Source organism: Aegilops tauschii, chromosome 7, assembly GCF_002575655.3.
Source record: "Aegilops tauschii subsp. strangulata cultivar AL8/78 chromosome 7, Aet v6.0, whole genome shotgun sequence".
NCBI classification, from domain to species: Eukaryota; Viridiplantae; Streptophyta; class Magnoliopsida; order Poales; family Poaceae; genus Aegilops; species Aegilops tauschii.
Genome location: NC_053041.3, coordinates 44464593 through 44606815, shown reverse-complemented (window position 1 = coordinate 44606815; position 142223 = coordinate 44464593). Strand labels below are relative to the sequence as shown.

The following is a 142223-nucleotide window of genomic DNA, read 5'->3' as shown; positions in this document are numbered from 1 at the left end:
TGGATAAATTTCTCAAAGAATCAACCGTCTAGCACACTAGCCCTGGTAAACTACATGTAAAAGATAAAAAAATCGAGAAAACGCAAAAGACCTTTGTGTTTCATTGCATTGAAAGGATGGGGAAAAGTTACAGCCCTCCTAGGAGGTTAATTTTATAGTACATCATACAACTCAGTAGACATCCCAGGATTGGTGCAGAACAACCCACGGGCCTTGTGCCCCTGCCCTAGCCCTGCATCGGATCTCATCCTTGATCTTGTTGAGGAGCCTAGCAATGGAAGGCATCGCGTTGTAGAAGACACATTCACTGATTTGATAATTTAGCTGGACATAACGCCTATCATTGATTTGATGTCATTGGCGATATTCTTGGCATCTGCTGCAATACCAGCCAATCCTCTCCTTCCTAACCCAGCACAGTAGACCCCATTTTCACCTTTCCAATGATTCGGATATTCTTTGATGGGCAGTCCATTGCCATTTAACATGTTCTCACCATTCTGGGATAAAAAAACAACATGGAGCTTGTTAGCAGATTTAACAATTGTTGCACCAAGAAAACAAACTCAGACATATTCAAACATCGATGTTGTTACCTTGAGCCATATATTTGTTGTGCTTTTGTATCCAGTTGCAAACACAATCGCGTCAAATGATATTTTTTTACTGCACCAAAATTCAACTATATAGCTCATGATCTTACTAATGCTCCCTTGTATCTATAGGAGATGAATATAATATTGATAACTTGGCATATGAAGACAACATCTGTTATGAAACTTATGTCATGTCAAGGATATACTTACTTTGATGATACCTTTTTTGATTAACCCAACAGTGCCAACATCAATAACAGCGGATCGGCCGGTTTCTGACTTGAGGATCATTGGACCCATTTTTGGCCTTCTAATGTGATACCTTGATAGGTCTCCAAATATTAAATTCGCCGCCATCACAAGGAGGTTATCCACTAAATTCAATGGAAGACGGCGAGCAAGTGTCATCCCCAACCGGATTAATTCCTTTGTCATTACATGAATCTGCAACAACAAAACATGTCACATCTCTTTTGAAGTCCTGCATCATAAAGTAAAATTTCATTGAATCATATTCTTTCAAGAGTTATTTTTTCGGTGTTCGTCTAATTGTTTAGTTGTTTGTGCATGTTATAAAACAGTCTATCACTCTATACCATGAAATACTTTCTATTAATAACTCTGAATAATTGCATCCTTCTAGTGGAGACTATAATAAGAAATTGCTATGTACCCACTGAAAATATATACTGCCCATACGGTGGGGGTGGGGGGATCCCCTAGTGTTTCCAGGCCAAAAAATATATATAATGTGTGTACATACCGGGCTTCGTATAATGATTGAAGTATTGGCACCATGGGCCGCAAGGTCATAAGCAAATTCCATTCCAGAGTTGCCAGATCCAACGACCAATACATTCATGCCAGAGTAGCTCTTTTCTGACTTGTAGCTTGAGGAGTGGATGACATCACCCGGGAAACTTTGCAGTCCGGGGATCATTGGAATATTCTCTGCACTATTCTCACCACTTGCCACAACAAGAAACTTTTCTGTGAACCTGACTATTGTGCTCTTTGCCATGTCATGTGCCGCGATGGACCAACATTTTCGCCATTGTCAAATGTGGATGACTCCAAACTAGTGAGATACTTGGGTTGAATGTTGAAACGCTCAACACAATCATCCAAGTACTTCACAAATAAGGTTTTTGGTATGTATGTTGGCGCATTTAGTGGGTATGACATGTGTGGCAACTCACAGAACTCCTTTGCAAGATGCATGTTGAGGCGATCGTAGGCGCGGCTGCGCCAAAGCGACGCGCTGCAACTTTCACGCTCGACAATGAGATAGGGAATTGAGAATTGGCTAAGGCATGCTGCTGTTGCAAGGCCTGCTGGCCCAGCGCCAACAATCAACACAACAACATTCTCCATTTCAAAGAGAAGAGTTGACAGAGTTGTGGGATGGTTGCAATTGTAGGCTGGAGTGTTTGCTTGTTTTCTTGATGAATCTTTGATGCATATGTGGGCATATATATACTGGTATGCTTCATGTGTCAATCTATTTAGAACTAGGAATGAAAAAGGTAAAGATTTATTGACACCTTATCCTGGTGTGTACTAGTATTCCATCTAAATATTGAAACGTTTGTGTGAAAGCATGTCCTGATACATTATAGGGGATACAGAATAGGCAGGAAACGCACTCTTGATCGATTGGTTTTTTTGGAAACTTATCAACTGGCTTTGCACACTGATTAATTTGTAACCACATCAGTTTGACACATTCAGCTGGTACTGACGGCATTCCACATATTCAGTTTAAACTGATGTATTTCTCAAGACATAGCCATCCAGGCAGCAACAACTTAAAACAAAAATTGCAGTAGAGCACCCTTGTTTCTGTCATATCCTTACATGAACAAGAACAGTACGATCCAAGTAATAAGAAGGTCGTAAACCTGTACATGGGGAAATGTTAGGACATTGCAATTTCATCACGTAGATCTGGATCTGTCATGGGCAAGGCCATAACAATAGGTTCTGGTATTAGGATCAGTTGTGGAGCTAATATATTGTTGTGACATCAGCAATAGGTTGTTTACTACTTCCTCCAACCACGACAAGAATTATGGAACGGAGGGAGTAGTATATTAGGTACCTTGCATTCAAGCAACCATTTGAGTTGTCTCTTGCTCCTACCGTGGCTTTGGGGCATCCTGAAGCTTTTCTCGCCAAACAAGGAAAGAAAGCAGAGCCACCATCTGCTCTACAGTAGCATCTTTCAAAGTACCACTGAACATAAGTTCAGTCAATGTCAGTTCATCAGGAGCTGACCTCACATGGCACTTTGCCCTTCACTTCGAGAACATCACTGGTGACGTATCTGAAAGAAATAAGATACCCTGATAAGAATTTGTGAAACACAAAAGGTTGGGAACTGAAGCAACAGACAAATTCTTTAAATTCACACAGGAAACGGGCAACATTGGCTTTCATGTAATCACAATACAACAGCATTGCAATTTACAATGAGTATCTGTTAGATACATTTATAAGTTTCAAACGATAAAATAGTTGTGTCATCTGATTGTTTTCATTAGGTCCCCGCACAGAAAGATCATAAATTTGTTCTCCTGCAAATATCCCTGCAAGGAATACTTCCTAAGAATCCACGATGTGTAGTACAGAACAGCAAGGGCTTTGCTGTCAGAAACATCAGAATGTTATATTACCTACTTCACTCAATATTCCCTAACAAGAAAGTTCCCGTTGCAAGTTTCCAAGGAGCAAGCACTCCAAAGACTAACATAATTTTGGATGTGCTACCCCATCCTACGAAGAACTCATTCTTGAAAGCTAGAGCAGTTGAGACCCACTTTGTTTTCTCATGGACTTCATTTTGGCTGATATTTCTTGCTTGGCATGGTCAGCTTATATTGGATGCGAGAAGCATTACGATGTCATGCTTCTCAAATAAGCTCACATGCCCTTCGCCCTTCAGTTCGACAACACCCTCACTAGTGATGTATCGAAGATACAAGATACCCTGATAAACTATTTAAATCCAGGCAGACACATCTGACAACATCTTTCATATAGTCACCGTACAAACTAACTAGTGATGTGTATATATATATATATATATATATATATATATATATATATATATATATATATATATATATATATATATATATATATACATCACTACAGCCTACCAGTTAGTGATTATCCATTTCAGCAGAATAGGTGTGCTCTTCATTGTTCCTTTCCATTGGGTGCCCAAGAAGAACATAATTTGGCTCTCCTGCAAACATCTAGAGGGGATACTTCCTAAGAATTCAAGATTTCGATGTCAGAAACATGAGAATGCTGTGCTGCCTAATTAACTCAATATTCTGTAACAAGAAAGTTCACATGCCCTTCGCCCTTCAGTTCGACAACACCCTCACTAGTGATGTATCGAAGATACAAGATACCCTGATAAACTATTTAAATCCAGGCAGACACATCTGACAACATCTTTCATATAGTCACCGTACAAACTAACTAGTGATGTGTGTATATATATATATATATATATATATATATATATATATATATATATATATATATAGTGATTATCCATTTCAGCAGAATAGGTGTGCTCTTCATTGTTCCTTTCCATTGGGTGCCCAAGAAGAACATAATTTGGCTCTCCTGCAAACATCTAGAGGGGATACTTCCTAAGAATTCAAGATTTCGATGTCAGAAACATGAGAATGCTGTGCTGCCTAATTAACTCAATATTCTGTAACAAGAAAGTTCATTTTGCAACTTCCAAATTAGCAATCACTCCAAATACTAACATCATTAAAGATTCAACAGAAGTGTTACGTCATATAGGCATGTGCGAAGCAGACAGAAACAGAACAAACACCGTTTCAATAGCATTATGAAAACTTCCTGTTTTCAAGCATTGCAACCACATCGTGCACGGATAAAAGCAAGTGCCCTCCCATATTCTACAAATAACCAATTATATGGCTATTTAGTAAATGATCATGCTAGTTATAAGACGGAATTTCATTGCAAGCATAGATCGCTCACCATACCTGGAGCTGTATATCCAAAGCTACCAAATACAAACCCCGCGATAGGCAATGGTTGGTTGAGCCCGGCCATGTTCATCTGTGCAGCACCAAAACTGGCGATCTTGGCATTCAACTCCTGATCAAGCAAGATGTTATTAGAGGTGATGTTGTGGTGGACAATCGGTCTATTGCATCCATGGTGTAAGTGGCAGAGCCCTTGGGCCACGCCAATGGCGATGGCCTTCCTCTGCGGCCAGCTGAGCGGTGGTTCGCCCTCCTCCGCTAGTGCAGCCAGTGGTCAAGGCTGCCATTCACCTCGTACGTGTGAACGAGCATCATCGCGTCTTCTGGATGAAGTGTAGGCTGTTGACGATGTTGTCGTGACAGATGCTGGCTTATAGGATCATCTCTGACTTGCAGCGGTTCTCTAGATTACCGTCCACTATTCCATCCACACTCTGGAGCTTCTTGACGACCAGCGTAACTGGGAGACCGATGCCAGCATTGCCCTGAACATGGATTATGTACAGTTGTTCGTCCTCCACTATCCTTCTGCTAGCCCACATGCTTCTCTGATTAGTTTCAGTAAGGTGGTTCACTATGCTTTGCGCATTGAGCACAATAGGCAGCGTTGCAGCAAGACAGCTGCTGCGCCGGAGCCGGCGCGAAACGGCCATTTTCAGCGGCCGGGTAGCGCGTGAAGTGGTCTTGTGAAGGATGTATCAACCTGCAGAAGAATTATTTATTAACATTCAATAGTACTCCCTCTTTCTGCAAAGATATATATACATTAATAATTATTGAAAGATAAAGAGAGATGCCTGTTCATAATTAGTTTGAGACCAAAGACGTACAGTAACTAATTTGAAAGCAAAATGCTTTTTTTTGGGGGGTAAATTTGAAAGCCACAACAAAGATCGGTGAATCTGAAGAAGTTCTGTGCCTTCTCAAAGAGTTCAGGGTATTCCTTCAGTTAAGACGATCAGAAGTTGCTATTTTTGTTGGTGCGCAGTTCATTTTGCATGGTTTTCTGCGCGGATGTGAATTGGGTCGGCCGGTTGGGCGCACGGCTGTCCCAAACAAAAAGGGGGGCGGACGACCCGACCCAAACAGACAAAAAGCGGACAAAGCGCGTGTCCATTAGGGTCGGCGCGTTGAAGCTGCTCTGATGTCAGCTTGTGAGTACGAGGATGGAGATGGAGATGGCGCGCAGGCAGAGGCATTTCCTGAGGCCGGTGTCGCTTGCGTGGCGGAGGGGTGGGAGGCGTCTGTCAGTGACCACTCCGGTAAGTGCGCTATTACTATATAATCTGTACTGCTGCCGGACAGCCAGGCTACGAATATAGGCATAAACAGACTAGTGGGTAATAATAGAAATAAATAAATTTTCATACTTTTTTGTTGTTTGTGAGCCATTTAGGCTCCTCTTGCGGCGCTCATCGCCGACTATGTTTGAATAATCCGAACAATTATATGTGTGTGAGCTTTACTAGTTGAGTTTCGTAAGAATTAGTATAAGCGTAATCAAGGTAGCCGGTGATTAGGAGAGTCCGATTTGGTGTCTCGTTGGCTTGTATGCCAGGAGTTACTGAGAACACTGGTAGAAAAAAGCCCTTTAGTCCCGGTTCACAACAGCCTTTAGTCCCGGCTGTGCAACCGGGACTAAATATGCGCGACTAAAGACCCCCTTTAGTCGCGCCACTTACGAACCGCGACTAAAGGCTTTAGTCCCGGTTCTCGTGGCTGACCGGGACTAAAGGCCCGTCCACGTGGCCGCCAGGGGTCCGTCGGGGCGGAGGACCTTTAGTCCCGGTTCTCGTGGCTAACCGGGACTAAAGGCCTCGTCCGCAGGTTTAGGGTTTTAGCCCCCCTAAACCTGCTTTCTTTCTAATTTGTAGTATTTTATTTCTTTTATATTTTATTTTGTGTTTTGTTTTAATTTTGATGAAGTTTCAGTACACATATTCTACGATACTATATACATGCATATGAAATTTCAAACAAGAAGAATTCAAGAGGAATATATAATATATATTCAATCTCGGGTGACCATATACAACTTCGAACAAGTTTCCATACACAATTAGGATGGAGGACCATATACAACTTCGAACAAGTTTCAATCTCGGGTATGCATATAAATGTCTGCGTCCTCGGTATAGTGTTCTCCTTTAGGATTGATGACTTCCCTGAAGAAAAATCCTGCTAATTCATCTTGAATTGGTCGGAAGCGAGCTTCTGGATTAAGCCTCCTCCGCAAGTTATCCATCGCGTTCCGCACGCTATCCGATGCCTTCCGCTCAGAGGTTAGTCTCCGGATGTTCTCACAAACATAGTATCCACATAGATTGGTCCCCGGTGGCTGCTTATCCACATTAACTAACCTTCTGAAATCTAGCTCATGTTTGAATTCACCGACAATTTCTTCTGAGAACCATCTCCAAACCCTACAGGGCAAAGAAAATTAAATAAACAAGGGAGTTATTAGTTACTTGATATTAGGAAATGAACGAAAGAGACCGATCGATATAGAGCTCAAATGATTGAAAATAATTACTTTTGCAGCATTTTTCTCATGTCGGCCCAACGCTTTGGATCCGAATCCATAGAGTCCATGATTAGAACTCTGGAGGTGTGAAGTTCAATATTTAGCAGAATCCAGTGGAACCTGCGGACACGTTACATGCACAGTCATGCATAACTCATCGATTAGACATACCATGCATGGAGTAAACAAAAGAGAATGGGCACAAGAGAGAAACACTCACCCAAAATGGTAAGGAAATAGAATATGACTTTTGAGTTGATGCTTTCTAAGAAACTTGTACAAGTCTTTCTCCACGTCTTCGGGGTGATATTGTAACACATGTCCATTAACGATATGTGGGTCAATGAACCCAACATCATGAATATTTCTTATTTTGCATTCCCAAATCTTCAATCTGCATAATAGCGTACGCAACAATATAGTTAGGACAATATATATATATATATATATATATATATATATATATATATATATAGTGTAGGCAATGAAGAACGAGATGAGGTAGAAATAAATCACTTACAGAACGTAGCAACTCAGCATAGATTTGTCGAGGTCGCGCAGATTGAACAGCTGGAACAATTCACTCATATGAACTTGTACAGAGTACCGTTTGGTGTGATGCTCCTCTGTAACATCCGCATAAATATATTCTTTGTCGGCCCATGTTATGAATTGCTTGTACCAACGTAGCAGATTTCACATTTGTGGCGGTAGACTCTTCTCCCGCGCAGGCTCGACGAGAGGCCCATTCCGCACATATTGTAATGCTATCTCACATACTGGCGCATCCTCAAGGCCTAAGAAGGCACGAAGAGTCAAACCCATCTCGGACGCTTGTTTCATGGCACTCGCTACAGTCAATCCAAGTGCTGCCGCAGCTGCTATGATCTCGGGGTCCTCTTCCGGACCGGCTTTCACTATGAGCGGGGGGATCGATTGTTTCTTCTGCATCCCGAGCTGGTCAACTTGTTTCCCGCTTTTTTTACTTTCTTCTTTCTCCTCCTTCAATATTTTTGCTTGCCTACGAAGTTCATGTCCATAGTCGTCAGGCATATTCAGCTCGGCTTGGGATGGTGTCGTCAAAAAATCCTTAGCCCACTTCTTTTGCTTCTCAGTGAATACTTGCTTGGGCTCAGGCTCTTTTATCGCCTTCATATCTGCCTTCCATTTCTCATCATCAGCAGACGCGGCCAATTTGGTTTCAGCTTCACTAAGTTCCCCAGGCCTTGGGAGGAGAGGCTTCAGTGATGGCTCCGGTACCCTTGTGGTCTTAGGTACATAAGGGTCCGGGTTAATAGTCCAGGAGCGGGTTTCCTTGCTGTCCGCCTGCTTCTGCTTCTTCGCCGGAGGTGGATTGGGGGGCGTCGTACCCGCCGGAGGAGGATTGGGGGGCGTCGTACCCGCCGAAGGTTGTGGATCGGGGGACGGCGTCGAATGGCGTGAAGGAGGTGTAGGTGAACCACCACCACCGCCACCACCGCCACCACCACCACCACCATCGGAGGGGGGTGGACTTGCTAGCCTTGGCGCCTCGCCTGGAAACACTATGTACTTCTTTTTCCATAGAATGAACTGGCGCTTGACATATCCAAGTCTTCTCTCCCCTTCGGGTGTAGGTTTGTCAATCTCCAGGTCCTCAAACCCTTGGACTATGTCTTCCACCGTGACACGAGCATAGCCATATGCAATGGGGTTGTTGTGGTGGAGTGCTCCAGGTGTACAGGGTAAAGCACTGCCGCTAGCTACCTTCGTGGAAACGTTCCCCACGGGATAATGCAGATCACATTCTTTCATCTCCTTTACATCATCCACGGGGTAGTGAGGCTCCGGTGCACGAATCTCGATCATCGGTGCACTAGCACCAGGCGGGGCATCCGTGGAAGCCACGCTGCTTCTCCGCTGCTGGCTTCCGCGATCCGCTTCATGATCTTCATGCGGCCCTGCAGCCGATTTTTCTTTTACTAGTTCATGCACGGTCTGCTTCAACTCATGGAGTTCCGATGCAAACTTCGTCATAAGATCTGCATCCCGGTCCGTCTTTCTCTTACGGCTTCTGTAACAGTACGGGTCATTGTCCTGGGAAAACCCTACTTTCCACGGAACTTTGCCTTTGCCTCGTACACGTCCTCCGTGTTCATCATTCCCGAGGGCTGTTGTCAGTGCGTCTTTCTCTCTGTTGAACTTGATCAAGCCCACTTGAGCTTGGGTCATTGCGTCAATAAGGGCTTGGGTGGGAGCAAACTGTCTCTGCCGGTGAACACACACCCCGGTCTCCGGGTCTAGCGATCCCCCATGCCCGTACCACCAGCTTTTGGCCCTTGGGTCCCATCCCTCTGTACCTAGAGGGATTCCTCGCACCCTCAGGTCCTCCTCCATCTTCTGCCACCTAGGCTCCGAAAGGCGGTATCCTCCTGGCCCCATAATATGATGGAACTTTTTCTTACTCGCATTATCCTTATTTTTTTTCGATATTTCCTTGAAATGCTCCGATTGCTTTTGCCTCACAAATTCTGGCCAATCATCTTTCAGTTTCTCATGTTGTCCATTGAAATCCGGAGTCTTGCCCTTGTTGACATAGTCACGGGTTAAATTTTTCTTGAAGTTCCGGAATGCTTCGCCCATCTTCTGAAGAGCGAACTCTTTAACTAGCCTCCTCCTCTGACGTCCACCCGGAACCTCGTTACCGAATTCATCGACTTTGTTGTATTCCGGAGGTAGAATGAAATGTTCCATAAGCTTTCTCCAGCAATCCTTTTTCGTTCTCTTGTCGACAAAACTGAAACCAATACGTGCCTTCTTTGGCTCCTTCCATTACTGGACGGTGATCGGGACGTTGTCTCTAACAACGACTCCGCATTGGTTGATAAACTTTGAGGTGTGCTGTAGGGGCTTGCCAGTTTCACTGACAAACTCAATGGCATATGTTTCTCCTGTTTTCATCTCCTTGGATTTGCCATGCTTTGTCGTACTCGATCCGGAGGGCTAAAAAAAGAAAGAGAGTCGCGCGCGTTAATACATATGTATTCACATTTCAGTAAGTTTGTATCACGAGAGGCTCAATGTATATATATACCTCGCCGGAGGTGGTTGCTACTTGCAATTCGAGATCGTCGTTTGTTGACGGTTGACCTCCGTCGACAATGTCCGTTCCTTCACCTTCTTGATCATCGACAATCTCTGTTCCACCTTCAAGGTTCAGAAAAGAAGAGACTACATCCTCTTCTTGCTCATATTCTGAGCCTCGCACATAAGGAATCTCGTTGTTGATGATGCCCATTAGATAACGTTCAGCCTCCGGATCCCTAAGCGGCTCGGCTCTATCGTCCGCCATATGTCACTCCTGCATGTAGTAAAAATTCTTTAAGTATAAAGGAATTAAAAAATAAGATTAAGGGGACATACAGGAGGAGGAATTAAAAAATAAGATTATTGAGCACTGCCAAGTATTTTGTTTTGTTTTCTTTGTTTTTCTTTTTGGTTTTCATTTGGTTCTTTCTTCTTCCTTTTTTCTTCTTTTTTTCTTCTTCTTCCTTTCTTCTTCCTCTTTCTTCTTTCTTTCTTCTTCTTCCTTTTTCTTTCTTCTTTCTTTCTTTCTTCTTCCTTTCTTCTTCCTTTCTTCTTCTTTTTTTCTTCTTCCTTTTTCTTTCTTCTTTCTTTTGGTTTTCATTTGGTTTTCATTTTTTTCTTCTTCCTTTTTCTTTCTTCTTTTTTCTTCTTCCTTTTTCTTTCTTCTTTCTTTCTTCTTTCTTTTTTTCTTCTTCCTTTTTTTCTTCTTCCTTTTTCTTCTTTCTTCCTTCTTTCTTTTTTTCTTCTTCCTTTTTTTTTCTTCTTTCTTTTGGTTTTCATTTGGTTTTCTTTCTTCTTTCTTTTTGGTTTTCATTTGGTTTCTTTTGTTTTGTTTTCTTTTTTTTCTTCTTCCTTTTTCTTTCTTCTTCCTTTTTTCTTCTTCCTTTTTCTTTCTTCTTTTTTTCTTCTTCCTTTTTTCTTCTTCCTTTTTCTTTCTTCTTTCTTTCTTCTTCTTCCTTTCTTCTTCCTTTCTTCTTCTTTTTTTCTTCTTCCTTTTTCTTTCTTCTTTCATTGTGTTTTCATTTTTTTTCTTCTTCCTTTTTCTTTCTTCTTTCTTTTGGTTTTCATTTGGTTTTCATTTGGTTTTCATTTTTTTCTTCTTCCTTTTTCTTTCTTCTTTTTTTCTTCTGTTTTCTTTTGTTTTTCTTCTGTTTTTTCTTCCTTTTTCCTTTTTCCTTTTTTCTTCAGTTTTTTTCTTCTGTTTGTTTTTCTTGTGTTTTCTTTTGTTTCCTTTTTTCCTTTTTCCTTTTTTCTTCTGTTTTTTTTCTTCTGTTTGTTTTTCTTGTGTTTTCTTTTGTTTTCTTTTTTGCTTTCTTCTTCCTTTTTCTTTTGTTTTCTTTTGTTTTCTTCCTTTTTCCTTTTTTCTTCCTTTTTCTTGTTTTTCTTCTGTTTTTCTTCTGTTTTTCTTTTGTTTTCTTCTTCCTTCTTTCTTCTTCTTCCTTTTTCCTTTTTCTTTCTTCTTCTTCTTCCTTTTTCTTCTTCCTTCTTCTTCTTCTGCCGGCGCGCGGAGGATGGCAGGCAGGGGCAGCGGACGGCGGGCGGCGGGCGGCAGGGCGTCGGGCGGCGGGCGGCGGGCAAGGGCCACGGGCACGCTGCGGCGGCGGCGGAGCGCTAAGGGCAGGGCACGGGCGGCGGCGGCGCTCACTGGGGACGGGGGCGGCGGCGCGCAGGGCTTCGGCGTCGGCGTCGGCGTCGGGGCAGGGCTTCGGCGTCGGGGCAGGGCGTCGGGCGGCGATCGGCGTCGGGGCAGGCCTTCGGCGTCGAGAGAGGAGAATGGGAAGTGGCGGAAACTGCTAAGTGCAGTATATATAGACGTACCTTTAGTCCCGGTTGGGGAGGCGGACCGCGACTAAAGGTACCCTTTAGTCGCGGTTGGCCACACCAACCGCGACCTTTAGTCGCGGTCCTCCTCCCCAACCGGGACTAAAGGGTTTTGGCGCCGCTTTCGTTCCCGCGCACAAAGACCCTTTAGTCGCGGTTGGGGACAACAACCGCGACTAAAGGGTACCCTTTAGTCGCGGTCCGCCTCCCCAACCGCGACTAAAGGCATTGTGCTGCTACCACTGCCGCTCCCCTCGTTAGTTTAGTCCCACCTCGCTAGTTGAGAGGGGCGCGCAGTGGTTTATAAGCCCCACTGCCGCTCCCCTCTTGAGCTCCTCTCCATTGCAGGCTTACGGGCCTAATTGTGACTGCTATGCCTGATGAGCCTACTGGGCCTTCTGCGGGCCTGAATCCTGGCCCATCGATGGGTTACTAGTCGTATTCAGGCCGTGGTGGCCCAGTAGGTGGCATATTTTTTATTTTTTGCCTGTTTTTTGTTTTCTTTTTTGCTTTATTTATTTTGTTTTGTTTCTACTTACAACAAAAAACTTATTTATTTTATTTTATTTTGTTTCTAATTACTTATTTATTTTACTTTATGATAATTATTTTTGCTATTAAAGTTTCTAAGAAAAAAAGTTCTTTATGAAAATTCTTTTAGCTTTCAATGATTTTGAACAGAAAATACTTCGATATTTTTAGTTGAATCAATTTTATATAATTTTAGTTTCAAAAATACTAGAGGTTGCTTATAATGTTTTGAACAGAAAATACTTTGATAATTTTAGTGTCATAAATTTTATTTATGTTATTAAAATTTATTTTATTTTGTTTGTACTTATATATTTTATTAAAGTTTATATTATTTTGTTTCTAATTCATTTTAAAATCTTAAAAATACAATTATATATAAAAAAATCAGAAAAATAAAACTAATTCATTTTAAAATCTTAAAAATACAAATAATATATCAAAAAATTCAGTTCATCGATCCCTTGAAGGTTTGACAAAAGGTTTGATACATCATTCAGTTCATCGACCAAATACAAAGTTTGGTACAATAAATTATTACACATCAATTCTTCCCTTGTGTCCCTGCTTGCTTACGATTGTGCCGTATCCATGGAGCATCCTCATCATTTAACTTAATGCTTGGGTCAGTGTTCACTTTGAAGGGCGGAATTTCACCAAACATATTATAATCTTCTGACATGTCTGTCTTGTCCTCCACTCCCACGATGTTTCTTTTCCCTGAAAGAACAATGTGGCGCTTTGGATCATCGCATGATGTACTGTTCGTTTCTTATCTTTCCGTTTCCTCGGTTTGCTACTCATGTCCTTCAAATAAAAAACCTGAGCGACATCTTTGGCAAGGACGAATGGTTCGTCAAGGTAACCAAGATTGTTGAAATCCACCATTGTCATTCCGTATTGCTCGTCCACCTTTACCCCACCTCCTGTTAGCTTGAACCATTTGCACCGGAACAAAGGGACCTTAAAGGAGGGTCCATAGTCAAGTTCCCATATCTCCTCTATGTAACCATAATATGTGACCTTTCGCCCATTCTCAGTTGCTGCATCAAAGCGGACACCACTGTTTTGGTTGGTGCTCTTTTTATCTTGGGCGATGGTGTAAAATGTATTCCCATTTATCTCGTACCCTTGGAAAATCGTTATAGTCGAAGATGGTTTCTTGGCCAACATGTACAGCTGATCTCCAACATCATTGTCATTCATTAAATGTTTTCGCAACCAACTGCCGAAAGTTTCCATGTGGGCCTTTCTAATCCAGGATTCAGGCTTCCCCGGGTTGTCCGAGCGTAAAATATTCTTGTGTTGCTCGAAGTACGGAGCCACAAAGCTGGAATTTTGCAGAACTATGTGGTGTGCTTCAGTCATAGAATGACCGTCCATACATATCGTGGATTTCCTTCCGATCTTGCCTTTTCCACTTAGTCTCCCCTCGTGCCGTGATTGAGGAATACCAATCGGCTTAAGGTCAGGAACATAGTCAATACAGAACTCAATTACCTCCTCATTTCCATAGCCCTTGACGATGCTTCCTTCTGGCCTAGCACGGTTACGAACATATTTCTTTAATACTCCCATGAACCTCTCAAAGGGGAACATATTGTGTAGAAATACAGGACCGAGAATGGAAATCTCTTCGACTAGGTGGAGCAGGAGGTGCGTCATAATATCGAAGAAGGATGGTGGGAACACCAACTCGAAACTGACAAGGCATTGGACCACATCGTTCTGTAACCGTGGTAGATCTTCTGGATTGATTACCTTCTGAGAGATTGCATTGAGGAATGCACATAGCTTCACAATGGCTACTCGAACATTTTCCGGTAGGAGCCCCCTCAAAGCAATCGGAAGCAATTGCGTCATAATCACGTGGCAGTCGTGAGACTTCAGGTTTTGGAACTTTTTCTCCGCCATGTTTATTATTCCCTTTATATTCGACGAGAAGCCAGACGGGACCTTCATACTGCTCAGGCATTAAAAAAAAATGACCTTCTCTTCTTTGGTAAGAGCGTAGCTGGCACGACCTTGAAACCATTCCGGATGCCGGTCATCTGGGTCTTTCAAAAGTTGCTGGTCCTGCTGTGCTTCCTTTGTATCATTTGTCTTCCCATACACGCCCAAGAAGCTTAGCAGGTTCACGCAAATATTCTTCGTAACATGCATCACGTCGATTGCAGAGCGGACATCTAGGACTTTCCAATATTCTAGCTCCCAAAATATAGATTTCTTCTTCCACATGGGTGCGTGCCCGTCAACTCCCCGCGGAACTGATTGTCCGCCAGGACCCTTTCCAAAGATGACTTTCAAATCCTTGACCATATCAAATATCTCAGCACCAGTACGTTCCGCAGGCTTCGGCCGGTGATCTGCCTTGCCGTTGAAATGCTTGCCTTTCTTTCTTACGTTATGATTTCGGGGAAGAAATCGACGATGACCCAGGTACACGTTCTTCTTACAATTAACCAAACGTACACTTTCAGTCTCATGTAAGCAGTGCGTGCATGCATTGTATCCCTTATTTGTCTGTCCCGAAAGGTTACTAAGAGCAGGCCACTCGTTGATGGTTACAAAAAGCAACGCTCGTAGGTCAAATTCCTCTCCTTTGTGCTCATCCCAGACACGTACACCAGGTCTGGCCCACAACTGTAAAAGTTCATCAACTAATGGCCTTAGGTACACATCGATGTCGTTCCCGGGTTGCTTTGGACCTTGGATGAGCACTGGCATCATAATGAACTTCTGCTTCATGCACAACCAAGGAGGAAGGTTGTAGATGCATAGAGTCACGGGCCAGGTGCAATGGCTGGAGCTCTGCTCGCCAAAAGGATTCATGCCATCAGTACTTAGACCAAATCTTATGTTCCTTGCGTCAGCTGCAAAATCTTTGAACACTCTGTCGATCTTTCTCCATTGCGTTCCATCAGCGGGGTTTCTCAACTCCCCGTCGGACTTACGGTCCTCTTTGTGCCATCGCAACGACTTGGCATGCTTTTTGTTCATGAACAGACGTTTCAACCGTGGTATTATAGGAGCATACCACATCACCTTGGCGGGAACCCTCTTCCTGGGTTTCTCGCCCTCAACATCGTCACCAGGGTCATCGCCTCTGATCTTATAACGCAATGCAGTGCATACAGGGCATTCATTCAAATTCTCGTATTCACCGCGGTAGAGGATGCAGTCGTTAATGCATGCATGTATCTTCAGAGCCTCTAAACCTAGAGGGCAGACAACCTTCTTTGCTTCGTACGTACTGGCGGGCAACTCGTTATTCTTCGGAAACATATTCTTCAACATTTTCAGCAAATTTTCAAATGATGAGTCACCTACACCTTCCTGTGCCTTCCATTTTAGCAAATCCAGTGTGCAGCCCAGCTTTTTCAGACTATTATCGCATCCTGGATACAACGACTTTTTGTGATCCTCTAACATGCGATCCAAATTCTCCCTATCCTTGTCAGTTTCGCAGCGTCTCCGTGCATCAGCAATGGTCCGACCAAGATCATCAGCGGGCTCATCATGTGCCTCTTCTTCACCTTCACCTAACCCTTCCCCACCTTCAGCATCATCCTCCATGAAAGTATCACCGAAATGATCATGATAGTTGTCATCGATATCATCCCCTTCTTCATCTTCTTCCATTCTAACCCCTCTTTCTCCATGCTTGGTCCAACAATTATAGCTTCGCATGAAACCGCGCCGAAGCAGGTGCATGTGAACCTCTCTTGAGGAGGAGTAACCCTTCTGATTCTTACAGACAGCACATGGACAGATAATAAAACCTCGCTGCTTGTTCGCATTTGCCACTACGAGGAAATCTTTCAAACCCGTAGTGAACTCGCCGGAGAGTCGGGGACCGTACATCCATTGCCGATTCATCTGCATTATTATTATATAAAGTATATAATTAACCATCATGCATTTGTTAAACTAACTAGCTAGAAATAATACAAATTAAACAATGAACTACACACATGCATATTTTATCAATGACACATGAAAGGTTCAAGTTGCTAACCGCGATCGCGGAGGAAAAATAAATGAGAAAGCTCAAGTGTGGCTCGGACACTTCATATCATGTTTGTTTCAGGCTCTCGGGCATTTCATCGAACACCTTGTGTGCATAGGAGGAACCAAAAGCAAACCCACCACCCCCTTCTGAAAATTGTGAAGTGAGCTGAGTCCTATATATAGGGATGGGCCTTTAGTCCCGGTTGGCCTCGCCAACCGCGACTAAAGGCCTACGGGGACCTTTAGTCCCGGTTGGCCAGGCCAACCGGGACTAAAGCCCCTCCCGTCCGCCAGCTGGATGGGCCTTTAGTCCCGGTTGGCCTGGCCAACCGCGACTGAAGGCCTTCGGGGACCTTTAGTCCCGGTTGGCCAGGCCAACCGGGACTAAAGCCCCTCCCGTCCGCCAGCTGTCGACCGAGCGCGCTGGGCCCAGATAGTTGGTCGCGGGTCCCAGATAGTTGGTCGCGGGTCTCCTCCCGAACCGCGACTAAAGACCCCTTTTGTCGCGGTTCGATTATTTTGGGGACTAATGGGGGCGTATGGAAGCCTCTTTTTCTACTAGTGGAAGTAGTACGTATAGGAATTGGATTAGTTTCGGCTTTGGTACGTGTTGGCTTGGGTGAGTCAGCTTCGAGTAGGATAGTTGGTCCTGGCTATGTGTATATATACGCAGCGTTGGGTGAGTTTTGTAACCGTGGAGAGAAAACTAGAAAATAGAAATAAAGAGAAAAACAAAGGGCTCGATACGGGCCCTTGGCTATCAGTTTTGTGTGTGCGTGTTCATCGTGTGATTTGATGTGACCGATCCTAAGGGTGAATTTCCAACATTTGGTATCTAGAGCAAGGTCGCGGTGAAGCTGCACTTGCCACGGGGTGGTGACCCGACAAGCACCTCGGGGCGGGCGATATAGTTGCTGGGTGGTGCAGCGACGAGGAGCGGGTGATACAGTCATTGGTGTAGCGACGTGGAGGATAAGAGATAGTCGTTCGGCGGAGCGACGACGAAACGGCGGCGTGGACGCTGTCGCAAGCAAGGTGACGAGGTGATCGTCGTTCGACGAAACTACCTGGAGGAGGGCGACAGGGCTGTCGTCAGCAACGCGTTGGTGATCGTTGATGGTTATGGAGGTGCCAAAGTTGCGACATCGAGGAAATCATCGAGATCATTGTTGGAGGGTGCAAGATGGAGATGGCGAAGTTGCAAGCTGTCGTCTAGGTGTGCACATGAGTTCTTATAAGGTGCGTCCAAGAGTTCAGGTGTGTGAGTCTTCTGTTACAGTTGATATGCGTCACTGGCGAAGGAGAATTGCGAGCGAGAGCAGGCGGAAAAATGAATTTGTGCCTTGCATTTCCATTCGTGATCAAGGAGTAACGGCGAGTTCGTATACGGTGGAGATGAGTTGCACGCATATGGCGAGTTGTGTTGCCGCTGGATAGGAGATGTCGTTTGGTAAGTTGTGGCACCAACGACAAAGAAATAAGATGTGGCGGGTGAATAGATGTGTCTCCCCGTGTGCAAGTAGTCAACGAGAAGATGAAGACCAACGTGAAGAGGACGCGCATCAGTTAAGTTGAGTTCCTGCATGAGGCTATACGTTTAGTCTGCATGTAACACGCTAAGATGTGGCAGCGTGGCTGGAACTCCGGTTAATCGTTGGTAGTCCGGGTAATCGTTGATTTCAGTCTACAAGTCGGCATGAAAAAAGATGGTGAGGAAGTGGTGGCCATCGTTGCAAGAAGAGAGAAGTTACGATCCGATAAGTCGCGTCACCAGAGGCAGCCAACATGACAAGTTGAACAGGTGTCGTCTACGTGTCTCGTTTCTATAAAAATTCGGATGTTTGAATTAGGGGTGAATGTTGGAATAATCCAAACAATTCTATGTGTGTGAGCTTTACTAGTTGAGTTTTGTAAGAATTAGTATAAGCGTAATCAAGGTAGCCGGTGGTTAGGAGAGTCCGATTTTGTGTCTTCGTTGGCTTGTATGCCAGGAGTTGGCCGTGTCCTAGTACTGAGAAGTAGTACGTATAGGAATTGAATTAGTTTCGGTTGAGTCGGTTTCATGCGCTAGTTTTGGTACGTGTTGGCTTGGGTGAGTCGGCTTCGAGTAGGATAGTTAGTCCTGGCTATGTGTATATGTACGCAGCGTTGGGTGAGTTTTGTAGCCGTAGAGAGAAAACCAGAAAATTGAAATAAAGAGAAAAACAAAGGGCTCGATACGGGCCCTTGGCTATCAGTTTTATGTGCGCATGTTTATTGGGTGATTTGATGTGATCGATTCTGAGAATGAATTTCCAACATTGACTAGTTCTAGCAATTCCATTTGCACATTGATAAATGGTAGCTATAATCGACGAAATCTGGATGCCATGCCTATGGATGAAATCTGAATGCCATGCCTATAATATTAGTCTGACTAATAACAAAGCGCAAACAGAGGTACACTTCATTCTCCTTGCCTCTACAGAAAGGGAAGAACACCAGAGGATGTCTAAACTCTGACGGAAGTGGCGAAGCAACTGCTGAAGGTGGTTCTGCGAAGGAAATTACGTTTGTGCTCAGTGGTAGATTAAACTAGATTTTTTTCACTAATTAATATGGAACGGGTATAAAGCATCTATCCTGGCTTGGCTTGAAGATGGGTGCTGAATCACGTACATATCAAGCAAATGTTTGGAGTAATAAATAAAAACTTGGAAGCTACTGCAATTACTCGTGTGTGTTTGACATGAAGAAATGAACTACTTTGACTTGATTATCTTTTGCACCATTTGCTGTTGATGATTTGGGATTGTATTAATTGCACTTAGTCCCTTGTTGTTACATATCATGTTCAAGTGGATGACTTTTGCATCTGTAAATTCAAATAAATAAAATACTGTAGGTAATTGTTCAACAAAAATTACAAAGCTCTTTGCACCATGTGAGTATAAAGCCCTTGATTATATTATAAAAGTAATGCTTACTCCCTGGCACATATGAACCTTGAAATAAACAGAAAACTAGTTCTATCAAAGATAGATAGACAGGTGGCAGTGGATAGATTTCTCAAAGAATCAACCGTCTAGCACACTAGCCCTGGTAAACTACATGAAAAAGATAAAAAAAATCGAGAAGCAGTGGATAGATTTCTCAAAGAATCAACTGTCTAGCACACTAGCCCTGGTAAACTACATGAAAAAGATAAAAAAAATCAAGAAAACGCAAAAGACCTTTGCATTTCATTGCATTGAAAGGATGGGGAAAAGTGCATTAATTCAAAAATTGTTCAGAAAATTGGAAAATTTCATGAATTTCGAAATTTGTTCATGATTTTGAAAAGTTCACAAACTTAGACAAAAATTCATAATTTTTTTTTAAAATTGTTAGATTTGAAAAAACTTCACGAATTGGAAAAAAAGTTCATGGGTTTTGAAATGAAGTTCTCTGGTTTGAAAAAAGTTCATCGATTTGGACCAAAAAGTTCACGGATTTGAAAAAAGTTCATCAATTTTGAAAAAAAATCACATATTTGAAAAAGCATCCGGATTTTGAACAATAATTCTCGGATTTGGAAAATTTTCATCATTTTTTGAAAAAGAATTCATGGATTTTAAAAAAGTTCACAGATTTTAAAAAGGAAGTTCACTAAGAAAGTTGCAAAAAACTGAAAAATATTCATGGATTTTAAAAAATGTTAACTAGACAGTTTGCAAAAAACTGAAAAAACCACAGATTTGAAAAAAGTTCTAGAAAATTGAAAAAGGTTCATGCTTTTAAGAAAGAAAACAGGAAAAAGGAAAATAAAAAACTGTAGAAAAACTGGCAAAAGAAAACACAAAAAATATAATTAGAGCCTTCGTTGTAGTGTTACATAGTTGACGCATAACAAAAAAGAGGAAAAACAGTTTATTGGCACGTAAGTTGTTGTGGCCGAGTTGGTTGTCCTAGTTGACTTGATCCGTTAGGTTGAGGGATTGTAACCTACTCTTGCCCATTTTTGAAGTTTGGAAAAACAAAAGAAAATATGAATGGGCCAAGCACAGGCCATTGGTGGAGAGGTCCTCTTCGGCGCCATCAGCGCCGCTTAGGCTAGCTGGCGCTCGAAGGCAGCATGGGCCGGCCCAGCATCGCTGGCGTCTAGCAAAAATGAACCAGCATGCCATCTCTAAATACACGAGCGACTAACCACTGCACCACCATCGCTTTGATGTCATCAATTGAAAAACACGCTATTTGACCATTTTTCCGGTCCCAGTATAAATTATTTGGGGAAAAACTCGTCAATATGAAAAAAGATTTCACGAATTCTTAAGAAGTTCATCTATTTTAAAAGCAGTTCTTGGATTTTCTCAAAACAAATTCATAAAATCGAAAAAAGTTCATCAATTTTCTTAAAAAAAGTTCACAAATTTGAAAATAGTTCTCTGAATTTTGAAAAAAGCTCACGGATTTGAGAAAAGTTAATGGATTTTAAAAAGGTTCATCGATTATGATAAAAAAAGTTCACAAATTTTAAAAGAGTTCACCAAATTTTGAAAAAAAAAGTTCATGGATTTGAGAAAAGTTCATTGATTTTAGAAAAATCACCAATTTAGATAAAAAAAGTTCACAAATTTGAAAAGAGTTCACCAAATTTTGAAAAAAGGTTCTCAGGTTTATAAAAAGTTCACCAATTTCGGTAAAAAAGTTCACTAATGTGAAAAAGGTTCACTAGTTTTCACAAAAGGTTCAGAAATTTGAAAAGAGTTCACCAAATTTTGAAAAAAGGTTCTCAGGTTTATAAAAAGGTTCACCAATTTCGGTAAAAAAGTTCACTAATGTGAAAAAGGTTCACTAATGTGAGTTCGAGTGTCAACAGCCCACAGTTTTTTGCAGTTTAGAACAAAAAAAAGGGCAGAAATGGGCCGGCCCAGTGCGCAGAGAGGGGTATGCGCCCGTTTGCAGAAATGCCATATTCGGGCGCTAAAGGCGCCGAATAGGGTTTGGCCCGTTGGTGGGAGGGGGCCGGGGAGTTGTGCGCCCGTTTCTAAACTAGCCCTGTACGCAAAGACCGTGAGGGGTGGGCCAAGCCAAGGCCGCAGGGGGGGAGGGGGCAGTTCTGTGTCCGTTTCTAAATTAGCCTTGTACAACATATACGGTGATTAGGCAAAAGTCTATACTACCCTTTATACGAGGGGTGTATAACGTAGACTTTCTAACAATGATTCTCTCCCCCCTGATTTTGAGGGAGGTGGCCCCACAATCCTCCTATATCCAATCCAGAGTGTCTATGTTGCACATTACGTAAAGTACATAGATTAGTTTACGTAGATGTAGCATTGTCCTTGTATTAATTGCACTTAGTCCCTTGTTTTTTTTTTCGCAGACAGTTAGTCCCTTGTTGTTGAACATCATGTTCAAGGGGACGACTTTTGCATGTGTAAATTCAAGTAAATAAAATACTGTAGGTAACCGTTCAATAAAAATTACAAAGCTCTTTTCACCATGTGAGTATAAATCCCTTGATTATATTATAAAATTAATGCTTACTCCCTGGCACATATGAACCTTGAAATAAACAAAAATCTGGTTCTATCAAATATAGATGAAGATAGATAGACAGGTGGCCGTGGATAGATTTTTCAAAAAATCAACCGTCTAGCACTGGTAAACTACTTGTAAAAGATAAAAAAACAAATCGAGAAAACACAAATGACCTATGCGTTTCATTGCATTGAAAGGATGGGGGGAAGTTATAGTCCTCCTAGGAGGTTAATTTTATAGTACATCATACAACTCAGTGGACATCCGAGGATTGGTGAAGAACAACCCGCGGTCCTTGTGCCCCTGCCTTACCCCATCATTGGATCTCATCCTTGCTCTTGTTGAGGAGCCTAGTGATGGAAGGCATCGCGTTGTCGAAGACGCATTCACTATTTGATAATTTAGCTGGACATAGCGCCTATCACTGATTTGATGCCATTGGCGATATTCTTGGCATCTACTGCAATACCAGCCAATCCTCTCCTTCCTAACCCAGCACAGTAGAGCCCATTTTCGCCTTTCCAATGATTCGGATATTCTTTGATGGGCAGTCCATTGCCATTTAACATGCTCTCGCCATTCTGGGATAAAAAAATAACATAGAGCTTGTTAGCACATTTAACAATTGTTGCACCAAGAAAACAAACTCAGACATATTCAAACATCGATGTTGTTACCTTGAGTCATATATTTGCTGTGCTTTTGTATCCAGTTGCAAACACAATCACGTCAAATGATATCTTTTTACTGCATTGAAATTCAACTATATCGCCCATGATCTTACTAATGCTCCCCTGTACCTGTAGGAGATAAATAGAATATTGATAACTTGCCATATAAAGACAACATATGTTATGAAATTTATGTCATGTTAAGGATATACTTACTTTGATGATACCTTTTTTGATTAACCCAACAGTGCCAACATCAATAACAGCGGATCGGCCGGTTTTTGACTTGAGGATCATTGGATCCATTTTTGGCCTTCTGATGCCATACCTCGATAGGTTTCCAAATATTAAATTCACCGCCATCACAAGGAGCTTATCCACTAGATTCAGTGGAAGGCGGCGAGCAAGTGTCATCCCCAACCGGATTAGTTCCTTTGTCATTACATGAATCTGCAACCACAAAACATGTCACATCTCTTTTGAAGCCTGCATCATCGAATAAAATTTCATAGAATCATCTTCTTTCAAGAGTTAATTTTTCGGTGTAGTTCGTCTAATTGCTTAGTTGTTTGTGCATGTTATAAAACAATCTATCGCTTTATACCATGACATAATTTCTAGTAATAACTCTGAAAAATGCATCCATCTAGTGGTGGTTATAATAAGAAATTGCCATGTACCCACAGAAAATATATAGTGCCCATAGGGTGGGGGTGGGGGATTCCCTAGTGTTTCCAGGTCAAAAAATAATATATAGTGCGTGTACATACCGGGCTTCGTATAATGACTGAAGTATTGGCACCATAGGCCGCAAGGTCATAAGCAAATTCCATTCCAGGGTTGCCAGATCCAATGACCAATACATTCATGCCAGAGTAGCTCTTGCCTGACTTGTAGCTTGAGGAGTGGACGACATCACCCGGAAAACTTTGCAGTCCGGGGATCATTGGAATATTCTCTGCACTATTCTCACCACTTGCCACAACAAGAAACTTTGCTGTGAACCTGACTATTGTGCTCTTTGCCATGTCATGTGCCATGATGGACCAACATTTTTTGTCATCGTCAAATGTGGATGACTCCACACTAGTGAGATACTTGGGTTGAATATTGAAACGCTCTACATAGTCATCCAAGTACTTCACAAACAAGGTTTTTGGTATGTATGTTGGAGCATCTAGTGGGTATGACATGTGTGGCAACTCACAGAACTCCTTTGGAAGATGCAGCTTGAGGCGATCGTAGGCGCGGTTGGACCAAAGCGACGCGCTGCAACTTTCACGCTCGACAATGAGATAGGGAATTGAGAATTGGCTAAGTCATGCTGCTGTTGCAAGGCCTGCTGGCCCAGTGCCGACAATCAACACTACCACATTATCCATTTCAAAGAGAAGAGTTGACAAGGTTGTGGGATGGGTGCAATGGTAGGCTGGAGTGTTTGCTTGTTTGCTCGATGAATCTTTGGATGCATATATGGGCATATATATACTGGTATGTTTCATGTATCAATCTATTTAGAATGAGGAATGAAAAAGGTAAAGATTTATTGACGCCTTATCCTGGTGTGTACTAGTATTCCGTCTAAATATTGAACCATTGGTGTGAAAGCATGTCCTGATACATTATAGAGGATACAAAATAGGCAGGAAACGCACTCTTGATCGATTGTTTTTCTGGAAACTTATCAACCGGCTTTGGATATGTTTAGACTAAAATCTCTTTAGAATTTCTTTCCGTTCCTGTTGTCATCAATGAAAATTCATACGGGCTAAGGATATGTTTAGTATATACTCCCTCCGTCCCAAATTATTTGTCGCAGAAATGGATGTATCTAGACATATTTTTAGTTCTAGATACATCCATTTCTATCCATTTTCAGGACGTAATTCGGGCGGGGGAGTACTTGTATTGAAAGATCGTGGATGTCGCCTAGTGGGGGCGGGGTGAATTAGTGCATTAACATAATTACGGTTTAGGCTTGAACAAATGCAGAATAAAACTAGCGTTTAATTTGTCAAGCACAAAACCTAAAATATCTAGGCTCACCTATGTGCACCAACAACTTATGCTAAGCAAGATAAACAACTAGGTGATAGCAAGATAGATAACATGAAACACTATGGCTATCACAAAGTAAAGTGCATAAGTAAAGGGCTCGGGTAAGAGATAACCGAGGCACGCGGAGACACGATGTATCCCGAAGTTCACACCCTCGTGGATGCTAATCTCCGTTTGGAGTGGTGTGGAGGCACAATGCTCCCCAAGAAGCCACTAGGGCCACCGTAATCTCCTCACGCTATCACACAGTGCAAGATGTCGTGATTTCACTAAGGGACCCTTGAGGGCGGTCGCCGAACCCGTACAAATGGCAACCCTTGTGACGGTCACCGAACTCGTACACTTTGGCAACCCTATGGGGCGGTCACCGGTACCCGTAAAATTGCTCTGGGCGATCTCCACAACCTAATTGGAGACCCCGACGCTTGCCCGAAGCTTTACACCACAATGATTGAGTTTCGACAACACCAACCATCTAGGGTATCAAGGCACCCAAGAGGAACAAGCTCTAGTGTGCCCAAACACCCAAGAGTAACAAGCTTCTCAACTTCACTTCCACGTATCATCGTGGAGAACTCAAACCGATGCACCAAATGCAATGGCAAGGGCACACAGAGTGCCCAAGTCCTTCTCTCCCAAATCCCACCAAAGCAACTAATGATAGGGAGGAAAATGAGAGGAAGAACAAAGAAGAGAACACAAAGAACTCCAAGATCTAGATCCAAGGGGTTCCCCTCACATAGAGGAGAAAGTGATTGGTGGAAACATAGATCTGGATCTCCTCTCTCTTTTCCCTCAAGAACTAGCAAGAATCATTGGAGGGATTGAGAGTTAGCAAGCTCGAAGAAGGTCAATAATGGGGAAGAACACGAGCTTAAAGGATAAGGTTCAAAGGGGAAGAAGAACCCCTTTTATAGGAGGAAAAAAATCCAACTGTTACCTTGCTCCCAGCCCGCACAAAGCGGCACTACCGCTCGGGCGGTAGTAACCCAAAAGTAGTGCAATGGCACGAAGCCACGAGGGGTAGTGCAGCCGGAGCGGTACTACCGCTGGGATTGCAGCTCGGGGTTACTCAGAAGCAGAGCAGGAACAGGAGAGAAGCAGTAGAACTGCTATGGCGGTACTACTGCCCATCTAAGTGGTACTACTGCTTATAGGTAGTAGTGCTGCCCTCCACAGCCGCTTCACCTCCGCTGAGAGTGCATCGAGACCTAGAGGGAGTGGTAGTGCAGCGGTAGTAGCGTGTAGTACTACTGCTTAAAGGCGGTACTATCGCTTCACACTACCGTTGCATTTCCGCGCAAACCCAACACGAAAGCCGAGTTCCCAGAAGCAGCGGTAGTAGCCGCGGTACTGGACAACCCGGTTGTCACATCCTAGCTAGTTCATGCATTAGAGTGTTGCATCATGTCTACTTTTCCTAGAAACTTGAAATGGGGATGCCAGAAACCCCCAGCACCCCCCTAACACAACTAGGGTTTATTAAAATCCTTTTCAATGAACCTGAAATGCCCTCCAAAAATGTTCACCATCTTTGGTCCTGGCTAAAACCTCTGCCAAAAATGGTTTCATATTTTTGGAGGATATTCTGGATTTTTCACCAAGCCATAAGTATTTGCATTTGGGCAATTTAAATCCTATAAATATTTTAAAATGCCCAAATAATCTTGAAGGTATTTTTAGGCTGTTGAGAATATTTCAAAGGTGCCTCTGAATATTTTCTGGATTTTCCTAAATGGAATAGTATTTCTACTATTTCAAAACACAGAACAGAAACAAATAAAAAGAAAAACAGAAAGCAGAGAGGGAACTTACCTGGCAGGCCACCTGGCGGCCCAGCATTGTGCTGGCCCATGGCCAGTCAGCTGCTTGCTCCCGCCAGAGCAGGCACAGAGGTGACGCCGGCGTGCGCGAGCTCGCCACGGCGCCACCTGCTTGCCGCCTCGCCCGTGGACGAGCAGGACGACCCCACGTCGCGCCCCCGAGCCCCTGGACACCTCCTTTCTCCCCCATCGCCTCTCCCTCGCCTTCCTCCACCATGGCCGACGCAGCCGCTGCCACCTCGCCGGAGTAGCCGTAGCCACCGTCGTCCTCGCGCCGCCCCACCGTGTCCAGCAGCTCCGCCGTCGCCTTCTCCTTCGAGCAAGTTGGGCCCCGAGCGCTCGCTTGCCCCGAAGCCACTGCTCCGACCTCGCCTTCACCGCCCACCGCCGGAGATCCCCTCCGCCGTCACCACCGCAGCAGTTCGCCCCCGACCTCGCCGTTCGCTCCGTCGCAACCACCGTGAGCCTGGCCACCTCTCCATCCTCTCCATTCTCCCTCTCGAGCTCCGTAGCAACTGCACGTAGCTCACCCGCACGCGTCGCCGCCGAGCTCGTCGCCGACGAGGCTCTGGCCATCCAACGGTCGCACCACCATGGCCGCTAGCTTCACTGCATCGCCAGGAGCCCGTAGCACCATCGCACGCCCCTCGCCGTGCTCTCTAGCGACGGGTTCGACTACACCCGTACCCCGGCAGCCGTACAGCTCGTCGCCGGCGTCGATTCCGACGACCCCGAGCTCCACCTCCACCACCAATCGACGCGGGTTGCTCCCAGCTACGCGTAGGTGCCCTCCGCCGCCCCTTTGGTCGCCGGAGGAGGAATCCCGCAGCCTCCACCGCGTCTGGACGTCGCCGGCGAGTCAGCGTGGTTTGACCACGGGTTTGACCCCCCAGAGTCAGTGACAGTGGGGCTCGCCTGCTAATTAACCTGAGTTAGAGTTAAATTAATTCTAATTAGTTTAACTAACTAACAATGACACTGACACAGGGGACCCACACGTCAGGTTTGACCTGGACGACCCCGTTGACCGCTGACGTCATCGTGACACACTGCTGACGTAATAAACAATTTAATTACTGGAATTATTTCTATACAGGAAATTCCAGAAAATATCACAAACTTCAAAAAATCATAGAAAATAATCTATAGCTCAGAATGAAAAGATTTATATATGAAAAATGATCAAAAAAATCCATTCTATCCATCTGTATTGGTGTCATGCATGTTTAAGCAACTTAACCTACTGTTTAATGCAGAACAAGATAAAGCACTAATAAGGACCACATATGAACTTGGAATTTGAATCTTTGATTCAAAATAGTCCAAACCCATCTGGTCTTAGTTGCATTAGCCCAATACACCCATTTTGCCATGTCTCATGCATGCATCATATTGTTGCACTTGCTTGGTGTTGATTATGCTTCGTTGTGTTCCTCGTGGTAGGTCTTGCCTCCGAGGATATTCACGAGTATCCAACTGAAGGGCAGTATCCCACCACCACTCCGTCATGCAAGCAACCCATTGATCATTTCGATACAAACCCATCTTCTCGCTTCTGCTCTCATTTACTGCATTAAGACAACGCGAATCAAACTGCTGTGTGTTGCGGTAGTTGAACCCACTTTCCTTTGCATGACCTGTCATTGCCACAGTAACTAGTTGAAACCCACTAGCATGTGTAGGAGTTGATTGAGCCATGTTGTGTGCCTACAATGCTATGCTTGCTACGCTTAGAGTCGTGTCAGGTCTGGCTCATCAGGGTGATGGACTAGAGTGAAAGCATGTGTCGGTAATGAGAGTGAGGTGTTGAATACGATTTGGTAAAGGTATCGATGAGAGGCCATGTAGGAGTACATGGTGGGTTGTTTCATTGAGGCCGTCCCTAAGAACTGAGATCTGTATGCGTGATTTAAGATTCAGCTACTACCACGCATTGGGCCCGAAACCAATGGACCCCCTCGGCTTCTTAATCACCCTTGTCCTCTGTCCAGGAGTTGCACGTAGTTTCTGGTGTTTGTAGTAAGCTGGAGGCCGTGGACAGCGCTGACCAAGGGGTGGGCTGTGATGCGGTAGGCTCGTGGCCCGGTGTACCGAGTCGCCCGTTTGGTGTCTCGGGAACCCTGCACACATCGTTCGGGGCCGTATGTGGAAACCTCGGCCGGACTCCCTGCGGATGGAACCTGAATAGGCGATAAACCTGGACTAGAGACTCGAGTGTTTAGGTAGGCTGTGGCCGACACCCACGTTGGGCTTCCGCTTGAAGGTTGCCGAGTACATGTCGTGTAGCGACGGTAAGTGGTGAGAGCGTGTGTGACGAAGTACACCCCTGCAGGGTATAAAACTATTCGAATAGCCGCGTCCGCGGTAAAGGACTACTTGGTCGCTTATGCAGTTCATAGACAAGTAAAAGGATACTACTAAAAGCCTCAAGATAAGTGTGAGTACCGCGGATGGCCCTCTCGTAGGTTGACGAGGGAGGATCCACGGTGTAGTATTGTGTTGGTGATTAGTGGACTCGTGTGCGAAAACTATTTTACAAGTGGTGTCTTGTAGGATAGCTTAGCCAAGAGTCAAAGCTGGCTTGCTGCATTAACTCCACTACCTTCTTGAGAATGAACATGTATAGTAGGATCTGTTGTAAGACTTGCTGAGTACCTTTGTACTCATGTTGCTTCAATTACTGTTTTCAGACGACAACACCGCCCCTTCCGATGGGTTCTATGTAGAACTCGACGACGACGAGTGACTTGCCACCCAGGTGGTGATCTAGGCTTGTGAAGGGCCTACGTAGATAGACAGGCTTCGTCAAGCCTTCTTTCTTTCTAGTGTCTGTACCCAGACAAGTTTGCTTCCGCATGTGCTTGTATGTTTGTATGACTTGAGTGTCGGGTCATGTGACCCCTATCTGTATGAACATGTTATGTAAGGCTCTCCGGAGCCCCTTTAAATAAAGTACTTGAGTTGTAGAGTTTTGTTGTGATGCCATGTTGTATTTACACATATCGAGCATATTGTGTGTATGATTGAAATGCTTGGTATGTGTGGGATCCGACAATCTGGTTGTTTGTCCTTGGCAGCCTCTCTTATGGGGAAATGTAGTCTAGTGCCTCCTTGAGCCATAGTAGTGCGCTACAGCCCGGTTCACCGGAGTCCTGCTAGCCCAGCACTACTGCTCTGGACACTTGACTGGCCGGCATGTGTTTCATATCGTTCCTGTGTCTGTCCCTTCGGGGAAATGTCACGCGGTGACATCCGGAGTCCTGCCTAGCCTGCTACAGCCCGGGTTCCCGGAGTCCTGTTAGCCCAGTGCTACAGCCCGGATTCACACGCTGCTGACCGACACATTCGATGTTGATTCATGTATGTCTGTCCCCATACGTTAGTGGCGCTTTGGGTTCACGACTAGCCATGTCGGCCCGGGTTCTCTGTCATATGGATGCTAGCGACATTGTCATATACGTGAGCCAAAAGGCGCAAACGGTCCCGGGCCATGGTAAGGCGACACCCGTGGGAGTACCGTGCGTGAGGCCGCAATGTGATATGAGGTGTTACAGGCTAGATCGGTGTGACTTAGAATCGGGGTCCTAGCGGTACTATCACTTATAAGCGGTACTACCGCTAACGAGAGCGGTACTATCGCTTGTGGCCTGCAGCTCACAAGCACAACAACAGATGACTAGAAAAAAACCAGAACTGCCATAACTTCTACAAATGAGCTCCGAATTGAGGAAACTCAAGCTTACTGGATAGATGATGATGAATATTATCCAACGGCGAAACCAAAATTGCTGTGCTCAGCATGGCGTGATCAACAAACGAGAGTCATCGGAAGAGGACTGTACATGGAGAGGCTGACAGCTGGGACCCACGAGGTCCATGGTCGCACGCAAGGAAAGTTCCTCCTTATTAAGCGGAAAGAAATGTTTTCTCCCCCTGACAGCTGGAACCCACCAGCTACATCTTCACACGCAAGGAAGTGCCTCCTTATTACATGAAAAACAATAATATGATTATCAATATGACCATATCATGTACATCATTTCTCCCAAATAAATATATGTTCGGTAGATGATGTTTCTTCCATCTCTGCAACTGTAGTTGATTGTGCAGATCTATACTGCAACTTTAGTTTTACTTATGATCAAAGTCTTCACATTTTCTTAGGAATTGCATTACTTATGCTGGACTCTTTTTGTATAAACACCATCTTAGGACTCGCAACATGATCGTCAGTGTAGTAATTTCTCTTGATGTGTATACAAACAACTACTTCACTGTATTATGTAGGACGATAGTTGATGCCACTAGAGATACTAAAGCAGTTGGAATATACCTGCAACATCTCGCCTTACCATGTAGACTTGATGTGCTTTCTTCCATTTATGCTTCTAGAGATGATATGCTCTCCACAGAGAATGACCAAAGTAGTTGTCTTTGTGTAAATTGTTTTTCTTTTTGTGATGTTGTTATCACTTGTATGTTCTCCACTTTATATGTGTTCATATTATTAGCATGACTATATTTATTAAGTGTGTATACATACATTCATTCTACATATAGTAACTTAGATATTTTTGTATTCAACTTTTTTGTCACTTCATATTTACCAAAAATCATATTTATTCTATCGAAAGAAGGGACAGGCGCAACAACGCGCGCTATCATGCTCTAGTTAATTTATAATACTGCCCACTGTGAGAGATTGTACAATCGTGGTTTGGTAGCGATAGCTGCTAGGACCAACAACATTTAGGCCCATCGCAAGGGGCACCATCTCGTGAGGCAGAGACTGGGGGAGGGGGTTGCGTGCTACCCACGGGGGCAGCAACCGAACCGGGAACCAGAAACTTTTTCTTAAGATAGTCCTAATGCCTCACTTTGGAATGTACCTATGTCGTCCATATTGTACACTTGGGCCATAATTTTTCATATGTGTGTGGATCAAAGACCCACACCTAGGTGACCGGTTTCGCTGGACGTGCAGAATCACTAGTTAAGGGGTACCCCTTACAAAGGTCACTCCTACCATCTCTGATGGTGACAAGTGTCGCACTGCATGGTGACACTTGTCGCAACCTGGAAGTTTTGGTGGAATTTCTTCTCATGCGCGGGAGGTACCTGTGGATTTGTCTATGTCTTGAACTGTGCATCTAAATCATGAACCATTTTCACCCTTGTGTTTCTCGCGTTGAGAACTTTGAAACTAGATCCCATGTTGATAGGTTTCGACGATTTTTTTTAGGAAATATGTGCTTCCAAACTCTAAGAATTCGTGCTTCCAAGTAAACTAACTTGTGCTTTTGCGTGATGTGCTTCATGCGGAAGCAGACCTGTACTTCACTTTTGGGGAAGCACAGAAGCACAATTGTGCTTCACGCGGAAGCACATCTATGATTCACTTTTTGGGGAAGCACAGAAGTGCAATTTATGCTTCACATAGAAGCACAATTGTCTTCTCGCGTGAAAGCCCAGCTTCACGTGGAAACCAAAAAAAACAGAAAACCTGATATCGAAAATAAATCGAAAACCAAAGAAACCAGAGAAAAAAAAGGAAAAAGAAACCAGAAATAAAAAACTGGAAACCAAAAAAACCAAAAATAAAAAACTAGAAACCCCGAAAAATGTAAAAAAAAAGCACGGAAGCACATTTGTGCTTCACTTTTGTCGGAAGCATGAAATCACATCTATGCTTTATTTTTTTTGTGAGCACAACTATTGTTCATGCGGAACAGAACAAACACCGGAAAAAGTACCCAAAAAACCTGGAAACTCAAAAAACCCGGAAATAAAAGATAAAAGCAAAAATGATGTATGAAAAAATAGAGAATTTTTTTCCAATGAGAGAAGCAGCCAACAAGCGCCACGTGACGGCACTGGGGCGCTCTGCACTAGAAAACTACCTTCCGCCAGGGGTATCCGTATGTTAATTGCTCCCCTGGACGCGACACCCTCGTTTCCTTAGAGCGAGATGTGCATATGCCGAACTCGAAGGAGTCCATGTTGTATGGCACACAAAGCTATAATTCCACCGAGATATACCCCCATGTAAGGTCACCTGCCGCCAAGACAAATGACACATTCAAGATCTGTCAAATACCTAGAATAGCTACCCAGCCAAACCAATCTAGACATTTGTCGATATAGGACTCGTCGAATTAATGCGCAGCTCGCCGAGACCCTCAAAATCCTCCATTGTACTCTGCCTTGAGATAATCACAGATCAGCAGGAGTAGGGCTATTAACTGCATCGAGAGGAGGTGAGCCTGGGCAAAACATGTGTCCTGTGTTCATCTCCATAGGGAAATTATTATTTGAGGAGATTATTTTCTATAACATCTAAGAATATATGTAAGGAATAGAATATATTGGTTTTAGCGAGAGAACTCTCAAAGCAAACTAATTTGTTCCAAAACAACATCTAAAAAGAGTGATAACCCATATGAAAGAAGTGGAAATTGAAATGAGGTCCTAATGGAAAAATCTCTCCTACTACCCACAAACTTAGGAAAACTAAGGAAATAATGAACAGTAGAATGTCCAAGCAGAAAGAGTACGAGAAATACACATAGTGTTTGAATTCTATTTTAGAGAATTTTAAGTGATGGAGAACTAGGAGAGGAATACCAAAAAAAATATAGAGACTTGCTTTCGGTTATCATTGTAGAAAACGAGGTTCATCCCGCTAAACAAATCTCTCTAGCGACAGAATGTCCGGAATCCTTTTTTTTTACCTCAAATGATCAAAACCTTGAGCATTTAGAGTGATTTTTTTAAGCTAAAGTATTCGTGCTTCAGGAGGAAGGTAGGGTGTAAACACATGAACGTTAGCACGGTGCTCTAATTTTTTCTATCACACATCTTAATGGCCTCGAACACACTAGAAGAGCACCTATTTTTGTAGATAATACATAGAAAATCCACTAGCACTGTTTTAGAGGAATGTAGCATTTTGTTTTTCCCGAATTCTCAATCGCGCAGCTGCGCTGGATCGCTGTGTCGAGCGCACCCGGTCTGCGCCGTCCGATCAACGCGCGTGGTCCATGATTGCTGGCTGAAACCGACAGCCGTTTTTCACTGAAATTAAAACCATTCGCGGGCCCCACATCATAATGTCCACCGCTTTCTGTCCAGTCTCTCTTCTCCGCCAAAATTGCCCATTCTAGATGAGCCACAGTGGAGATCATGATGAGCAGTGTCGGCGCGATTCACCGTGATTTTCACTGGGGATTTGCGGGGACACACGTCGCGGTAGGCGTACCACGCGCTTGCACCGGCGAGCAACCAGGGACGGCGAGCGGCGAGCTGCGCGGGCCGCGCCATGTCCTAGGGATTTCAGTGGGGAGGATTCGCCGTGGTCACGAGCCAGTCCCAGCCTCAGTACTCGGGTGCGACTGTGAGGCCCGCGGGAGAAAGCCGTCGGGGTTGACCTCGTCAGCTCGGAGCATCCCGGATCTGTACAAAGAGAGGGGCGTGAGCAGCCTGCGTGTGTAGTTCAGGGCTCGGGAAGCTCCAGGCCACCACCAGCGGCTTCAGCCGGTTGCTCAAAATCAACGAGGGTGGCGTCAGGAGTACTATCTACAGGGGGCTCGTCCGCCTGCCTGTTGGCCCCACCGCCGCCGGTGGCGCCGTGGTTGCCATGACGCCATCAAAAGGCTCAACACCAGCGACCAGTAGGTACTCTTTCTGTGATGGTTAAATTTACATACTCCAGCGACCAGTATTTCATTCGATGGTGTTGATAGGTTGATTCAGTGTAACTTCTAACACGCACTACTATTTAACTCTGCAGATTACTAGTACTTGCCAATTGCGATTTGTAGTAGCAACTTTTCCTTTTGCATAGTACTCCCTCCGTTCCAAAATAGATGACTCAACTTTGTACTAACTTTAGTACAAATTTGGGTGATCTATTTTGGAACGGAGGGAGTAGCTTCTAAAAGGTGGAGGGCGGTGAGGCGGGAGACAGGAAGCATGCAGTGCTCAAGGTTGTGACTGGAGTTGCACAAAATGGCAGAAGGAGTTGCCCAGGAGTGCATCAGAAGTGTCCCGAATTTTTTCTATTTTGTCGAGTGGAGTTGCCCATTAACATTTTATTTATAAGTGTTTTATACCACATGAGCTTGCGTAAAATAACATCAGGAGTTGCCTAAATAATGTATTAGAAGTGGCACACATTATTGGGGGAGGGTATTTTTGTCACCGGGGTAAACACTTGGCGAATGATCATAAAGGGTGGCGGGGTGGAGCTGGTCATGGGACATAACTAAAACCATGAAGTTTTTTATGGGATTAAATTTAAGTGAACCCCTAAAAAATGAACATGTGTATGTTTTTAATACCATTTTCAGGTGTCATAGTTACCCACAATTAACCATACAGTTGCCTAGAAACCATGTATCTAGTTCATCCAGTTGTCATCCAGTTGCCCAATCTTCATGAACAGAAATATTATCAAGGCCATAATTTGGTTAATATGTAAAGGTTTTAGATACCTTTCAATTAAGATTGTGTCATAGAGATGCATCAAGAATATCATCACCTCGGGATGGGATCCCTTGGTATGATCATAAATACTTGGTGAAAGATGATAAAGGGGAGCGATCTGGAGCTGGTCGTGAGGACACAACTAAAACCAGAAAGTGTTTTCAGGGGACTAAGTTTATTTGTGTCCTCGGTTCGCCATCCGTTTAGGCTTAGAAATAACCCCGGATTTGATATCGCTCGTGCTCGGTTCGTCGGTTCAAAGGCTCCCCTGGTTTGATTTTGCTCGCCCTCGCCGTCACCCATTTGGGGTCGCGTGACTCGCGTCCGGTTCGGTTTTGCTCGTCATCGCCGTCGCCCGCTTGGAGTCGCGTACGGTTCGATTTTGCTCGCCCTCGCTATCACGACGATCTGATCCGTCAAGCAGAGCACAGCCGGATTGATCTTCGACTTCCTCGTCAGAGCAAAGACCTACACATCTAGCATGCTGCTGTTATAGGTGTGTGCACGCCGAGGGCGCTACCGTTGCCACTGGTGTATGCATACATGTGTTTGAGCTGTTTGTGCTTTTGTGTTCATACATGCAACACATATGTGAGGTGATTGTCTTAGACAACACATGCTTTTTATGGCATTAAGTTTATATATGAACTCCTAAAAAAATGAACATGTGCATGTTCTTTATCCCTTTTTCAGATGTTATAGTTGCCTACAATCATCCATACAGTTGCCTAGAACCATGTATCCAGTTGCCCAATCCTCATGAACAAAAATATTACCAAGACCATAATTTGGCTGATATGTAAAGGTTTTAGATACCTTTCAATTAAGATTGTGTCATAGAGATGCATCAAAAATTTCATCTCCTTGGGGTGGGATCCTTTGGTATGATTATAAATACTCGGCGGATAATCACAGAGGGGGAGTGGTGTGGAGCTGGTCATGGAGAAATAACTTAAATCACAAAGTGTTTTTAGTGGATTAAATTTATTTATGAGCCTCCTCCAAAAATGAATATGTGTATATTCTTTATCTGTTTTTTTAGGTGTCTTAGTTGCCTACAATCAGCCATACTGTTGGCTAAAACCATGTATCCAGTTGCCCACAATCATCCATACAATTGTCTAAAACCATGTATCCAGTTGCCCACAATCATCCATACAGTTGTCTAAAACCATGTATCCAGTTTGCCCAATTCTCATGAACAGAAACATTACCAAGACCATAAATTGGCTGATATGTAAAGGTTTTAGATACCTTTCAAGTTTGTGTCGTAGAGATGCGTCAAGAACTTATCTCCTTGGGGTGGGATCCTTTTGGTATGATTGTAAATACTTGGCGAATAATCACAGGGGGGAAGCGTTGTGGAGCTAGTCATGGAGACATAACTTAAAACACAAAGTGTTTTTAGTGGATTAAATTTATTTATGAGCCTCCTCCAAAAATGAATATGTGTATATTTTTTTAGGTGCCATAGTTGCCTACAATCAGCCATACTGTTGCCTAAAACCATGTATCCAGTTGCCCACAATCATCCATATAGTTGTCTAGAACCATGTATCCAGTTGCCCAATCCTCATGAACAAAAACATTACCAAGACCATAATTTGGCTTATATGTAAAGGTTTCAGATACCTTTCAAGTTTGTGTCGTAGAGATGCGTCAAGAACTTATGTCCTCGGGATGGGATCCCTTGGTATGATCGTAAATACTTGGCAAATAATCATAGAGGGGGAGCGGTGTGGAGCTGGTCATGGGGACATAACTAAAACTGCGAAGTGTTTTTAGTGGATTAGTTTATTTATGAGCCTCCTCCAAAAATGAATATGTGTATATTTTTAATCTGTTTTTCAGGTGTCATAGTTGCCTACAATCAGCCATACTGTTGACTAAAACCATGTATCCAGTTGCCCACAATCAATCATACTGTTGCCTAAAACCATGTATCCAGTTGCCCACAATCAACCATACAATTGTCTAAAACCATGTATTCAGTTGCCCAATCCTTATGAACACCAAGACCATAATTTGGCTTATATGTAAAGGTTTTAGATACCTTTCAAGTTTGTGTCGTAGAGATGCGTCAAAAACTTATCTCCTCGAGATGGGATCCCTTGGTATGATCGTAAATACTTGGCGACTAATCATAGAAGGGGAGCATGGTGGAGTTGGTCATGGGGACATAACTAAAACCGCGAAGTGTTTTTAGAGGATTAAATTTATCTGTGAACTCTACAAAAATGAACATGCGTATGTTCTTTATCCCCTTTTCAGGCGTCATAGTTGCCCACAATCACCTATACTGTTGCCTAAAACTAACTATCCAGTTGCCCACAATCAACCATACAATTTGCCTAAAACCATGTATCCAGTTGCCCAACCCTCATGAAAAGAAAACTGGTCAGGTTTACTAGCTGGAGATATGAGGCACATGACTATGTGTGTGTGTGTGTGTTTTCTCCTCTGCTACTGCCTAGGTGCCCAAGAAAAACTGTGGAGTTCTTTATGCATGGACTACAGATGAGTTGCCTGGTGAGCTTCGTCTTTTCTACATGTGGTCGCTTTATCTATATACCAAGTCAGACTGGGGCTACATATGAGTTGTCTGATAAATGCATTGCAGTTGCACAGAAACACCGCAAAAATTATTGGCTTTTTTAAGTACAACTCAAGTGCATACAAGTCACCTAGTTGTTTTTCTTTTCTACCCCAACAAGCTCTGTTGGGTGAACATAGTCTTTTCTACATGTGTCTGCGTTTATCAATATTCAAAGTTGTTGTTGCCTCCTCCTTGTTACAACAGAAATGGTTGGCTCAGTGGGGACAACGTCTCCTCCTTTACGCGTCATCTAGTTTTGGACGTCGCGTTTGCTCGGGAGGGGCGGAGAAAGCATCATCAGACAACGGTCAGAGGTTGACCGCTAGGTTAGCATCTCCCATTTGTAGTGCGGATTCTTTGTCCATTGCGGGGACCTCAATTAGGAGGGCTGGATTTTTCTCCTCTTGTCGTCTGAGGAAACGTGATCCGACTCGATTCAGAGGGAGAAATGGACGCTGAGGGGCTCTAAGAACGCCCCCTCGTCGTTCGGCTTGGATCATTTCGGACATACGGACTTGTTCGAACAAATTAGATGACCGTCACTGGTTAAAAGTGTCTAGAGAGGCCGATCCCGATATTTGGGCGATTTGGTGATCCACGTTGGAGTTGTCCTTATGATAAGCGACTTAGAGGTGTAGTTAGTCAATTGATAGTCATGGTACCAACTTGTAGTCATCCGCTGATATGTAGTCATACTACGGAAAAAAATGAGTTGCTTTCCTGTAGCACTAAAGTTTCCTCTATAGGACACAAAGTTGCTCGGAAAAAAAGTTCGTCGAAACCTACTCATACGGGATCTAGATTTGAAGAACTCATCGCGAGAAACCCAACGGTGAAAACGGATTTGAATGTCGACACCCGAATCAAAAGTTACAACTTTTTAAAGTTTTTGATCCGTAATAAATACGGGTGGGATATATAACGTGAGCATATGGAACCTGATGTTTTCCTTTTCTAGGTGTTCCTGCGGGAGCGTGGATGCTCTTTCCTATTATGGGGGAGTGCTTGCTCCCCCGTCCGGGCGCTCGGGCGCCGCCTAGTCGGGTCCTTTGTTGAGTGAGTAGCGAAGGGACATGTAGCATTTTGTTTTGGGGAATGCATATGCTTTACTACATTTCACTTTTTTTTGCTTTACTAAATTTCAAGCACTAGCAAGCTGAGTGAGTAGTTCGGGTTTAGTCCATGGGCCGTTAGAAGGCCCAGTAGGGAGCGAAGTAGAAAGGGCTCGGGTATCGCTCTCCATCCTCCCCTTCGGCTTGCTAGCTCCGCCGTCCCATGCCACCCGCAGATCGGAGCCACGCCATCGGTGAATGCACTCTGCTGCTGTCGTTCCTATTCGCCACCTCTCCTTTCCTCGCCGCTTCTTCTTCCCCATTCGTGACCTCTCGCTATCGCGCCACCATGGATTGCCGCTTCTTGGCGTGGGGCAAGCAGGAGACGGGAGATGAGAGGAACTCCAATGCGTCGACCTAATTCGTGTCAGTTTAGATTGAAACGGACAGAAAAATCAGGCAAACATAGCGAATCAAACGGACGCGCGTCCGCTTTTTGTCCACCACGCGACCCATTCCCGACCCAAATTTAGGTCTTGCTTGCGTCGACGCGGACACGAAACGGACGCCCGCGACGCCCGCCTACTCCTCTCCCTGGCCCGCCAATCGGCGGCATAGCCACTGCCATTTCCCTCTCTTTCCCAAAGAACTACCGCTCGCTCGTGCTCCCGGCCACTCGCCATGGACGACGCGCTGACCCTCGACGTCGATGCTGGCCTCGCCTCTGCGCAAGGCAAGCCCCGCGGCACTCGCAACGCGGCGGCGCCGACCAAGAAGAAGCCATTGACGGACGAGCAGCGGACTATGCATTCGGTCAAGAGGAAGGGGTGGAAGCACGTGCAAGAACGCAAGCTCGAATCCGCGTCCGCCGCCGCCCTGGCCGCCGCCGCACAGCAAGAGGAAAACATTGCCAGAGTTGCTGCGACAACGAGGGAGGCCCTACACTACCTAGGATTAAACCAAGGCCAGCACGGGCTCGTCGGCCTTTCCTCGTTTGCCGTTGCTAGAGTCGCCGTGCTCGTCCACCACGCCGCCGATGCCCGGCTTCCATCCGTACCTGCAAACCTCCCGTTTTTCGTGGAGTGCTCGCCGGAGGTGAGCGTGGTCGCGCCGACCACGCGCGCGCCCATGGCCATCGAGGAAGCGCCCGTGGGAGATCCCAGCCGACATGCATCCCGACACCCGCAACCTGTTCGGCAAAATGCCGGACGAACGACGAGATGGTCAACCGTTCATCATCGAGAACATCAACTTCGAAGGCAGTACGGGGGGCGCGACCTTTGATCTCGATGAGACCCAAACCAAGACGGACGAGGCCCCTTCATGGCCGGCCACGAGGACATGGCCGGCACCTTTGATCCAGGCCATGGAGGCATGGCCGACCCCTTCGCGCAAGGCCAAGATGGCATGGGCGGCACTTCCCCGCAAGACCACGAATTTCCGGAGGACTACGACCTAGAAGAAGAAGATGAAGTGGACATCAACAGGGAGTCTATGTTTTTTGAAGATGAGCTCGCCACCCAAGCCAATGCAAATAAGAAGCGCCAAAGCATTCAAGCGAACGCATACACAAAGGATGAGGACAAGCTCTTTTTTGAATGTTGGAGCGACATTGGACAAGACCCCAAGGTCAGCGCCGAGCAAAAGGCATCAACCTTTTGGCTACGTGTTCATCGCGAATATCCTGAACGTAAGAAGTTCACGCCGTACAAGATCGATAGCAAGCGTGGGTGGGTGTCCCTCTTGAAGCGTTGGAGGGTGATACAACAAGAATGCAACAATTTTGGTGCCACCCTTGAGAGCATCGAGGGACGTCCCGTGAGGGCCTCGGCATTAAGGACATGGTATACATGTGTCCATCTTCGTCTCCTTTGTTTCTTGTCCATTTTCCCATATGCTTGCTGGTCCGTTTGCCCATATGCTTGCATGCTCTTCATTTGTAGGCATCTCAAGCTTTGAAAGATTTCAAGGCCCAACATGGGAACAAGTCGTTCAACCTCAACCATTGTTGGATGGTCATCAACAGGGATGAGAAGTTCAAGGCGCAATATGTCGCCATGAAGGCGTGTGGAGGGAAGGAGGACGTCGAGGATGACGAGGAAGAGAAGCCGCAGCCGAGGGGAAAGACCAACTCCAAGAAAGAGGACAATCGTGGTGCGGCGTTGATTGCCTTGCATGCAACATTGGAAGGCATGATGACCAAGAAGGACATAAGGGAGGAGAAGGGCCGGCAAGACAAAGAAGAGCAAATGAAGGCCTTCATGGTGATACAAAGGAAGAGGCTCGAGATGGAGGCGGAGAAGCAAGCCAAGAAGCTTGAGATGGAGGTGGAGAAGCAAATGAAGATGCTCAAAATCGAGGCCACTAATGCCAAGACCAAGGAAAAAGAAGTGGCGCTCGCTTGCAAGACGAAGGGGGTGGAGATCATGAAGGTGGACTTGAGCATGGTGTCCCCGAGGAAGAAACCTTCGTTCGAGAAGATGCAGACCGATATGCTCAAGTTCGATGACGAGTGATTATGGCGGAGAGCGCCATCTTTTTTTGTATGCCGGCAAGTGTGTCGGCAGGACCACGCTCGAGATGACGTGGTTGAACTCACGCCCCTTCTATGTGCTGGCATGTGTGCCAGCTGCTGGCAAGTGCGCTAGCATGAGCTGTATGGTGTTTTTTAGAAGGATGCATGTGTGTCAATCGCTGGCATGGCACCGGCATTAACTCTGGGCGATGGCATGGCCGCTAGCATGATCTATAGCCACAAGCCTTTTTATAATTCATAGGTTTTCTGCGCGTACGTGAATTGGGTCGGCCGGTTGGATGCATGGCCGAGCCAAACACAGAAGGGGGTGGACGACCTTACCCAAACGGACGAAAAATGGACAAAGCGCGTGTCCTTTTGGATCGGTGTGTTGGAGTTGCTCTGAGGTCAGCTGGCGGGTACGAGGATGGAGATGGAGATGACGCGTAGGCAGAGGAATTTCCCGGGGCCGGTGCTCTGCCGCGCGAGTCGTCGACCAGTGACCACTCCGGTAGGTGCGCTACTACTATACAATCTGTACTGCTGCCGGACAGCCGGGCTACGAATACATGCATAAACAGAATAGTGGGTAATAATAGAAATAAAGAAATGAACATACCTTTTTTTGTTGTTTGTGAGCCATTTTGGCTCCTCTTGCTGCGCTCATCGCCGACTAGTTCTAGCAATTCCATTTGCACATTGATAAATGGTAGTTATAATCGACGAAATCTGGATGCCATGCCTATGATAACAAAGCGCAAACTGAGGTACACTTCATTCTCCTTGCCTCTGCAGAAAGGGAAGAAATGCCAGAGAATGCCTAAACTCTAAAGGAAGTGGCGAAGCAACTGCTGAAGGTGGTTCTGAGAAGGTAATTACGTTTGTGCTCGGTGGTAGATTAAACTGGAAATTAGTTTTCACTAATTAATATGGAATGAAATCCTGTCCTCGCTTGAAGATTGGTGCTGAATCATGTACATATCAAGCAAATATTGGGATACATTGTTACCATTCATTTCAATTACCATCATATTTCTAGAAATCATCAATTTGATTTTCATTTGGCAATTAATAAATAAAAACTTGGAAGCTACTACAATTACTCGTGTGCATCTGACGTGAAACAATGAACAACTTTGACTTGATAATCTTTTGCACCATTTGATGTTCATGATTTGGGATTGTATTAATTGCACTTAATCCCTTGTTGTTAAACATCATGTTCAAGCGGATGACTTTTGCATATGTAGATTCAAGTAAATAAAATACTGTAGGTAACAATTCAACAAAAATTACAATGCTCTTTGCACCATGTGAGTATAAAGCCCTTGATTATATTATAAAAGTAATGCTTACTCCCTGGCACATATGAACCTTGAAATAAACAAAAATTTAGTTCTATCAAAGATAGACATGTGGCGGTGGATAAATTTCTCAAAGAATCAACCGTCTAGCACACTAGCCCTGGTAAACTACATGTAAAAGATAAAAAAATCGAGAAAACGCAAAAGACCTTTGTGTTTCATTGCATTGAAAGGATGGGGAAAAGTTACAGCCCTCCTAGGAGGTTAATTTTATAGTACATCATACAACTCAGTAGACATCCCAGGATTGGTGCAGAACAACCCACGGGCCTTGTGCCCCTGCCCTAGCCCTGCATCGGATCTCATCCTTGATCTTGTTGAGGAGCCTAGCAATGGAAGGCATCGCGTTGTAGAAGACACATTCACTGATTTGATAATTTAGCTGGACATAACGCCTATCATTGATTTGATGTCATTGGCGATATTCTTGGCATCTGCTGCAATACCAGCCAATCCTCTCCTTCCTAACCCAGCACAGTAGACCCCATTTTCACCTTTCCAATGATTCGGATATTCTTTGATGGGCAGTCCATTGCCATTTAACATGTTCTCACCATTCTGGGATAAAAAAACAACATGGAGCTTGTTAGCAGATTTAACAATTGTTGCACCAAGAAAACAAACTCAGACATATTCAAACATCGATGTTGTTACCTTGAGCCATATATTTGTTGTGCTTTTGTATCCAGTTGCAAACACAATCGCGTCAAATGATATTTTTTTACTGCACCAAAATTCAACTATATAGCTCATGATCTTACTAATGCTCCCTTGTATCTATAGGAGATGAATATAATATTGATAACTTGGCATATGAAGACAACATCTGTTATGAAACTTATGTCATGTCAAGGATATACTTACTTTGATGATACCTTTTTTGATTAACCCAACAGTGCCAACATCAATAACAGCGGATCGGCCGGTTTCTGACTTGAGGATCATTGGACCCATTTTTGGCCTTCTAATGTGATACCTTGATAGGTCTCCAAATATTAAATTCGCCGCCATCACAAGGAGGTTATCCACTAAATTCAATGGAAGACGGCGAGCAAGTGTCATCCCCAACCGGATTAATTCCTTTGTCCTTACATGAATCTGCAACAACAAAACATGTCACATCTCTTTTGAAGTCCTGCATCATAAAGTAAAATTTCATTGAATCATATTCTTTCAAGAGTTATTTTTTCGGTGTTCGTCTAATTGTTTAGTTGTTTGTGCATGTTATAAAACAGTCTATCACTCTATACCATGAAATACTTTCTATTAATAACTCTGAATAATTGCATCCTTCTAGTGGAGACTATAATAAGAAATTGCTATGTACCCACTGAAAATATATACTGCCCATACGGTGGGGGTGGGGGGATCCCCTAGTGTTTCCAGGCCAAAAAATATATATAATGTGTGTACATACCGGGCTTCGTATAATGATTGAAGTATTGGCACCATGGGCCGCAAGGTCATAAGCAAATTCCATTCCAGAGTTGCCAGATCCAACGACCAATACATTCATGCCAGAGTAGCTCTTTTCTGACTTGTAGCTTGAGGAGTGGATGACATCACCCGGGAAACTTTGCAGTCCGGGGATCATTGGAATATTCTCTGCACTATTCTCACCACTTGCCACAACAAGAAACTTTTCTGTGAACCTGACTATTGTGCTCTTTGCCATGTCATGTGCCGCGATGGACCAACATTTTCGCCATTGTCAAATGTGGATGACTCCAAACTAGTGAGATACTTGGGTTGAATGTTGAAACGCTCAACACAATCATCCAAGTACTTCACAAATAAGGTTTTTGGTATGTATGTTGGCGCATTTAGTGGGTATGACATGTGTGGCAACTCACAGAACTCCTTTGCAAGATGCATGTTGAGGCGATCGTAGGCGCGGCTGCGCCAAAGCGACGCGCTGCAACTTTCACGCTCGACAATGAGATAGGGAATTGAGAATTGGCTAAGGCATGCTGCTGTTGCAAGGCCTGCTGGCCCAGCGCCAACAATCAACACAACAACATTCTCCATTTCAAAGAGAAGAGTTGACAGAGTTGTGGGATGGTTGCAATTGTAGGCTGGAGTGTTTGCTTGTTTTCTTGATGAATCTTTGATGCATATGTGGGCATATATATACTGGTATGCTTCATGTGTCAATCTATTTAGAACTAGGAATGAAAAAGGTAAAGATTTATTGACACCTTATCCTGGTGTGTACTAGTATTCCATCTAAATATTGAAACGTTTGTGTGAAAGCATGTCCTGATACATTATAGGGGATACAGAATAGGCAGGAAACGCACTCTTGATCGATTGGTTTTTTTGGAAACTTATCAACTGGCTTTGCACACTGATTAATTTGTAACCACATCAGTTTGACACATTCAGCTGGTACTGACGGCATTCCACATATTCAGTTTAAACTGATGTATTTCTCAAGACATAGCCATCCAGGCAGCAACAACTTAAAACAAAAATTGCAGTAGAGCACCCTTGTTTCTGTCATATCCTTACATGAACAAGAACAGTACGAGCCAAGTAATAAGAAGGTTGTAAACCTGTACATGGGGAAATGTTAGGACATTGCAATTTCATCACGTAGATCTGGATCTGTCATGGGCAAGGCCATAACAATAGGTTCTGGTATTAGGATCAGTTGTGGAGCTAATATATTGTTGTGACATCAGCAATAGGTTGTTTACTACTTCCTCCAACCACGACAAGAATTATGGAACGGAGGGAGTAGTATATTAGGTACCTTGCATTCAAGCAACCATTTGAGTTGTCTCTTGCTCCTACCGTGGCTTTGGGGCATCCTGAAGCTTTTCTCGCCAAACAAGGAAAGAAAGCAGAGCCACCATCTGCTCTACAGTAGCATCTTTCAAAGTACCACTGAACATAAGTTCAGTCAATGTCAGTTCATCAGGAGCTGACCTCACATGGCACTTTGCCCTTCACTTCGAGAACATCACTGGTGACGTATCTGAAAGAAATAAGATACCCTGATAAGAATTTGTGAAACACAAAAGGTTGGGAACTGAAGCAACAGACAAATTCTTTAAATTCACACAGGAAACGGGCAACATTGGCTTTCATGTAATCACAATACAACAGCATTGCAATTTACAATGAGTATCTGTTAGATACATTTATAAGTTTCAAACGATAAAATAGTTGTGTCATCTGATTGTTTTCATTAGGTCCCCGCACAGAAAGATCATAAATTTGTTCTCCTGCAAATATCCCTGCAAGGAATACTTCCTAAGAATCCACGATGTGCAGTACAGAACAGCAAGGGCTTTGCTGTCAGAAACATCAGAATGTTATATTACCTACTTCACTCAATATTCCCTAACAAGAAAGTTCCCTTTGCAAGTTTCCAAGGAGCAAGCACTCCAAAGACTAACATAATTTTGGATGTGCTACCCCATCCTACGAAGAACTCATTCTTGAAAGCTAGAGCAGTTGAGACCCACTTTGTTTTCTCATGGACTTCATTTTGGCTGATATTTCTTGCTTGGCATGGTCAGCTTATATTGGATGCGAGAAGCATTACGATGTCATGCTTCTCAAATAAGCTCACATGCCCTTCGCCCTTCAGTTCGACAACACCCTCACTAGTGATGTATCGAAGATACAAGATACCCTGATAAACTATTTAAATCCAGGCAGACACATCTGACAACATCTTTCATATAGTCACCGTACAAACTAACTAGTGATGTGTGTATATATATATATATATATATATATATATATATATATATATATATATACATCACTACAGCCTACCAGTTAGTGATTATCCATTTCAGCAGAATAGGTGTGCTCTTCATTGTTCCTTTCCATTGGGTGCCCAAGAAGAACATAATTTGGCTCTCCTGCAAACATCTAGAGGGGATACTTCCTAAGAATTCAAGATTTCGATGTCAGAAACATGAGAATGCTGTGCTGCCTAATTAACTCAATATTCTGTAACAAGAAAGTTCATTTTGCAACTTCCAAATTAGCAATCACTCCAAATACTAACATCATTAAAGATTCAACAGAAGTGTTACGTCATATAGGCATGTGCGAAGCAGACAGAAACAGAACAAACACCGTTTCAATAGCATTATGAAAACTTCCTGTTTTCAAGCATTGCAACCACATCGTGCACGGATAAAAGCAAGTGCCCTCCCATATTCTACAAATAACCAATTATATGGCTATTTAGTAAATGATCATGCTAGTTATAAGACGGAATTTCATTGCAAGCATAGATCGCTCACCATACCTGGAGCTGTATATCCAAAGCTACCAAATACAAACCCCGCGATAGGCAATGGTTGGTTGAGCCCGGCCATGTTCATCTGTGCAGCACCAAAACTGGCGATCTTGGCATTCAACTCCTGATCAAGCAAGATGTTATTAGAGGTGATGTTGTGGTGGACAATCGGTCTATTGCATCCATGGTGTAAGTGGCAGAGCCCTTGGGCCACGCCAATGGCGATGGCCTTCCTCTGCGGCCAGCTGAGCGGTGGTTCGCCCTCCTCCGCTAGTGCAGCCAGTGGTCAAGGCTGCCATTCACCTCGTACGTGTGAACGAGCATCATCGCGTCTTCTGGATGAAGTGTAGGCTGTTGACGATGTTGTCGTGACAGATGCTGGCTTATAGGATCATCTCTGACTTGCAGCGGTTCTCTAGATTACCGTCCACTATTCCATCCACACTCTGGAGCTTCTTGACGACCAGCGTAACTGGGAGACCGATGCCAGCATTGCCCTGAACATGGATTATGTACAGTTGTTCGTCCTCCACTATCCTTCTGCTAGCCCACATGCTTCTCTGATTAGTTTCAGTAAGGTGGTTCACTATGCTTTGCGCATTGAGCACAGTAGGCAGCGTTGCAGCAAGACAGCTGCTGCGCCGGAGCCGGCGCGAAACGGCCATTTTCAGCGGCCGGGTAGCGCGTGAAGTGGTCTTGTGAAGGATGTATCAACCTGCAGAAGAATTATTTATTAACATTCAATAGTACTCCCTCTTTCTGCAAAGATATATATACATTAATAATTATTGAAAGATAAAGAGAGATGCCTGTTCATAATTAGTTTGAGACCAAAGACGTACAGTAACTAATTTGAAAGCAAAATGCTTTTTTTTGGGGGGTAAATTTGAAAGCCACAACAAAGATCGGTGAATCTGAAGAAGTTCTGTGCCTTCTCAAAGAGTTCAGGGTATTCCTTCAGTTAAGACGATCAGAAGTTGCTATTTTTGTTGGTGCGCAGTTCATTTTGCATGGTTTTCTGCGCGGATGTGAATTGGGTCGGCCGGTTGGGCGCACGGCTGTCCCAAACAAAAAGGGGGGCGGACGACCCGACCCAAACAGACAAAAAGCGGACAAAGCGCGTGTCCATTAGGGTCGGCGCGTTGAAGCTGCTCTGATGTCAGCTGGTGAGTACGAGGATGGAGATGGAGATGGCGCGCAGGCAGAGGCATTTCCTGGGGCCGGTGTCGCTTGCGTGGCGGAGGGGTGGGAGGCGTCTGTCAGTGACCACTCCGGTAAGTGCGCTATTACTATATAATCTGTACTGCTGCCGGACAGCCAGGCTACGAATATAGGCATAAACAGACTAGTGGGTAATAATAGAATAAATAAATTTTCATACTTTTTTGTTGTTTGTGAGCCATTTAGGCTCCTCTTGCGGCGCTCATCGCCGACTATGTTTGAATAATCCGAACAATTATATGTGTGTGAGCTTTACTAGTTGAGTTTCGTAAGAATTAGTATAAGCGTAATCAAGGTAGCCGGTGATTAGGAGAGTCCGATTTGGTGTCTCGTTGGCTTGTATGCCAGGAGTTACTGAGAACACTGGTAGAAAAAAGCCCTTTAGTCCCGGTTCACAACAGCCTTTAGTCCCGGCTGTGCAACCGGGACTAAATATGCGCGACTAAAGACCCCCTTTAGTCGCGCCACTTACGAACCGCGACTAAAGGCTTTAGTCCCGGTTCTCGTGGCTGACCGGGACTAAAGGCCCGTCCACGTGGCCGCCAGGGGTCCGTCGGGGCGGAGGACCTTTAGTCCCGGTTCTCGTGGCTAACCGGGACTAAAGGCCTCGTCCGCAGGTTTAGGGTTTTAGCCCCCCTAAACCTGCTTTCTTTCTAATTTGTAGTATTTTATTTCTTTTATATTTTATTTTGTGTTTTGTTTTAATTTTGATGAAGTTTCAGTACACATATTCTACGATACTATATACATGCATATGAAATTTCAAACAAGAAGAATTCAAGAGGAATATATAATATATATTCAATCTCGGGTGACCATATACAACTTCGAACAAGTTTCCATACACAATTAGGATGGAGGACCATATACAACTTCGAACAAGTTTCAATCTCGGGTATGCATATAAATGTCTGCGTCCTCGGTATAGTGTTCTCCTTTAGGATTGATGACTTCCCTGAAGAAAAATCCTGCTAATTCATCTTGAATTGGTCGGAAGCGAGCTTCTGGATTAAGCCTCCTCCGCAAGTTATCCATCGCGTTCCGCACGCTATCCGATGCCTTCCGCTCAGAGGTTAGTCTCCGGATGTTCTCACAAACATAGTATCCACATAGATTGGTCCCCGGTGGCTGCTTATCCACATTAACTAACCTTCTGAAATCTAGCTCATGTTTGAATTCACCGACAATTTCTTCTGAGAACCATCTCCAAACCCTACAGGGCAAAGAAAATTAAATAAACAAGGGAGTTATTAGTTACTTGATATTAGGAAATGAACGAAAGAGACCGATCGATATAGAGCTCAAATGATTGAAAATAATTACTTTTGCAGCATTTTTCTCATGTCGGCCCAACGCTTTGGATCCGAATCCATAGAGTCCATGATTAGAACTCTGGAGGTGTGAAGTTCAATATTTAGCAGAATCCAGTGGAACCTGCGGACACGTTACATGCACAGTCATGCATAACTCATCGATTAGACATACCATGCATGGAGTAAACAAAAGAGAATGGGCACAAGAGAGAAACACTCACCCAAAATGGTAAGGAAATAGAATATGACTTTTGAGTTGATGCTTTCTAAGAAACTTGTACCAGTCTTTCTCCACGTCTTCGGGGTGATATTGTAACACATGTCCATTAACGATATGTGGGTCAATGAACCCAACATCATGAATATTTCTTATTTTGCATTCCCAAATCTTCAATCTGCATAATAGCGTACGCAACAATATAGTTAGGACAATATATATATATATATATATATATATATATATATATATATATATATATATATATATAGTGTAGGCAATGAAGAACGAGATGAGGTAGAAATAAATCACTTACAGAACGTAGCAACTCAGCATAGATTTGTCGAGGTCGCGCAGATTGAACAGCTGGAACAATTCACTCATATGAACTTGTACAGAGTACCGTTTGGTGTGATGCTCCTCTGTAACATCCGCATAAATATATTCTTTGTCGGCCCATGTTATGAATTGCTTGTACCAACGTAGCAGATTTCACATTTGTGGCGGTAGACTCTTCTCCCGCGCAGGCTCGACGAGAGGCCCATTCCGCACATATTGTAATGCTATCTCACATACTGGCGCATCCTCAAGGCCTAAGAAGGCACGAAGAGTCAAACCCATCTCGGACGCTTGTTTCATGGCACTCGCTACAGTCAATCCAAGTGCTGCCGCAGCTGCTATGATCTCGGGGTCCTCTTCCGGACCGGCTTTCACTATGAGCGGGGGGATCGATTGTTTCTTCTGCATCCCGAGCTGGTCAACTTGTTTCCCGCTTTTTTTACTTTCTTCTTTCTCCTCCTTCAATATTTTTGCTTGCCTACGAAGTTCATGTCCATAGTCGTCAGGCATATTCAGCTCGGCTTGGGATGGTGTCGTCAAAAAATCCTTAGCCCACTTCTTTTGCTTCTCAGTGAATACTTGCTTGGGCTCAGGCTCTTTTATCACCTTCATATCTGCCTTCCATTTCTCATCATCAGCAGACGCGGCCAATTTGGTTTCAGCTTCACTAAGTTCCCCAGGCCTTGGGAGGAGAGGCTTCAGTGATGGCTCCGGTACCCTTGTGGTCTTAGGTACATAAGGGTCCGGGTTAATAGTCCAGGAGCGGGTTTCCTTGCTGTCCGCCTGCTTCTGCTTCTTCGCCGGAGGTGGATTGGGGGGCGTCGTACCCGCCGGAGGAGGATTGGGGGGCGTCGTACCCGCCGAAGGTTGTGGATCGGGGGACGGCGTCGAATGGCGTGAAGGAGGTGTAGGTGAACCACCACGACCACCACCACCGCCACCACCGCCACCACCACCACCACCACCATCGGAGGGGGGTGGACTTGCTAGCCTTGGCGCCTCGCCTGGAAACACTATGTACTTCTTTTTCCATAGAATGAACTGGCGCTTGACATCTCCAAGTCTTCTCTCCCCTTCGGGTGTAGGTTTGTCAATCTCCAGGTCCTCAAACCCTTGGACTATGTCTTCCACCGTGACACGAGCATAGCCATATGCAATGGGGTTGTTGTGGTGGAGTGCTCCAGGTGTACAGGGTAAAGCACTGCCGCTAGCTACCTTCGTGGAAACGTTCCCCACGGGATAATGCAGATCACATTCTTTCATCTCCTTTACATCATCCACGGGGTAGTGAGGCTCCGGTGCACGAATCTCGATCATCGGTGCACTAGCACCAGGCGGGGCATCCGTGGAAGCCACGCTGCTTCTCCGCTGCTGGCTTCCGCGATCCGCTTCATGATCTTCATGCGGCCCTGCAGCCGATTTTTCTTTTACTAGTTCATGCACGGTCTGCTTCAACTCATGGAGTTCCGATGCAAACTTCGTCATAAGATCTGCATCCCGGTCCGTCTTTCTCTTACGGCTTCTGTAACAGTACGGGTCATTGTCCTGGGAAAACCCTACTTTCCACGGAACTTTGCCTTTGCCTCGTACACGTCCTCCGTGTTCATCATTCCCGAGGGCTGTTGTCAGTGCGTCTTTCTCTCTGTTGAACTTGATCAAGCCCTCTTGAGCTTGGGTCATTGCGTCAATAAGGGCTTGGGTGGGAGCAAACTGTCTCTGCCGGTGAACACACACCCCTGTCTCCGGGTCTAGCGATCCCCCATGCCCGTACCACCAGCTTTTGGCCCTTGGGTCCCATCCCTCTGTACCTAGAGGGATTCCTCGCACCCTCAGGTCCTCCTCCATCTTCTGCCACCTAGGCTCCGAAAGGCGGTATCCTCCTGGCCCCATAATATGATGGAACTTTTTCTTACTCGCATTATCCTTATTTTTTTCGATATTTCCTTGAAATGCTCCGATTGCTTTTGCCTCACAAATTCTGGCCAATCATCTTTCAGTTTCTCATGTTGTCCATTGAAATCCGGAGTCTTGCCCTTGTTGACATAGTCACGGGTTAAATTTTTCTTGAAGTTCCGGAATGCTTCGCCCATCTTCTGAAGAGCGAACTCTTTAACTAGCCTCCTCCTCTGACGTCCACCCGGAACCTCGTTACCGAATTCATCGACTTTGTTGTATTCCGGAGGTAGAATGAAATGTTCCATAAGCTTTCTCCAGCAATCCTTTTTCGTTCTCTTGTCGACAAAACTGAAACCAATACGTGCCTTCTTTGGCTCCTTCCATTCCTGGACGGTGATCGGGACGTTGTCTCTAACAACGACTCCGCATTGGTTGATAAACTTTGAGGTGTGCTGTAGGGGCTTGCCAGTTTCACTGACAAACTCAATGGCATATGTTTCTCCTGTTTTCATCTCCTTGGATTTGCCATGCTTTGTCGTACTCGATCCGGAGGGCTAAAAAAAGAAAGAGAGTCGCGCGCGTTAATACATATGTATTCACATTTCAGTAAGTTTGTATCACGAGAGGCTCAATGTATATATATACCTCGCCGGAGGTGGTTGCTACTTGCAATTCGAGATCGTCGTTTGTTGACGGTTGACCTCCGTCAACAATGTCCGTTCCTTCACCTTCTTGATCATCGACAATCTCTGTTCCACCTTCAAGGTTCAGAAAAGAAGAGACTACATCCTCTTCTTGCTCATATTCTGAGCCTCGCACATAAGGAATCTCGTTGTTGATGATGCCCATTAGATAACGTTCAGCCTCCGGATCCCTAAGCGGCTCGGCTCTATCGTCCGCCATATGTCACTCCTGCATGTAGTAAAAATTCTTTAAGTATAAAGGAATTAAAAAATAAGATTAAGGGGACATACAGGAGGAGGAATTAAAAAATAAGATTATTGAGCACTGCCAAGTATTTTGTTTTGTTTTCTTTGTTTATCTTTTTGGTTTTCATTTGGTTCTTTCTTCTTCCTTTTTTCTTCTTTTTTTCTTCTTCTTCCTTTCTTCTTCCTCTTTCTTCTTTCTTTCTTCTTCTTCCTTTTTCTTTCTTCTTTCTTTCTTTCTTCTTCCTTTCTTCTTCCTTTCTTCTTCTTTTTTTCTTCTTCCTTTTTCTTTCTTCTTTCTTTTGGTTTTCATTTGGTTTTCATTTTTTTCTTCTTCCTTTTTCTTTCTTCTTTTTTTCTTCTTCCTTTTTCTTTCTTCTTTCTTTCTTCTTTCTTTTTTTCTTCTTCCTTTTTTTCTTCTTCCTTTTTCTTCTTTCTTCCTTCTTTCTTTTTTTCTTCTTCCTTTTTTTCTTCTTCTTTCTTTTGGTTTTCATTTGGTTTTCTTTCTTCTTTCTTTTTGGTTTTCATTTGGTTTCTTTTGTTTTGTTTTCTTTTTTTTCTTCTTCCTTTTTCTTTCTTCTTCCTTTTTTCTTCTTCCTTTTTCTTTCTTCTTTTTTTCTTCTTCCTTTTTTCTTCTTCCTTTTTCTTTCTTCTTTCTTTCTTCTTCTTCCTTTCTTCTTCCTTTCTTCTTCTTTTTTTCTTCTTCCTTTTTCTTTCTTCTTTCATTGTGTTTTCATTTTTTTTCTTCTTCCTTTTTCTTTCTTCTTTCTTTTGGTTTTCATTTGGTTTTCATTTGGTTTTTATTTTTTTCTTCTTCCTTTTTCTTTCTTCTTTTTTTCTTCTGTTTTCTTTTGTTTTTCTTCTGTTTTTTTCTTCCTTTTTCCTTTTTCCTTTTTTCTTCAGTTTTTTTCTTCTGTTTGTTTTTCTTGTGTTTTCTTTTGTTTCCTTTTTTCCTTTTTCCTTTTTTCTTCTGTTTTTTTTCTTCTGTTTGTTTTTCTTGTGTTTTCTTTTGTTTTCTTTTTTGCTTTCTTCTTCCTTTTTCTTTTGTTTTCTTTTGTTTTCTTCCTTTTTCCTTTTTTCTTCCTTTTTCTTGTTTTTCTTCTGTTTTTCTTTTGTTTTCTTCTTCCTTCTTTCTTCTTCTTCCTTTTTCCTTTTTCTTTCTTCTTCTTCTTCCTTTATCTTCTTCCTTCTTCTTCTTCTGCCGGCGCGCGGAGGATGGCAGGCAGGGGCAGCGGACGGCGGGCGGCAGGGCGTCGGGCGGCGGGCAAGGGCGGGCAAGGGCCACGGGCACGCTGCGGCGGCGGCGGAGCGCTAAGGGCAGGGCACGGGCGGCGGCGGCGCTCACTGGGGACGGGGGCGGCGGCGCGCAGGGCTTCGGCGTCGGCGTCGGGGCAGGGCTTCGGCGTCGGGGCAGGCGTCGGGCGGCGATCGGCGTCGGGGCAGGCCTTCGGCGTCGAGAGAGGAGAATGGGAAGTGGCGGAAACTGCTAAGTGCAGTATATATAGACGTACATTTAGTCCCGGTTGGGGAGGCGGACCGCGACTAAAGGTACCCTTTAGTCGCGGTTGGCCACACCAACCGCGACCTTTAGTCGCGGTCCTCCTCCCCAACCGGGACTAAAGGGTTTTGGCGCCGCTTTCGTTCCCGCGCACAAAGACCCTTTAGTCGCGGTTGGGGACAACAACCGCGACTAAAGGGTACCCTTTAGTCGCGGTCCGCCTCCCCAACCGCGACTAAAGGCATTGTGCTGCTACCACTGCCGCTCCCCTCGTTAGTTTAGTCCCACCTCGCTAGTTGAGAGGGGCGCGCAGTGGTTTATAAGCCCCACTGCCGCTCCCCTCTTGAGCTCCTCTCCATTGCAGGCTTACGGGCCTAATTGTGACTGCTATGCCTGATGAGCCTACTGGGCCTTCTGCGGGCCTGAATCCTGGCCCATCGATGGGTTACTAGTCGTATTCAGGCCGTGGTGGCCCAGTAGGTGGCATATTTTTTACTTTTTGCCTGTTTTTTGTTTTCTTTTTTGCTTTATTTATTTTGTTTTGTTTCTACTTACAACAAAAAACTTATTTATTTTATTTTATTTTGTTTCTAATTACTTATTTATTTTACTTTATGATAATTATTTTTGCTATTAAAGTTTCTAAGAAAAAAAGTTCTTTATGAAAATTCTTTTAGCTTTCAATGATTTTGAACAGAAAATACTTCGATATTTTTAGTTGAATCAATTTTATATAATTTTAGTTTCAAAAATACTAGAGGTTGCTTATAATGTTTTGAACAGAAAATACTTTGATAATTTTAGTGTCATAAATTTTATTTATGTTATTAAAATTTATTTTATTTTGTTTGTACTTATATATTTTATTAAAGTTTATATTATTTTGTTTCTAATTCATTTTAAAATCTTAAAAATACAATTATATATAAAAAAATCAGAAAAATAAAACTAATTCATTTTAAAATCTTAAAAATACAAATAATATATCAAAAAATTCAGTTCATCGATCCCTTGAAGGTTTGACAAAAGGTTTGATACATCATTCAGTTCATCGACCAAATACAAAGTTTGGTACAATAAATTATTACACATCAATTCTTCCCTTGTGTCCCTGCTTGCTTACGATTGTGCCGTATCCATGGAGCATCCTCATCATTTAACTTAATGCTTGGGTCAGTGTTCACTTTGAAGGGCGGAATTTCACCAAACATATTATAATCTTCTGACATGTCTGTCTTGTCCTCCACTCCCACGATGTTTCTTTTCCCTGAAAGAACAATGTGGCGCTTTGGATCATCGCATGATGTACTGTTCGTTTCTTATCTTTCCGTTTCCTCGGTTTGCTACTCATGTCCTTCAAATAAAAAACCTGAGCGACATCTTTGGCAAGGACGAATGGTTCGTCAAGGTAACCAAGATTGTTGAAATCCACCATTGTCATTCCGTATTGCTCGTCCACCTTTACCCCACCTCCTGTTAGCTTGAACCATTTGCACCGGAACAAAGGGACCATAAAGGAGGGTCCATAGTCAAGTTCCCATATCTCCTCTATGTAACCATAATATGTGACCTTTCGCCCATTCTCAGTTGCTGCATCAAAGCGGACACCACTGTTTTGGTTGGTGCTCTTTTTATCTTGGGCGATGGTGTAAAATGTATTCCCATTTATCTCGTACCCTTGGAAAATCGTTATAGTCGAAGATGGTTTCTTGGCCAACATGTACAGCTGATCTCCAACATCATTGTCATTCATTAAATGTTTTCGCAACCAACTGCCGAAAGTTTCCATGTGGGCCTTTCTAATCCAGGATTCAGGCTTCCCCGGGTTGTCCGAGCGTAAAATATTCTTGTGTTGCTCGAAGTACGGAGCCACAAAGCTGGAATTTTGCAGAACTATGTGGTGTGCTTCAGTCATAGAATGACCGTCCATACATATCGTGGATTTCCTTCCGATCTTGCCTTTTCCACTTAGTCTCCCCTCGTGCCGTGATTGAGGAATACCAATCGGCTTAAGGTCAGGAACATAGTCAATACAGAACTCAATTACCTCCTCATTTCCATAGCCCTTGACGATGCTTCCTTCTGGCCTAGCACGGTTACGAACATATTTCTTTAATACTCCCATGAACCTCTCAAAGGGGAACATATTGTGTAGAAATACAGGACCGAGAATGGAAATCTCTTCGACTAGGTGGAGCAGGAGGTGCGTCATAATATCGAAGAAGGATGGTGGGAACACCAACTCGAAACTGACAAGGCATTGGACCACATCGTTCTGTAACCGTGGTAGATCTTCTGGATTGATTACCTTCTGAGAGATTGCATTGAGGAATGCACATAGCTTCACAATGGCTACTCGAACATTTTCCGGTAGGAGCCCCCTCAAAGCAATCGGAAGCAATTGCGTCATAATCACGTGGCAGTCGTGAGACTTCAGGTTTTGGAACTTTTTCTCCGCCATGTTTATTATTCCCTTTATATTCGACGAGAAGCTAGACGGGACCTTCATACTGCTCAGGCATTCAAAAAAAATGACCTTCTCTTCTTTGGTAAGAGCGTAGCTGGCACGACCTTGAAACCATTCCGGATGCCGGTCATCTGGGTCTTTCAAAAGTTGCTGGTCCTGCTGTGCTTCCTTTGTATCATTTGTCTTCCCATACACGCCCAAGAAGCTTAGCAGGTTCACGCAAATATTCTTCGTAACATGCATCACGTCGATTGCAGAGCGGACATCTAGGACTTTCCAATATTCTAGCTCCCAAAATATAGATTTCTTCTTCCACATGGGTGCGTGCCCGTCAACTCCCCGCGGAACTGATTGTCCGCCAGGACCCTTTCCAAAGATGACTTTCAAATCCTTGACCATATCAAATATCTCAGCACCAGTACGTTCCGCAGGCTTCGGCCGGTGATCTGCCTTGCCGTTGAAATGCTTGCCTTTCTTTCTTACGTTATGATTTCGGGGAAGAAATCGACGATGACCCAGGTACACGTTCTTCTTACAATTAACCAAACGTACACTTTCAGTCTCATGTAAGCAGTGCGTGCATGCATTGTATCCCTTATTTGTCTGTCCCGAAAGGTTACTAAGAGCAGGCCAATCGTTGATGGTTACAAAAAGCAACGCTCGTAGGTCAAATTCCTCTCCTTTGTGCTCATCCCAGACACGTACACCAGGTCTGGCCCACAACTGTAAAAGTTCATCAACTAATGGCCTTAGGTACACATCGATGTCGTTCCCGGGTTGCTTTGGACCTTGGATGAGCACTGGCATCATAATGAACTTCTGCTTCATGCACAACCAAGGAGGAAGGTTGTAGATGCATAGAGTCACGGGCCAGGTGCAATGGCTGGAGCTCTGCTCGCCAAAAGGATTCATGCCATCAGTACTTAGACCAAATCTTATGTTCCTTGCGTCAGCTGCAAAATCTTTGAACACTCTGTCGATCTTTCTCCATTGCGTTCCATCAGCGGGGTGTCTCAACTCCCCGTCGGACTTACGGTCCTCTTTGTGCCATCGCAACGACTTGGCATGCTTTTTGTTCATGAACAGACGTTTCAACCGTGGTATTATAGGAGCATACCACATCACCTTGGCGGGAACCCTCTTCCTGGGTTTCTCGCCCTCAACATCGTCACCAGGGTCATCGCCTCTGATCTTATAACGCAATGCAGTGCATACAGGGCATTCATTCAAATTCTCGTATTCACCGCGGTAGAGGATGCAGTCGTTAATGCATGCATGTATCTTCAGAGCCTCTAAACCTAGAGGGCAGACAACCTTCTTTGCTTCGTACGTACTGGCGGGCAACTCGTTATTCTTCGGAAACATATTCTTCAACATTTTCAGCAAATTTTCAAATGATGAGTCACCTACACCTTCCTGTGCCTTCCATTTTAGCAAATCCAGTGTGCAGCCCAGCTTTTTCAGACTATTATCGCATCCTGGATACAACGACTTTTTGTGATCCTCTAACATGCGATCCAAATTCTCCCTATCCTTGTCAGTTTCGCAGCGTCTCCGTGCATCAGCAATGGTCCGACCAAGATCATCAGCGGGCTCATCATGTGCCTCTTCTTCACCTTCACCTAACCCTTCCCCACCTTCAGCATCATCCTCCATGAAAGTATCACCGAAATGATCATGATAGTTGTCATCGATATCATCCCCTTCTTCATCTTCTTCCATTCTAACCCCTCTTTCTCCATGCTTGGTCCAACAATTATAGCTTCGCATGAAACCGCGCCGAAGCAGGTGCATGTGAACCTCTCTTGAGGAGGAGTAACCCTTCTGATTCTTACAGACAGCACATGGACAGATAATAAAACCTCGCTGCTTGTTCGCATTTGCCACTACGAGGAAATCTTTCAAACCCGTAGTGAACTCGCCGGAGAGTCGGGGACCGTACATCCATTGCCGATTCATCTGCATTATTATTATATAAAGTATATAATTAACCATCATGCATTTGTTAAACTAACTAGCTAGAAATAATACAAATTAAACAATGAACTACACACATGCATATTTTATCAATGACACATGAAAGGTTCAAGTTGCTAACCGCGATCACGGAGGAAAAATAAATGAGAAAGCTCAAGTGTGGCTCGGACACTTCATATCATGTTTGTTTCAGGCTCTCGGGCAGTTCATCGAACACCTTGTGTGCATAGGAGGAACCAAAAGCAAACCCACCACCCCCTTCTGAAAATTGTGAAGTGAGCTGAGTCCTATATATAGGGATGGGCCTTTAGTCCCGGTTGGCCTCGCCAACCGCGACTAAAGGCCTACGGGGACCTTTAGTCCCGGTTGGCCAGGCCAACCGGGACTAAAGCCCCTCCCGTCCGCCAGCTGGATGGGCCTTTAGTCCCGGTTGGCCTGGCCAACCGCGACTGAAGGCCTTCGGGGACCTTTAGTCCCGGTTGGCCAGGCCAACCGGGACTAAAGCCCCTCCCGTCCGCCAGCTGTCGACCGAGCGCGCTGGGCCCAGATAGTTGGTCGCGGGTCCCAGATAGTTGGTCGCGGGTCTCCTCCCGAACCGCGACTAAAGACCCCTTTTGTCGCGGTTCGATTATTTTGGGGACTAATGGGGGCGTATGGAAGCCTCTTTTTCTACTAGTGGAAGTAGTACGTATAGGAATTGGATTAGTTTCGGCTTTGGTACGTGTTGGCTTGGGTGAGTCAGCTTCGAGTAGGATAGATGGTCCTGGCTATGTGTATATATACGCAGCGTTGGGTGAGTTTTGTAACCGTGGAGAGAAAACTAGAAAATAGAAATAAAGAGAAAAACAAAGGGCTCGATACGGGCCCTTGGCTATCAGTTTTGTGTGTGCGTGTTCATCGTGTGATTTGATGTGACCGATCCTAAGGGTGAATTTCCAACATTTGGTATCTAGAGCAAGGTCGCGGTGAAGCTGCACTTGCCACGGGGTGGTGACCCGACAAGCACCTCGGGGCGGGCGATATAGTTGCTGGGTGGTGCAGCGACGAGGAGCGGGCGATACAGTCATTGGTGTAGCGACGTGGAGGATAAGAGATAGTCGTTCGGCGGAGCGACGACGAAACGGCGGCGTGGACGCTGTCGCAAGCAAGGTGACGAGGTGATCGTCGTTCGACGAAACTACCTGGAGGAGGGCGACAGGGCTGTCGTCAGCAACGCGTTGGTGATCGTTGATGGTTATGGAGGTGCCAAAGTTGCGACATCGAGGAAATCATCGAGATCATTGTTGGAGGGTGCAAGATGGAGATGGCGAAGTTGCAAGCTGTCGTCTAGGTGTGCACATGAGTTCTTATAAGGTGCGTCCAAGAGTTCAGGTGTGTGAGTCTTCTGTTACAGTTGATATGCGTCACTGGCGAAGGAGAATTGCGAGCGAGAGCAGGCGGAAAAATGAATTTGTGCCTTGCATTTCCATTCGTGATCAAGGAGTAACGGCGAGTTCGTATACGGTGGAGATGAGTTGCACGCATATGGCGAGTTGTGTTGCCGCTGGATAGGAGATGTCGTTTGGTAAGTTGTGGCACCAACGACAAAGAAATAAGATGTGGCGGGTGAATAGATGTGTCTCCCCGTGTGCAAGTAGTCAACGAGAAGATGAAGACCAACGTGAAGAGGACGCGCATCAGTTAAGTTGAGTTCCTGCATGAGGCTATACGTTTAGTCTGCATGTAACACGCTAAGATGTGGCAGCGTGGCTGGAACTCCGGGTAATCGTTGGTAGTCCGGGTAATCGTTGATTTCAGTCTACAAGTCGGCATGAAAAAAGATGGTGAGGAAGTGGTGGCCATCGTTGCAAGAAGAGAGAAGTTACGATCCGATAAGTCGCGTCACCAGAGGCAGCCAACATGACAAGTTGAACAGGTGTCGTCTACGTGTCTCGTTTCTATAAAAATTCGGATGTTTGAATTAGGGGTGAATGTTGGAATAATCCAAACAATTCTATGTGTGTGAGCTTTACTAGTTGAGTTTTGTAAGAATTAGTATAAGCGTAATCAAGGTAGCCGGTGGTTAGGAGAGTCCGATTTTGTGTCTTCGTTGGCTTGTATGCCAGGAGTTGGCCGTGTCCTAGTACTGAGAAGTAGTACGTATAGGAATTGAATTAGTTTCGGTTGAGTCGGTTTCATGCGCTAGTTTTGGTACGTGTTGGCTTGGGTGAGTCGGCTTCGAGTAGGATAGTTAGTCCTGGCTATGTGTATATGTACGCAGCGTTGGGTGAGTTTTGTAGCCGTAGAGAGAAAACCAGAAAATTGAAATAAAGAGAAAAACAAAGGGCTCGATACGGGCCCTTGGCTATCAGTTTTATGTGCGCATGTTTATTGGGTGATTTGATGTGATCGATTCTGAGAATGAATTTCCAACATTGACTAGTTCTAGCAATTCCATTTGCACATTGATAAATGGTAGCTATAATCGACGAAATCTGGATGCCATGCCTATGGATGAAATCTGAATGCCATGCCTATAATATTAGTCTGACTAATAACAAAGCGCAAACAGAGGTACACTTCATTCTCCTTGCCTCTACAGAAAGGGAAGAACACCAGAGGATGTCTAAACTCTGACGGAAGTGGCGAAGCAACTGCTGAAGGTGGTTCTGCGAAGGAAATTACGTTTGTGCTCAGTGGTAGATTAAACTAGATTTTTTTCACTAATTAATATGGAACGGGTATAAAGCATCTATCCTGGCTTGGCTTGAAGATGGGTGCTGAATCACGTACATATCAAGCAAATGTTTGGAGTAATAAATAAAAACTTGGAAGCTACTGCAATTACTCGTGTGTGTTTGACATGAAGAAATGAACTACTTTGACTTGATTATCTTTTGCACCATTTGCTGTTGATGATTTGGGATTGTATTAATTGCACTTAGTCCCTTGTTGTTACATATCATGTTCAAGTGGATGACTTTTGCATCTGTAAATTCAAATAAATAAAATACTGTAGGTAATTGTTCAACAAAAATTACAAAGCTCTTTGCACCATGTGAGTATAAAGCCCTTGATTATATTATAAAAGTAATGCTTACTCCCTGGCACATATGAACCTTGAAATAAACAGAAAACTAGTTCTATCAAAGATAGATAGACAGGTGGCAGTGGATAGATTTCTCAAAGAATCAACCGTCTAGCACACTAGCCCTGGTAAACTACATGAAAAAGATAAAAAAAATCGAGAAGCAGTGGATAGATTTCTCAAAGAATCAACTGTCTAGCACACTAGCCCTGGTAAACTACATGAAAAAGATAAAAAAAATCAAGAAAACGCAAAAGACCTTTGCATTTCATTGCATTGAAAGGATGGGGAAAAGTGCATTAATTCAAAAATTGTTCAGAAAATTGGAAAATTTCATGAATTTCGAAATTTGTTCATGATTTTGAAAAGTTCACAAACTTAGACAAAAATTCATAATTTTTTTTTAAAATTGTTAGATTTGAAAAAACTTCACGAATTGGAAAAAAAGTTCATGGGTTTTGAAATGAAGTTCTCTGGTTTGAAAAAAGTTCATCGATTTGGACCAAAAAGTTCACGGATTTGAAAAAAGTTCATCAATTTTGAAAAAAAATCACATATTTGAAAAAGCATCCGGATTTTGAACAATAATTCTCGGATTTGGAAAATTTTCATCATTTTTTGAAAAAGAATTCATGGATTTTAAAAAAGTTCACAGATTTTAAAAAGGAAGTTCACTAAGAAAGTTGCAAAAAACTGAAAAATATTCATGGATTTTAAAAAATGTTAACTAGACAGTTTGCAAAAAACTGAAAAAAACCACAGATTTGAAAAAAGTTCTAGAAAATTGAAAAAGGTTCATGCTTTTAAGAAAGAAAACAGGAAAAAGGAAAATAAAAAACTGTAGAAAAACTGGCAAAAGAAAACACAAAAAATATAATTAGAGCCTTCGTTGTAGTGTTACATAGTTGACGCATAACAAAAAAGAGGAAAAACAGTTTATTGGCACGTAAGTTGTTGTGGCCGAGTTGGTTGTCCTAGTTGACTTGATCCGTTAGGTTGAGGGATTGTAACCTACTCTTGCCCATTTTTGAAGTTTGGAAAAACAAAAGAAAATATGAATGGGCCAAGCACAGGCCATTGATGGAGAGGTCCTCTTCGGCGCCATCAGCGCCGCTTAGGCTAGCTGGCGCTCGAAGGCAGCATGGGCCGGCCCAGCATCGCTGGCGTCTAGCAAAAATGAACCAGCATGCCAACTCTAAATACACGAGCGACTAACCACTGCGCCACCATCGCTTTGATGTCATCAATTGAAAAACACGCTATTTGACCATTTTTCCGGTCCCAGTATAAATTATTTGGGGAAAAACTCGTCAATATGAAAAAAGATTTCACGAATTCTTAAGAAGTTCATCTATTTTAAAAGCAGTTCTTGGATTTTCTCAAAACAAATTCATAAAATCGAAAAAAGTTCATCAATTTTCTTAAAAAAAGTTCAAAAATTTGAAAATAGTTCTCTGAATTTTGAAAAAAGCTCACGGATTTGAGAAAAGTTAATGGATTTTAAAAAGGTTCATCGATTATGATAAAAAAAGTTCACAAATTTTAAAAGAGTTCACCAAATTTTGAAAAAAAAAGTTCATGGATTTGAGAAAAGTTCATTGATTTTAGAAAAATCACCAATTTAGATAAAAAAAGTTCACAAATTTGAAAAGAGTTCACTAAATTTTGAAAAAAGGTTCTCAGGTTTATAAAAAGTTCACCAATTTCGGTAAAAAAGTTCACTAATGTGAAAAAGGTTCACTAGTTTTCACAAAAGGTTCACAAATTTGAAAAGAGTTCACCAAATTTTGAAAAAAGGTTCTCAGGTTTATAAAAAGGTTCACCAATTTCGGTAAAAAAGTTCACTAATGTGAAAAAGGTTCACTAATGTGAGTTCGAGTGTCAACAGCCCACAGTTTTTTGCAGTTTAGAACAAAAAAAAGGGCAGAAATGGGCCGGCCCAGTGCGCAGAGAGGGGTATGCGCCCGTTTGCAGAAATGCCATATTCGGGCGCTAAAGGCGCCGAATAGGGTTTGGCCCGTTGGTGGGAGGGGGCCGGGGAGTTGTGCGCCCGTTTCTAAACTAGCCCTGTACGCAAAGACCGTGAGGGGTGGGCCAAGCCAAGGCCGCAGGGGGGGAGGGGGCAGTTCTGTGTCCGTTTCTAAATTAGCCTTGTACAACATATACGGTGATTAGGCAAAAGTCTATACTACCCTTTATACGAGGGGTGTATAACGTAGACTTTCTAACAATGATTCTCTCCCCCCTGATTTTGAGGGAGGTGGCCCCACAATCCTCCTATATCCAATCCAGAGTGTCTATGTTGCACATTACGTAAAGTACATAGATTAGTTTACGTAGATGTAGCATTGTCCTTGTATTAATTGCACTTAGTCCCTTGTTTTTTTTTCGCAGACAGTTAGTCCCTTGTTGTTGAACATCATGTTCAAGGGGACGACTTTTGCATGTGTAAATTCAAGTAAATAAAATACTGTAGGTAACCGTTCAATAAAAATTACAAAGCTCTTTTCACCATGTGAGTATAAATCCCTTGATTATATTATAAAATTAATGCTTACTCCCTGGCACATATGAACCTTGAAATAAACAAAAATCTGGTTCTATCAAATATAGATGAAGATAGATAGACAGGTGGCCGTGGATAGATTTTTCAAAAAATCAACCGTCTAGCACTGGTAAACTACTTGTAAAAGATAAAAAAACAAATCGAGAAAACACAAATGACCTATGCGTTTCATTGCATTGAAAGGATGGGGGGAAGTTATAGTCCTCCTAGGAGGTTAATTTTATAGTACATCATACAACTCAGTGGACATCCGAGGATTGGTGAAGAACAACCCGCGGTCCTTGTGCCCCTGCCTTACCCCATCATTGGATCTCATCCTTGCTCTTGTTGAGGAGCCTAGTGATGGAAGGCATCGCGTTGTCGAAGACGCATTCACTATTTGATAATTTAGCTGGACATAGCGCCTATCACTGATTTGATGCCATTGGCGATATTCTTGGCATCTGCTGCAATACCAGCCAATCCTCTCCTTCCTAACCCAGCACAGTAGAGCCCATTTTCGCCTTTCCAATGATTCGGATATTCTTTGATGGGCAGTCCATTGCCATTTAACATGCTCTCGCCATTCTGGGATAAAAAAATAACATAGAGCTTGTTAGCACATTTAACAATTGTTGCACCAAGAAAACAAACTCAGACATATTCAAACATCGATGTTGTTACCTTGAGTCATATATTTGCTGTGCTTTTGTATCCAGTTGCAAACACAATCACGTCAAATGATATCTTTTTACTGCATTGAAATTCAACTATATCGCCCATGATCTTACTAATGCTCCCCTGTACCTGTAGGAGATAAATAGAATATTGATAACTTGCCATATAAAGACAACATATGTTATGAAATTTATGTCATGTTAAGGATATACTTACTTTGATGATACCTTTTTTGATTAACCCAACAGTGCCAACATCAATAACAGCGGATCGGCCGGTTTTTGACTTGAGGATCATTGGATCCATTTTTGGCCTTCTGATGCCATACCTCGATAGGTTTCCAAATATTAAATTCACCGCCATCACAAGGAGCTTATCCACTAGATTCAGTGGAAGGCGGCGAGCAAGTGTCATCCCCAACCGGATTAGTTCCTTTGTCATTACATGAATCTGCAACCACAAAACATGTCACATCTCTTTTGAAGCCTGCATCATCGAATAAAATTTCATAGAATCATCTTCTTTCAAGAGTTAATTTTTCGGTGTAGTTCGTCTAATTGCTTAGTTGTTTGTGCATGTTATAAAACAATCTATCGCTTTATACCATGACATAATTTCTAGTAATAACTCTGAAAAATGCATCCATCTAGTGGTGGTTATAATAAGAAATTGCCATGTACCCACAGAAAATATATAGTGCCCATAGGGTGGGGGTGGGGGATTCCCTAGTGTTTCCAGGTCAAAAAATAATATATAGTGCGTGTACATACCGGGCTTCGTATAATGACTGAAGTATTGGCACCATAGGCCGCAAGGTCATAAGCAAATTCCATTCCAGGGTTGCCAGATCCAATGACCAATACATTCATGCCAGAGTAGCTCTTGCCTGACTTGTAGCTTGAGGAGTGGACGACATCACCCGGAAAACTTTGCAGTCCGGGGATCATTGGAATATTCTCTGCACTATTCTCACCACTTGCCACAACAAGAAACTTTGCTGTGAACCTGACTATTGTGCTCTTTGCCATGTCATGTGCCATGATGGACCAACATTTTTTGTCATCGTCAAATGTGGATGACTCCACACTAGTGAGATACTTGGGTTGAATATTGAAACGCTCTACATAGTCATCCAAGTACTTCACAAACAAGGTTTTTGGTATGTATGTTGGAGCATCTAGTGGGTATGACATGTGTGGCAACTCACAGAACTCCTTTGGAAGATGCAGCTTGAGGCGATCGTAGGCGCGGTTGGACCAAAGCGACGCGCTGCAACTTTCACGCTCGACAATGAGATAGGGAATTGAGAATTGGCTAAGTCATGCTGCTGTTGCAAGGCCTGCTGGCCCAGTGCCGACAATCAACACTACCACATTATCCATTTCAAAGAGAAGAGTTGACAAGGTTGTGGGATGGGTGCAATGGTAGGCTGGAGTGTTTGCTTGTTTGCTCGATGAATCTTTGGATGCATATATGGGCATATATATACTGGTATGTTTCATGTATCAATCTATTTAGAATGAGGAATGAAAAAGGTAAAGATTTATTGACGCCTTATCCTGGTGTGTACTAGTATTCCGTCTAAATATTGAACCATTGGTGTGAAAGCATGTCCTGATACATTATAGAGGATACAAAATAGGCAGGAAACGCACTCTTGATCGATTGTTTTTCTGGAAACTTATCAACCGGCTTTGGATATGTTTAGACTAAAATCTCTTTAGAATTTCTTTCCGTTCCTGTTGTCATCAATGAAAATTCATACGGGCTAAGGATATGTTTAGTATATACTCCCTCCGTCCCAAATTATTTGTCGCAGAAATGGATGTATCTAGACATATTTTTAGTTCTAGATACATCCATTTCTATCCATTTTCAGGACGTAATTCGGGCGGGGGAGTACTTGTATTGAAAGATCGTGGATGTCGCCTAGTGGGGGCGGGGTGAATTAGTGCATTAACATAATTACGGTTTAGGCTTGAACAAATGCAGAATAAAACTAGCGTTTAATTTGTCAAGCACAAAACCTAAAATATCTAGGCTCACCTATGTGCACCAACAACTTATGCTAAGCAAGATAAACAACTAGGTGATAGCAAGATAGATAACATGAAACACTATGGCTATCACAAAGTAAAGTGCATAAGTAAAGGGCTCGGGTAAGAGATAACCGAGGCACGCGGAGACACGATGTATCCCGAAGTTCACACCCTCGTGGATGCTAATCTCCGTTTGGAGTGGTGTGGAGGCACAATGCTCCCCAAGAAGCCACTAGGGCCACCGTAATCTCCTCACGCTATCACACAGTGCAAGATGTCGTGATTTCACTAAGGGACCCTTGAGGGCGGTCACCGAACCCGTACAAATGGCAACCCTTGTGACGGTCACCGAACTCGTACACTTTGGCAACCCTATGGGGCGGTCACCGGTACCCGTAAAATTGCTCGGGGCGATCTCCACAACCTAATTGGAGACCCCGACGCTTGCCCGAAGCTTTACACCACAATGATTGAGTTTCGACAACACCAACCATCTAGGGTATCAAGGCACCCAAGAGGAACAAGCTCTAGTGTGCCCAAACACCCAAGAGTAACAAGCTTCTCAACTTCACTTCCACGTATCATCGTGGAGAACTCAAACCGATGCACCAAATGCAATGGCAAGGGCACACAGAGTGCCCAAGTCCTTCTCTCCCAAATCCCACCAAAGCAACTAATGATAGGGAGGAAAATGAGAGGAAGAACAAAGAAGAGAACACAAAGAACTCCAAGATCTAGATCCAAGGGGTTCCCCTCACATAGAGGAGAAAGTGATTGGTGGAAACATAGATCTGGATCTCCTCTCTCTTTTCCCTCAAGAACTAGCAAGAATCATTGGAGGGATTGAGAGTTAGCAAGCTCGAAGAAGGTCAATAATGGGGAAGAACACGAGCTTAAAGGATAAGGTTCAAAGGGGAAGAAGAACCCCTTTTATAGGAGGAAAAAAATCCAACTGTTACCTTGCTCCCAGCCCGCACAAAGCGGCACTACCGCTCGGGCGGTAGTAACCCAAAAGTAGTGCAATGGCACGAAGCCACGAGGGGTAGTGCAGCCGGAGCGGTACTACCGCTGGGATTGCAGCTCGGGGTTACTCAGAAGCAGAGCAGGAACAGGAGAGAAGCAGTAGAACTGCTATGGCGGTACTACTGCCCATCTAAGTGGTACTACTGCTTATAGGTAGTAGTGCTGCCCTCCACAGCCGCTTCACCTCCGCTGAGAGTGCATCGAGACCTAGAGGGAGTGGTAGTGCAGCGGTAGTAGCGTGTAGTACTACTGCTTAAAGGCGGTACTATCGCTTCACACTACCGTTGCATTTCCGCGCAAACCCAACACGAAAGCCGAGTTCCCAGAAGCAGCGGTAGTAGCCGCGGTACTGGACAACCCGGTTGTCACATCCTAGCTAGTTCATGCATTAGAGTGTTGCATCATGTCTACTTTTCCTAGAAACTTGAAATGGGGATGCCAGAAACCCCCAGCACCCCCCTAACACAACTAGGGTTTATTAAAATCCTTTTCAATGAACCTGAAATGCCCTCCAAAAATGTTCACCATCTTTGGTCCTGGCTAAAACCTCTGCCAAAAATGGTTTCATATTTTTGGAGGCTATTCTGGATTTTTCACCAAGCCATAAGTATTTGCATTTGGGCAATTTAAATCCTATAAATATTTTAAAATGCCCAAATAATCTTGAAGGTATTTTTAGGCTGTTGAGAATATTTCAAAGGTGCCTCTGAATATTTTCTGGATTTTCCTAAATGGAATAGTATTTCTACTATTTCAAAACACAGAACAGAAACAAATAAAAAGAAAAACAGAAAGCAGAGAGGGAACTTACCTGGCAGGCCACCTGGCGGCCCAGCATTGTGCTGGCCCATGGCCAGTCAGCTGCTTGCTCCCGCCAGAGCAGGCACAGAGGTGACGCCGGCGTGCGCGAGCTCGCCACGGCGCCACCTGCTTGCCGCCTCGCCCGTGGACGAGCAGGACGACCCCACGTCGCGCCCCCGAGCCCCTGGACACCTCCTTTCTCCCCCATCGCCTCTCCCTCGCCTTCCTCCACCATGGCCGACGCAGCCGCCGCCACCTCGCCGGAGTAGCCGTAGCCACCGTCGTCCTCGCGCCGCCCCACCGTGTCCAGCAGCTCCGCCGTCGCCTTCTCCTTCGAGCAAGTTGGGCCCCGAGCGCTCGCTTGCCCCGAAGCCACTGCTCCGACCTCGCCTTCACCGCCCACCGCCGGAGATCCCCTCCGCCGTCACCACCGCAGCAGTTCACCCCCGACCTCGCCGTTCGCTCCGTCGCAACCACCGTGAGCCTGGCCACCTCTCCATCCTCTCCATTCTCCCTCTCGAGCTCCGTAGCAACTGCACGTAGCTCACCCGCACGCGTCGCCGCCGAGCTCGTCGCCGACGAGGCTCCGGCCATCCAACGGTCGCACCACCATGGCCGCTAGCTTCACTGCATCGCCAGGAGCCCGTAGCACCATCGCACGCCCCTCGCCGTGCTCTCTAGCGACGGGTTCGACTACACCCGTACCCCGGCAGCCGTACAGCTCGTCGCCGGCGTCGATTCCGACGACCCCGAGCTCCACCTCCACCACCAATCGACGCGGGTTGCTCCCAGCTACGCGTAGGTGCCCTCCGCCGCCCCTTTGGTCGCCGGAGGAGGAATCCCGCAGCCTCCACCGCGTCTGGACGTCGCCGGCGAGTCAGCGTGGTTTGACCACGGGTTTGACCCCCCAGAGTCAGTGACAGTGGGGCTCGCCTGCTAATTAACCTGAGTTAGAGTTAAATTAATTCTAATTAGTTTAACTAACTAACAATGACACTGACACAGGGGACCCACACGTCAGGTTTGACCTGGACGACCCCGTTGACCGCTGACGTCATCGTGACACACTGCTGACGTAATAAACAATTTAATTACTGGAATTATTTCTATACAGGAAATTCCAGAAAATATCACAAACTTCAAAAAATCATAGAAAATAATCTATAGCTCAGAATGAAAAGATTTATATATGAAAAATGATCAAAAAAATCCATTCTATCCATCTGTATTGGTGTCATGCATGTTTAAGCAACTTAACCTACTGTTTAATGCAGAACAAGATAAAGCACTAATAAGGACCACATATGAACTTGGAATTTGAATCTTTGATTCAAAATAGTCCAAACCCATCTGGTCTTAGTTGCATTAGCCCAATACACCCATTTTTCCATGTCTCATGCATGCATCATATTGTTGCACTTGCTTGGTGTTGATTATGCTTCGTTGTGTTCCTCGTGGTAGGTCTTGCCTCCGAGGATATTCACGAGTATCCAACTGAAGGGCAGTATCCCACCACCACTCCGTCATGCAAGCAACCCATTGATCATTTCGATACAAACCCATCTTCTCGCTTCTGCTCTCATTTACTGCATTAAGACAACGCGAATCAAACTGCTGTGTGTTGCGGTAGTTGAACCCACTTTCCTTTGCATGACCTGTCATTGCCACAGTAACTAGTTGAAACCCACTAGCATGTGTAGGAGTTGATTGAGCCATGTTGTGTGCCTACAATGCTATGCTTGCTACGCTTAGAGTCGTGTCAGGTCTGGCTCATCAGGGTGATGGACTAGAGTGAAAGCATGTGTCGGTAATGAGAGTGAGGTGTTGAATACGATTTGGTAAAGGTATCGATGAGAGGCCATGTAGGAGTACATGGTGGGTTGTTTCATTGAGGCCGTCCCTAAGAACTGAGATCTGTATGCGTGATTTAAGATTCAGCTACTACCACGCATTGGGCCCGAAACCAATGGACCCCCTCGGCTTCTTAATCACCCTTGTCCTCTGTCCAGGAGTTGCACGTAGTTTCTGGTGTTTGTAGTAAGCTGGAGGCCGTGGACAGCGCTGACCAAGGGGTGGGCTGTGATGCGGTAGGCTCGTGGCCCGGTGTACCGAGTCGCCCGTTTGGTGTCTCGGGAACCCTGCACACATCGTTCGGGGCCGTATGTGGAAACCTCGGCCGGACTCCCTGCGGATGGAACCTGAATAGGCGATAAACCTGGACTAGAGACTCGAGTGTTTAGGTAGGCTGTGGCCGACACCCACGTTGGGCTTCCGCTTGAAGGTTGCCGAGTACATGTCGTGTAGCGACGGTAAGTGGTGAGAGCGTGTGTGACGAAGTACACCCCTGCAGGGTATAAAACTATTCGAATAGCCGCGTCCGCGGTAAAGGACTACTTGGTCGCTTATGCAGTTCATAGACAAGTAAAAGGATACTACTAAAAGCCTCAAGATAAGTGTGAGTACCGCGGATGGCCCTCTCGTAGGTTGACGAGGGAGGATCCACGGTGTAGTATTGTGTTGGTGATTAGTGGACTCGTGTGCGAAAACTATTTTACAAGTGGTGTCTTGTAGGATAGCTTAGCCAAGAGTCAAAGCTGGCTTGCTGCATTAACTCCACTACCTTCTTGAGAATGAACATGTATAGTAGGATCTGTTGTAAGACTTGCTGAGTACCTTTGTACTCATGTTGCTTCAATTACTGTTTTCAGACGACAACACCGCCCCTTCCGATGGGTTCTATGTAGAACTCGACGACGACGAGTGACTTGCCACCCAGGTGGTGATCTAGGCTTGTGAAGGGCCTACGTAGATAGACAGGCTTCGTCAAGCCTTCTTTCTTTCTAGTGTCTGTACCCAGACAAGTTTGCTTCCGCATGTGCTTGTATGTTTGTATGACTTGAGTGTCGGGTCATGTGACCCCTATCTGTATGAACATGTTATGTAAGGCTCTCCGGAGCCCCTTTAAATAAAGTACTTGAGTTGTAGAGTTTTGTTGTGATGCCATGTTGTATTTACACATATCGAGCATATTGTGTGTATGATTGAAATGCTTGGTATGTGTGGGATCCGACAATCTGGTTGTTTGTCCTTGGCAGCCTCTCTTATGGGGAAATGTAGTCTAGTGCCTCCTTGAGCCATAGTAGTGCGCTACAGCCCGGTTCACCGGAGTCCTGCTAGCCCAGCACTACTGCTCTGGACACTTGACTGGCCGGCATGTGTTTCATATCGTTCCTGTGTCTGTCCCTTCGGGGAAATGTCACGCGGTGACATCCGGAGTCCTGCCTAGCCTGCTACAGCCCGGGTTCCCGGAGTCCTGTTAGCCCAGTGCTACAGCCCGGATTCACACGCTGCTGACCGACACATTCGATGTTGATTCATGTATGTCTGTCCCCATACGTTAGTGGCGCTTTGGGTTCACGACTAGCCATGTCGGCCCGGGTTCTCTGTCATATGGATGCTAGCGACATTGTCATATACGTGAGCCAAAAGGCGCAAACGGTCCCGGGCCATGGTAAGGCGACACCCGTGGGAGTACCGTGCGTGAGGCCGCAATGTGATATGAGGTGTTACAGGCTAGATCGGTGTGACTTAGAATCGGGGTCCTAGCGGTACTATCACTTATAAGCGGTACTACCGCTAACGAGAGCGGTACTATCGCTTGTGGCCTGCAGCTCACAAGCACAACAACAGATGACTAGAAAAAAACCAGAACTGCCATAACTTCTACAAATGAGCTCCGAATTGAGGAAACTCAAGCTTACTGGATAGATGATGATGAATATTATCCAACGGCGAAACCAAAATTGCTGTGCTCAGCATGGCGTGATCAACAAACGAGAGTCATCGGAAGAGGACTGTACATGGAGAGGCTGACAGCTGGGACCCACGAGGTCCATGGTCGCACGCAAGGAAAGTTCCTCCTTATTAAGCGGAAAGAAATGTTTTCTCCCCCTGACAGCTGGAACCCACCAGCTACATCTTCACACGCAAGGAAGTGCCTCCTTATTACATGAAAAACAATAATATGATTATCAATATGACCATATCATGTACATCATTTCTCCCAAATAAATATATGTTCGGTAGATGATGTTTCTTCCATCTCTGCAACTGTAGTTGATTGTGCAGATCTATACTGCAACTTTAGTTTTACTTATGATCAAAGTCTTCACATTTTCTTAGGAATTGCATTACTTATGCTGGACTCTTTTTGTATAAACACCATCTTAGGACTCGCAACATGATCGTCAGTGTAGTAATTTCTCTTGATGTGTATACAAACAACTACTTCACTGTATTATGTAGGACGATAGTTGATGCCACTAGAGATACTAAAGCAGTTGGAATATACCTGCAACATCTCGCCTTACCATGTAGACTTGATGTGCTTTCTTCCATTTATGCTTCTAGAGATGATATGCTCTCCACAGAGAATGACCAAAGTAGTTGTCTTTGTGTAAATTGTTTTTCTTTTTGTGATGTTGTTATCACTTGTATGTTCTCCACTTTATATGTGTTCATATTATTAGCATGACTATATTTATTAAGTGTGTATACATACATTCATTCTACATATAGTAACTTAGATATTTTTGTATTCAACTTTTTTGTCACTTCATATTTACCAAAAATCATATTTATTCTATCGAAAGAAGGGACAGGCGCAACAACGCGCGCTATCATGCTCTAGTTAATTTATAATACTGCCCACTGTGAGAGATTGTACAATCGTGGTTTGGTAGCGATAGCTGCTAGGACCAACAACATTTAGGCCCATCGCAAGGGGCACCATCTCGTGAGGCAGAGACTGGGGGAGGGGGTTGCGTGCTACCCACGGGGGCAGCAACCGAACCGGGAACCAGAAACTTTTTCTTAAGATAGTCCTAATGCCTCACTTTGGAATGTACCTATGTCGTCCATATTGTACACTTGGGCCATAATTTTTCATATGTGTGTGGATCAAAGACCCACACCTAGGTGACCGGTTTCGCTGGACGTGCAGAATCACTAGTTAAGGGGTACCCCTTACAAAGGTCACTCCTACCATCTCTGATGGTGACAAGTGTCGCACTGCATGGTGACACTTGTCGCAACCTAGAAGTTTTGGTGGAATTTCTTCTCATGCGCGGGAGGTACCTGTGGATTTGTCTATGTCTTGAACTGTGCATCTAAATCATGAACCATTTTCACCCTTGTGTTTCTCGCGTTGAGAACTTTGAAACTAGATCCCATGTTGATAGGTTTCGACGATTTTTTTTAGGAAATATGTGCTTCCAAACTCTAAGAATTCGTGCTTCCAAGTAAACTAACTTGTGCTTTTGCGTGATGTGCTTCACGCGGAAGCAGACCTGTACTTCACTTTTGGGGAAGCACAGAAGCACAATTGTGCTTCACGCGGAAGCACATCTATGATTCACTTTTTGGGGAAGCACAGAAGTGCAATTTATGCTTCACATAGAAGCACAATTGTCTTCTCGCGTGAAAGCCCAGCTTCACGTGGAAACCAAAAAAAACAGAAAACCTGATATCGAAAATAAATCGAAAACCAAAGAAACCAGAGAAAAAAAAGGAAAAAGAAACCAGAAATAAAAAACTGGAAACCAAAAAAACCAAAAATAAAAAACTAGAAACCCCGAAAAATGTAAAAAAAAAGCACGGAAGCACATTTGTGCTTCACTTTTGTCGGAAGCATGAAATCACATCTATGCTTTATTTTTTTGTGAGCACAACTATTGTTCATGCGGAACAGAACAAACACCGGAAAAAGTACCCAAAAAACCTGGAAACTCAGTAAACCCGGAAATAAAAGATAAAAGCAAAAATGATGTATGAAAAAATAGAGAATTTTTTTCCAATGAGAGAAGCAGCCAACAAGCGCCACGTGACGGCACTGGGGCGCTCTGCACTAGAAAACTACCTTCCGCCAGGGGTATCCGTATGTTAATTGCTCCCCTGGACGCGACACCCTCGTTTCCTTAGAGCGAGATGTGCATATGCCGAACTCGAAGGAGTCCATGTTGTATGGCACACAAAGCTATAATTCCACCGAGATATACCCCCATGTAAGGTCACCTGCCGCCAAGACAAATGACACATTCAAGATCTGTCAAATACCTAGAATAGCTACCCAGCCAAACCAATCTAGACATTTGTCGATATAGGACTCGTCGAATTAATGCGCAGCTCGCCGAGACCCTCAAAATCCTCCATTGTACTCTGCCTTGAGATAATCACAGATCAGCAGGAGTAGGGCTATTAACTGCATCGAGAGGAGGTGAGCCTGGGCAAAACATGTGTCCTGTGTTCATCTCCATAGGGAAATTATTATTTGAGGAGATTATTTTCTATAACATCTAAGAATATATGTAAGGAATAGAATATATTGGTTTTAGCGAGAGAACTCTCAAAGCAAACTAATTTGTTCCAAAACAACATCTAAAAAGAGTGATAACCCATATGAAAGAAGTGGAAATTGAAATGAGGTCCTAATGGAAAAATCTCTCCTACTACCCACAAACTTAGGAAAACTAAGGAAATAATGAACAGTAGAATGTCCAAGCAGAAAGAGTACGAGAAATACACATAGTGTTTGAATTCTATTTTAGAGAATTTTAAGTGATGGAGAACTAGGAGAGGAATACCAAAAAAAATATAGAGACTTGCTTTCGGTTATCATTGTAGAAAACGAGGTTCATCCCGCTAAACAAATCTCTCTAGCGACAGAATGTCCGGAATCCTTTTTTTTTTTACCTCAAATGATCAAAACCTTGAGCATTTAGAGTGATTTTTTTAAGCTAAAGTATTCGTGCTTCAGGAGGAAGGTAGGGTGTAAACACATGAACGTTAGCACGGTGCTCTAATTTTTTCTATCACACATCTTAATGGCCTCGAACACACTAGAAGAGCACCTATTTTTGTAGATAATACATAGAAAATCCACTAGCACTGTTTTAGAGGAATGTAGCATTTTGTTTTTCCCGAATTCTCAATCGCGCAGCTGCGCTGGATCGCTGTGTCGAGCGCACCCGGTCTGCGCCGTCCGATCAACGCGCGTGGTCCATGATTGCTGGCTGAAACCGACAGCCGTTTTTCACTGAAATTAAAACCATTCGCGGGCCCCACATCATAATGTCCACCGCTTTCTGTCCAGTCTCTCTTCTCCGCCAAAATTGCCCATTCTAGATGAGCCACAGTGGAGATCATGATGAGCAGTGTCGGCGCGATTCACCGTGATTTTCACTGGGGATTTGCGGGGACACACGTCGCGGTAGGCGTACCACGCGCTTGCACCGGCGAGCAACCAGGGACGGCGAGCGGCGAGCTGCGCGGGCCGCGCCATGTCCTAGGGATTTCAGTGGGGAGGATTCGCCGTGGTCACGAGCCAGTCCCAGCCTCAGTACTCGGGTGCGACTGTGAGGCCCGCGGGAGAAAGCCGTCGGGGTTGACCTCGTCAGCTCGGAGCATCCCGGATCTGTACAAAGAGAGGGGCGTGAGCAGCCTGCGTGTGTAGTTCAGGGCTCGGGAAGCTCCAGGCCACCACCAGCGGCTTCAGCCGGTTGCTCAAAATCAACGAGGGTGGCGTCAGGAGTACTATCTACAGGGGGCTCGTCCGCCTGCCTGTTGGCCCCACCGCCGCCGGTGGCGCCGTGGTTGCCATGACGCCATCAAAAGGCTCAACACCAGCGACCAGTAGGTACTCTTTCTGTGATGGTTAAATTTACATACTCCAGCGACCAGTATTTCATTCGATGGTGTTGATAGGTTGATTCAGTGTAACTTCTAACACGCACTACTATTTAACTCTGCAGATTACTAGTACTTGCCAATTGCGATTTGTAGTAGCAACTTTTCCTTTTACATAGTACTCCCTCCGTTCCAAAATAGATGACTCAACTTTGTACTAACTTTAGTACAAATTTGGGTGATCTATTTTGGAACGGAGGGAGTAGCTTCTAAAAGGTGGAGGGCGGTGAGGCGGGAGACAGGAAGCATGCAGTGCTCAAGGTTGTGACTGGAGTTGCACAAAATGGCAGAAGGAGTTGCCCAGGAGTGCATCAGAAGTGTCCCGAATTTTTTCTATTTTGTCGAGTGGAGTTGCCCATTAACATTTTATTTATAAGTGTTTTATACCACATGAGCTTGCGTAAAATAACATCAGGAGTTGCCTAAATAATGTATTAGAAGTGGCACACATTATTGGGGGAGGGTATTTTTGTCACCGGGGTAAACACTTGGCGAATGATCATAAAGGGTGGCGGGATGGAGCTGGTCATGGGACATAACTAAAACCATGAAGTTTTTTATGGGATTAAATTTAAGTGAACCCCTAAAAAATGAACATGTGTATGTTTTTAATACCATTTTCAGGTGTCATAGTTACCCACAATTAACCATACAGTTGCCTAGAAACCATGTATCTAGTTCATCCAGTTGCCATCCAGTTGCCCAATCTTCATGAACAGAAATATTATCAAGGCCATAATTTGGTTAATATGTAAAGGTTTTAGATACCTTTCAATTAAGATTGTGTCATAGAGATGCATCAAGAATATCATCACCTCGGGATGGGATCCCTTGGTATGATCATAAATACTTGGTGAAAGATGATAAAGGGGAGCGATCTGGAGCTGGTCGTGAGGACACAACTAAAACCAGAAAGTGTTTTCAGGGGACTAAGTTTATTTGTGTCCTCGGTTCGCCATCCGTTTAGGCTTAGAAATAACCCCGGATTTGATATCGCTCGTGCTCGGTTCGTCGGTTCAAAGGCTCCCCTGGTTTGATTTTGCTCGCCCTCGCCGTCACCCATTTGGGGTCGCGTGACTCGCGTCCGGTTCGGTTTTGCTCGTCATCGCCGTCGCCCGCTTGGAGTCGCGTACGGTTCGATTTTGCTCGCCCTCGCTATCACGACGATCTGATCCGTCAAGCAGAGCACAGCCGGATTGATCTTCGACTTCCTCGTCAGAGCAAAGACCTACACATCTAGCATGCTGCTGTTATAGGTGTGTGCACGCCGAGGGCGCTACCGTTGCCACTGGTGTATGCATACATGTGTTTGAGCTGTTTGTGCTTTTGTGTTCATACATGCAACACATATGTGAGGTGATTGTCTTAGACAACACATGCTTTTTATGGCATTAAGTTTATATATGAACTCCTAAAAAAATGAACATGTGCATGTTCTTTATCCCTTTTTCAGATGTTATAGTTGCCTACAATCATCCATACAGTTGCCTAGAACCATGTATCCAGTTGCCCAATCCTCATGAACAAAAATATTACCAAGACCATAATTTGGCTGATATGTAAAGGTTTTAGATACCTTTCAATTAAGATTGTGTCATAGAGATGCATCAAAAATTTCATCTCCTTGGGGTGGGATCCTTTGGTATGATTATAAATACTCGGCGGATAATCACAGAGGGGGAGTGGTGTGGAGCTGGTCATGGAGAAATAACTTAAATCACAAAGTGTTTTTAGTGGATTAAATTTATTTATGAGCCTCCTCCAAAAATGAATATGTGTATATTCTTTATCTGTTTTTTTAGGTGTCTTAGTTGCCTACAATCAGCCATACTGTTGGCTAAAACCATGTATCCAGTTGCCCACAATCATCCATACAATTGTCTAAAACCATGTATCCAGTTGCCCACAATCATCCATACAGTTGTCTAAAACCATGTATCCAGTTTGCCCAATTCTCATGAACAGAAACATTACCAAGACCATAAATTGGCTGATATGTAAAGGTTTTAGATACCTTTCAAGTTTGTGTCGTAGAGATGCGTCAAGAACTTATCTCCTTGGGGTGGGATCCTTTTGGTATGATTGTAAATACTTGGCGAATAATCACAGGGGGGAAGCGTTGTGGAGCTAGTCATGGAGACATAACTTAAAACACAAAGTGTTTTTAGTGGATTAAATTTATTTATGAGCCTCCTCCAAAAATGAATATGTGTATATTTTTTTAGGTGCCATAGTTGCCTACAATCAGCCATACTGTTGCCTAAAACCATGTATCCAGTTGCCCACAATCATCCATATAGTTGTCTAGAACCATGTATCCAGTTGCCCAATCCTCATGAACAAAAACATTACCAAGACCATAATTTGGCTTATATGTAAAGGTTTCAGATACCTTTCAAGTTTGTGTCGTAGAGATGCGTCAAGAACTTATGTCCTCGGGATGGGATCCCTTGGTATGATCGTAAATACTTGGCAAATAATCATAGAGGGGGAGCGGTGTGGAGCTGGTCATGGGGACATAACTAAAACTGCGAAGTGTTTTTAGTGGATTAGTTTATTTATGAGCCTCCTCCAAAAATGAATATGTGTATATTTTTAATCTGTTTTTCAGGTGTCATAGTTGCCTACAATCAGCCATACTGTTGACTAAAACCATGTATCCAGTTGCCCACAATCAATCATACTGTTGCCTAAAACCATGTATCCAGTTGCCCACAATCAACCATACAATTGTCTAAAACCATGTATTCAGTTGCCCAATCCTTATGAACACTAAGACCATAATTTGGCTTATATGTAAAGGTTTTAGATACCTTTCAAGTTTGTGTCGTAGAGATGCGTCAAAAACTTATCTCCTCGAGATGGGATCTCTTGGTATGATCGTAAATACTTGGCGACTAATCATAGAAGGGGAGCATGGTGGAGTTGGTCATGGGGACATAACTAAAACCGCGAAGTGTTTTTAGAGGATTAAATTTATCTGTGAACTCTACAAAAATGAACATGCGTATGTTCTTTATCCCCTTTTCAGGCGTCATAGTTGCCCACAATCACCTATACTGTTGCCTAAAACTAACTATCCAGTTGCCCACAATCAACCATACAATTTGCCTAAAACCATGTATCCAGTTGCCCAACCCTCATGAAAAGAAAACTGGTCAGGTTTACTAGCTGGAGATATGAGGCACATGACTATGTGTGTGTGTGTGTGTTTTCTCCTCTGCTACTGCCTAGGTGCCCAAGAAAAACTGTGGAGTTCTTTATGCATGGACTACAGATGAGTTGCCTGGTGAGCTTTGTCTTTTCTACATGTGGTCGCTTTATCTATATACCAAGTCAGACTGGGGCTACATATGAGTTGTCTGATAAATGCATTGCAGTTGCACAGAAACACCGCAAAAATTATTGGCTTTTTTAAGTACAACTCAAGTGCATACAAGTCACCTAGTTGCTTTTCTTTTCTACCCCAACAAGCTCTGTTGGGTGAACATAGTCTTTTCTACATGTGTCTGCGTTTATCAATATTCAAAGTTGTTGTTGCCTCCTCCTTGTTACAACAGAAATGGTTGGCTCAGTGGGGACAACGTCTCCTCCTTTACGCGTCATCTAGTTTTGGACGTCGCGTTTGCTCGAGAGGGGCGGAGAAAGCATCATCAGACAACGGTCAGAGGTTGACCGCTAGGTTAGCATCTCCCATTTGTAGTGCGGATTCTTTGTCCATTGCGGGGACCTCAATTAGGAGGGCTGGATTTTTCTCCTCTTGTCGTCTGAGGAAACGTGATCCGACTCGATTCAGAGGGAGAAATGGACGCTGAGGGGCTCTAAGAACGCCCCCTCGTCGTTCGGCTTGGATCATTTCGGACATACGGACTTGTTCGAACAAATTAGATGACCGTCACTGGTTAAAAGTGTCTAGAGAGGCCGATCCCGATATTTGGGCGATTTGGTGATCCACGTTGGAGTTGTCCTTATGATAAGCGACTTAGAGGTGTAGTTAGTCAATTGATAGTCATGGTACCAACTTGTAGTCATCCGCTGATATGTAGTCATACTACGGAAAAAATGAGTTGCTTTCCTGTAGCACTAAAGTTTCCTCTATAGGACACAAAGTTGCTCGGAAAAAAAGTTCGTCGAAACCTACTCATACGGGATCTAGATTTGAAGAACTCATCGCGAGAAACCCAACGGTGAAAACGGATTTGAATGTCGACACCCGAATCAAAAGTTACAACTTTTTAAAGTTTTTGATCCGTAATAAATACGGGTGGGATATATAACGTGAGCATATGGAACCTGATGTTTTCCTTTTCTAGGTGTTCCTGCGGGAGCGTGGATGCTCTTTCCTATTATGGGGGAGTGCTTGCTCCCCCGTCCGGGCGCTCGGGCGCCGCCTAGTCGGGTCCTTTGTTGAGTGAGTAGCGAAGGGACATGTAGCATTTTGTTTTGGGGAATGCATATGCTTTACTACATTTCACTTTTTTTTGCTTTACTAAATTTCAAGCACTAGCAAGCTGAGTGAGTAGTTCGGGTTTAGTACATGGGCCGTTAGAAGGCCCAGTAGGGAGCGAAGTAGAAAGGGCTCGGGTATCGCTCTCCATCCTCCCCTTCGGCTTGCTAGCTCCGCCGTCCCATGCCACCCGCAGATCGGAGCCACGCCATCGGTGAATGCACTCTGCTGCTGTCGTTCCTATTCGCCACCTCTCCTTTCCTCGCCGCTTCTTCTTCCCCATTCGTGACCTCTCGCTATCGCGCCACCATGGATTGCCGCTTCTTGGCGTGGGGCAAGCAGGAGACGGGAGATGAGAGGAACTCCAATGCGTCGACCTAATTCGTGTCAGTTTAGATTGAAACGGACAGAAAAATCAGGCAAACATAGCGAATCAAACGGACGCGCGTCCGCTTTTTGTCCACCACGCGACCCATTCCCGACCCAAATTTAGGTCTTGCTTGCGTCGACGCGGACACGAAACGGACGCCCGCGACGCCCGCCTACTCCTCTCCCTGGCCCGCCAATCGGCGGCATAGCCACTGCCATTTCCCTCTCTTTCCCAAAGAACTACCGCTCGCTCGTGCTCCCGGCCACTCGCCATGGACGACGCGCTGACCCTCGACGTCGATGCTGGCCTCGCCTCTGCGCAAGGCAAGCCCCGCGGCACTCGCAACGCGGCGGCGCCGACCAAGAAGAAGCCATTGACGGACGAGCAGCGGACTATGCATTCGGTCAAGAGGAAGGGGTGGAAGCACGTGCAAGAACGCAAGCTCGAATCCGCGTCCGCCGCCGCCCTGGCCGCCGCCGCACAGCAAGAGGAAAACATTGCCAGAGTTGCTGCGACAACGAGGGAGGCCCTACACTACCTAGGATTAAACCAAGGCCAGCACGGGCTCGTCGGCCTTTCCTCGTTTGCCGTTGCCAGAGTCGCCGTGCTCGTCCACCACGCCGCCGATGCCCGGCTTCCATCCGTACCTGCAAACCTCCCGTTTTTCGTGGAGTGCTCGCCGGAGGTGAGCGTGGTCGCGCCGACCACGCGCGCGCCCATGGCCATCGAGGAAGCGCCCGTGGGAGATCCCAGCCGACATGCATCCCGACACCCGCAACCTGTTCGGCAAAATGCCGGACGAACGACGAGATGGTCAACCGTTCATCATCGAGAACATCAACTTCGAAGGCAGTACGGGGGGCGCGACCTTTGATCTCGATGAGACCCAAACCAAGACGGACGAGGCCCCTTCATGGCCGGCCACGAGGACATGGCCGGCACCTTTGATCCAGGCCATGGAGGCATGGCCGACCCCTTCGCGCAAGGCCAAGATGGCATGGGCGGCACTTCCCCGCAAGACCACGAATTTCCGGAGGACTACGACCTAGAAGAAGAAGATGAAGTGGACATCAACAGGGAGTCTATGTTTTTTGAAGATGAGCTCGCCACCCAAGCCAATGCAAATAAGAAGCGCCAAAGCATTCAAGCGAACGCATACACAAAGGATGAGGACAAGCTCTTTTTTGAATGTTGGAGCGACATTGGACAAGACCCCAAGGTCAGCGCCGAGCAAAAGGCATCAACCTTTTGGCTACGTGTTCATCGCGAATATCCTGAACGTAAGAAGTTCACGCCGTACAAGATCGATAGCAAGCGTGGGTGGGTGTCCCTCTTGAAGCGTTGGAGGGTGATACAACAAGAATGCAACAATTTTGGTGCCACCCTTGAGAGCATCGAGGGACGTCCCGTGAGGGCCTCGGCATTAAGGACATGGTATACATGTGTCCATCTTCGTCTCCTTTGTTTCTTGTCCATTTTCCCATATGCTTGCTGGTCCGTTTGCCCATATGCTTGCATGCTCTTCATTTGTAGGCATCTCAAGCTTTGAAAGATTTCAAGGCCCAACATGGGAACAAGTCGTTCAACCTCAACCATTGTTGGATGGTCATCAACAGGGATGAGAAGTTCAAGGCGCAATATGTCGCCATGAAGGCGTGTGGAGGGAAGGAGGACGTCGAGGATGACGAGGAAGAGAAGCCGCAGCCGAGGGGAAAGACCAACTCCAAGAAAGAGGACAATCGTGGTGCGGCGTTGATTGCCTTGCATGCAACATTGGAAGGCATGATGACCAAGAAGGACATAAGGGAGGAGAAGGGCCGGCAAGACAAAGAAGAGCAAATGAAGGCCTTCATGGTGATACAAAGGAAGAGGCTCGAGATGGAGGCGGAGAAGCAAGCCAAGAAGCTTGAGATGGAGGTGGAGAAGCAAATGAAGATGCTCAAAATCGAGGCCACTAATGCCAAGACCAAGGAAAAAGAAGTGGCGCTCGCTTGCAAGACGAAGGGGGTGGAGATCATGAAGGTGGACTTGAGCATGGTGTCCCCGAGGAAGAAACCTTCGTTCGAGAAGATGCAGACCGATATGCTCAAGTTCGATGACGAGTGATTATGGCGGAGAGCGCCATCTTTTTTTGTATGCCGGCAAGTGTGTCGGCAGGACCACGCTCGAGATGACGTGGTTGAACTCACGCCCCTTCTATGTGCTGGCATGTGTGCCAGCTGCTGGCAAGTGCGCTAGCATGAGCTGTATGGTGTTTTTTAGAAGGATGCATGTGTGTCAATCGCTGGCATGGCACCGGCATTAACTCTGGGCGATGGCATGGCCGCTAGCATGATCTATAGCCACAAGCCTTTTTATAATTCATAGGTTTTCTGCGCGTACGTGAATTGGGTCGGCCGGTTGGATGCATGGCCGAGCCAAACACAGAAGGGGGTGGACGACCTTACCCAAACGGACGAAAAATGGACAAAGCGCGTGTCCTTTTGGATCGGTGTGTTGGAGTTGCTCTGAGGTCAGCTGGCGGGTACGAGGATGGAGATGGAGATGACGCGTAGGCAGAGGAATTTCCCGGGGCCGGTGCTCTGTCGCGCGAGTCGTCGACCAGTGACCACTCCGGTAGGTGCGCTACTACTATACAATCTGTACTGCTGCCGGACAGCCGGGCTACGAATACATGCATAAACAGAATAGTGGGTAATAATAGAAATAAAGAAATGAACATACCTTTTTTTGTTGTTTGTGAGCCATTTTGGCTCCTCTTGCTGCGCTCATCGCCGACTAGTTCTAGCAATTCCATTTGCACATTGATAAATGGTAGTTATAATCGACGAAATCTGGATGCCATGCCTATGATAACAAAGCGCAAACTGAGGTACACTTCATTCTCCTTGCCTCTGCAGAAAGGGAAGAAATGCCAGAGAATGCCTAAACTCTAAAGGAAGTGGCGAAGCAACTGCTGAAGGTGGTTCTGAGAAGGTAATTACGTTTGTGCTCGGTGGTAGATTAAACTGGAAATTAGTTTTCACTAATTAATATGGAATGAAATCCTGTCCTCGCTTGAAGATTGGTGCTGAATCATGTACATATCAAGCAAATATTGGGATACATTGTTACCATTCATTTCAATTACCATCATATTTCTAGAAATCATCAATTTGATTTTCATTTGGCAATTAATAAATAAAAACTTGGAAGCTACTACAATTACTCGTGTGTATCTGACGTGAAACAATGAACAACTTTGACTTGATAATCTTTTGCACCATTTGATGTTCATGATTTGGGATTGTATTAATTGCACTTAATCCCTTGTTGTTAAACATCATGTTCAAGCGGATGACTTTTGCATATGTAGATTCAAGTAAATAAAATACTGTAGGTAACAATTCAACAAAAATTACAATGCTCTTTGCACCATGTGAGTATAAAGCCCTTGATTATATTATAAAAGTAATGCTTACTCCCTGGCACATATGAACCTTGAAATAAACAAAAATTTAGTTCTATCAAAGATAGACATGTGGCGGTGGATAGATTTCTCAAAGAATCAACCGTCTAGCACACTAGCCCTGGTAAACTACATGTAAAAGATAAAAAAATCGAGAAAACGCAAAAGACCTTTGTGTTTCATTGCATTGAAAGGATGGGGAAAAGTTACAGCCCTCCTAGGAGGTTAATTTTATAGTACATCATACAACTCAGTAGACATCCCAGGATTGGTGCAGAACAACCCACGGGCCTTGTGCCCCTGCCCTAGCCCTGCATCGGATCTCATCCTTGATCTTGTTGAGGAGCCTAGCAATGGAAGGCATCGCGTTGTAGAAGACACATTCACTGATTTGATAATTTAGCTGGACATAACGCCTATCATTGATTTGATGTCATTGGCGATATTCTTGGCATCTGCTGCAATACCAGCCAATCCTCTCCTTCCTAACCCAGCACAGTAGACCCCATTTTCACCTTTCCAATGATTCGGATATTCTTTGATGGGCAGTCCATTGCCATTTAACATGTTCTCACCATTCTGGGATAAAAAAACAACATGGAGCTTGTTAGCAGATTTAACAATTGTTGCACCAAGAAAACAAACTCAGACATATTCAAACATCGATGTTGTTACCTTGAGCCATATATTTGTTGTGCTTTTGTATCCAGTTGCAAACACAATCGCGTCAAATGATATTTTTTTACTGCACCAAAATTCAACTATATAGCTCATGATCTTACTAATGCTCCCTTGTATCTATAGGAGATGAATATAATATTGATAACTTGGCATATGAAGACAACATCTGTTATGAAACTTATGTCATGTCAAGGATATACTTACTTTGATGATACCTTTTTTGATTAACCCAACAGTGCCAACATCAATAACAGCGGATCGGCCGGTTTCTGACTTGAGGATCATTGGACCCATTTTTGGCCTTCTAATGTGATACCTTGATAGGTCTCCAAATATTAAATTCGCCGCCATCACAAGGAGGTTATCCACTAAATTCAATGGAAGACGGCGAGCAAGTGTCATCCCCAACCGGATTAATTCCTTTGTCATTACATGAATCTGCAACAACAAAACATGTCACATCTCTTTTGAAGTCCTGCATCATAAAGTAAAATTTCATTGAATCATATTCTTTCAAGAGTTATTTTTTCGGTGTTCGTCTAATTGTTTAGTTGTTTGTGCATGTTATAAAACAGTCTATCACTCTATACCATGAAATACTTTCTATTAATAACTCTGAATAATTGCATCCTTCTAGTGGAGACTATAATAAGAAATTGCTATGTACCCACTGAAAATATATACTGCCCATACGGTGGGGGTGGGGGGATCCCCTAGTGTTTCCAGGCCAAAAAATATATATAATGTGTGTACATACCGGGCTTCGTATAATGATTGAAGTATTGGCACCATGGGCCGCAAGGTCATAAGCAAATTCCATTCCAGAGTTGCCAGATCCAACGACCAATACATTCATGCCAGAGTAGCTCTTTTCTGACTTGTAGCTTGAGGAGTGGATGACATCACCCGGGAAACTTTGCAGTCCGGGGATCATTGGAATATTCTCTGCACTATTCTCACCACTTGCCACAACAAGAAACTTTTCTGTGAACCTGACTATTGTGCTCTTTGCCATGTCATGTGCCGCGATGGACCAACATTTTCGCCATTGTCAAATGTGGATGACTCCAAACTAGTGAGATACTTGGGTTGAATGTTGAAACGCTCAACACAATCATCCAAGTACTTCACAAATAAGGTTTTTGGTATGTATGTTGGCGCATTTAGTGGGTATGACATGTGTGGCAACTCACAGAACTCCTTTGCAAGATGCATGTTGAGGCGATCGTAGGCGCGGCTGCGCCAAAGCGACGCGCTGCAACTTTCACGCTCGACAATGAGATAGGGAATTGAGAATTGGCTAAGGCATGCTGCTGTTGCAAGGCCTGCTGGCCCAGCGCCAACAATCAACACAACAACATTCTCCATTTCAAAGAGAAGAGTTGACAGAGTTGTGGGATGGTTGCAATTGTAGGCTGGAGTGTTTGCTTGTTTTCTTGATGAATCTTTGATGCATATGTGGGCATATATATACTGGTATGCTTCATGTGTCAATCTATTTAGAACTAGGAATGAAAAAGGTAAAGATTTATTGACACCTTATCCTGGTGTGTACTAGTATTCCATCTAAATATTGAAACGTTTGTGTGAAAGCATGTCCTGATACATTATAGGGGATACAGAATAGGCAGGAAACGCACTCTTGATCGATTGGTTTTTTTGGAAACTTATCAACTGGCTTTGCACACTGATTAATTTGTAACCACATCAGTTTGACACATTCAGCTGGTACTGACGGCATTCCACATATTCAGTTTAAACTGATGTATTTCTCAAGACATAGCCATCCAGGCAGCAACAACTTAAAACAAAAATTGCAGTAGAGCACCCTTGTTTCTGTCATATCCTTACATGAACAAGAACAGTACGAGCCAAGTAATAAGAAGGTTGTAAACCTGTACATGGGGAAATGTTAGGACATTGCAATTTCATCACGTAGATCTGGATCTGTCATGGGCAAGGCCATAACAATAGGTTCTGGTATTAGGATCAGTTGTGGAGCTAATATATTGTTGTGACATCAGCAATAGGTTGTTTACTACTTCCTCCAACCACGACAAGAATTATGGAACGGAGGGAGTAGTATATTAGGTACCTTGCATTCAAGCAACCATTTGAGTTGTCTCTTGCTCCTACCGTGGCTTTGGGGCATCCTGAAGCTTTTCTCGCCAAACAAGGAAAGAAAGCAGAGCCACCATCTGCTCTACAGTAGCATCTTTCAAAGTACCACTGAACATAAGTTCAGTCAATGTCAGTTCATCAGGAGCTGACCTCACATGGCACTTTGCCCTTCACTTCGAGAACATCACTGGTGACGTATCTGAAAGAAATAAGATACCCTGATAAGAATTTGTGAAACACAAAAGGTTGGGAACTGAAGCAACAGACAAATTCTTTAAATTCACACAGGAAACGGGCAACATTGGCTTTCATGTAATCACAATACAACAGCATTGCAATTTACAATGAGTATCTGTTAGATACATTTATAAGTTTCAAACGATAAAATAGTTGTGTCATCTGATTGTTTTCATTAGGTCCCCGCACAGAAAGATCATAAATTTGTTCTCCTGCAAATATCCCTGCAAGGAATACTTCCTAAGAATCCACGATGTGCAGTACAGAACAGCAAGGGCTTTGCTGTCAGAAACATCAGAATGTTATATTACCTACTTCACTCAATATTCCCTAACAAGAAAGTTCCCTTTGCAAGTTTCCAAGGAGCAAGCACTCCAAAGACTAACATAATTTTGGATGTGCTACCCCATCCTACGAAGAACTCATTCTTGAAAGCTAGAGCAGTTGAGACCCACTTTGTTTTCTCATGGACTTCATTTTGGCTGATATTTCTTGCTTGGCATGGTCAGCTTATATTGGATGCGAGAAGCATTACGATGTCATGCTTCTCAAATAAGCTCACATGCCCTTCGCCCTTCAGTTCGACAACACCCTCACTAGTGATGTATCGAAGATACAAGATACCCTGATAAACTATTTAAATCCAGGCAGACACATCTGACAACATCTTTCATATAGTCACCGTACAAACTAACTAGTGATGTGTATATATATATATATATATATATATATATATATATATATACACATCACTACAGCCTACCAGTTAGTGATTATCCATTTCAGTAGAATAGGTGTGCTCTTCATTGTTCCTTTCCATTGGGTGCCCAAGAAGAACATAATTTGGCTCTCCTGCAAACATCTAGAGGGGATACTTCCTAAGAATTCAAGATTTCGATGTCAGAAACATGAGAATGCTGTGTTGCCTAATTAACTCAATATTCTGTAACAAGAAAGTTCATTTTGCAACTTCCAAATTAGCAATCACTCCAAATACTAACATCATTAAAGATTTAACAGAAGTGTTACGTCATATAGGCATGTGCGAAGCAGACAGAAACAGAACAAACACCGTTTCAATAGCATTATGAAAACTTCCTGTTTTCAAGCATTGCAACCACATCGTGCACGGATAAAAGCAAGTGCCCTCCCATATTCTACAAATAACCAATTATATGGCTATTTAGTAAATGATCATGCTAGTTATAAGACGGAATTTCATTGCAAGCATAGATCGCTCACCATACCTGGAGCTGTATATCCAAAGCTACCAAATACAAACCCCGCGATAGGCAATGGTTGGTTGAGCCCGGCCATGTTCATCTGTGCAGCACCAAAACTGGCGATCTTGGCATTCAACTCCTGATCAAGCAAGATGTTATTAGAGGTGATGTTGTGGTGGACAATCGGTCTATTGCATCCATGGTGTAAGTGGCAGAGCCCTTGGGCCACGCCAATGGCGATGGCCTTCCTCTGCGGCCAGCTGAGCGGTGGTTCGCCCTCCTCCGCTAGTGCAGCCAGTGGTCAAGGCTGCCATTCACCTCGTACGTGTGAACGAGCATCATCGCGTCTTCTGGATGAAGTGTAGGCTGTTGACGATGTTGTCGTGACAGATGCTGGCTTATAGGATCATCTCTGACTTGCAGCGGTTCTCTAGATTACCGTCCACTATTCCATCCACACTCTGGAGCTTCTTGACGACCAGCGTAACTGGGAGACCGATGCCAGCATTGCCCTGAACATGGATTATGTACAGTTGTTCGTCCTCCACTATCCTTCTGCTAGCCCACATGCTTCTCTGATTAGTTTCAGTAAGGTGGTTCACTATGCTTTGCGCATTGAGCACAGTAGGCAGCGTTGCAGCAAGACAGCTGCTGCGCCGGAGCCGGCGCGAAACGGCCATTTTCAGCGGCCGGGTAGCGCGTGAAGTGGTCTTGTGAAGGATGTATCAACCTGCAGAAGAATTATTTATTAACATTCAATAGTACTCCCTCTTTCTGCAAAGATATATATACATTAATAATTATTGAAAGATAAAGAGAGATGCCTGTTCATAATTAGTTTGAGACCAAAGACGTACAGTAACTAATTTGAAAGCAAAATGCTTTTTTTTGGGGGGTAAATTTGAAAGCCACAACAAAGATCGGTGAATCTGAAGAAGTTCTGTGCCTTCTCAAAGAGTTCAGGGTATTCCTTCAGTTAAGACGATCAGAAGTTGCTATTTTTGTTGGTGCGCAGTTCATTTTGCATGGTTTTCTGCGCGGATGTGAATTGGGTCGGCCGGTTGGGCGCACGGCTGTCCCAAACAAAAAGGGGGGCGGACGACCCGACCCAAACAGACAAAAAGCGGACAAAGCGCGTGTCCATTAGGGTCGGCGCGTTGAAGCTGCTCTGATGTCAGCTGGTGAGTACGAGGATGGAGATGGAGATGGCGCGCAGGCAGAGGCATTTCCTGGGGCCGGTGTCGCTTGCGTGGCGGAGGGGTGGGAGGCGTCTGTCAGTGACCACTCCGGTAAGTGCGCTATTACTATATAATCTGTACTGCTGCCGGACAGCCAGGCTACGAATATAGGCATAAACAGACTAGTGGGTAATAATAGAATAAATAAATTTTCATACTTTTTTGTTGTTTGTGAGCCATTTAGGCTCCTCTTGCGGCGCTCATCGCCGACTATGTTTGAATAATCCGAACAATTATATGTGTGTGAGCTTTACTAGTTGAGTTTCGTAAGAATTAGTATAAGCGTAATCAAGGTAGCCGGTGATTAGGAGAGTCCGATTTGGTGTCTCGTTGGCTTGTATGCCAGGAGTTACTGAGAACACTGGTAGAAAAAAGCCCTTTAGTCCCGGTTCACAACAGCCTTTAGTCCCGGCTGTGCAACCGGGACTAAATATGCGCGACTAAAGACCCCCTTTAGTCGCGCCACTTACGAACCGCGACTAAAGGCTTTAGTCCCGGTTCTCGTGGCTGACCGGGACTAAAGGCCCGTCCACGTGGCCGCCAGGGGTCCGTCGGGGCGGAGGACCTTTAGTCCCGGTTCTCGTGGCTAACCGGGACTAAAGGCCTCGTCCGCAGGTTTAGGGTTTTAGCCCCCCTAAACCTGCTTTCTTTCTAATTTGTAGTATTTTATTTCTTTTATATTTTATTTTGTGTTTTGTTTTAATTTTGATGAAGTTTCAGTACACATATTCTACGATACTATATACATGCATATGAAATTTCAAACAAGAAGAATTCAAGAGGAATATATAATATATATTCAATCTCGGGTGACCATATACAACTTCGAACAAGTTTCCATACACAATTAGGATGGAGGACCATATACAACTTCGAACAAGTTTCAATCTCGGGTATGCATATAAATGTCTGCGTCCTCGGTATAGTGTTCTCCTTTAGGATTGATGACTTCCCTGAAGAAAAATCCTGCTAATTCATCTTGAATTGGTCGGAAGCGAGCTTCTGGATTAAGCCTCCTCCGCAAGTTATCCATCGCGTTCCGCACGCTATCCGATGCCTTCCGCTCAGAGGTTAGTCTCCGGATGTTCTCACAAACATAGTATCCACATAGATTGGTCCCCGGTGGCTGCTTATCCACATTAACTAACCTTCTGAAATCTAGCTCATGTTTGAATTCACCGACAATTTCTTCTGAGAACCATCTCCAAACCCTACAGGGCAAAGAAAATTAAATAAACAAGGGAGTTATTAGTTACTTGATATTAGGAAATGAACGAAAGAGACCGATCGATATAGAGCTCAAATGATTGAAAATAATTACTTTTGCAGCATTTTTCTCATGTCGGCCCAACGCTTTGGATCCGAATCCATAGAGTCCATGATTAGAACTCTGGAGGTGTGAAGTTCAATATTTAGCAGAATCCAGTGGAACCTGCGGACACGTTACATGCACAGTCATGCATAACTCATCGATTAGACATACCATGCATGGAGTAAACAAAAGAGAATGGGCACAAGAGAGAAACACTCACCCAAAATGGTAAGGAAATAGAATATGACTTTTGAGTTGATGCTTTCTCAGAAACTTGTACAAGTCTTTCTCCACGTCTTCGGGGTGATATTGTAACACATGTCCATTAACGATATGTGGGTCAATGAACCCAACATCATGAATATTTCTTATTTTGCATTCCCAAATCTTCAATCTGCATAATAGCGTACGCAACAATATAGTTAGGACAATATATATATATATATATATATATATATATATATATATATAGTGTAGGCAATGAAGAACGAGATGAGGTAGAAATAAATCACTTACAGAACGTAGCAACTCAGCATAGATTTGTCGAGGTCGCGCAGATTGAACAGCTGGAACAATTCACTCATATGAACTTGTACAGAGTACCGTTTGGTGTGATGCTCCTCTGTAACATCCGCATAAATATATTCTTTGTCGGCCCATGTTATGAATTGCTTGTACCAACGTAGCAGATTTCACATTTGTGGCGGTAGACTCTTCTCCCGCGCAGGCTCGACGAGAGGCCCATTCCGCACATATTGTAATGCTATCTCACATACTGGCGCATCCTCAAGGCCTAAGAAGGCACGAAGAGTCAAACCCATCTCGGACGCTTGTTTCATGGCACTCGCTACAGTCAATCCAAGTGCTGCCGCAGCTGCTATGATCTCGGGGTCCTCTTCCGGACCGGCTTTCACTATGAGCGGGGGGGTCGATTGTTTCTTCTGCATCCCGAGCTGGTCAACTTGTTTCCCGCTTTTTTTACTTTCTTCTTTCTCCTCCTTCAATATTTTTGCTTGCCTACGAAGTTCATGTCCATAGTCGTCAGGCATATTCAGCTCGGCTTGGGATGGTGTCGTCAAAAAATCCTTAGCCCACTTCTTTTGCTTCTCAGTGAATACTTGCTTGGGCTCGGGCTCTTTTATCGCCTTCATATCTGCCTTCCATTTATCATCATCAGCAGACGCGGCCAATTTGGTTTCAGCTTCACTAAGTTCCCCAGGCCTTGGGAGGAGAGGCTTCAGTGATGGCTCCGGTACCCTTGTGGTCTTAGGTACATAAGGGTCCGGGTTAATAGTCCAGGAGCGGGTTTCCTTGCTGTCCGCCTGCTTCTGCTTCTTCGCCGGAGGTGGATTGGGGGGCGTCGTACCCGCCGGAGGAGGATTGGGGGGCGTCGTACCCGCCGAAGGTTGTGGATCGGGGGACGGCGTCGAATGGCGTGAAGGAGGTGTAGGTGAACCACCACGACCACCACCACCGCCACCACCGCCACCACCACCACCACCATCGGAGGGGGGTGGACTTGCTAGCCTTGGCGCCTCGCCTGGAAACACTATGTACTTCTTTTTCCATAGAATGAACTGGCGCTTGACATCTCCAAGTCTTCTCTCCCCTTCGGGTGTAGGTTTGTCAATCTCCAGGTCCTCAAACCCTTGGACTATGTCTTCCACCGTGACACGAGCATAGCCATATGCAATGGGGTTGTTGTGGTGGAGTGCTCCAGGTGTACAGGGTAAAGCACTGCCGCTAGCTACCTTCGTGGAAACGTTCCCCACGGGATAATGCAGATCACATTCTTTCATCTCCTTTACATCATCCACGGGGTAGTGAGGCTCCGGTGCACGAATCTCGATCATCGGTGCACTAGCACCAGGCGGGGCATCCGTGGAAGCCACGCTGCTTCTCCGCTGCTGGCTTCCGCGATCCGCTTCATGATCTTCATGCGGCCCTGCAGCCGATTTTTCTTTTACTAGTTCATGCACGGTCTGCTTCAACTCATGGAGTTCCGATGCAAACTTCATCATAAGATCTGCATCCCGGTCCGTCTTTCTCTTACGGCTTCTGTAACAGTACGGGTCATTGTCCTGGGAAAACCCTACTTTCCACGGAACTTTGCCTTTGCCTCGTACACGTCCTCCGTGTTCATCATTCCCGAGGGCTGTTGTCAGTGCGTCTTTCTCTCTGTTGAACTTGATCAAGCCCACTTGAGCTTGGGTCATTGCGTCAATAAGGGCTTGGGTGGGAGCAAACTGTCTCTGCCGGTGAACACACACCCCGGTCTCCGGGTCTAGCGATCCCCCATGCCCGTACCACCAGCTTTTGGCCCTTGGGTCCCATCCCTCTGTACCTAGAGGGATTCCTCGCACCCTCAGGTCCTCCTCCATCTTCTGCCACCTAGGCTCCGAAAGGCGGTATCCTCCTGGCCCCATAATATGATGGAACTTTTTCTTACTCGCATTATCCTTATTTTTTTTCGATATTTCCTTGAAATGCTCCGATTGCTTTTGCCTCACAAATTCTGGCCAATCATCTTTCAGTTTCTCATGTTGTCCATTGAAATCCGGAGTCTTGCCCTTGTTGACATAGTCACGGGTTAAATTTTTCTTGAAGTTCCGGAATGCTTCGCCCATCTTCTGAAGAGCGAACTCTTTAACTAGCCTCCTCCTCTGACGTCCACCCGGAACCTCGTTACCGAATTCATCGACTTTGTTGTATTCCGGAGGTAGAATGAAATGTTCCATAAGCTTTCTCCAGCAATCCTTTTTCGTTCTCTTGTCGACAAAACTGAAACCAATACGTGCCTTCTTTGGCTCCTTCCATTACTGGACGGTGATCGGGACGTTGTCTCTAACAACGACTCCGCATTGGTTGATAAACTTTGAGGTGTGCTGTAGGGGCTTGCCAGTTTCACTGACAAACTCAATGGCATATGTTTCTCCTGTTTTCATCTCCTTGGATTTGCCATGCTTTGTCGTACTCGATCCGGAGGGCTAAAAAAAGAAAGAGAGTCGCGCGCGTTAATACATATGTATTCACATTTCAGTAAGTTTGTATCACGAGAGGCTCAATGTATATATATACCTCGCCGGAGGTGGTTGCTACTTGCAATTCGAGATCGTCGTTTGTTGACGGTTGACCTCCGTCGACAATGTCCGTTCCTTCACCTTCTTGATCATCGACAATCTCTGTTCCACCTTCAAGGTTCAGAAAAGAAGAGACTACATCCTCTTCTTGCTCATATTCTGAGCCTCGCACATAAGGAATCTCGTTGTTGATGATGCCCATTAGATAACGTTCAGCCTCCGGATCCCTAAGCGGCTCGGCTCTATCGTCCGCCATATGTCACTCCTGCATGTAGTAAAAATTCTTTAAGTATAAAGGAATTAAAAAATAAGATTAAGGGGACATACAGGAGGAGGAATTAAAAAATAAGATTATTGAGCACTGCCAAGTATTTTGTTTTGTTTTCTTTGTTTTTCTTTTTGGTTTTCATTTGGTTCTTTCTTCTTCCTTTTTTCTTCTTTTTTTCTTCTTCTTCCTTTCTTCTTCCTCTTTCTTCTTTCTTTCTTCTTCTTCCTTTTTCTTTCTTCTTTCTTTCTTTCTTCTTCCTTTCTTCTTCCTTTCTTCTTCTTTTTTTCTTCTTCCTTTTTCTTTCTTCTTTCTTTTGGTTTTCATTTGGTTTTCATTTTTTTCTTCTTCCTTTTTCTTTCTTCTTTTTTCTTCTTCCTTTTTCTTTCTTCTTTCTTTCTTCTTTCTTTTTTTCTTCTTCCTTTTTTTCTTCTTCCTTTTTCTTCTTTCTTCCTTCTTTCTTTTTTTCTTCTTCCTTTTTTTTTTCTTCTTTCTTTTGGTTTTCATTTGGTTTTCTTTCTTCTTTCTTTTTGGTTTTCATTTGGTTTCTTTTGTTTTGTTTTCTTTTTTTTCTTCTTCCTTTTTCTTTCTTCTTCCTTTTTTCTTCTTCCTTTTTCTTTCTTCTTTTTTTCTTCTTCCTTTTTTCTTCTTCCTTTTTCTTTCTTCTTTCTTTCTTCTTCTTCCTTTCTTCTTCCTTTCTTCTTCTTTTTTTCTTCTTCCTTTTTCTTTCTTCTTTCATTGTGTTTTCATTTTTTTTCTTCTTCCTTTTTCTTTCTTCTTTCTTTTGGTTTTCATTTGGTTTTCATTTGGTTTTCATTTTTTTCTTCTTCCTTTTTCTTTCTTCTTTTTTTCTTCTGTTTTCTTTTGTTTTTCTTCTGTTTTTTCTTCCTTTTTCCTTTTTCCTTTTTTCTTCAGTTTTTTTCTTCTGTTTGTTTTTCTTGTGTTTTCTTTTGTTTCCTTTTTTCCTTTTTCCTTTTTTCTTCTGTTTTTTTTCTTCTGTTTGTTTTTCTTGTGTTTTCTTTGTTTTTTTTTTGGTTTTCATTTGGTTCTTTCTTCTTCCTTTTTTCTTCTTTTTTTCTTCTTCTTCCTTTCTTCTTCCTCTTTCTTCTTTCTTTCTTCTTCTTCCTTTTTCTTTCTTCTTTCTTTCTTTCTTCTTCCTTTCTTCTTCCTTTCTTCTTTTTTTTTTCTTCTTCCTTTTTCTTTCTTCTTTCTTTTGGTTTTCATTTTTTTCTTCTTCCTTTTTCTTTCTTCTTTTTTTCTTCTTCCTTTTTCTTTCTTCTTTCTTTCTTCTTTCTTTTTTTCTTCTTCCTTTTTTTCTTCTTCCTTTTTCTTCTTTCTTCCTTCTTTCTTTTTTTCTTCTTCCTTTTTTTTTCTTCTTTCTTTTGGTTTTCATTTGGTTTTCTTTCTTCTTTCTTTTTGGTTTTCATTTGGTTTCTTTTGTTTTGTTTTCTTTTTTTTCTTCTTCCTTTTTCTTTCTTCTTCCTTTTTTCTTCTTCCTTTTTCTTTCTTCTTTTTTTCTTCTTCCTTTTTTCTTCTTCCTTTTTCTTTCTTCTTTCTTTCTTCTTCTTCCTTTCTTCTTCCTTTCTTCTTCTTTTTTTCTTCTTCCTTTTTCATTCTTCTTTCATTGTGTTTTCATTTTTTTTCTTCTTCCTTTTTCTTTCTTCTTTCTTTTGGTTTTCATTTGGTTTTCATTTGGTTTTCATTTTTTTCTTCTTCCTTTTTCTTTCTTCTTTTTTTCTTCTGTTTTCTTTTGTTTTTCTTCTGTTTTTTCTTCCTTTTTCCTTTTTCCTTTTTTCTTCAGTTTTTTTCTTCTGTTTGTTTTTCTTGTGTTTTCTTTTGTTTCCTTTTTCCTTTTTTCTTCTGTTTTTTTTTCTTCTGTTTGTTTTTCTTGTGTTTTCTTTTGTTTTCTTTTTTGCTTTCTTCTTCCTTTTTCTTTTGTTTTCTTTTGTTTTCTTCCTTTTTCCTTTTTTCTTCCTTTTTCTTGTTTTTCTTCTGTTTTTCTTTTGTTTTCTTCTTCCTTCTTTCTTCTTCTTCCTTTTTCCTTTTTCTTTCTTCTTCTTCTTCCTTTTTCTTCTTCCTTCTTCTTCTTCTGCCGGCGCGCGGAGGATGGCAGGCAGGGGCAGCGGACGGCGGGCGGCGGGCGGCGGGCGGCAGGGCGTCGGGCGGCGGGCGGCGGGCAAGGGCCACGGGCACGCTGCGGCGGCGGCGGAGCGCTAAGGGCAGGGCACGGGCGGCGGCGGCGCTCACTGGGGACGGGGGCGGCGGCGCGCAGGGCTTCGGCGTCGGCGTCGGCGTCGGGGCAGGGCTTCGGCGTCGGGGCAGGGCGTCGGGCGGCGATCGGCGTCGGGGCAGGCCTTCGGCGTCGAGAGAGGAGAATGGGAAGTGGCGGAAACTGCTAAGTGCAGTATATATAGACGTACCTTTAGTCCCGGTTGGGGAGGCGGACCGCGACTAAAGGTACCCTTTAGTCGCGGTTGGCCACACCAACCGCGACCTTTAGTCGCGGTCCTCCTCCCCAACCGGGACTAAAGGGTTTTGGCGCCGCTTTCGTTCCCGCGCACAAAGACCCTTTAGTCGCGGTTGGGGACAACAACCGCGACTAAAGGGTACCCTTTAGTCGCGGTCCGCCTCCCCAACCGCGACTAAAGGCATTGTGCTGCTACCACTGCCGCTCCCCTCGTTAGTTTAGTCCCACCTCGCTAGTTGAGAGGGGCGCGCAGTGGTTTATAAGCCCCACTGCCGCTCCCCTCTTGAGCTCCTCTCCATTGCAGGCTTACGGGCCTAATTGTGACTGCTATGCCTGATGAGCCTACTGGGCCTTCTGCGGGCCTGAATCCTGGCCCATCGATGGGTTACTAGTCGTATTCAGGCCGTGGTGGCCCAGTAGGTGGCATATTTTTTATTTTTTGCCTGTTTTTTGTTTTCTTTTTTGCTTTATTTATTTTGTTTTGTTTCTACTTACAACAAAAAACTTATTTATTTTATTTTATTTTGTTTCTAATTACTTATTTATTTTACTTTATGATAATTATTTTTGCTATTAAAGTTTCTAAGAAAAAAAGTTCTTTATGAAAATTCTTTTAGCTTTCAATGATTTTGAACAGAAAATACTTCGATATTTTTAGTTGAATCAATTTTATATAATTTTAGTTTCAAAAATACTAGAGGTTGCTTATAATGTTTTGAACAGAAAATACTTTGATAATTTTAGTGTCATAAATTTTATTTATGTTATTAAAATTTATTTTATTTTGTTTGTACTTATATATTTTATTAAAGTTTATATTATTTTGTTTCTAATTCATTTTAAAATCTTAAAAATACAATTATATATAAAAAAATCAGAAAAATAAAACTAATTCATTTTAAAATCTTAAAAATACAAATAATATATCAAAAAATTCAGTTCATCGATCCCTTGAAGGTTTGACAAAAGGTTTGATACATCATTCAGTTCATCGACCAAATACAAAGTTTGGTACAATAAATTATTACACATCAATTCTTCCCTTGTGTCCCTGCTTGCTTACGATTGTGCCGTATCCATGGAGCATCCTCATCATTTAACTTAATGCTTGGGTCAGTGTTCACTTTGAAGGGCGGAATTTCACCAAACATATTATAATCTTCTGACATGTCTGTCTTGTCCTCCACTCCCACGATGTTTCTTTTCCCTGAAAGAACAATGTGGCGCTTTGGATCATCGCATGATGTACTGTTCGTTTCTTATCTTTCCGTTTCCTCGGTTTGCTACTCATGTCCTTCAAATAAAAAACCTGAGCGACATCTTTGGCAAGGACGAATGGTTCGTCAAGGTAACCAAGATTGTTGAAATCCACCATTGTCATTCCGTATTGCTCGTCCACCTTTACCCCACCTCCTGTTAGCTTGAACCATTTGCACCGGAACAAAGGGACCTTAAAGGAGGGTCCATAGTCAAGTTCCCATATCTCCTCTATGTAACCATAATATGTGACCTTTCGCCCATTCTCAGTTGCTGCATCAAAGCGGACACCACTGTTTTGGTTGGTGCTCTTTTTATCTTGGGCGATGGTGTAAAATGTATTCCCATTTATCTCGTACCCTTGGAAAATCGTTATAGTCGAAGATGGTTTCTTGGCCAACATGTACAGCTGATCTCCAACATCATTGTCATTCATTAAATGTTTTCGCAACCAACTGCCGAAAGTTTCCATGTGGGCCTTTCTAATCCAGGATTCAGGCTTCCCCGGGTTGTCCGAGCGTAAAATATTCTTGTGTTGCTCGAAGTACGGAGCCACAAAGCTGGAATTTTGCAGAACTATGTGGTGTGCTTCAGTCATAGAATGACCGTCCATACATATCGTGGATTTCCTTCCGATCTTGCCTTTTCCACTTAGTCTCCCCTCGTGCCGTGATTGAGGAATACCAATCGGCTTAAGGTCAGGAACATAGTCAATACAGAACTCAATTACCTCCTCATTTCCATAGCCCTTTACGATGCTTCCTTCTGGCCTAGCACGGTTACGAACATATTTCTTTAATACTCCCATGAACCTCTCAAAGGGGAACATATTGTGTAGAAATACAGGACCGAGAATGGAAATCTCTTCGACTAGGTGGAGCAGGAGGTGCGTCATAATATCGAAGAAGGATGGTGGGAACACCAACTCGAAACTGACAAGGCATTGGACCACATCGTTCTGTAACCGTGGTAGATCTTCTGGATTGATTACCTTCTGAGAGATTGCATTGAGGAATGCACATAGCTTCACAATGGCTACTCGAACATTTTCCGGTAGGAGCCCCCTCAAAGCAATCGGAAGCAATTGCGTCATAATCACGTGGCAGTCGTGAGACTTCAGGTTTTGGAACTTTTTCTCCGCCATGTTTATTATTCCCTTTATATTCGACGAGAAGCCAGACGGGACCTTCATACTGCTCAGGCATTCAAAAAAAATGACCTTCTCTTCTTTGGTAAGAGCGTAGCTGGCACGACCTTGAAACCATTCCGGATGCCGGTCATCTGGGTCTTTCAAAAGTTGCTGGTCCTGCTGTGCTTCCTTTGTATCATTTGTCTTCCCATACACGCCCAAGAAGCTTAGCAGGTTCACGCAAATATTCTTCGTAACATGCATCACGTCGATTGCAGAGCGGACATCTAGGACTTTCCAATATTCTAGCTCCCAAAATATAGATTTCTTCTTCCACATGGGTGCGTGCCCGTCAACTCCCCGCGGAACTGATTGTCCGCCAGGACCCTTTCCAAAGATGACTTTCAAATCCTTGACCATATCAAATATCTCAGCACCAGTACGTTCCGCAGGCTTCGGCCGGTGATCTGCCTTGCCGTTGAAATGCTTGCCTTTCTTTCTTACGTTATGATTTCGGGGAAGAAATCGACGATGACCCAGGTACACGTTCTTCTTACAATTAACCAAACGTACACTTTCAGTCTCATGTAAGCAGTGCGTGCATGCATTGTATCCCTTATTTGTCTGTCCCGAAAGGTTACTAAGAGCAGGCCACTCGTTGATGGTTACAAAAAGCAACGCTCGTAGGTCAAATTCCTCTCCTTTGTGCTCATCCCAGACACGTACACCAGGTCTGGCCCACAACTGTAAAAGTTCATCAACTAATGGCCTTAGGTACACATCGATGTCGTTCCCGGGTTGCTTTGGACCTTGGATGAGCACTGGCATCATAATGAACTTCTGCTTCATGCACAACCAAGGAGGAAGGTTGTAGATGCATAGAGTCACGGGCCAGGTGCAATGGCTGGAGCTCTGCTCGCCAAAAGGATTCATGCCATCAGTACTTAGACCAAATCTTATGTTCCTTGCGTCAGCTGCAAAATCTTTGAACACTCTGTCGATCTTTCTCCATTGCGTTCCATCAGCGGGGTTTCTCAACTCCCCGTCGGACTTACGGTCCTCTTTGTGCCATCGCAACGACTTGGCATGCTTTTTGTTCATGAACAGACGTTTCAACCGTGGTATTATAGGAGCATACCACATCACCTTGGCGGGAACCCTCTTCCTGGGTTTCTCGCCCTCAACATCGTCACCAGGGTCATCGCCTCTGATCTTATAACGCAATGCAGTGCATACAGGGCATTCATTCAAATTCTCGTATTCACCGCGGTAGAGGATGCAGTCGTTAATGCATGCATGTATCTTCAGAGCCTCTAAACCTAGAGGGCAGACAACCTTCTTTGCTTCGTACGTACTGGCGGGCAACTCGTTATTCTTCGGAAACATATTCTTCAACATTTTCAGCAAATTTTCAAATGATGAGTCACCTACACCTTCCCGTGCCTTCCATTTTAGCAAATCCAGTGTGCAGCCCAGCTTTTTCAGACTATTATCGCATCCTGGATACAACGACTTTTTGTGATCCTCTAACATGCGATCCAAATTCTCCCTATCCTTGTCAGTTTCGCAGCGTCTCCGTGCATCAGCAATGGTCCGACCAAGATCATCAGCGGGCTCATCATGTGCCTCTTCTTCACCTTCACCTAACCCTTCCCCACCTTCAGCATCATCCTCCATGAAAGTATCACCGAAATGATCATGATAGTTGTCATCGATATCATCCCCTTCTTCATCTTCTTCCATTCTAACCCCTCTTTCTCCATGCTTGGTCCAACAATTATAGCTTCGCATGAAACCGCGCCGAAGCAGGTGCATGTGAACCTCTCTTGAGGAGGAGTAACCCTTCTGATTCTTACAGACAGCACATGGACAGATAATAAAACCTCGCTGCTTGTTCGCATTTGCCACTACGAGGAAATCTTTCAAACCCGTAGTGAACTCGCCGGAGAGTCGGGGACCGTACATCCATTGCCGATTCATCTGCATTATTATTATATAAAGTATATAATTAACCATCATGCATTTGTTAAACTAACTAGCTAGAAATAATACAAATTAAACAATGAACTACACACATGCATATTTTATCAATGACACATGAAAGGTTCAAGTTGCTAACCGCGATCGCGGAGGAAAAATAAATGAGAAAGCTCAAGTGTGGCTCGGACACTTCATATCATGTTTGTTTCAGGCTCTCGGGCAGTTCATCGAACACCTTGTGTGCATAGGAGGAACCAAAAGCAAACCCACCACCCCCTTCTGAAAATTGTGAAGTGAGCTGAGTCCTATATATAGGGATGGGCCTTTAGTCCCGGTTGGCCTCGCCAACCGCGACTAAAGGCCTACGGGGACCTTTAGTCCCGGTTGGCCAGGCCAACCGGGACTAAAGCCCCTCCCGTCCGCCAGCTGGATGGGCCTTTAGTCCCGGTTGGCCTGGCCAACCGCGACTGAAGGCCTTCGGGGACCTTTAGTCCCGGTTGGCCAGGCCAACCGGGACTAAAGCCCCTCCCGTCCGCCAGCTGTCGACCGAGCGCGCTGGGCCCAGATAGTTGGTCGCGGGTCCCAGATAGTTGGTCGCGGGTCTCCTCCCGAACCGCGACTAAAGACCCCTTTTGTCGCGGTTCGATTATTTTGGGGACTAATGGGGGCGTATGGAAGCCTCTTTTTCTACTAGTGGAAGTAGTACGTATAGGAATTGGATTAGTTTCGGCTTTGGTACGTGTTGGCTTGGGTGAGTCAGCTTCGAGTAGGATAGTTGGTCCTGGCTATGTGTATATATACGCAGCGTTGGGTGAGTTTTGTAACCGTGGAGAGAAAACTAGAAAATAGAAATAAAGAGAAAAACAAAGGGCTCGATACGGGCCCTTGGCTATCAGTTTTGTGTGTGCGTGTTCATCGTGTGATTTGATGTGACCGATCCTAAGGCTGAATTTCCAACATTTGGTATCTAGAGCAAGGTCGCGGTGAAGCTGCACTTGCCACGGGGTGGTGACCCGACAAGCACCTCGGGGCGGGCGATATAGTTGCTGGGTGGTGCAGCGACGAGGAGCGGGCGATACAGTCATTGGTGTAGCGACGTGGAGGATAAGAGATAGTCGTTCGGCGGAGCGACGACGAAACGGCGGCGTGGACGCTGTCGCAAGCAAGGTGACGAGGTGATCGTCGTTCGACGAAACTACCTGGAGGAGGGCGACAGGGCTGTCGTCAGCAACGCGTTGGTGATCGTTGATGGTTATGGAGGTGCCAAAGTTGCGACATCGAGGAAATCATCGAGATCATTGTTGGAGGGTGCAAGATGGAGATGGCGAAGTTGCAAGCTGTCGTCTAGGTGTGCACATGAGTTCTTATAAGGTGCGTCCAAGAGTTCAGGTGTGTGAGTCTTCTGTTACAGTTGATATGCGTCACTGGCGAAGGAGAATTGCGAGCGAGAGCAGGCGGAAAAATGAATTTGTGCCTTGCATTTCCATTCGTGATCAAGGAGTAACGGCGAGTTCGTATACGGTGGAGATGAGTTGCACGCATATGGCGAGTTGTGTTGCCGCTGGATAGGAGATGTCGTTTGGTAAGTTGTGGCACCAACGACAAAGAAATAAGATGTGGCGGGTGAATAGATGTGTCTCCCCGTGTGCAAGTAGTCAACGAGAAGATGAAGACCAACGTGAAGAGGACGCGCATCAGTTAAGTTGAGTTCCTGCATGAGGCTATACGTTTAGTCTGCATGTAACACGCTAAGATGTGGCAGCGTGGCTGGAACTCCGGGTAATCGTTGGTAGTCCGGGTAATCGTTGATTTCAGTCTACAAGTCGGCATGAAAAAAGATGGTGAGGAAGTGGTGGCCATCGTTGCAAGAAGAGAGAAGTTACGATCCGATAAGTCGCTTCACCAGAGGCAGCCAACATGACAAGTTGAACAGGTGTCGTCTACGTGTCTCGTTTCTATAAAAATTCGGATGTTTGAATTAGGGGTGAATGTTGGAATAATCCAAACAATTCTATGTGTGTGAGCTTTACTAGTTGAGTTTTGTAAGAATTAGTATAAGCGTAATCAAGGTAGCCGGTGGTTAGGAGAGTCCGATTTTGTGTCTTCGTTGGCTTGTATGCCAGGAGTTGGCCGTGTCCTAGTACTGAGAAGTAGTACGTATAGGAATTGAATTAGTTTCGGTTGAGTCGGTTTCATGCGCTAGTTTTGGTACGTGTTGGCTTGGGTGAGTCGGCTTCGAGTAGGATAGTTAGTCCTGGCTATGTGTATATGTACGCAGCGTTGGGTGAGTTTTGTAGCCGTAGAGAGAAAACCAGAAAATTGAAATAAAGAGAAAAACAAAGGGCTCGATACGGGCCCTTGGCTATCAGTTTTATGTGCGCATGTTTATTGGGTGATTTGATGTGATCGATTCTGAGAATGAATTTCCAACATTGACTAGTTCTAGCAATTCCATTTGCACATTGATAAATGGTAGCTATAATCGACGAAATCTGGATGCCATGCCTATGGATGAAATCTGAATGCCATGCCTATAATATTAGTCTGACTAATAACAAAGCGCAAACAGAGGTACACTTCATTCTCCTTGCCTCTACAGAAAGGGAAGAACACCAGAGGATGTCTAAACTCTGACGGAAGTGGCGAAGCAACTGCTGAAGGTGGTTCTGCGAAGGAAATTACGTTTGTGCTCAGTGGTAGATTAAACTAGATTTTTTTCACTAATTAATATGGAACGGGTATAAAGCATCTATCCTGGCTTGGCTTGAAGATGGGTGCTGAATCACGTACATATCAAGCAAATGTTTGGAGTAATAAATAAAAACTTGGAAGCTACTGCAATTACTCGTGTGTGTTTGACATGAAGAAATGAACTACTTTGACTTGATTATCTTTTGCACCATTTGCTGTTGATGATTTGGGATTGTATTAATTGCACTTAGTCCCTTGTTGTTACATATCATGTTCAAGTGGATGACTTTTGCATCTGTAAATTCAAATAAATAAAATACTGTAGGTAATTGTTCAACAAAAATTACAAAGCTCTTTGCACCATGTGAGTATAAAGCCCTTGATTATATTATAAAAGTAATGCTTACTCCCTGGCACATATCAACCTTGAAATAAACAGAAAACTAGTTCTATCAAAGATAGATAGACAGGTGGCAGTGGATAGATTTCTCAAAGAATCAACCGTCTAGCACACTAGCCCTGGTAAACTACATGAAAAAGATAAAAAAAATCGAGAAGCAGTGGATAGATTTCTCAAAGAATCAACTGTCTAGCACACTAGCCCTGGTAAACTACATGAAAAAGATAAAAAAATTCAAGAAAACGCAAAAGACCTTTGCATTTCATTGCATTGAAAGGATGGGGAAAAGTGCATTAATTCAAAAATTGTTCAGAAAATTGGAAAATTTCATGAATTTCGAAATTTGTTCATGATTTTGAAAAGTTCACAAACTTAGACAAAAATTCATAATTTTTTTTTAAAATTGTTAGATTTGAAAAAACTTCACGAATTGGAAAAAAAGTTCATGGGTTTTGAAATGAAGTTCTCTGGTTTGAAAAAAGTTCATCGATTTGGACCAAAAAGTTCACGGATTTGAAAAAAGTTCATCAATTTTGAAAAAAAATCACATATTTGAAAAAGCATCCGGATTTTGAACAATAATTCTCGGATTTGGAAAATTTTCATCATTTTTTGAAAAAGAATTCATGGATTTTAAAAAAGTTCACAGATTTTAAAAAGGAAGTTCACTAAGAAAGTTGCAAAAAACTGAAAAATATTCATGGATTTTAAAAAATGTTAACTAGACAGTTTGCAAAAAACTGAAAAAAACCACAGATTTGAAAAAAGTTCTAGAAAATTGAAAAAGGTTCATGCTTTTAAGAAAGAAAACAGGAAAAAGGAAAATAAAAAACTGTAGAAAAACTGGCAAAAGAAAACACAAAAAATATAATTAGAGCCTTCGTTGTAGTGTTACATAGTTGACGCATAACAAAAAAGAGGAAAAACAGTTTATTGGCACGTAAGTTGTTGTGGCCGAGTTGGTTGTCCTAGTTGACTTGATCCGTTAGGTTGAGGGATTGTAACCTACTCTTGCCCATTTTTGAAGTTTGGAAAAACAAAAGAAAATATGAATGGGCCAAGCACAGGCCATTGGTGGAGAGGTCCTCTTCGGCGCCATCAGCGCCGCTTAGGCTAGCTGGCGCTCGAAGGCAGCATGGGCCGGCCCAGCATCGCTGGCGTCTAGCAAAACTGAACCAGCATGCCAACTCTAAATACACGAGCGACTAACCACTGCACCACCATCGCTTTGATGTCATCAATTGAAAAACACGCTATTTGACCATTTTTCCGGTCCCAGTATAAATTATTTGGGGAAAAACTCGTCAATATGAAAAAAGATTTCACGAATTCTTAAGAAGTTCATCTATTTTAAAAGCAGTTCTTGGATTTTCTCAAAACAAATTCATAAAATCGAAAAAAGTTCATCAATTTTCTTAAAAAAAGTTCACAAATTTGAAAATAGTTCTCTGAATTTTGAAAAAAGCTCACGGATTTGAGAAAAGTTAATGGATTTTAAAAAGGTTCATCGATTATGATAAAAAAAGTTCACAAATTTTAAAAGAGTTCACCAAATTTTAAAAAAAAAAGTTCATGGATTTGAGAAAAGTTCATTGATTTTAGAAAAATCACCAATTTAGATAAAAAAAGTTCACAAATTTGAAAAGAGTTCACTAAATTTTGAAAAAAGGTTCTCAGGTTTATAAAAAGTTCACCAATTTCGGTAAAAAAGTTCACTAATGTGAAAAAGGTTCACTAGTTTTCACAAAAGGTTCACAAATTTGAAAAGAGTTCACCAAATTTTGAAAAAAGGTTCTCAGGTTTATAAAAAGGTTCACCAATTTCGGTAAAAAAGTTCACTAATGTGAAAAAGGTTCACTAATGTGAGTTCGAGTGTCAACAGCCCACAGTTTTTTGCAGTTTAGAACAAAAAAAAGGGCAGAAATGGGCCGGCCCAGTGCGCAGAGAGGGGTATGCGCCCGTTTGCAGAAATGCCATATTCGGGCGCTAAAGGCGCCGAATAGGGTTTGGCCCGTTGGTGGGAGGGGGCCGGGGAGTTGTGCGCCCGTTTCTAAACTAGCCCTGTACGCAAAGACCGTGAGGGGTGGGCCAAGCCAAGGCCGCAGGGGGGGAGGGGGCAGTTCTGTGTCCGTTTCTAAATTAGCCTTGTACAACATATACGGTGATTAGGCAAAAGTCTATACTACCCTTTATACGAGGGGTGTATAACGTAGACTTTCTAACAATGATTCTCTCCCCCCTGATTTTGAGGGAGGTGGCCCCACAATCCTCCTATATCCAATCCAGAGTGTCTATGTTGCACATTACGTAAAGTACATAGATTAGTTTACGTAGATGTAGCATTGTCCTTGTATTAATTGCACTTAGTCCCTTGTTTTTTTTTTCGCAGACAGTTAGTCCCTTGTTGTTGAACATCATGTTCAAGGGGACGACTTTTGCATGTGTAAATTCAAGTAAATAAAATACTGTAGGTAACCGTTCAATAAAAATTACAAAGCTCTTTTCACCATGTGAGTATAAATCCCTTGATTATATTATAAAATTAATGCTTACTCCCTGGCACATATGAACCTTGAAATAAACAAAAATCTGGTTCTATCAAATATAGATGAAGATAGATAGACAGGTGGCCGTGGATAGATTTTTCAAAAAATCAACCGTCTAGCACTGGTAAACTACTTGTAAAAGATAAAAAAACAAATCGAGAAAACACAAATGACCTATGCGTTTCATTGCATTGAAAGGATGGGGGGAAGTTATAGTCCTCCTAGGAGGTTAATTTTATAGTACATCATACAACTCAGTGGACATCCGAGGATTGGTGAAGAACAACCCGCGGTCCTTGTGCCCCTGCCTTACCCCATCATTGGATCTCATCCTTGCTCTTGTTGAGGAGCCTAGTGATGGAAGGCATCGCGTTGTCGAAGACGCATTCACTATTTGATAATTTAGCTGGACATAGCGCCTATCACTGATTTGATGCCATTGGCGATATTCTTGGCATCTGCTGCAATACCAGCCAATCCTCTCCTTCCTAACCCAGCACAGTAGAGCCCATTTTCGCCTTTCCAATGATTCGGATATTCTTTGATGGGCAGTCCATTGCCATTTAACATGCTCTCGCCATTCTGGGATAAAAAAATAACATAGAGCTTGTTAGCACATTTAACAATTGTTGCACCAAGAAAACAAACTCAGACATATTCAAACATCGATGTTGTTACCTTGAGTCATATATTTGCTGTGCTTTTGTATCCAGTTGCAAACACAATCACGTCAAATGATATCTTTTTACTGCATTGAAATTCAACTATATCGCCCATGATCTTACTAATGCTCCCCTGTACCTGTAGGAGATAAATAGAATATTGATAACTTGCCATATAAAGACAACATATGTTATGAAATTTATGTCATGTTAAGGATATACTTACTTTGATGATACCTTTTTTGATTAACCCAACAGTGCCAACATCAATAACAGCGGATCGGCCGGTTTTTGACTTGAGGATCATTGGATCCATTTTTGGCCTTCTGATGCCATACCTCGATAGGTTTCCAAATATTAAATTCACCGCCATCACAAGGAGCTTATCCACTAGATTCAGTGGAAGGCGGCGAGCAAGTGTCATCCCCAACCGGATTAGTTCCTTTGTCATTACATGAATCTGCAACCACAAAACATGTCACATCTCTTTTGAAGCCTGCATCATCGAATAAAATTTCATAGAATCATCTTCTTTCAAGAGTTAATTTTTCGGTGTAGTTCGTCTAATTGCTTAGTTGTTTGTGCATGTTATAAAACAATCTATCGCTTTATACCATGACATAATTTCTAGTAATAACTCTGAAAAATGCATCCATCTAGTGGTGGTTATAATAAGAAATTGCCATGTACCCACAGAAAATATATAGTGCCCATAGGGTGGGGGTGGGGGATTCCCTAGTGTTTCCAGGTCAAAAAATAATATATAGTGCGTGTACATACCGGGCTTCGTATAATGACTGAAGTATTGGCACCATAGGCCGCAAGGTCATAAGCAAATTCCATTCCAGGGTTGCCAGATCCAATGACCAATACATTCATGCCAGAGTAGCTCTTGCCTGACTTGTAGCTTGAGGAGTGGACGACATCACCCGGAAAACTTTGCAGTCCGGGGATCATTGGAATATTCTCTGCACTATTCTCACCACTTGCCACAACAAGAAACTTTGCTGTGAACCTGACTATTGTGCTCTTTGCCATGTCATGTGCCATGATGGACCAACATTTTTTGTCATCGTCAAATGTGGATGACTCCACACTAGTGAGATACTTGGGTTGAATATTGAAACGCTCTACATAGTCATCCAAGTACTTCACAAACAAGGTTTTTGGTATGTATGTTGGAGCATCTAGTGGGTATGACATGTGTGGCAACTCACAGAACTCCTTTGGAAGATGCAGCTTGAGGCGATCGTAGGCGCGGTTGGACCAAAGCGACGCGCTGCAACTTTCACGCTCGACAATGAGATAGGGAATTGAGAATTGGCTAAGTCATGCTGCTGTTGCAAGGCCTGCTGGCCCAGTGCCGACAATCAACACTACCACATTATCCATTTCAAAGAGAAGAGTTGACAAGGTTGTGGGATGGGTGCAATGGTAGGCTGGAGTGTTTGCTTGTTTGCTCGATGAATCTTTGGATGCATATATGGGCATATATATACTGGTATGTTTCATGTATCAATCTATTTAGAATGAGGAATGAAAAAGGTAAAGATTTATTGACGCCTTATCCTGGTGTGTACTAGTATTCCGTCTAAATATTGAACCATTGGTGTGAAAGCATGTCCTGATACATTATAGAGGATACAAAATAGGCAGGAAACGCACTCTTGATCGATTGTTTTTCTGGAAACTTATCAACCGGCTTTGGATATGTTTAGACTAAAATCTCTTTAGAATTTCTTTCCGTTCCTGTTGTCATCAATGAAAATTCATACGGGCTAAGGATATGTTTAGTATATACTCCCTCCGTCCCAAATTATTTGTCGCAGAAATGGATGTATCTAGACATATTTTTAGTTCTAGATACATCCATTTCTATCCATTTTCAGGACGTAATTCGGGCGGGGGAGTACTTGTATTGAAAGATCGTGGATGTCGCCTAGTGGGGGCGGGGTGAATTAGTGCATTAACATAATTACGGTTTAGGCTTGAACAAATGCAGAATAAAACTAGCGTTTAATTTGTCAAGCACAAAACCTAAAATATCTAGGCTCACCTATGTGCACCAACAACTTATGCTAAGCAAGATAAACAACTAGGTGATAGCAAGATAGATAACATGAAACACTATGGCTATCACAAAGTAAAGTGCATAAGTAAAGGGCTCGGGTAAGAGATAACCGAGGCACGCGGAGACACGATGTATCCCGAAGTTCACACCCTCGTGGATGCTAATCTCCGTTTGGAGTGGTGTGGAGGCACAATGCTCCCCAAGAAGCCACTAGGGCCACCGTAATCTCCTCACGCTATCACACAGTGCAAGATGTCGTGATTTCACTAAGGGACCCTTGAGGGCGGTCACCGAACCCGTACAAATGGCAACCCTTGTGACGGTCACCGAACTCGTACACTTTGGCAACCCTATGGGGCGGTCACCGGTACCCGTAAAATTGCTCGGGGCGATCTCCACAACCTAATTGGAGACCCCGACGCTTGCCCGAAGCTTTACACCACAATGATTGAGTTTCGACAACACCAACCATCTAGGGTATCAAGGCACCCAAGAGGAACAAGCTCTAGTGTGCCCAAACACCCAAGAGTAACAAGCTTCTCAACTTCACTTCCACGTATCATCGTGGAGAACTCAAACCGATGCACCAAATGCAATGGCAAGGGCACACAGAGTGCCCAAGTCCTTCTCTCCCAAATCCCACCAAAGCAACTAATGATAGGGAGGAAAATGAGAGGAAGAACAAAGAAGAGAACACAAAGAACTCCAAGATCTAGATCCAAGGGGTTCCCCTCACATAGAGGAGAAAGTGATTGGTGGAAACATAGATCTGGATCTCCTCTCTCTTTTCCCTCAAGAACTAGCAAGAATCATTGGAGGGATTGAGAGTTAGCAAGCTCGAAGAAGGTCAATAATGGGGAAGAACACGAGCTTAAAGGATAAGGTTCAAAGGGGAAGAAGAACCCCTTTTATAGGAGGAAAAAAATCCAACTGTTACCTTGCTCCCAGCCCGCACAAAGCGGCACTACCGCTCGGGCGGTAGTAACCCAAAAGTAGTGCAATGGCACGAAGCCACGAGGGGTAGTGCAGCCGGAGCGGTACTACCGCTGGGATTGCAGCTCGGGGTTACTCAGAAGCAGAGCAGGAACAGGAGAGAAGCAGTAGAACTGCTATGGCGGTACTACTGCCCATCTAAGTGGTACTACTGCTTATAGGTAGTAGTGCTGCCCTCCACAGCCGCTTCACCTCCGCTGAGAGTGCATCGAGACCTAGAGGGAGTGGTAGTGCAGCGGTAGTAGCGTGTAGTACTACTGCTTAAAGGCGGTACTATCGCTTCACACTACCGTTGCATTTCCGCGCAAACCCAACACGAAAGCCGAGTTCCCAGAAGCAGCGGTAGTAGCCGCGGTACTGGACAACCCGGTTGTCACATCCTAGCTAGTTCATGCATTAGAGTGTTGCATCATGTCTACTTTTCCTAGAAACTTGAAATGGGGATGCCAGAAACCCCCAGCACCCCCCTAACACAACTAGGGTTTATTAAAATCCTTTTCAATGAACCTGAAATGCCCTCCAAAAATGTTCACCATCTTTGGTCCTGGCTAAAACCTCTGCCAAAAATGGTTTCATATTTTTGGAGGATATTCTGGATTTTTCACCAAGCCATAAGTATTTGCATTTGGGCAATTTAAATCCTATAAATATTTTAAAATGCCCAAATAATCTTGAAGGTATTTTTAGGCTGTTGAGAATATTTCAAAGGTGCCTCTGAATATTTTCTGGATTTTCCTAAATGGAATAGTATTTCTACTATTTCAAAACACAGAACAGAAACAAATAAAAAGAAAAACAGAAAGCAGAGAGGGAACTTACCTGGCAGGCCACCTGGCGGCCCAGCATTGTGCTGGCCCATGGCCAGTCAGCTGCTTGCTCCCGCCAGAGCAGGCACAGAGGTGACGCCGGCGTGCGCGAGCTCGCCACGGCGCCACCTGCTTGCCGCCTCGCCCGTGGACGAGCAGGACGACCCCACGTCGCGCCCCCGAGCCCCTGGACACCTCCTTTCTCCCCCATCGCCTCTCCCTCGCCTTCCTCCACCATGGCCGACGCAGCCGCTGCCACCTCGCCGGAGTAGCCGTAGCCACCGTCGTCCTCGCGCCGCCCCACCGTGTCCAGCAGCTCCGCCGTCGCCTTCTCCTTCGAGCAAGTTGGGCCCCGAGCGCTCGCTTGCCCCGAAGCCACTGCTCCGACCTCGCCTTCACCGCCCACCGCCGGAGATCCCCTCCGCCGTCACCACCGCAGCAGTTCACCCCCGACCTCGCCGTTCGCTCCGTCGCAACCACCGTGAGCCTGGCCACCTCTCCATCCTCTCCATTCTCCCTCTCGAGCTCCGTAGCAACTGCACGTAGCTCACCCGCACGCGTCGCCGCCGAGCTCGTCGCCGACGAGGCTCTGGCCATCCAACGGTCGCACCACCATGGCCGCTAGCTTCACTGCATCGCCAGGAGCCCGTAGCACCATCGCACGCCCCTCGCCGTGCTCTCTAGCGACGGGTTCGACTACACCCGTACCCCGGCAGCCGTACAGCTCGTCGCCGGCGTCGATTCCGACGACCCCGAGCTCCACCTCCACCACCAATCGACGCGGGTTGCTCCCAGCTACGCGTAGGTGCCCTCCGCCGCCCCTTTGGTCGCCGGAGGAGGAATCCCGCAGCCTCCACCGCGTCTGGACGTCGCCGGCGAGTCAGCGTGGTTTGACCACGGGTTTGACCCCCCAGAGTCAGTGACAGTGGGGCTCGCCTGCTAATTAACCTGAGTTAGAGTTAAATTAATTCTAATTAGTTTAACTAACTAACAATGACACTGACACAGGGGACCCACACGTCAGGTTTGACCTGGACGACCCCGTTGACCGCTGACGTCATCGTGACACACTGCTGACGTAATAAACAATTTAATTACTGGAATTATTTCTATACAGGAAATTCCAGAAAATATCACAAACTTCAAAAAATCATAGAAAATAATCTATAGCTCAGAATGAAAAGATTTATATATGAAAAATGATCAAAAAAATCCATTCTATCCATCTGTATTGGTGTCATGCATGTTTAAGCAACTTAACCTACTGTTTAATGCAGAACAAGATAAAGCACTAATAAGGACCACATATGAACTTGGAATTTGAATCTTTGATTCAAAATAGTCCAAACCCATCCGGTCTTAGTTGCATTAGCCCAATACACCCATTTTGCCATGTCTCATGCATGCATCATATTGTTGCACTTGCTTGGTGTTGATTATGCTTCGTTGTGTTCCTCGTGGTAGGTCTTGCCTCCGAGGATATTCACGAGTATCCAACTGAAGGGCAGTATCCCACCACCACTCCGTCATGCAAGCAACCCATTGATCATTTCGATACAAACCCATCTTCTCGCTTCTGCTCTCATTTACTGCATTAAGACAACGCGAATCAAACTGCTGTGTGTTGCGGTAGTTGAACCCACTTTCCTTTGCATGACCTGTCATTGCCACAGTAACTAGTTGAAACCCACTAGCATGTGTAGGAGTTGATTGAGCCATGTTGTGTGCCTACAATGCTATGCTTGCTACGCTTAGAGTCGTGTCAGGTCTGGCTCATCAGGGTGATGGACTAGAGTGAAAGCATGTGTCGGTAATGAGAGTGAGGTGTTGAATACGATTTGGTAAAGGTATCGATGAGAGGCCATGTAGGAGTACATGGTGGGTTGTTTCATTGAGGCCGTCCCTAAGAACTGAGATCTGTATGCGTGATTTAAGATTCAGCTACTACCACGCATTGGGCCCGAAACCAATGGACCCCCTCGGCTTCTTAATCACCCTTGTCCTCTGTCCAGGAGTTGCACGTAGTTTCTGGTGTTTGTAGTAAGCTGGAGGCCGTGGACAGCGCTGACCAAGGGGTGGGCTGTGATGCGGTAGGCTCGTGGCCCGGTGTACCGAGTCGCCCGTTTGGTGTCTCGGGAACCCTGCACACATCGTTCGGGGCCGTATGTGGAAACCTCGGCCGGACTCCCTGCGGATGGAACCTGAATAGGCGATAAACCTGGACTAGAGACTCGAGTGTTTAGGTAGGCTGTGGCCGACACCCACGTTGGGCTTCCGCTTGAAGGTTGCCGAGTACATGTCGTGTAGCGACGGTAAGTGGTGAGAGCGTGTGTGACGAAGTACACCCCTGCAGGGTATAAAACTATTCGAATAGCCGCGTCCGCGGTAAAGGACTACTTGGTCGCTTATGCAGTTCATAGACAAGTAAAAGGATACTACTAAAAGCCTCAAGATAAGTGTGAGTACCGCGGATGGCCCTCTCGTAGGTTGACGAGGGAGGATCCACGGTGTAGTATTGTGTTGGTGATTAGTGGACTCGTGTGCGAAAACTATTTTACAAGTGGTGTCTTGTAGGATAGCTTAGCCAAGAGTCAAAGCTGGCTTGCTGCATTAACTCCACTACCTTCTTGAGAATGAACATGTATAGTAGGATCTGTTGTAAGACTTGCTGAGTACCTTTGTACTCATGTTGCTTCAATTACTGTTTTCAGACGACAACACCGCCCCTTCCGATGGGTTCTATGTAGAACTCGACGACGACGAGTGACTTGCCACCCAGGTGGTGATCTAGGCTTGTGAAGGGCCTACGTAGATAGACAGGCTTCGTCAAGCCTTCTTTCTTTCTAGTGTCTGTACCCAGACAAGTTTGCTTCCGCATGTGCTTGTATGTTTGTATGACTTGAGTGTCGGGTCATGTGACCCCTATCTGTATGAACATGTTATGTAAGGCTCTCCGGAGCCCCTTTAAATAAAGTACTTGAGTTGTAGAGTTTTGTTGTGATGCCATGTTGTATTTACACATATCGAGCATATTGTGTGTATGATTGAAATGCTTGGTATGTGTGGGATCCGACAATCTGGTTGTTTGTCCTTGGCAGCCTCTCTTATGGGGAAATGTAGTCTAGTGCCTCCTTGAGCCATAGTAGTGCGCTACAGCCCGGTTCACCGGAGTCCTGCTAGCCCAGCACTACTGCTCTGGACACTTGACTGGCCGGCATGTGTTTCATATCGTTCCTGTGTCTGTCCCTTCGGGGAAATGTCACGCGGTGACATCCGGAGTCCTGCCTAGCCTGCTACAGCCCGGGTTCCCGGAGTCCTGTTAGCCCAGTGCTACAGCCCGGATTCACACGCTGCTGACCGACACATTCGATGTTGATTCATGTATGTCTGTCCCCATACGTTAGTGGCGCTTTGGGTTCACGACTAGCCATGTCGGCCCGGGTTCTCTGTCATATGGATGCTAGCGACATTGTCATATACGTGAGCCAAAAGGCGCAAACGGTCCCGGGCCATGGTAAGGCGACACCCGTGGGAGTACCGTGCGTGAGGCCGCAATGTGATATGAGGTGTTACAGGCTAGATCGGTGTGACTTAGAATCGGGGTCCTAGCGGTACTATCACTTATAAGCGGTACTACCGCTAACGAGAGCGGTACTATCGCTTGTGGCCTGCAGCTCACAAGCACAACAACAGATGACTAGAAAAAAACCAGAACTGCCATAACTTCTACAAATGAGCTCCGAATTGAGGAAACTCAAGCTTACTGGATAGATGATGATGAATATTATCCAACGGCGAAACCAAAATTGCTGTGCTCAGCATGGCGTGATCAACAAACGAGAGTCATCGGAAGAGGACTGTACATGGAGAGGCTGACAGCTGGGACCCACGAGGTCCATGGTCGCACGCAAGGAAAGTTCCTCCTTATTAAGCGGAAAGAAATGTTTTCTCCCCCTGACAGCTGGAACCCACCAGCTACATCTTCACACGCAAGGAAGTGCCTCCTTATTACATGAAAAACAATAATATGATTATCAATATGACCATATCATGTACATCATTTCTCCCAAATAAATATATGTTCGGTAGATGATGTTTCTTCCATCTCTGCAACTGTAGTTGATTGTGCAGATCTATACTGCAACTTTAGTTTTACTTATGATCAAAGTCTTCACATTTTCTTAGGAATTGCATTACTTATGCTGGACTCTTTTTGTATAAACACCATCTTAGGACTCGCAACATGATCGTCAGTGTAGTAATTTCTCTTGATGTGTATACAAACAACTACTTCACTGTATTATGTAGGACGATAGTTGATGCCACTAGAGATACTAAAGCAGTTGGAATATACCTGCAACATCTCGCCTTACCATGTAGACTTGATGTGCTTTCTTCCATTTATGCTTCTAGAGATGATATGCTCTCCACAGAGAATGACCAAAGTAGTTGTCTTTGTGTAAATTGTTTTTCTTTTTGTGATGTTGTTATCACTTGTATGTTCTCCACTTTATATGTGTTCATATTATTAGCATGACTATATTTATTAAGTGTGTATACATACATTCATTCTACATATAGTAACTTAGATATTTTTGTATTCAACTTTTTTGTCACTTCATATTTACCAAAAATCATATTTATTCTATCGAAAGAAGGGACAGGCGCAACAACGCGCGCTATCATGCTCTAGTTAATTTATAATACTGCCCACTGTGAGAGATTGTACAATCGTGGTTTGGTAGCGATAGCTGCTAGGACCAACAACATTTAGGCCCATCGCAAGGGGCACCATCTCGTGAGGCAGAGACTGGGGGAGGGGGTTGCGTGCTACCCACGGGGCAGCAACCGAACCGGGAACCAGAAACTTTTTCTTAAGATAGTCCTAATGCCTCACTTTGGAATGTACCTATGTCGTCCATATTGTACACTTGGGCCATAATTTTTCATATGTGTGTGGATCAAAGACCCACACCTAGGTGACCGGTTTCGCTGGACGTGCAGAATCACTAGTTAAGGGGTACCCCTTACAAAGGTCACTCCTACCATCTCTGATGGTGACAAGTGTCGCACTGCATGGTGACACTTGTCGCAACCTAGAAGTTTGGTGGAATTTCTTCTCATGCGCGGGAGGTACCTGTGGATTTGTCTATGTCTTGAACTGTGCATCTAAATCATGAACCATTTTCACCCTTGTGTTTCTCGCGTTGAGAACTTTGAAACTAGATCCCATGTTGATAGGTTTCGACGATTTTTTTTAGGAAATATGTGCTTCCAAACTCTAAGAATTCGTGCTTCCAAGTAAACTAACTTGTGCTTTTGCGTGATGTGCTTCACGCGGAAGCAGACCTGTACTTCACTTTTGGGGAAGCACAGAAGCACAATTGTGCTTCACGCGGAAGCACATCTATGATTCACTTTTTGGGGAAGCACAGAAGTGCAATTTATGCTTCACATAGAAGCACAATTGTCTTCTCGCGTGAAAGCCCAGCTTCACGTGGAAACCAAAAAAAACAGAAAACCTGATATCGAAAATAAATCGAAAACCAAAGAAACCAGAGAAAAAAAAGGAAAAAGAAACCAGAAATAAAAAACTGGAAACCAAAAAAACCAAAAATAAAAAACTAGAAACCCCGAAAAATGTAAAAAAAAAGCACGGAAGCACATTTGTGCTTCACTTTTGTCGGAAGCATGAAATCACATCTATGCTTTATTTTTTTTGTGAGCACAACTATTGTTCATGCGGAACAGAACAAACACCGGAAAAAGTACCCAAAAAACCTGGAAACTCAAAAAACCCGGAAATAAAAGATAAAAGCAAAAATGATGTATGAAAAAATAGAGAATTTTTTTCCAATGAGAGAAGCAGCCAACAAGCGCCACGTGACGGCACTGGGGCGCTCTGCACTAGAAAACTACCTTCCGCCAGGGGTATCCGTATGTTAATTGCTCCCCTGGACGCGACACCCTCGTTTCCTTAGAGCGAGATGTGCATATGCCGAACTCGAAGGAGTCCATGTTGTATGGCACACAAAGCTATAATTCCACCGAGATATACCCCCATGTAAGGTCACCTGCCGCCAAGACAAATGACACATTCAAGATCTGTCAAATACCTAGAATAGCTACCCAGCCAAACCAATCTAGACATTTGTCGATATAGGACTCGTCGAATTAATGCGCAGCTCGCCGAGACCCTCAAAATCCTCCATTGTACTCTGCCTTGAGATAATCACAGATCAGCAGGAGTAGGGCTATTAACTGCATCGAGAGGAGGTGAGCCTGGGCAAAACATGTGTCCTGTGTTCATCTCCATAGGGAAATTATTATTTGAGGAGATTATTTTCTATAACATCTAAGAATGTATGTAAGGAATAGAATATATTGGTTTTAGCGAGAGAACTCTCAAAGCAAACTAATTTGTTCCAAAACAACATCTAAAAAGAGTGATAACCCATATGAAAGAAGTGGAAATTGAAATGAGGTCCTAATGGAAAAATCTCTCCTACTACCCACAAACTTAGGAAAACTAAGGAAATAATGAACAGTAGAATGTCCAAGCAGAAAGAGTACGAGAAATACACATAGTGTTTGAATTCTATTTTAGAGAATTTTAAGTGATGGAGAACTAGGAGAGGAATACCAAAAAAAATATAGAGACTTGCTTTCGGTTATCATTGTAGAAAACGAGGTTCATCCCGCTAAACAAATCTCTCTAGCGACAGAATGTCCGGAATCCTTTTTTTTTTACCTCAAATGATCAAAACCTTGAGCATTTAGAGTGATTTTTTTAAGCTAAAGTATTCGTGCTTCAGGAGGAAGGTAGGGTGTAAACACATGAACGTTAGCACGGTGCTCTAATTTTTTCTATCACACATCTTAATGGCCTCGAACACACTAGAAGAGCACCTATTTTTGTAGATAATACATAGAAAATCCACTAGCACTGTTTTAGAGGAATGTAGCATTTTGTTTTTCCCGAATTCTCAATCGCGCAGCTGCGCTGGATCGCTGTGTCGAGCGCACCCGGTCTGCGCCGTCCGATCAACGCGCGTGGTCCATGATTGCTGGCTGAAACCGACAGCCGTTTTTCACTGAAATTAAAACCATTCGCGGGCCCCACATCATAATGTCCACCGCTTTCTGTCCAGTCTCTCTTCTCCGCCAAAATTGCCCATTCTAGATGAGCCACAGTGGAGATCATGATGAGCAGTGTCGGCGCGATTCACCGTGATTTTCACTGGGGATTTGCGGGGACACACGTCGCGGTAGGCGTACCACGCGCTTGCACCGGCGAGCAACCAGGGACGGCGAGCGGCGAGCTGCGCGGGCCGCGCCATGTCCTAGGGATTTCAGTGGGGAGGATTCGCCGTGGTCACGAGCCAGTCCCAGCCTCAGTACTCGGGTGCGACTGCGAGGCCCGCGGGAGAAAGCCGTCGGGGTTGACCTCGTCAGCTCGGAGCATCCCGGATCTGTACAAAGAGAGGGGCGTGAGCAGCCTGCGTGTGTAGTTCAGGGCTCGGGAAGCTCCAGGCCACCACCAGCGGCTTCAGCCGGTTGCTCAAAATCAACGAGGGTGGCGTCAGGAGTACTATCTACAGGGGGCTCGTCCGCCTGCCTGTTGGCCCCACCGCCGCCGGTGGCGCCGTGGTTGCCATGACGCCATCAAAAGGCTCAACACCAGCGACCAGTAGGTACTCTTTCTGTGATGGTTAAATTTACATACTCCAGCGACCAGTATTTCATTCGATGGTGTTGATAGGTTGATTCAGTGTAACTTCTAACACGCACTACTATTTAACTCTGCAGATTACTAGTACTTGCCAATTGCGATTTGTAGTAGCAACTTTTCCTTTTGCATAGTACTCCCTCCGTTCCAAAATAGATGACTCAACTTTGTACTAACTTTAGTACAAATTTGGGTGATCTATTTTGGAACGGAGGGAGTAGCTTCTAAAAGGTGGAGGGCGGTGAGGCGGGAGACAGGAAGCATGCAGTGCTCAAGGTTGTGACTGGAGTTGCACAAAATGGCAGAAGGAGTTGCCCAGGAGTGCATCAGAAGTGTCCCGAATTTTTTCTATTTTGTCGAGTGGAGTTGCCCATTAACATTTTATTTATAAGTGTTTTATACCACATGAGCTTGCGTAAAATAACATCAGGAGTTGCCTAAATAATGTATTAGAAGTGGCACACATTATTGGGGGAGGGTATTTTTGTCACCGGGGTAAACACTTGGCGAATGATCATAAAGGGTGGCGGGGTGGAGCTGGTCATGGGACATAACTAAAACCATGAAGTTTTTTATGGGATTAAATTTAAGTGAACCCCTAAAAAATGAACATGTGTATGTTTTTAATACCATTTTCAGGTGTCATAGTTACCCACAATTAACCATACAGTTGCCTAGAAACCATGTATCTAGTTCATCCAGTTGCCATCCAGTTGCCCAATCTTCATGAACAGAAATATTATCAAGGCCATAATTTGGTTAATATGTAAAGGTTTTAGATACCTTTCAATTAAGATTGTGTCATAGAGATGCATCAAGAATATCATCACCTCGGGATGGGATCCCTTGGTATGATCATAAATACTTGGTGAAAGATGATAAAGGGGAGCGATCTGGAGCTGGTCGTGAGGACACAACTAAAACCAGAAAGTGTTTTCAGGGGACTAAGTTTATTTGTGTCCTCGGTTCGCCATCCGTTTAGGCTTAGAAATAACCCCGGATTTGATATCGCTCGTGCTCGGTTCGTCGGTTCAAAGGCTCCCCTGGTTTGATTTTGCTCGCCCTCGCCGTCACCCATTTGGGGTCGCGTGACTCGCGTCCGGTTCGGTTTTGCTCGTCATCGCCGTCGCCCGCTTGGAGTCGCGTACGGTTCGATTTTGCTCGCCCTCGCTATCACGACGATCTGATCCGTCAAGCAGAGCACAGCCGGATTGATCTTCGACTTCCTCGTCAGAGCAAAGACCTACACATCTAGCATGCTGCTGTTATAGGTGTGTGCACGCCGAGGGCGCTACCGTTGCCACTGGTGTATGCATACATGTGTTTGAGCTGTTTGTGCTTTTGTGTTCATACATGCAACACATATGTGAGGTGATTGTCTTAGACAACACATGCTTTTTATGGCATTAAGTTTATATATGAACTCCTAAAAAAATGAACATGTGCATGTTCTTTATCCCTTTTTCAGATGTTATAGTTGCCTACAATCATCCATACAGTTGCCTAGAACCATGTATCCAGTTGCCCAATCCTCATGAACAAAAATATTACCAAGACCATAATTTGGCTGATATGTAAAGGTTTTAGATACCTTTCAATTAAGATTGTGTCATAGAGATGCATCAAAAATTTCATCTCCTTGGGGTGGGATCCTTTGGTATGATTATAAATACTCGGCGGATAATCACAGAGGGGGAGTGGTGTGGAGCTGGTCATGGAGAAATAACTTAAATCACAAAGTGTTTTTAGTGGATTAAATTTATTTATGAGCCTCCTCCAAAAATGAATATGTGTATATTCTTTATCTGTTTTTTTAGGTGTCTTAGTTGCCTACAATCAGCCATACTGTTGGCTAAAACCATGTATCCAGTTGCCCACAATCATCCATACAATTGTCTAAAACCATGTATCCAGTTGCCCACAATCATCCATACAGTTGTCTAAAACCATGTATCCAGTTTGCCCAATTCTCATGAACAGAAACATTACCAAGACCATAAATTGGCTGATATGTAAAGGTTTTAGATACCTTTCAAGTTTGTGTCGTAGAGATGCGTCAAGAACTTATCTCCTTGGGGTGGGATCCTTTTGGTATGATTGTAAATACTTGGCGAATAATCACAGGGGGGAAGCGTTGTGGAGCTAGTCATGGAGACATAACTTAAAACACAAAGTGTTTTTAGTGGATTAAATTTATTTATGAGCCTCCTCCAAAAATGAATATGTGTATATTTTTTTAGGTGCCATAGTTGCCTACAATCAGCCATACTGTTGCCTAAAACCATGTATCCAGTTGCCCACAATCATCCATATAGTTGTCTAGAACCATGTATCCAGTTGCCCAATCCTCATGAACAAAAACATTACCAAGACCATAATTTGGCTTATATGTAAAGGTTTCAGATACCTTTCAAGTTTGTGTCGTAGAGATGCGTCAAGAACTTATGTCCTCGGGATGGGATCCCTTGGTATGATCGTAAATACTTGGCAAATAATCATAGAGGGGGAGCGGTGTGGAGCTGGTCATGGGGACATAACTAAAACTGCGAAGTGTTTTTAGTGGATTAGTTTATTTATGAGCCTCCTCCAAAAATGAATATGTGTATATTTTTAATCTGTTTTTCAGGTGTCATAGTTGCCTACAATCAGCCATACTGTTGACTAAAACCATGTATCCAGTTGCCCACAATCAATCATACTGTTGCCTAAAACCATGTATCCAGTTGCCCACAATCAACCATACAATTGTCTAAAACCATGTATTCAGTTGCCCAATCCTTATGAACACCAAGACCATAATTTGGCTTATATGTAAAGGTTTTAGATACCTTTCAAGTTTGTGTCGTAGAGATGCGTCAAAAACTTATCTCCTCGAGATGGGATCTCTTGGTATGATCGTAAATACTTGGCGACTAATCATAGAAGGGGAGCATGGTGGAGTTGGTCATGGGGACATAACTAAAACCGCGAAGTGTTTTTAGAGGATTAAATTTATCTGTGAACTCTACAAAAATGAACATGCGTATGTTCTTTATCCCCTTTTCAGGCGTCATAGTTGCCCACAATCACCTATACTGTTGCCTAAAACTTACTATCCAGTTGCCCACAATCAACCATACAATTTGCCTAAAACCATGTATCCAGTTGCCCAACCCTCATGAAAAGAAAACTGGTCAGGTTTACTAGCTGGAGATATGAGGCACATGACTATGTGTGTGTGTGTGTGTTTTCTCCTCTGCTACTGCCTAGGTGCCCAAGAAAAACTGTGGAGTTCTTTATGCATGGACTACAGATGAGTTGCCTGGTGAGCTTCGTCTTTTCTACATGTGGTCGCTTTATCTACATACCAAGTCAGACTGGGGCTACATATGAGTTGTTTGATAAATGCATTGCAGTTGCACAGAAACACCGCAAAAATTATTGGCTTTTTTAAGTACAACTCAAGTGCATACAAGTCACCTAGTTGCTTTTCTTTTCTACCCCAACAAGCTCTGTTGGGTGAACATAGTCTTTTCTACATGTGTCTGCGTTTATCAATATTCAAAGTTGTTGTTGCCTCCTCCTTGTTACAACAGAAATGGTTGGCTCAGTGGGGACAACGTCTCCTCCTTTACGCGTCATCTAGTTTTGGACGTCGCGTTTGCTCGGGAGGGGCGGAGAAAGCATCATCAGACAACGGTCAGAGGTTGACCGCTAGGTTAGCATCTCCCATTTGTAGTGCGGATTCTTTGTCCATTGCGGGGACCTCAATTAGGAGGGCTGGATTTTTCTCCTCTTGTCGTCTGAGGAAACGTGATCCGACTCGATTCAGAGGGAGAAATGGACGCTGAGGGGCTCTAAGAACGCCCCCTCGTCGTTCGGCTTGGATCATTTCGGACATACGGACTTGTTCGAACAAATTAGATGACCGTCACTGGTTAAAAGTGTCTAGAGAGGCCGATCCCGATATTTGGGCGATTTGGTGATCCACGTTGGAGTTGTCCTTATGATAAGCGACTTAGAGGTGTAGTTAGTCAATTGATAGTCATGGTACCAACTTGTAGTCATCCGCTGATATGTAGTCATACTACGGAAAAAATGAGTTGCTTTCCTGTAGCACTAAAGTTTCCTCTATAGGACACAAAGTTGCTCGGAAAAAAAGTTCGTCGAAACCTACTCATACGGGATCTAGATTTGAAGAACTCATCGCGAGAAACCCAACGGTGAAAACGGATTTGAATGTCGACACCCGAATCAAAAGTTACAACTTTTTAAAGTTTTTGATCCGTAATAAATACGGGTGGGATATATAACGTGAGCATATGGAACCTGATGTTTTCCTTTTCTAGGTGTTCCTGCGGGAGCGTGGATGCTCTTTCCTATTATGGGGGAGTGCTTGCTCCCCCGTCCGGGCGCTCGGGCGCCGCCTAGTCGGGTCCTTTGTTGAGTGAGTAGCGAAGGGACATGTAGCATTTTGTTTTGGGGAATGCATATGCTTTACTACATTTCACTTTTTTTTGCTTTACTAAATTTCAAGCACTAGCAAGCTGAGTGAGTAGTTCGGGTTTAGTACATGGGCCGTTAGAAGGCCCAGTAGGGAGCGAAGTAGAAAGGGCTCGGGTATCGCTCTCCATCCTCCCCTTCGGCTTGCTAGCTCCGCCGTCCCATGCCACCCGCAGATCGGAGCCACGCCATCGGTGAATGCACTCTGCTGCTGTCGTTCCTATTCGCCACCTCTCCTTTCCTCGCCGCTTCTTCTTCCCCATTCGTGACCTCTCGCTATCGCGCCACCATGGTTGCCGCTTCTTGGCGTGGGGCAAGCAGGAGACGGGAGATGAGAGGAACTCCAATGCGTCGACCTAATTCGTGTCAGTTTAGATTGAAACGGACAGAAAAATCAGGCAAACATAGCGAATCAAACGGACGCGCGTCCGCTTTTTGTCCACCACGCGACCCATTCCCGACCCAAATTTAGGTCTTGCTTGCGTCGACGCGGACACGAAACGGACGCCCGCGACGCCCGCCTACTCCTCTCCCTGGCCCGCCAATCGGCGGCATAGCCACTGCCATTTCCCTCTCTTTCCCAAAGAACTACCGCTCGCTCGTGCTCCCGGCCACTCGCCATGGACGACGCGCTGACCCTCGACGTCGATGCTGGCCTCGCCTCCGCGCAAGGCAAGCCCCGCGGCACTCGCAAGGCGGCGGCGCCGACCAAGAAGAAGCCATTGACGGACGAGCAGCGGACTATGCATTCGGTCAAGAGGAAGGGGTGGAAGCACGTGCAAGAACGCAAGCTCGAATCCGCGTCCGCCGCCGCCCTGGCCGCCGCCGCACAGCAAGAGGAAAACATTGCCAGAGTTGCTGCGACAACGAGGGAGGCCCTACACTACCTAGGATTAAACCAAGGCCAGCACGGGCTCGTCGGCCTTTCCTCGTTTGCCGTTGCCAGAGTCGCCGTGCTCGTCCACCACGCCGCCGATGCCCGGCTTCCATCCGTACCTGCAAACCTCCCGTTTTTCGTGGAGTGCTCGCCGGAGGTGAGCGTGGTCGCGCCGACCACGCGCGCGCCCATGGCCATCGAGGAAGCGCCCGTGGGAGATCCCAGCCGACATGCATCCCGACACCCGCAACCTGTTCGGCAAAATGCCGGACAAACGACGAGATGGTCAACCGTTCATCATCGAGAACATCAACTTCGAAGGCAGTACGGGGGGCGCGACCTTTGATCTCGATGAGACCCAAACCAAGACGGACGAGGCCCCTTCATGGCCGGCCACGAGGACATGGCCGGCACCTTTGATCCAGGCCATGGAGGCATGGCCGACCCCTTCGCGCAAGGCCAAGATGGCATGGGCGGCACTTCCCCGCAAGACCACGAATTTCCGGAGGACTACGACCTAGAAGAAGAAGATGAAGTGGACATCAACAGGGAGTCTATGTTTTTTGAAGATGAGCTCGCCACCCAAGCCAATGCAAATAAGAAGCGCCAAAGCATTCAAGCGAACGCATACACAAAGGATGAGGACAAGCTCTTTTTTGAATGTTGGAGCGACATTGGACAAGACCCCAAGGTCAGCGCCGAGCAAAAGGCATCAACCTTTTGGCTACGTGTTCATCGCGAATATCCTGAACGTAAGAAGTTCACGCCGTACAAGATCGATAGCAAGCGTGGGTGGGTGTCCCTCTTGAAGCGTTGGAGGGTGATACAACAAGAATGCAACAATTTTGGTGCCACCCTTGAGAGCATCGAGGGACGTCCCGTGAGGGCCTCGGCATTAAGGACATGGTATACATGTGTCCATCTTCGTCTCCTTTGTTTCTTGTCCATTTTCCCATATGCTTGCTGGTCCGTTTGCCCATATGCTTGCATGCTCTTCATTTGTAGGCATCTCAAGCTTTGAAAGATTTCAAGGCCCAACATGGGAACAAGTCGTTCAACCTCAACCATTGTTGGATGGTCATCAACAGGGATGAGAAGTTCAAGGCGCAATATGTCGCCATGAAGGCGTGTGGAGGGAAGGAGGACGTCGAGGATGACGAGGAAGAGAAGCCGCAGCCGAGGGGAAAGACCAACTCCAAGAAAGAGGACAATCGTGGTGCGGCGTTGATTGCCTTGCATGCAACATTGGAAGGCATGATGACCAAGAAGGACATAAGGGAGGAGAAGGGCCGGCAAGACAAAGAAGAGCAAATGAAGGCCTTCATGGTGATACAAAGGAAGAGGCTCGAGATGGAGGCGGAGAAGCAAGCCAAGAAGCTTGAGATGGAGGTGGAGAAGCAAATGAAGATGCTCAAAATCGAGGCCACTAATGCCAAGACCAAGGAAAAAGAAGTGGCGCTCGCTTGCAAGACGAAGGGGGTGGAGATCATGAAGGTGGACTTGAGCATGGTGTCCCCGAGGAAGAAACCTTCGTTCGAGAAGATGCAGACCGATATGCTCAAGTTCGATGACGAGTGATTATGGCGGAGAGCGCCATCTTTTTTTGTATGCCGGCAAGTGTGTCGGCAGGACCACGCTCGAGATGACGTGGTTGAACTCACGCCCCTTCTATGTGCTGGCATGTGTGCCAGCTGCTGGCAAGTGCGCTAGCATGAGCTGTATGGTGTTTTTTAGAAGGATGCATGTGTGTCAATCGCTGGCATGGCACCGGCATTAACTCTGGGCGATGGCATGGCCGCTAGCATGATCTATAGCCACAAGCCTTTTTATAATTCATAGGTTTTCTGCGCGTACGTGAATTGGGTCGGCCGGTTGGATGCAGGGCCGAGCCAAACACAGAAGGGGGTGGACGACCTTACCCAAACGGACGAAAAATGGACAAAGCGCGTGTCCTTTTGGATCGGTGTGTTGGAGTTGCTCTGAGGTCAGCTGGCGGGTACGAGGATGGAGATGGAGATGACGCGTAGGCAGAGGAATTTCCCGGGGCCGGTGCTCTGCCGCGCGAGTCGTCGACCAGTGACCACTCCGGTAGGTGCGCTACTACTATACAATCTGTACTGCTGCCGGACAGCCGGGCTACGAATACATGCATAAACAGAATAGTGGGTAATAATAGAAATAAAGAAATGAACATACCTTTTTTTGTTGTTTGTGAGCCATTTTGGCTCCTCTTGCTGCGCTCATCGCCGACTAGTTCTAGCAATTCCATTTGCACATTGATAAATGGTAGTTATAATCGACGAAATCTGGATGCCATGCCTATGATAACAAAGCGCAAACTGAGGTACACTTCATTCTCCTTGCCTCTGCAGAAAGGGAAGAAATGCCAGAGAATGCCTAAACTCTAAAGGAAGTGGCGAAGCAACTGCTGAAGGTGGTTCTGAGAAGGTAATTACGTTTGTGCTCGGTGGTAGATTAAACTGGAAATTAGTTTTCACTAATTAATATGGAATGAAATCCTGTCCTCGCTTGAAGATTGGTGCTGAATCATGTACATATCAAGCAAATATTGGGATACATTGTTACCATTCATTTCAATTACCATCATATTTCTAGAAATCATCAATTTGATTTTCATTTGGCAATTAATAAATAAAAACTTGGAAGCTACTACAATTACTCGTGTGCATCTGACGTGAAACAATGAACAACTTTGACTTGATAATCTTTTGCACCATTTGATGTTCATGATTTGGGATTGTATTAATTGCACTTAATCCCTTGTTGTTAAACATCATGTTCAAGCGGATGACTTTTGCATATGTAGATTCAAGTAAATAAAATACTGTAGGTAACAATTCAACAAAAATTACAATGCTCTTTGCACCATGTGAGTATAAAGCCCTTGATTATATTATAAAAGTAATGCTTACTCCCTGGCACATATGAACCTTGAAATAAACAAAAATTTAGTTCTATCAAAGATAGACATGTGGCGGTGGATAAATTTCTCAAAGAATCAACCGTCTAGCACACTAGCCCTGGTAAACTACATGTAAAAGATAAAAAAATCGAGAAAACGCAAAAGACCTTTGTGTTTCATTGCATTGAAAGGATGGGGAAAAGTTACAGCCCTCCTAGGAGGTTAATTTTATAGTACATCATACAACTCAGTAGACATCCCAGGATTGGTGCAGAACAACCCACGGGCCTTGTGCCCCTGCCCTAGCCCTGCATCGGATCTCATCCTTGATCTTGTTGAGGAGCCTAGCAATGGAAGGCATCGCGTTGTAGAAGACACATTCACTGATTTGATAATTTAGCTGGACATAACGCCTATCATTGATTTGATGTCATTGGCGATATTCTTGGCATCTGCTGCAATACCAGCCAATCCTCTCCTTCCTAACCCAGCACAGTAGACCCCATTTTCACCTTTCCAATGATTCGGATATTCTTTGATGGGCAGTCCATTGCCATTTAACATGTTCTCACCATTCTGGGATAAAAAAACAACATGGAGCTTGTTAGCAGATTTAACAATTGTTGCACCAAGAAAACAAACTCAGACATATTCAAACATCGATCTTGTTACCTTGAGCCATATATTTGTTGTGCTTTTGTATCCAGTTGCAAACACAATCGCGTCAAATGATATTTTTTTACTGCACCAAAATTCAACTATATAGCTCATGATCTTACTAATGCTCCCTTGTATCTATAGGAGATGAATATAATATTGATAACTTGGCATATGAAGACAACATCTGTTATGAAACTTATGTCATGTCAAGGATATACTTACTTTGATGATACCTTTTTTGATTAACCCAACAGTGCCAACATCAATAACAGCGGATCGGCCGGTTTCTGACTTGAGGATCATTGGACCCATTTTTGGCCTTCTAATGTGATACCTTGATAGGTCTCCAAATATTAAATTCGCCGCCATCACAAGGAGGTTATCCACTAAATTCAATGGAAGACGGCGAGCAAGTGTCATCCCCAACCGGATTAATTCCTTTGTCATTACATGAATCTGCAACAACAAAACATGTCACATCTCTTTTGAAGTCCTGCATCATAAAGTAAAATTTCATTGAATCATATTCTTTCAAGAGTTATTTTTTCGGTGTTCGTCTAATTGTTTAGTTGTTTGTGCATGTTATAAAACAGTCTATCACTCTATACCATGAAATACTTTCTATTAATAACTCTGAATAATTGCATCCTTCTAGTGGAGACTATAATAAGAAATTGCTATGTACCCACTGAAAATATATACTGCCCATACGGTGGGGGTGGGGGGATCCCCTAGTGTTTCCAGGCCAAAAAATATATATAATGTGTGTACATACCGGGCTTCGTATAATGATTGAAGTATTGGCACCATGGGCCGCAAGGTCATAAGCAAATTCCATTCCAGAGTTGCCAGATCCAACGACCAATACATTCATGCCAGAGTAGCTCTTTTCTGACTTGTAGCTTGAGGAGTGGATGACATCACCCGGGAAACTTTGCAGTCCGGGGATCATTGGAATATTCTCTGCACTATTCTCACCACTTGCCACAACAAGAAACTTTTCTGTGAACCTGACTATTGTGCTCTTTGCCATGTCATGTGCCGCGATGGACCAACATTTTCGCCATTGTCAAATGTGGATGACTCCAAACTAGTGAGATACTTGGGTTGAATGTTGAAACGCTCAACACAATCATCCAAGTACTTCACAAATAAGGTTTTTGGTATGTATGTTGGCGCATTTAGTGGGTATGACATGTGTGGCAACTCACAGAACTCCTTTGCAAGATGCATGTTGAGGCGATCGTAGGCGCGGCTGCGCCAAAGCGACGCGCTGCAACTTTCACGCTCGACAATGAGATAGGGAATTGAGAATTGGCTAAGGCATGCTGCTGTTGCAAGGCCTGCTGGCCCAGCGCCAACAATCAACACAACAACATTCTCCATTTCAAAGAGAAGAGTTGACAGAGTTGTGGGATGGTTGCAATTGTAGGCTGGAGTGTTTGCTTGTTTTCTTGATGAATCTTTGATGCATATGTGGGCATATATATACTGGTATGCTTCATGTGTCAATCTATTTAGAACTAGGAATGAAAAAGGTAAAGATTTATTGACACCTTATCCTGGTGTGTACTAGTATTCCATCTAAATATTGAAACGTTTGTGTGAAAGCATGTCCTGATACATTATAGGGGATACAGAATAGGCAGGAAACGCACTCTTGATCGATTGGTTTTTTTGGAAACTTATCAACTGGCTTTGCACACTGATTAATTTGTAACCACATCAGTTTGACACATTCAGCTGGTACTGACGGCATTCCACATATTCAGTTTAAACTGATGTATTTCTCAAGACATAGCCATCCAGGCAGCAACAACTTAAAACAAAAATTGCAGTAGAGCACCCTTGTTTCTGTCATATCCTTACATGAACAAGAACAGTACGATCCAAGTAATAAGAAGGTTGTAAACCTGTACATGGGGAAATGTTAGGACATTGCAATTTCATCACGTAGATCTGGATCTGTCATGGGCAAGGCCATAACAATAGGTTCTGGTATTAGGATCAGTTGTGGAGCTAATATATTGTTGTGACATCAGCAATAGGTTGTTTACTACTTCCTCCAACCACGACAAGAATTATGGAACGGAGGGAGTAGTATATTAGGTACCTTGCATTCAAGCAACCATTTGAGTTGTCTCTTGCTCCTACCGTGGCTTTGGGGCATCCTGAAGCTTTTCTCGCCAAACAAGGAAAGAAAGCAGAGCCACCATCTGCTCTACAGTAGCATCTTTCAAAGTACCACTGAACATAAGTTCAGTCAATGTCAGTTCATCAGGAGCTGACCTCACATGGCACTTTGCCCTTCACTTCGAGAACATCACTGGTGACGTATCTGAAAGAAATAAGATACCCTGATAAGAATTTGTGAAACACAAAAGGTTGGGAACTGAAGCAACAGACAAACTCTTTAAATTCACACAGGAAACGGGCAACATTGGCTTTCATGTAATCACAATACAACAGCATTGCAATTTACAATGAGTATCTGTTAGATACATTTATAAGTTTCAAACGATAAAATAGTTGTGTCATCTGATTGTTTTCATTAGGTCCCCGCACAGAAAGATCATAAATTTGTTCTCCTGCAAATATCCCTGCAAGGAATACTTCCTAAGAATCCACGATGTGCAGTACAGAACAGCAAGGGCTTTGCTGTCAGAAACATCAGAATGTTATATTACCTACTTCACTCAATATTCCCTAACAAGAAAGTTCCCTTTGCAAGTTTCCAAGGAGCAAGCACTCCAAAGACTAACATAATTTTGGATGTGCTACCCCATCCTACGAAGAACTCATTCTTGAAAGCTAGAGCAGTTGAGACCCACTTTGTTTTCTCATGGACTTCATTTTGGCTGATATTTCTTGCTTGGCATGGTCAGCTTATATTGGATGCGAGAAGCATTACGATGTCATGCTTCTCAAATAAGCTCACATGCCCTTCGCCCTTCAGTTCGACAACACCCTCACTAGTGATGTATCGAAGATACAAGATACCCTGATAAACTATTTAAATCCAGGCAGACACATCTGACAACATCTTTCATATAGTCACCGTACAAACTAACTAGTGATGTGTGTATATATATATATATATATATATATATATATATATATATATATATATATATATATACATCACTACAGCCTACCAGTTAGTGATTATCCATTTCAGCAGAATAGGTGTGCTCTTCATTGTTCCTTTCCATTGGGTGCCCAAGAAGAACATAATTTGGCTCTCCTGCAAACATCTAGAGGGGATACTTCCTAAGAATTCAAGATTTCGATGTCAGAAACATGAGAATGCTGTGCTGCCTAATTAACTCAATATTCTGTAACAAGAAAGTTCACATGCCCTTCGCCCTTCAGTTCGACAACACCCTCACTAGTGATGTATCGAAGATACAAGATACCCTGATAAACTATTTAAATCCAGGCAGACACATCTGACAACATCTTTCATATAGTCACCGTACAAACTAACTAGTGATGTGTATATATATATATATATATATATATATATATATATAGTGATTATCCATTTCAGCAGAATAGGTGTGCTCTTCATTGTTCCTTTCCATTGGGTGCCCAAGAAGAACATAATTTGGCTCTCCTGCAAACATCTAGAGGGGATACTTCCTAAGAATTCAAGATTTCGATGTCAGAAACATGAGAATGCTGTGCTGCCTAATTAACTCAATATTCTGTAACAAGAAAGTTCATTTTGCAACTTCCAAATTAGCAATCACTCCAAATACTAACATCATTAAAGATTCAACAGAAGTGTTACGTCATATAGGCATGTGCGAAGCAGACAGAAACAGAACAAACACCGTTTCAATAGCATTATGAAAACTTCCTGTTTTCAAGCATTGCAACCACATCGTGCACGGATAAAAGCAAGTGCCCTCCCATATTCTACAAATAACCAATTATATGGCTATTTAGTAAATGATCATGCTAGTTATAAGACGGAATTTCATTGCAAGCATAGATCGCTCACCATACCTGGAGCTGTATATCCAAAGCTACCAAATACAAACCCCGCGATAGGCAATGGTTGGTTGAGCCCGGCCATGTTCATCTGTGCAGCACCAAAACTGGCGATCTTGGCATTCAACTCCTGATCAAGCAAGATGTTATTAGAGGTGATGTTGTGGTGGACAATCGGTCTATTGCATCCATGGTGTAAGTGGCAGAGCCCTTGGGCCACGCCAATGGCGATGGCCTTCCTCTGCGGCCAGCTGAGCGGTGGTTCGCCCTCCTCCGCTAGTGCAGCCAGTGGTCAAGGCTGCCATTCACCTCGTACGTGTGAACGAGCATCATCGCGTCTTCTGGATGAAGTGTAGGCTGTTGACGATGTTGTCGTGACAGATGCTGGCTTATAGGATCATCTCTGACTTGCAGCGGTTCTCTAGATTACCGTCCACTATTCCATCCACACTCTGGAGCTTCTTGACGACCAGCGTAACTGGGAGACCGATGCCAGCATTGCCCTGAACATGGATTATGTACAGTTGTTCGTCCTCCACTATCCTTCTGCTAGCCCACATGCTTCTCTGATTAGTTTCAGTAAGGTGGTTCACTATGCTTTGCGCATTGAGCACAGTAGGCAGCGTTGCAGCAAGACAGCTGCTGCGCCGGAGCCGGCGCGAAACGGCCATTTTCAGCGGCCGGGTAGCGCGTGAAGTGGTCTTGTGAAGGATGTATCAACCTGCAGAAGAATTATTTATTAACATTCAATAGTACTCCCTCTTTCTGCAAAGATATATATACATTAATAATTATTGAAAGATAAAGAGAGATGCCTGTTCATAATTAGTTTGAGACCAAAGACGTACAGTAACTAATTTGAAAGCAAAATGCTTTTTTTTGGGGGGTAAATTTGAAAGCCACAACAAAGATCGGTGAATCTGAAGAAGTTCTGTGCCTTCTCAAAGAGTTCAGGGTATTCCTTCAGTTAAGACGATCAGAAGTTGCTATTTTTGTTGGTGCGCAGTTCATTTTGCATGGTTTTCTGCGCGGATGTGAATTGGGTCGGCCGGTTGGGCGCACGGCTGTCCCAAACAAAAAGGGGGGCGGACGACCCGACCCAAACAGACAAAAAGCGGACAAAGCGCGTGTCCATTAGGGTCGGCGCGTTGAAGCTGCTCTGATGTCAGCTGGTGAGTACGAGGATGGAGATGGAGATGGCGCGCAGGCAGAGGCATTTCCTGAGGCCGGTGTCGCTTGCGTGGCGGAGGGGTGGGAGGCGTCTGTCAGTCACCACTCCGGTAAGTGCGCTATTACTATATAATCTGTACTGCTGCCGGACAGCCAGGCTACGAATATAGGCATAAACAGACTAGTGGGTAATAATAGAAATAAATAAATTTTCATACTTTTTTGTTGTTTGTGAGCCATTTAGGCTCCTCTTGCGGCGCTCATCGCCGACTATGTTTGAATAATCCGAACAATTATATGTGTGTGAGCTTTACTAGTTGAGTTTCGTAAGAATTAGTATAAGCGTAATCAAGGTAGCCGGTGATTAGGAGAGTCCGATTTGGTGTCTCGTTGGCTTGTATGCCAGGAGTTACTGAGAACACTGGTAGAAAAAAGCCCTTTAGTCCCGGTTCACAACAGCCTTTAGTCCCGGCTGTGCAACCGGGACTAAATATGCGCGACTAAAGACCCCCTTTAGTCGCGCCACTTACGAACCGCGACTAAAGGCTTTAGTCCCGGTTCTCGTGGCTGACCGGGACTAAAGGCCCGTCCACGTGGCCGCCAGGGGTCCGTCGGGGCGGAGGACCTTTAGTCCCGGTTCTCGTGGCTAACCGGGACTAAAGGCCTCGTCCGCAGGTTTAGGGTTTTAGCCCCCCTAAACCTGCTTTCTTTCTAATTTGTAGTATTTTATTTCTTTTATATTTTATTTTGTGTTTTGTTTTAATTTTGATGAAGTTTCAGTACACATATTCTACGATACTATATACATGCATATGAAATTTCAAACAAGAAGAATTCAAGAGGAATATATAATATATATTCAATCTCGGGTGACCATATACAACTTCGAACAAGTTTCCATACACAATTAGGATGGAGGACCATATACAACTTCGAACAAGTTTCAATCTCGGGTATGCATATAAATGTCTGCGTCCTCGGTATAGTGTTCTCCTTTAGGATTGATGACTTCCCTGAAGAAAAATCCTGCTAATTCATCTTGAATTGGTCGGAAGCGAGCTTCTGGATTAAGCCTCCTCCGCAAGTTATCCATCGCGTTCCGCACGCTATCCGATGCCTTCCGCTCAGAGGTTAGTCTCCGGATGTTCTCACAAACATAGTATCCACATAGATTGGTCCCCGGTGGCTGCTTATCCACATTAACTAACCTTCTGAAATCTAGCTCATGTTTGAATTCACCGACAATTTCTTCTGAGAACCATCTCCAAACCCTACAGGGCAAAGAAAATTAAATAAACAAGGGAGTTATTAGTTACTTGATATTAGGAAATGAACGAAAGAGACCGATCGATATAGAGCTCAAATGATTGAAAATAATTACTTTTGCAGCATTTTTCTCATGTCGGCCCAACGCTTTGGATCCGAATCCATAGAGTCCATGATTAGAACTCTGGAGGTGTGAAGTTCAATATTTAGCAGAATCCAGTGGAACCTGCGGACACGTTACATGCACAGTCATGCATAACTCATCGATTAGACATACCATGCATGGAGTAAACAAAAGAGAATGGGCACAAGAGAGAAACACTCACCCAAAATGGTAAGGAAATAGAATATGACTTTTGAGTTGATGCTTTCTAAGAAACTTGTACAAGTCTTTCTCCACGTCTTCGGGGTGATATTGTAACACATGTCCATTAACGATATGTGGGTCAATGAACCCAACATCATGAATATTTCTTATTTTGCATTCCCAAATCTTCAATCTGCATAATAGCGTACGCAACAATATAGTTAGGACTATATATATATATATATATATATATATATATATATATATATATATATATATAGTGTAGGCAATGAAGAACGAGATGAGGTAGAAATAAATCACTTACAGAACGTAGCAACTCAGCATAGATTTGTCGAGGTCGCGCAGATTGAACAGCTGGAACAATTCACTCATATGAACTTGTACAGAGTACCGTTTGGTGTGATGCTCCTCTGTAACATCCGCATAAATATATTCTTTGTCGGCCCATGTTATGAATTGCTTGTACCAACGTAGCAGATTTCACATTTGTGGCGGTAGACTCTTCTCCCGCGCAGGCTCGACGAGAGGCCCATTCCGCACATATTGTAATGCTATCTCACATACTGGCGCATCCTCAAGGCCTAAGAAGGCACGAAGAGTCAAACCCATCTCGGACGCTTGTTTCATGGCACTCGCTACAGTCAATCCAAGTGCTGCCGCAGCTGCTATGATCTCGGGGTCCTCTTCCGGACCGGCTTTCACTATGAGCGGGGGGATCGATTGTTTCTTCTGCATCCCGAGCTGGTCAACTTGTTTCCCGCTTTTTTTACTTTCTTCTTTCTCCTCCTTCAATATTTTTGCTTGCCTACGAAGTTCATGTCCATAGTCGTCAGGCATATTCAGCTCGGCTTGGGATGGTGTCGTCAAAAAATCCTTAGCCCACTTCTTTTGCTTCTCAGTGAATACTTGCTTGGGCTCAGGCTCTTTTATCGCCTTCATATCTGCCTTCCATTTCTCATCATCAGCAGACGCGGCCAATTTGGTTTCAGCTTCACTAAGTTCCCCAGGCCTTGGGAGGAGAGGCTTCAGTGATGGCTCCGGTACCCTTGTGGTCTTAGGTACATAAGGGTCCGGGTTAATAGTCCAGGAGCGGGTTTCCTTGCTGTCCGCCTGCTTCTGCTTCTTCGCCGGAGGTGGATTGGGGGGCGTCGTACCCGCCGGAGGAGGATTGGGGGGCGTCGTACCCGCCGAAGGTTGTGGATCGGGGGACGGCGTCGAATGGCGTGAAGGAGGTGTAGGTGAACCACCACCACCGCCACCACCGCCACCACCACCACCACCATCGGAGGGGGGTGGACTTGCTAGCCTTGGCGCCTCGCCTGGAAACACTATGTACTTCTTTTTCCATAGAATGAACTGGCGCTTGACATCTCCAAGTCTTCTCTCCCCTTCGGGTGTAGGTTTGTCAATCTCCAGGTCCTCAAACCCTTGGACTATGTCTTCCACCGTGACACGAGCATAGCCATATGCAATGGGGTTGTTGTGGTGGAGTGCTCCAGGTGTACAGGGTAAAGCACTGCCGCTAGCTACCTTCGTGGAAACGTTCCCCACGGGATAATGCAGATCACATTCTTTCATCTCCTTTACATCATCCACGGGGTAGTGAGGCTCCGGTGCACGAATCTCGATCATCGGTGCACTAGCACCAGGCGGGGCATCCGTGGAAGCCACGCTGCTTCTCCGCTGCTGGCTTCCGCGATCCGCTTCATGATCTTCATGCGGCCCTGCAGCCGATTTTTCTTTTACTAGTTCATGCACGGTCTGCTTCAACTCATGGAGTTCCGATGCAAACTTCGTCATAAGATCTGCATCCCGGTCCGTCTTTCTCTTACGGCTTCTGTAACAGTACGGGTCATTGTCCTGGGAAAACCCTACTTTCCACGGAACTTTGCCTTTGCCTCGTACACGTCCTCCGTGTTCATCATTCCCGAGGGCTGTTGTCAGTGCGTCTTTCTCTCTGTTGAACTTGATCAAGCCCACTTGAGCTTGGGTCATTGCGTCAATAAGGGCTTGGGTGGGAGCAAACTGTCTCTGCCGGTGAACACACACCCCGGTCTCCGGGTCTAGCGATCCCCCATGCCCGTACCACCAGCTTTTGGCCCTTGGGTCCCATCCCTCTGTACCTAGAGGGATTCCTCGCACCCTCAGGTCCTCCTCCATCTTCTGCCACCTAGGCTCCGAAAGGCGGTATCCTCCTGGCCCCATAATATGATGGAACTTTTTCTTACTCGCATTATCCTTATTTTTTTTCGATATTTCCTTGAAATGCTCCGATTGCTTTTGCCTCACAAATTCTGGCCAATCATCTTTCAGTTTCTCATGTTGTCCATTGAAATCCGGAGTCTTGCCCTTGTTGACATAGTCACGGGTTAAATTTTTCTTGAAGTTCCGGAATGCTTCGCCCATCTTCTGAAGAGCGAACTCTTTAACTAGCCTCCTCCTCTGACGTCCACCCGGAACCTCGTTACCGAATTCATCGACTTTGTTGTATTCCGGAGGTAGAATGAAATGTTCCATAAGCTTTCTCCAGCAATCCTTTTTCGTTCTCTTGTCGACAAAACTGAAACCAATACGTGCCTTCTTTGGCTCCTTCCATTACTGGACGGTGATCGGGACGTTGTCTCTAACAACGACTCCGCATTGGTTGATAAACTTTGAGGTGTGCTGTAGGGGCTTGCCAGTTTCACTGACAAACTCAATGGCATATGTTTCTCCTGTTTTCATCTCCTTGGATTTGCCATGCTTTGTCGTACTCGATCCGGAGGGCTAAAAAAAGAAAGAGAGTCGCGCGCGTTAATACATATGTATTCACATTTCAGTAAGTTTGTATCACGAGAGGCTCAATGTATATATATACCTCGCCGGAGGTGGTTGCTACTTGCAATTCGAGATCGTCGTTTGTTGACGGTTGACCTCCGTCGACAATGTCCGTTCCTTCACCTTCTTGATCATCGACAATCTCTGTTCCACCTTCAAGGTTCAGAAAAGAAGAGACTACATCCTCTTCTTGCTCATATTCTGAGCCTCGCACATAAGGAATCTCGTTGTTGATGATGCCCATTAGATAACGTTCAGCCTCCGGATCCCTAAGCGGCTCGGCTCTATCGTCCGCCATATGTCACTCCTGCATGTAGTAAAAATTCTTTAAGTATAAAGGAATTAAAAAATAAGATTAAGGGGACATACAGGAGGAGGAATTAAAAAATAAGATTATTGAGCACTGCCAAGTATTTTGTTTTGTTTTCTTTGTTTTTCTTTTTGGTTTTCATTTGGTTCTTTCTTCTTCCTTTTTTCTTCTTTTTTTCTTCTTCTTCCTTTCTTCTTCCTCTTTCTTCTTTCTTTCTTCTTCTTCCTTTTTCTTTCTTCTTTCTTTCTTTCTTCTTCCTTTCTTCTTCCTTTCTTCTTCTTTTTTTCTTCTTCCTTTTTCTTTCTTCTTTCTTTTGGTTTTCATTTGGTTTTCATTTTTTTCTTCTTCCTTTTTCTTTCTTCTTTTTTCTTCTTCCTTTTTCTTTCTTCTTTCTTTCTTCTTTCTTTTTTTCTTCTTCCTTTTTTTCTTCTTCCTTTTTCTTCTTTCTTCCTTCTTTCTTTTTTTCTTCTTCCTTTTTTTTCTTCTTTCTTTTGGTTTTCATTTGGTTTTCTTTCTTCTTTCTTTTTGGTTTTCATTTGGTTTCTTTTGTTTTGTTTTCTTTTTTTTCTTCTTCCTTTTTCTTTCTTCTTCCTTTTTTCTTCTTCCTTTTTCTTTCTTCTTTTTTTCTTCTTCCTTTTTTCTTCTTCCTTTTTCTTTCTTCTTTCTTTCTTCTTCTTCCTTTCTTCTTCCTTTCTTCTTCTTTTTTTCTTCTTCCTTTTTCTTTCTTCTTTCATTGTGTTTTCATTTTTTTTCTTCTTCCTTTTTCTTTCTTCTTTCTTTTGGTTTTCATTTGGTTTTCATTTGGTTTTCATTTTTTTCTTCTTCCTTTTTCTTTCTTCTTTTTTTCTTCTGTTTTCTTTTGTTTTTCTTCTGTTTTTTCTTCCTTTTTCCTTTTTCCTTTTTTCTTCAGTTTTTTTCTTCTGTTTGTTTTTCTTGTGTTTTCTTTTGTTTCCTTTTTTCCTTTTTCCTTTTTTCTTCTGTTTTTTTTCTTCTGTTTGTTTTTCTTGTGTTTTCTTTTGTTTTCTTTTTTGCTTTCTTCTTCCTTTTTCTTTTGTTTTCTTTTGTTTTCTTCCTTTTTCCTTTTTTCTTCCTTTTTCTTGTTTTTCTTCTGTTTTTCTTTTGTTTTCTTCTTCCTTCTTTCTTCTTCTTCCTTTTTCCTTTTTCTTTCTTCTTCTTCTTCCTTTTTCTTCTTCCTTCTTCTTCTTCTGCCGGCGCGCGGAGGATGGCAGGCAGGGGCAGCGGACGGCGGGCGGCGGGCGGCAGGGCGTCGGGCGGCGGGCGGCGGGCAAGGGCCACGGGCACGCTGCGGCGGCGGCGGAGCGCTAAGGGCAGGGCACGGGCGGCGGCGGCGCTCACTGGGGACGGGGGCGGCGGCGCGCAGGGCTTCGGCGTCGGCGTCGGCGTCGGGGCAGGGCTTCGGCGTCGGGGCAGGGCGTCGGGCGGCGATCGGCGTCGGGGCAGGCCTTCGGCGTCGAGAGAGGAGAATGGGAAGTGGCGGAAACTGCTAAGTGCAGTATATATAGACGTACCTTTAGTCCCGGTTGGGGAGGCGGACCGCGACTAAAGGTACCCTTTAGTCGCGGTTGGCCACACCAACCGCGACCTTTAGTCGCGGTCCTCCTCCCCAACCGGGACTAAAGGGTTTTGGCGCCGCTTTCGTTCCCGCGCACAAAGACCCTTTAGTCGCGGTTGGGGACAACAACCGCGACTAAAGGGTACCCTTTAGTCGCGGTCCGCCTCCCCAACCGCGACTAAAGGCATTGTGCTGCTACCACTGCCGCTCCCCTCGTTAGTTTAGTCCCACCTCGCTAGTTGAGAGGGGCGCGCAGTGGTTTATAAGCCCCACTGCCGCTCCCCTCTTGAGCTCCTCTCCATTGCAGGCTTACGGGCCTAATTGTGACTGCTATGCCTGATGAGCCTACTGGGCCTTCTGCGGGCCTGAATCCTGGCCCATCGATGGGTTACTAGTCGTATTCAGGCCGTGGTGGCCCAGTAGGTGGCATATTTTTTATTTTTTGCCTGTTTTTTGTTTTCTTTTTTGCTTTATTTATTTTGTTTTGTTTCTACTTACAACAAAAAACTTATTTATTTTATTTTATTTTGTTTCTAATTACTTATTTATTTTACTTTATGATAATTATTTTTGCTATTAAAGTTTCTAAGAAAAAAAGTTCTTTATGAAAATTCTTTTAGCTTTCAATGATTTTGAACAGAAAATACTTCGATATTTTTAGTTGAATCAATTTTATATAATTTTAGTTTCAAAAATACTAGAGGTTGCTTATAATGTTTTGAACAGAAAATACTTTGATAATTTTAGTGTCATAAATTTTATTTATGTTATTAAAATTTATTTTATTTTGTTTGTACTTATATATTTTATTAAAGTTTATATTATTTTGTTTCTAATTCATTTTAAAATCTTAAAAATACAATTATATATAAAAAAATCAGAAAAATAAAACTAATTCATTTTAAAATCTTAAAAATACAAATAATATATCAAAAAATTCAGTTCATCGATCCCTTGAAGGTTTGACAAAAGGTTTGATACATCATTCAGTTCATCGACCAAATACAAAGTTTGGTACAATAAATTATTACACATCAATTCTTCCCTTGTGTCCCTGCTTGCTTACGATTGTGCCGTATCCATGGAGCATCCTCATCATTTAACTTAATGCTTGGGTCAGTGTTCACTTTGAAGGGCGGAATTTCACCAAACATATTATAATCTTCTGACATGTCTGTCTTGTCCTCCACTCCCACGATGTTTCTTTTCCCTGAAAGAACAATGTGGCGCTTTGGATCATCGCATGATGTACTGTTCGTTTCTTATCTTTCCGTTTCCTCGGTTTGCTACTCATGTCCTTCAAATAAAAAACCTGAGCGACATCTTTGGCAAGGACGAATGGTTCGTCAAGGTAACCAAGATTGTTGAAATCCACCATTGTCATTCCGTATTGCTCGTCCACCTTTACCCCACCTCCTGTTAGCTTGAACCATTTGCACCGGAACAAAGGGACCTTAAAGGAGGGTCCATAGTCAAGTTCCCATATCTCCTCTATGTAACCATAATATGTGACCTTTCGCCCATTCTCAGTTGCTGCATCAAAGCGGACACCACTGTTTTGGTTGGTGCTCTTTTTATCTTGGGCGATGGTGTAAAATGTATTCCCATTTATCTCGTACCCTTGGAAAATCGTTATAGTCGAAGATGGTTTCTTGGCCAACATGTACAGCTGATCTCCAACATCATTGTCATTCATTAAATGTTTTCGCAACCAACTGCCGAAAGTTTCCATGTGGGCCTTTCTAATCCAGGATTCAGGCTTCCCCGGGTTGTCCGAGCGTAAAATATTCTTGTGTTGCTCGAAGTACGGAGCCACAAAGCTGGAATTTTGCAGAACTATGTGGTGTGCTTCAGTCATAGAATGACCGTCCATACATATCGTGGATTTCCTTCCGATCTTGCCTTTTCCACTTAGTCTCCCCTCGTGCCGTGATTGAGGAATACCAATCGGCTTAAGGTCAGGAACATAGTCAATACAGAACTCAATTACCTCCTCA

The 142223-nt window shown here is 44.2% G+C and overlaps 8 protein-coding genes and 6 pseudogenes across 8 annotated transcripts; all 14 read right to left on the bottom strand.

The window, feature by feature from the left end:
* Window positions 1-2435, bottom strand: part of LOC141026538 (probable indole-3-pyruvate monooxygenase YUCCA10) — a 3511-nt pseudogene extending 1076 nt beyond the window's left edge.
* On the bottom strand, window positions 321-896 carry LOC141026750 (probable indole-3-pyruvate monooxygenase YUCCA11). The gene is made up of 3 exons (XM_073503597.1): window positions 807-896; window positions 597-719; window positions 321-500 (listed from the first exon to the last, which is right to left on the bottom strand). The coding sequence occupies exons 1-3, from the start codon at window positions 894-896 to the stop codon at window positions 321-323; spliced, it is 393 nt and encodes a 130-aa protein (XP_073359698.1).
* A 426-nt stretch (window positions 2436-2861) lies between the features above and the next one.
* Window positions 2862-5289, bottom strand: LOC141026749 (probable serine/threonine-protein kinase PBL21). The gene is made up of 3 exons (XM_073503596.1): window positions 5049-5289; window positions 4634-4894; window positions 2862-2941 (listed from the first exon to the last, which is right to left on the bottom strand). The coding sequence occupies exons 1-3, from the start codon at window positions 5287-5289 to the stop codon at window positions 2862-2864; spliced, it is 582 nt and encodes a 193-aa protein (XP_073359697.1).
* Window positions 5290-22495: 17206 nt separating this feature from the next.
* LOC141026748 (probable indole-3-pyruvate monooxygenase YUCCA11) lies at window positions 22496-23805 on the bottom strand. Its single transcript, XM_073503595.1, has 4 exons — window positions 23536-23805; window positions 22982-23215; window positions 22823-22894; window positions 22496-22675 (listed from the first exon to the last, which is right to left on the bottom strand). The coding sequence occupies exons 1-4, from the start codon at window positions 23803-23805 to the stop codon at window positions 22496-22498; spliced, it is 756 nt and encodes a 251-aa protein (XP_073359696.1).
* Window positions 23806-43035: 19230 nt separating this feature from the next.
* On the bottom strand, window positions 43036-44332 carry LOC141026747 (probable indole-3-pyruvate monooxygenase YUCCA10). Its single transcript, XM_073503594.1, has 4 exons — window positions 44075-44332; window positions 43522-43755; window positions 43312-43434; window positions 43036-43215 (listed from the first exon to the last, which is right to left on the bottom strand). The coding sequence occupies exons 1-4, from the start codon at window positions 44330-44332 to the stop codon at window positions 43036-43038; spliced, it is 795 nt and encodes a 264-aa protein (XP_073359695.1).
* A 2244-nt stretch (window positions 44333-46576) lies between these two features.
* On the bottom strand, window positions 46577-48682 carry LOC141026546 (probable receptor-like serine/threonine-protein kinase At4g34500; annotated as a pseudogene).
* Window positions 48683-64795: 16113 nt separating this feature from the next.
* Window positions 64796-66105, bottom strand: LOC141026746 (probable indole-3-pyruvate monooxygenase YUCCA11). Its single transcript, XM_073503593.1, has 4 exons — window positions 65836-66105; window positions 65282-65515; window positions 65123-65194; window positions 64796-64975 (listed from the first exon to the last, which is right to left on the bottom strand). Exons 1-4 carry the CDS (start codon window positions 66103-66105, stop codon window positions 64796-64798), a joined length of 756 nt encoding a protein of 251 aa, XP_073359694.1.
* An 18894-nt stretch (window positions 66106-84999) lies between these two features.
* LOC141027806 (probable indole-3-pyruvate monooxygenase YUCCA10) lies at window positions 85000-88629 on the bottom strand (annotated as a pseudogene).
* LOC141026745 (probable indole-3-pyruvate monooxygenase YUCCA11) lies at window positions 85336-85911 on the bottom strand. The gene is made up of 3 exons (XM_073503592.1): window positions 85822-85911; window positions 85612-85734; window positions 85336-85515 (listed from the first exon to the last, which is right to left on the bottom strand). Exons 1-3 carry the CDS (start codon window positions 85909-85911, stop codon window positions 85336-85338), a joined length of 393 nt encoding a protein of 130 aa, XP_073359693.1.
* A 429-nt stretch (window positions 88630-89058) lies between the features above and the next one.
* LOC141026552 (probable receptor-like serine/threonine-protein kinase At4g34500) lies at window positions 89059-90974 on the bottom strand (annotated as a pseudogene).
* A 16991-nt stretch (window positions 90975-107965) lies between these two features.
* Window positions 107966-109275, bottom strand: LOC141026744 (probable indole-3-pyruvate monooxygenase YUCCA11). Its single transcript, XM_073503591.1, has 4 exons — window positions 109006-109275; window positions 108452-108685; window positions 108293-108364; window positions 107966-108145 (listed from the first exon to the last, which is right to left on the bottom strand). Exons 1-4 carry the CDS (start codon window positions 109273-109275, stop codon window positions 107966-107968), a joined length of 756 nt encoding a protein of 251 aa, XP_073359692.1.
* Window positions 109276-128502: 19227 nt separating this feature from the next.
* On the bottom strand, window positions 128503-129078 carry LOC141026743 (probable indole-3-pyruvate monooxygenase YUCCA11). The gene is made up of 3 exons (XM_073503590.1): window positions 128989-129078; window positions 128779-128901; window positions 128503-128682 (listed from the first exon to the last, which is right to left on the bottom strand). Exons 1-3 carry the CDS (start codon window positions 129076-129078, stop codon window positions 128503-128505), a joined length of 393 nt encoding a protein of 130 aa, XP_073359691.1.
* Window positions 128846-130617, bottom strand: LOC141027868 (probable indole-3-pyruvate monooxygenase YUCCA10; annotated as a pseudogene).
* A 1820-nt stretch (window positions 130618-132437) lies between these two features.
* On the bottom strand, window positions 132438-133958 carry LOC141027760 (probable receptor-like serine/threonine-protein kinase At4g34500; annotated as a pseudogene).
* Window positions 133959-142223: the final 8265 nt, after the last annotated feature.

Bases quoted from the DNA above. Each gene is read 5' to 3' on its own strand.
- LOC141026750 (XM_073503597.1), bottom strand. From the start codon at position 896: ATGGGTCCAATGATCCTCAAGTCAGAAACCGGCCGATCCGCTGTTATT. The intron at 720-806 runs GTAAGTATATCC...CATCTCCTATAG, and splicing joins TCAAAAAAGGTATCATCAAA to ATACAAGGGAGCATTAGTAA. The intron at 501-596 runs GTAACAACATCG...TTTTTATCCCAG, and splicing joins CAACAAATATATGGCTCAAG to AATGGTGAGAACATGTTAAA.
- LOC141026749 (XM_073503596.1), bottom strand. From the start codon at position 5,289: ATGGCCGTTTCGCGCCGGCTCCGGCGCAGCAGCTGTCTTGCTGCAACG. The intron at 4,895-5,048 runs GTAATCTAGAGA...TGGCTGCACTAG, and splicing joins TGTGGATGGAATAGTGGACG to CGGAGGAGGGCGAACCACCG. The intron at 2,942-4,633 runs GTATGGTGAGCG...AATTCTTATCAG, and splicing joins CTTTGGATATACAGCTCCAG to GGTATCTTATTTCTTTCAGA.
- LOC141026748 (XM_073503595.1), bottom strand. From the start codon at position 23,805: ATGGCACATGACATGGCAAAGAGCACAATAGTCAGGTTCACAGCAAAG. The intron at 23,216-23,535 runs GTATGTACACGC...TTGTGGTTGCAG, and splicing joins CAGTCATTATACGAAGCCCG to ATTCATGTAATGACAAAGGA. The intron at 22,676-22,822 runs GTGATTGTGTTT...TTTTTATCCCAG, and splicing joins GTAAAAAGATATCATTTGAC to AATGGCGAGAGCATGTTAAA.
- LOC141026747 (XM_073503594.1), bottom strand. From the start codon at position 44,332: ATGGCAAAGAGCACAATAGTCAGGTTCACAGAAAAGTTTCTTGTTGTG. The intron at 43,435-43,521 runs GTAAGTATATCC...CATCTCCTATAG, and splicing joins TCAAAAAAGGTATCATCAAA to ATACAAGGGAGCATTAGTAA. The intron at 43,216-43,311 runs GTAACAACATCG...TTTTTATCCCAG, and splicing joins CAACAAATATATGGCTCAAG to AATGGTGAGAACATGTTAAA.
- LOC141026746 (XM_073503593.1), bottom strand. From the start codon at position 66,105: ATGGCACATGACATGGCAAAGAGCACAATAGTCAGGTTCACAGCAAAG. The intron at 65,195-65,281 runs GTAAGTATATCC...TATCTCCTACAG, and splicing joins TCAAAAAAGGTATCATCAAA to GTACAGGGGAGCATTAGTAA. The intron at 64,976-65,122 runs GTGATTGTGTTT...TTTTTATCCCAG, and splicing joins GTAAAAAGATATCATTTGAC to AATGGCGAGAGCATGTTAAA.
- LOC141026745 (XM_073503592.1), bottom strand. From the start codon at position 85,911: ATGGGTCCAATGATCCTCAAGTCAGAAACCGGCCGATCCGCTGTTATT. The intron at 85,735-85,821 runs GTAAGTATATCC...CATCTCCTATAG, and splicing joins TCAAAAAAGGTATCATCAAA to ATACAAGGGAGCATTAGTAA. The intron at 85,516-85,611 runs GTAACAACATCG...TTTTTATCCCAG, and splicing joins CAACAAATATATGGCTCAAG to AATGGTGAGAACATGTTAAA.
- LOC141026744 (XM_073503591.1), bottom strand. From the start codon at position 109,275: ATGGCACATGACATGGCAAAGAGCACAATAGTCAGGTTCACAGCAAAG. The intron at 108,365-108,451 runs GTAAGTATATCC...TATCTCCTACAG, and splicing joins TCAAAAAAGGTATCATCAAA to GTACAGGGGAGCATTAGTAA. The intron at 108,146-108,292 runs GTGATTGTGTTT...TTTTTATCCCAG, and splicing joins GTAAAAAGATATCATTTGAC to AATGGCGAGAGCATGTTAAA.
- LOC141026743 (XM_073503590.1), bottom strand. From the start codon at position 129,078: ATGGGTCCAATGATCCTCAAGTCAGAAACCGGCCGATCCGCTGTTATT. The intron at 128,902-128,988 runs GTAAGTATATCC...CATCTCCTATAG, and splicing joins TCAAAAAAGGTATCATCAAA to ATACAAGGGAGCATTAGTAA. The intron at 128,683-128,778 runs GTAACAAGATCG...TTTTTATCCCAG, and splicing joins CAACAAATATATGGCTCAAG to AATGGTGAGAACATGTTAAA.